The 144179-nt window shown below is 45.7% G+C and overlaps 1 protein-coding gene and 1 pseudogene across 4 annotated transcripts; both read right to left on the bottom strand.

Annotated features, from left to right (window-relative positions):
- Window positions 1-39592: 39592 nt before the first annotated feature.
- LOC141133879 (asialoglycoprotein receptor 1-like) lies at window positions 39593-84861 on the bottom strand. 4 transcript variants are annotated; one of them, XM_073623475.1, is made up of 11 exons: window positions 84717-84861; window positions 77836-77938; window positions 69580-69693; window positions 67574-67669; window positions 67439-67495; window positions 61972-62043; window positions 60402-60476; window positions 58042-58193; window positions 42984-43081; window positions 40359-40465; window positions 39593-40132 (listed from the first exon to the last, which is right to left on the bottom strand). In XM_073623475.1, exons 2-11 carry the CDS (start codon window positions 77921-77923, stop codon window positions 40059-40061), a joined length of 933 nt encoding a protein of 310 aa, XP_073479576.1. In that variant the 5' UTR covers window positions 77924-77938; window positions 84717-84861; the 3' UTR covers window positions 39593-40058. The 4 variants fall into 4 exon arrangements, with proteins under 4 accessions (XP_073479576.1, XP_073479577.1, XP_073479578.1 ...); XM_073623476.1 differs by having other exon boundaries at window positions 77836-77926; window positions 84717-84780; XM_073623477.1 differs by lacking the exon at window positions 42984-43081.
- On the bottom strand, window positions 51270-52069 carry LOC141134956 (serine/arginine-rich splicing factor 2 pseudogene; annotated as a pseudogene).
- Window positions 84862-144179: the final 59318 nt, after the last annotated feature.

Here is a 144179-nt window from a genome sequence, read left to right as displayed (position 1 = left end):
CAGATTAATGACAAAGAAGACTGTGAGGAAAACATCCCCCATACCCCCAGACTCTGGAGTTCCTTCTAGATCCTCTGGGTGGGGGCTGCTTAATAACAGGAATGAAGAGAGGATCAGGTCCCCCCCAGCAAAGCTCAGGAATTCAGAATCATTACAAAGTGAATAATGCCAATTCAAAACACAGGTTCAGCTACAGAAATATCTAACGGCAGATAAAAATCTGTCATGGCAACGTATTCTATCACACATTGGCTATTCTTCACTCCAGGCACCCCTGCCATACGGCTCAGGATCAGTGAACGTGGCTGGGTTTAGTGTGAGCTAAGTTCAGTAAACTCGGCAGAAAACTCACAAACCTCAACCTTAGCACCAAACCCCATTGAAGTCTACTGGAGGCAAAACCAGCTGTTTTTTTCTGGACGTCTACAAGCCAAATACTGTAGGCAAGCCATAATTAAAAATGAGCGTGGAAAGTTCAGTACTGGCATGGGGGGCACATACCAATGGAAACAAAACATCCAAAATGTCCTGGGTGGGGGAAGACTCTTTTCAATTGGCTTAAATAGCAACATTGAAAATACATCAACCTTCTCCCAAGGCTCTCCTTCCTTTTACCAACCTCTGTCCATCCATCCTACTATCATTCTCCTCCCACCCCCTACTCCATCCAGCATTCTCCTCCCGCTCCACCCAGCATTCTCCTACCTCTCCACCCAACATTCTCCTACCACTCCACCCAGCATTCTCCTACCTCTCCACCCAACATTCTCCTACCACTCCACCCAACATTCTCCTACCACTCCACCCAACATTCTCCTACCACTCCACCCAACATTCTCCTACCACTCCACCCAACATTCTCCTACCACTCCACCCAACATTCTCCTACCACTCCACCCAACATTCTCCTCCCACTCCATCCAGCATAATCCTCCCACCTCCCACTCAATCCAGCATTCTCATTCCACTCCATTCAGAATTCTCCTACCACTCCACCCAACATTCTCCTCCCACTCCACCCACCATTCTCCTACCTCTCCACCCAACATTCTCCCCCACTCCACCCAACATTCTCCTACCTCTCCACCCAACATTCTCCTATCACTCCACCCATCATTCTCCTACCTCTCCACCCAACATTTTCCTACCTCTCCACCCAACATTCTCCTACCTCTCTACCCAACATTTTCCTCCCACTCCACCCAACATTCTCCTCCCACTCAACCCAGCATTCTAATGCTCCACCCAACATTCTCCTCCCACTCAACCCAGCATTTTCCTCCTACTCCAGCCAACATTTTACTCTCACTCCAGCCAACATTCTACTACCACTCCACCCAGAATTTTCTTCCCACTCCACCCAGCATTCTCCTAATGCTCCAACCAATATTCTCCTCTTACACCTTCCAGCATTCTCCTACCACTCCACCCAACATTCTCCTGCCACTCCACCCCACATTCTCTTAATACTCCACTCAACATTCTTCATCCCCTCCACCCAGCATTCTCCTCCCAGCATTTTCCTCCCACTCTACCCATTATTCTCCTAATGCTCCACACAACATTCGCCTAATGCTCCACTCAAAATTCTCCTCCCACTCCACCCAGCATTCTCCTAACGCTTCAACCAACATTCTCCTTCCACTCCACCCAACAGTCTCCTAATGCTCCCTCAACATTCTCCTAATGCTCCACCCAGCATTCTCCTAATGCTCCTCCCAACATTCTCCTAATGTTCCACCCAACATTCTTCTCCCCCTACACCAAGCATTCTCCTCCCCTCCACCCAGCATTCTCCTACCGCTCCACTCAACATTCTCCTAATGCTCCACCTAACATTCTCCTACCACTCCCCCCAGCATTCTCCTCCCACTCCACCCAGCATTCTCCTCCCACTCCATCCAACATTCGCCTAATACCCCTCCCAACATTTTCCTCCCACTCCACCCAGCATTCTCCTAATTCTCCACCCAGCATTCTCTTATCATTCCACCCAGCAATTTCCTCCCACTCCACCCAGCATTCTCCTCCCACTCAACCCAACATTCTCCTAATGCTCCACCCAGCATTCTCCTCCAACTCCAGCCAACATTCTCCTCCCACTCCAGCCAACTTTCTCCTACCACTCCCATCAGAATTTTCCTACCACTCCATCCAGCATACTCCTAAAGCTCCACCCAGCATTCTCCTAATGCTCCTCCCAACATTCTCCTATTGCTCCACCCAGTATTCTCCTAATGCTCCACCCAGCATTCCCCTAATACTCCTCCCAACATTCTCTTAATGCTCCACCCAACATTCTTCTCCCCCTCCACCCAGCATTCTCCTACCACTTCACTCAACATTCTCCTAATATTCCACCCAACATTCTCCTACCACTCCACCCAGAATTCTCCTCCTACTCCACCCAGTATTCTCCTAATGCTCCTGACAATATTCTCCTAATGCTCCACCCAACATTCTTCTCTCCCTCCACCCAGCATTCTCCTACCACTTCACTCAACATTCTCCTAATACTCCACCCAACATTCTCCTACCACTCCACCCAGCATTCTCCTCCCACTCCACTTAGCATTCTCCAAATGCTCCACCCAACATTCTTCTCCCCCTCCACCCAGAATTCTCCTACCACTCCACCCAGAATTCTCCTACCACTCCACCCAGCATTCTCCTAATGCTCCTCCCAACATTATCCTAATGCTCCACCCAACATTCTCCTCTCACTCCACCCAACATTCTCCTAATGTTCAACCCATCATGCACCTATTGCTCCACCAAGAATTCTCCTAATGCTCCAACCAGCATTCTCCTAATGCTCCTCCCAACATTCTCCTAATGCTCCACCCAACTTTCTTCTCCCCCTCCACCCAGCATTCTCCTCCCACTCCACCCAGCATTCTCCTACCACTCCACTCAACATTCTCCTAATACTCCACCCAACATTCTCCTACCACTCCACCCAGCATTCTCCTCCCACTCCACACAGCATTCTCCTCCCACTCCACACAGCATTCTCCTAATGCTCCACCAAAAATTTGCCTAATGCTCAACACAACATTCTTCTCCCCCTCCACCCAACATTCTCCTCCCACTCCACCCAGCGTTCTCCTAATGCTAAACCCAGCATTTGCCTCCCACTCCACCTAACATTCTCCTAATGCCCCACCCAACATTCTACTAATACGCCACCCAACATTCTTCTAATGCTTAACCCAGCATTCTCCTCCCCCTCCAGTCAGCATTCTCCTAATGCTCCACCCAACATTCTCCTAGAGCTCAACCCAACATTCTCCTAGAGCTCCATCCAACATTCTATGAAAGCTCCACCAAACATTCACCTAATGCTCCACTAAACATTCTCCTCCCACCCCACCCAGCATTCTCCTAACACTCCACCCAACATTCTCCTTAAGCTTGACCCAATATTCTCCTAATGCTCCACTCAACATTCGCCTAATGCTCCACCCAACATTCTCCTCATACTCTACCCAACATTCTCCAAATGCTTCACCCAACATTCTCCTAATGCTCCACCCAGCATTCTCCTCCCACTCCAGTCAGCATTCTCCTAATGCTTCACCCAACTTTCTCCTAATGCTCCACCCAACATTCTCTTAATGCTCCACCCAACATTCTCCTAGAGCTCAATCCAACATTATATTAAAGCTCCACCAAACATTCACCTAATGCTCCACTAAACATTCTCCTCCCACCCCACCCAGCATTCTCCTAACACTCCACCCAACATTCTCCTTAAGCTTGACCCAATATTCTCCTAATGCTCCACTCAACATTCGCCTAATGCTCCACCCAACATTCTCCTCACACTCTACCCAACATTCTCCAAATGCTCCACACAACATTCTCCTAATGTACCAGCCAACATTCTAATGCTCCACCCAGCATTCTCCTCCCACTCCAGTCAGCATTCTCCTAATGCTTCACCCAACTTTCTCCTAATGCTCCACCCAACATTCTCTTAATGCTCCACCCAACATTCTCCTAGAGCTCAATCCAACATTCTATTAAAGCTCCACCGAACATTCTTCTAATGCTCTACCCAACATTCTCCTCCCACTCCACCCAGCATTCTCCTAATGCTCTACCCAACATTCTCCTAATGCTCCACTCAACATTCTCCTGACGCTCCATCCAACATTCTCCTCCCACTCCACCCAACATTATATTAATGCTCCACCCAACATTCACCTAAAGCTCAACCCAACATTCTCCTAACTCCCCACCGAACATTCTCCTTCCCCATCCCCCAGCATTGTCCTCCCCCTCAACCCAGCATTCACCTAATGTTCCACCCAACATTCTCCTCCCACTCCACCCAACATTCTTCTACCGCTCAACCCCACATTCTCTTAATGCTCCAGTCAACATTCTTCTCCCCCTCCACCCAGCATTCTCCTAATGCTCCAGCCAACATTCTAATACCACTCCCGTCAGAATTTTCCTACCACTCCACCGAGCATTCTCCTAACGCTCCAACCAACATTCTTTTCCCCCTCCACCAAGCATTCTCCTCCCCTCCACCCAGCATTCTCCTACAGCTACACTCAACATTCTCCTAATGCTCCACCTAACATTCTCCTACCACTCCCTCCAGCATTCTCCTCCCACCTAACCCAGCATTCTCCTCCCACTCCACCCAGCATTCTCCTAAAGCTCCACTCAACGTTTTCCTAATGCTCCATCCAACATTCTCCTCCCACTCCACCCAGCATTCTCCTAACGCTCCATCCAACATTCTCCTCCCACTTGACCCTACATTCTCCTCCCACTCCACCCAGCATCCTCCTAATGCTACTCCCAACATTCTCCTAATGCTCCACCCAACATTCTCCTCCCACTTCACCCAGCATTCTCCTAAAGTTTCACTCAACATTCTCCTAATACTCCACCCAACTTTCTCCTACCACTCCACCCAGCATTCTCCTCCCCTCCACCCAGTATTCTTCTAATGCTCCAGCCAACATTCTAATACCACTCCCGTCAGAATTTTCCTACCACTCCACCGAGCATTCTCCTAACGCTCCAACCAACATTCTTTTCCCACTCAACCCTTAATTCTCCTCTCACTCCACCCAACATTCTCCTAATACTCCACCCAACATTCTCCTACCACTCCACCCAGCATTCTCCTCCCACTCCACACAGCATTCTCCTCCCACTCCACATAGCATTCTCCTAATGCTCCACCAAACATTTGCCTAATGCTCAACACAACAGTCTCCTCCCACTCCACCCAGCGTTCTCCTAATGCTAAACCCAGCATTTGCCTCCCACTCCACCTAACATTCTCCTAATGCCCCACCCAACATTCTACTAATACGCCACCCAACATTCTTCTAATGCTTAACCCAGCATTCTCCTCCCCCTCCAGTCAGCATTCTCCTAATGCTCCATCCAACATTCTCCTAGAGCTCAACCCAACATTCTCCTAGAGCTCCATCCAACATTCTATGAAAGCTCCACCAAACATTCACCTAATGCTCCACTAAACATTCTCCTCCCACCCCACCCAGCATTCTCCTAACACTCCACCCAACATTCTCCTTAAGCTTGACCCAATATTCTCCTAATGCTCCACTCAACATTCGCCTAATGCTCCACCCAACATTCTCCTCACACTCTACCCAACATTCTCCAAATGCTTCACCCAACATTCTCCTAATGCTCCACCCAGCATTCTCCTCCCACTCCAGTCAGCATTCTCCTAATGCTTCACCCAACTTTCTCCTAATGCTCCACCCAACATTCTCTTAATGCTCCACCCAACATTCTCCTAGAGCTCAATCCAACATTATATTAAAGCTCCACCGAACATTATCCTAATGCTCCACTAAACATTCTCCTCCCACTCCACCCAGCATTCTCCTAATGCTCTACCCAACATTCTCCTAATGCTCCACTCAACATTCTCCTTGAGCTCCATCCAACATTCTATTAAAGCTCCACCGAACATTATCCTAATTCTCCACCAAACATTCTCCTCCCACTCCACCCAGCATTCTCCTAATGCTCCACCCAGCATTCTCCTGACGCTCCATCCAACATTCTCCTCCCACTCCACCCAACATTATATTAATGCTCCACCCAACATTCACCTAAAGCTCAACCCAACATTCTCCTATCTCCCCACCGAACATTCGCCTTCCCCATCCCCTAGCATCGTCCTCCCCCTCCACCCAGCATTCACCTAATGTTCCACCCAACATTCTCCTCCCACTCCACCCAACATTTTTCTACCGCTCAACCCCACATTCTCTTAATGCTCCAGTCAACATTCTTCTCCCCCTCCACCCAGCATTGTCCTCCCAGCATTTTCCTCCCACTCTACCCATTATTCTCCTAATGCGCCACACAACATTCACCTAATGCTCCACTCATAATTCTCCTCCCACTCCACCCAGCATTCTCCTAACACTTTAACCAACATTCTCCTCCCACTCCACCCAACATTCTCCTAATGCTCCACCCAACATTCTTCTCCCCCTCTACCCAGCATTCTCCTCCCCTCCATCCAGCATTCTCCTACCGCTCCACTCAACATTCTCCTAATGCTCCACCCAACATTCTCCTGCCACTCCACCAAGCATTCTCCTCCCCTCCATCCAACATTCGCCTAATAACCCACCCAATATTTTCTTCCCATTCCACCCAGCATTCTCCTAATTCTCCACCCAGCATTCTCTTACCATTCCACCCAGCAATTTCCTTCCACTCCACCCAGCATTCTCTTACCATTCCACCCAGCAATTTCCTTCCACTCCACCCAGCATTCTCTTCCCACTCCACCCAGCATTGTCCTACCACTCAACCCAACATTCTCCTAATGCTCCACCCAGCATTCTCCTCCCACTCCAGCAAACTTTCTCCTACCACTCCCATCAGAATTTTCCTACCACTCTACCCAGCATTCTCCTAACGCTTCAACCAACATTCTCCTCCCACTCCACCCTACATTCTCCTCCCACTCCACCCTACATTCTCCTGCAACTCCACACAACATTCTCCTAAAGCTCCACCCAGCATTCTCTTAATGCTCCTCCCAACATTCTCTTATTGCTCCACCCAGCATTCTCCTAATGCTCCACCCAGCATTCTCGTGACGCTCCATCCAACATTCTCCTCCCACTCCACCCAATATTATATTAATGCTTCACCCAACATTCACCTAAAGCTCAACCCAACATTCTCCTAACTCCCCACTGAACATTCTCCTTCCCCATCCCCCAGCATTGTCCTCCCCCTCCACCCAGCATTCACCTAATGTTCCACCCAACATTCTTCTACCGCTCAACCCCACATTCTCTTAATGCTCCAGTCAACATTCTTCTCCCCCTCCACCCAGCATTGTCCTCCCAGCATTTTCCTCCCACTCTACCCATTATTCTCCTAATGGGCCACACAACATTCCCCTAATGCTCCATTCATAATTCTCCTCCCACTCCACCCAGCATTCTCCTAACACTTCAACCAACATTCTCCTCCCACTCCACCCTATATTCTCCTCCCACTCCACCCAACATTCTCCTATTGCTCCTCCCAACATTCTCCTAATGCTCCACCCAACATTCTTCTCCCCTTCCACCAAGCATTCTCCTCCCCTCCACCCAGCATTCTCCTACCGCTCTACTCAACATTCTCCTAATGCTCCACCCAACATTCTTCTCCCCTTCCACCAAGCATTCTCCTCCCCTCCACCCAGCATTCTCCTACCGCTCTACTCAACATTCTCCTAATGCTCCACCCAACATTCTTCTCCCCTTCCACCAAGCATTCTCCTCCCCTCCACCCAGCATTCTCCTACCGCTCTACTCAACATTCTCCTAATGCTCCACCCAACATTCTCCTGCCACTCCACCCAGCATTCTCCTCCCAGTCCATCCAACATTCACCTAATACCCCACCCAACATTTCCTTCTCACTCCACCCAGCATTCTCCTAATTCTCCACCCAGCATTCTCTTACCATTCCACCCAGCAATTTCCTCCTACTCCACCCAGCATTCTCTTCCCACTCCACCCAGCATTCTCTTCTCACTCCACCCAGCATTGTCCTACCACTCAACCCAACATTCTCCTAATGCTCCACCCAGCATTCTCCTCCCACTCCAGCAAACTTTCTCCTACCACTCCCATCAGAATTTTCCTACCACTCTACCCAGTATTCTCCTAACGCTCCAACCAACATACGCCTCTCACTCCACCCTACATTCTCCTCCCACTCCACCCTACATTCTCCTCCCACTCCACACAACATTCTCCTAATGCTCCTCCCAACATTCTCCTATTGCTCCACCCAGCATTCTCCTAATGCTCCACCCAGAATTCTGCTAATACTCCTCCCAACATTCTCCTAATGCTCCACCCAACATTCTCCTACCACTCTGTTATGGAGATTTGGTTGTACGCAGAGCACACAGCCAAATCTCCTGTTTCTAATCATAATAACAATTTCGTCTAATGATATAAAAGCATCTCACCTTTTGATCATATGTCTTTCCTTCTGATGTAGCCCCTCCTCTGGTGTGTGCTCCATGCTCAAAAATAGACACAACCTTACGCTTCCAGTTCCAAGATCACACTGCCTGCTCAGCCGTGTGCTGACTCTTTATTAGCATAACAGGAAGTCCCAAAGCTCGAGGGTTGGGCTTCCAACAACCAAACACCTCTTACAAAGCTTGTGACCTCACAGGATGTGAATGACCATATAAGGATTTAACAAAGGAAAATGCAACAACCAATGAACAATGACTACAGGAGTCTTATGGGTGTGTCTGAGCAGAGACAGGGTGCATTGCATGTTTTTAGAAGCCACATGGCTTTCAAACATTAACTCTGTCTCCAACCAGAACAACCCAAAAGACTCCCGTATTTCCGTTGATAGAAATCCTTATTATACATTGTTCCAGAGAACAATGTATACCTGGATTATTCTACTGTCTTTGTGGACGAGAGATTATCGGCAGGTGTACACTCATTGGGCCACAAATGTGTTGATCAGGCACACAGGGGCAACATGAGAGCACACTCGTTAAACCGATAATGTCTTTGCAGAGCGAACACATCCCCACCAGACGATCGTTCTGTGCATCGCACAGGGGCCCTTAGCTAGCGGACATGTCCCCACTCCGCAAACATTTCTCTACATCCCCAAAGAGCTTTTCACTACCAAACGGATCTCAACCAGCGTCAGTCTACCCCAGTCAGCTATTAGAGCGGGCTGCAAGAGGACAGACACTGGGAGACTCTTATGACAATACATTAATATGAAATTTTCCACAACAGTCCCTCCTCTTGTCATATGATCCCATGTGTCCCTCAATGAATCCTGATCTTCTTCTTAGTCCATAAAAAGTAAAACACGGCTTGACATGTAGACTCTGTTGGAGATGACGTGGTGAGCTGTAGTAGTCGCCGGTCGGTCTGGGATCCTCTATGTCTTGTACGTGGGTCGGGCTTCGGGGCATCTCATCAGGGAAGATGTGGTCATCTGCTCAGGCTCCACCCAACATTAAGTGGGCTTAGCACTATATGACCATATAGTGTGACCAAACCCCCGTATTTTTTGAATATGTTCAGGTGTTTTTAACTAGCCCTGCAGGAAATGTCATTCTTGTATGTGTGCGCTATAAAATATTTTGTACTGTTTATAGGTCTTACAGCAGCACCATCTTGAATTTAAATGGATTGTATGGTGTGCCCCCCAAATATGTTCTTGTATGTTGTAATAGGCCCTGACCAGGTTTTTGGGCTGGAGCACCCCTCCCCCTCCTCATTACCTCCTATTTAGTGTCCACCAGTGTATAGGATGTATCCCTTTCAGTTCTCCCACATAGAGGAGTTCAGCTCCCATGGTTGAGGCAAAGGATCTTCCATTCTATTACTAGTGTAGGACCCACTAATTCGGGGTACTTTGTCGCAGTAAGTGGGCTTAGCACTATATAACCATATAGTGTGACCAAACCCCCGTATTTTTTTAATATGTTCAGGTGTTTTTAACTAGCCCTGCAGGGAATGTCATTCTTGAATGTGCGTGCTGTAAAATATTTTGTACTGTTTATAGGTCTTACAGCAGCACCATCGTGAATTTAAATGCATTGTATGGTGTGCCCCCCAAATATGTTCTTGTATGTTGTACGTGGGTCGGGCTTCGGGGCATCTCATCAGGGAAGATGTGGTCATCTGCTCAGGCTCTGGTCACTCGTCCAATCAGGCAACAGGAGCACCTCATCATGACATATAGAAGGAATAGAAACAAAAACAACATGAGTATATATACCCCTACTTCTTTCACTATGATCCACTGCAAGATAAAAATTAAATCTCCAACGATTCCCAAACCCTTAAAAAGGATTCCCTTCCTTCACTATCTATGGCTCTGGATTTGCCTTGTAGGGATCTAAACCTTAATCATATGGGCCTGAACTTTGTCACTACTATCCCCGATCCAGATATAACAATCTTTACTTATGAATTCCCAGAAACCCCCTTGGACTGTGGGAACTTCCTTTTAGCTTCAACAGTTACATGAAAACATCCCATCCTCAATGGATGAGAAATTGTTCAAGCGTTTCATAAGCTCAAGCCCCCACCGTATACAAGCATTTCCCTTCCAGCTGTCCCTGCCATTCTTACCTTCTCTCGCACCATCAGATCCTCACGATTGGCCATGGCATAAGATGCTTGGACGAGTTTCGCCAGCACACATGAACCTCTTGCATTAGGGGGAAATACCTTATAAGCTGTAGATCCGCATTAATACCAAACTTCAGTTGAAGCACACTTGTGGGCTACCTCGTTATCCCGATACCAAAGCTGGCAAGAACCAGAGCTATTGTTAAAATTATAATTAATTTTACCCTCTAGAAATGTTTTGTTCTTTTGACAGGTGTCTGTCTGGATTTTACTAGTCTGTCAAAACTCCTCACACCAATATGAACGTCACATATAGCATGTACTGCCGTCATCGCTGGGGCACTAGTAGACCCGACCATGTGTCCTGTTCTCTTTCTTAGTTAGTTGGGATGCTTTTCATCGTTACCCTTGCCAAAATTTATTAAACAAAAAATATAAATTAACGAAGATACTCCTTTTCTCTTTTGTGGTTGATCCGCTTCTTGCAGTGGCTGGCGTGGTCTCATCCCTCAAGCTTCTTTATAATGTCCCAGTCACCTGGTTGGAAAGAATGTAAACTGGTTATTGTGTCAGGGTCCAGGATGGACTCGTGAACCCTGTGGTGGACTTTTTGAAATTCATGTTACAGTGATTGCACCCACCCCATCAGCTGAGAATGTAGGTGACAGCTAATGAGGAAAGTACAACTCTGTTTTTGGTTAACCTTCAAAAAAACCTCATATGACAATAACCCAGACATCGGGACTGTGGTCACTGCATAAGCTATGCGTGGCTTACCATCTGGGGTGTAATACCTGGAACCAGTGACACAAACGTTCTTAGCATCTGGGATGGGAGCCTCTTTCACCAGACTGCTGCTTGCTGATTCAAATTCTATCAAAGAAAGACAGTCTTGGCACAAACTTGGTTACAATTACAAAGGTTAGATCAACGGAACCCTGTCATCACCCTTCGAGATGAAGAGGGGGACAAGACAGGGATGCCCCCTGTCCCCCCTTCTCTTCGTGTTGGCCCTAGAACCTCTCCTTGCAACAATTAGAAATAACCCTGACATCGAGGGATTTAAGGTGGGAGAAGAAGAGCACAAATTGGCCGCATTCGCGGACGACGTGCTCTTTTATATAAGTAACCCCGGAAATACAATGCCAAGATTGGTTAAAATATTAAAACAATATGGCGAAATAACAAATTTTAAGATTAATATGGGGAAATCGGAAATTTTGAAGATAAATGTGAGTAAAGTAGAGGAGGAAAAACTGAAGAGAGGTTTCCAATTCCGCTGGAAAAAAGAGATCAAATACTTGGGAATAAGGCTCGCGAAGTCTCCGGAAAAGATATACAGGAGAAACTATATCCCTCTCTTGGATGAAATAAAGAGGGAAGGGAAAAAGCTCCAGACAAAACCTCTTTCATGGGTGGGGCGTATCAACGCCATAAAAATGATCCCAAAGATCACGTACAAATTCCAAATGTTACCTATTAAACTGCCACAGGAATACATTAGAAAGTTGAAATCAATAATATCTAACATAATATGGAAAAATAAAAGATCAAGAATATCTTTAAAGACCTTAAAACAAGATAAAGATAAAGGGGGTCTCGCGGTCCCGGATATCCTAAAATATTATAAAGCAATAATTTTATCAAGAGCAATAGAATGGGCTAGGGATAACCAAGAAAAAAGATGGGTGAATATAGAAAAATTTTATAGTAAAACACGTTTAGGATCTATTATTTGGAATCCTCCGAACCACAGAATGGTAGATGAGAATACGCACTGTTTGACAAAAATAGTTTTAAAGATATGGGATGTAGTATATAAGCAATTAGATAAGGTTTATAATTCTCCCCTGATAGAATTAAAGGAGAATGAATATTTTGCACCAGGGAAAATAAATATAGGTGGGAATTGGATAAAAAAAGATAAAGTACAACTTAGAGAAATACTTAAAAAAGGGAAAATTGTCACAATTATAGAGTTGAAACAAAACACTGACACATGGGTAATAGATGAATGGAGGTACATGCAATTAGACCGCTTCGTGAAAAATCTACCTCAACCGATAAGATCAGGAGAAAATTTGACAGCTTTAGAAAAATTATGTATTTCGGAAAAAACAAAAAATACTATATCTAAGCTATATAAATTACTATTGAAAGAAGAAGAAGCAGAGGTACCCTCATTCATCAAAAAATGGGAAAAGGAATTGGGAACACAAAAAAACATAAGCACGATTAGAAAAATGTTAAAGTGAAGTTCCACCCACTTTTACAACTCTTCAGCATCCCTCACTAAACTGTGCACTGTAAAAGAATTGGATATTTTTTTATTTTTTTTTCTCAGCACCTCCTGTATATCTGCTGTATTCATTTTTTACTTCCTCCTCCCTGGCCGCGGCCCATCGCATCATTTCCTGTTTGCAATGCCTTCTGGGAAGGGGCGGCAACTTCCTCTGACACTGCCGTTGCTATGGAAACCTGACCTGAAACCTATTACACTGCTTGTGCTGCACTGAGGATGTGCGAGATCTGCAAGGATGAGATCCAGGAAGAAATACAGTCTGGCTTCAGATGCCCACACTTAAGATGGCCACGGCCTGCTGTAAGTTTATAAAATAACAAACTACTGCTATAAACTAACAAAACAGACCTTCGTTTACAGACTAACTTTACTAGAATACATTAAGCTTGTGTATTATAGGGGGATTTTTATTTAAAAAGTATCATTTCGGCCGGAACACCACTTTAATCTTGGCCCATAGCTCAGCGGCAGATATAAAAATGGCCGAGATGAATTATAAATGTATGGCAAGGTGGTATGCAACGCCAGATAGGATAAGTAAATTCCAACATGGGAAAGCGGCAGACTGTTGGCGAGGCTGTGGAGGGGTGGGTACTATGGCTCACTTATGGTGGAATTGCCCTGATAATCAAAAAATTTTGGAAAAAAATCTTGGTCTTGATTAAGTAGATTACAAAAATAGAGGTGAAAGAAGATCCATGGGTGGTTCTCTTCCACGGCATAGAAGGGAATGTAAAACAATATAGAACATCCCTAGTTCCGCACTTACTAAACGCAGCAAAAAGATTAATCCCTAAAAATTGGTGGGGAAAAGAAAGCCCCGAGATGTGGGACTGGATAAATGCCGCGTGGAGGAGACCTACACCATAGAGCAGTTTTTTTATAACAAAGAGGAAAAGATAGAAGTAGACAAATGGAAATGTAGGAAGGAGTTTAAAAAACATGGAGTTATGCAGAAAAAATTAGGATTTAAACGAGCTACCAAGTAGATCATAGGCATTGCACAAGGGTTGGGGAGGGAGAAGGGGGGGAGGGAGAAGGGAGGGAGGGAGGGGGGGTTTATATATATATATATATGTTTTTTTATACAGATATGTAAAACAGAGAGATTTATAAATAAAGATAACATTTTAGAGAGCAAAAGAGGAAGGGGAACTAAGGGTCGAGCCTTGTTAGGCGGTGTTAGTTTTTATAATATCATTTCCTTGTAAACCCCTGTTGTTTCCCTCTGTTGAAAACGAAATGTATGCCACAGTGATGAAGAGATGAGAAGAGACACAAGTAAGCTGAATTAGTCTCTCTAGGAACTTTCTGAGGTGGCAAAAAAAAAAAAAGAAAACAAAAAAGAATTACAAAGGTTAGTATTGTTGGTTTGAAAATGTGTCATTCTCACCACTCTCATCCCCCCTTTTCTTTCCTCCTCATTACAAACTGGAGGAAGACATGTAGGGTTTAGAATGGTGCAGAATAAAACAGTGAAATATCCTATGATACTTTTACCTTCTTATACACCTGTACACACACTTCCAGAAACTCTTTGGACCTGAAAAGATACTTCTAAACAAAAGTTATTACTCTATCCTTCAAAGAATGGTAAAGAATACAATATTCATGTATATTGGTAAATTGTCACTGACATTCCACAAAACCGATGATAACTAAACCCTCTGTAAATCTTACTTTCACGTTTTTTTTTTCTAAAATACAACAGCCGCGACACGCAAGAGGGCTGTCACGGGAGGTTCAAACATCTTCTTACCACATACAAACAATGAGACAAAGACAAACATTTAGATACAAATGTGGGGGAGATATTTCATAGTTCCCAAAAACGAAAAATGACCAGATGGAATGCTGCCTTCACTCTTTTAGCGATAGAAAAAGAATACAATCTGAAAAGCACGAGAGCATTTCGAAATCTTTGCATGGACCAGCCACACAAAGTTCAGAAACAGGCCTGTGTATTTTTAATCACATAAATGTGTACTACACATCCATCAACTCACTCAACATTACAGATTTCTGAAGCCACAGCTGAACTACTTCCAAGGTATTTTTATTCTGGGGTCTCGTACCTCCAGACATGAAAAGTACCTTCCAAAGGAATACATCTTACTGTACCCTCCGACCATATCTGCCAATCTTTAAGGGGTCTCATGTCCGGAGCCCCAAACCAGATCTCATGTGAGGTGCAGCTGTCTGACTGGTGTGGAGCCTCATTTTTTCCTCCAGCACATGGACGGCACATTACCCATGACGATTCAAATCACTTTTTTTGGAGAACTCTGCGTCCAGAGAACCCTGCGCTTTATTTTCGGAGCGATTTTGGTTTGCGCCTTTGTCACCATAATCGACCCCCTGCATTCCGATTATCATACACGGCCTGAGCGGGGCTGTTAGCGTACTACTCCTCACATTTACATGCTCTACAACCGGTTATCGGCAGCCCTATAAATGTCAGACAAACTACAAAGCACCATAAAATCCTCCACTATTCAAAACAATATTATATCTTCTCTCTGTACCTCCATATTACAGCAATAACTTGGATGCCTCCTGTTTGCTCTCCACCCAAAACTGTATTATAATATAAACCTTCATATAATGTAAAAATAAAAATGATTTTGTCCTTCCAAACACAAGTCAAAAGACCCCAAGCCCCTCCCACCAACTTCCTGTTGCTCACCTGAGTAGGAAGAGGGAGGGGGAGGGGAAGCCTTAAATAGCTTCATATTTTGTCTATCAAGACATTAGATAATTCTATGGCTAAACATCAACAGATAAAAACTCTTTGTCCCGGAGTGGGTGGAATAAGCCCCCATATTGCATATGGGAGGGAATCCCCCTTGACTCATATATCACCTGGGAAGTCAAACCACAAGTTTCGAGACCGAAATACCACAACAGTGTAACAAAAGCCAAAAACTGAAACTCCTGCAAAAAGACGGCTGAAGGAGTTCAACCAAAGTCTTTTCCCTTCCACTGCAAACCACAAACAAAATGGCGCCATTAACACATGAAATTTAGTTGTTGATCCCGCCAAAATCGAGATTTCTTAATAAAAACCTAAAGGATTCTACTGGAAATGGAATTCAGTACAAAACCAGAGATATTTCGCTGGAGACTAAAATCAGCAGAAACAAGAAGGCAGTTGCAGCAATCGAAAATCGGTCCACCGCAAAATGGTGGATGAAACCCGGACTGCAGAAAAATGGCCGACATTAACAAATGACAAGACAAACCAGGATTTCTCCCTACCAATGTGAAGGAATGTGATGTAGATAATAATAATAATCTGAAAATGTCTATTTTCTTATGTGTATACATATTTTTCTCCTTACTCATTATATAAGTATACAGGTTTGCTCTGTTCCTATATTTTCTCAAGATGGCAGGTACCCCCTACATCCCACACATCAGAAGAACGCGGAACTGAAGATAAAACCAAGGACAGCCAGACCTCGTTATGAAGATTCTCCATCTTCTTTTCTATCTTAACCAATGAGATGTACCTATTAGACTAACATAGCAATGACGTATTTGTGTGTATAAAACATTAGCACCGCCTTGAATAAATTAGAAGTGTAACAGTAATAGCGCTGAGCGTGTCTCAGAGTGTTTACTTTTATATGCATGCATATCAACACTTTTCAATTAGAGACAGCAGCAGATAACCTTGGGCTCGATTGGAGCTCTTAATCATTTCCATAACACCAAAACTGACTATACAATTGAGATACCAATATTAACACTTATCCCTAGACAAACACTTTAGGCTACGTCAATCAGGGCCTATACTGAAATATATAGGCATATTTAACTAAACAATATTGGGTGGCAAAGTGGTGTAGTAGTTAGCACCCCCGCCCAGCAGCAAAAAGGACCGCTGGCTTGAATCCCAACCAGGACACCACCCACCCAAGCTCTGCATGTCCTCCCTGCGCCTGCGTGGGTCTCCTCCGGGCACTCCACTTTCCTCCCACACTCCAAAGACATGCTGGCAGGCCAATTGGCCTCCGTCCAAAATTGGCCCTAATACATGAATGCAAACCGGGGACCCCGGACTGTGGGCTCCCCGAGGGTAGGAACCGGCGTGAGCATGCGATGCACGTGTGGAGCCCTGCGCAAACCGATGGCGCTATACGGGTATCTTTAAATAAATATGAGCATCTCAATGAGACACAATGCAGAGGGACATCCACAGACACCCCCCCCACACTCACTCAGGCTGAACCAGATGGACTGGTGTCTCCACCCAACCCCACCAACCAGGCAATTATGTAATATATCCAAAAACGCCAAACTTACATAAAACATGAAAAAAAAAGTCTTAAACAAAACAGTCTTGTCCCAAATATAACACAATACTTAACTCTGAGAGTTAGAAAGTCCACAGAACTCCCCCCATGTTATTACCTAGAAACCTGAGACCCCCACAGGGTGTAAACAGCCCCTATTGTGATGTCCCAACAATATATGACCGCTTGGATATGCGACAGGCATTTCAACTTAAAACCAAACACTTTAAAAATATTTTTACACTTATGGGGACATGTGACTCCCATACAAAGGTAAAAATCACAATTCTTCCATTTCTATTTCTCATATACATCACAAACATATCACACAGCCTGCTCAGACACACACAGCATACAATTACACAGCCTGCTCAGACACACACAGCATACAATTACACAGCCTGCTCAGTCACACACAGCATACAATTACACAGCCTGCTCAGTCATACACAGCATACAATTACACAGCCTGCTCAGTCACACACAGCATACAATTACACAGCCTGCTCAGACACACACAGCATACAATTACACAGCCTGCTCAGTCACACACAGCATACAATTACACAGCCTGCTCAGTCACACACAGCATACAATTACACAGCCTGCTCAGTCATACACAGCATACAATTACACAGCCTGCTCAGTCACACACAGCATACAATTACACAGCCTGCTCAGTCATACACAGCATACAATTACACAGCCTGCTCAGTCACACACAGCATACAATTACACAGCCTGCTCAGTCACACACAGCATACAATTACACAGCCTGCTCAGTCACACACAACATACAATTACACAGCCTGCTCAGTCATACACAGCATACAATTACACAGCCTGCTCAGTCACACACAGCATACAATTACACAGCCTGATCAGTCATACACAACATACAATTACACAGCCTGCTCAGTCATACACAACATACAATTACACAGCCTGCTCAGACACACACAGCATACAATTACACAGCCTAATCAGTCATACACAACATACAATTACACAGCCTGATCAGTCATACACAACATACAATTACACAGCCTGCTCAGTCATACACAGAATACAATTACACAGCCTGCTCAGTCATACACAACATACAATTACACAGCCTGCTCAGACACACAGCATACAGTTAAACAGCCTGCTCAGTCACACACAACATACAATTACACAGCCTGCTCAGACACACACAGCATAGAGTTACACAGCCTGCTCAGTCACACACAGCATACAATTACACAGCCTGCTCAGTCACACACAGCATACAGTTACACAGCCTGCTCAGTCACACACAACATACAATTACACAGCCTGCTCAGTCACACACAGCATACAATTACACAGCCTGCTCAGTCATACACACCATACAATTACACAGCCTGCTCAGTCATACACAGCATACAATTACACAGCCTGCTCAGTCATGCACAGCATACAATTACACAGCCTGCTCAGTCATACACAGCATACAATTACACAGCCTGCTCAGTCATACACACCATACAATTACACAGCCTGCTCAGTCATACACAGCATACAATTACACAGCCTGCTCAGTCACACACAACATACAATTACACAGCCTGCTCAGACATACACAACATACAATTACACAGCCTGCTCAGACACACACAGCATACAATTACAAAGCCTGCTCAGACACACACAGCATACAATTACACAGCCTGCTCAGTCACACACAGCATACAATTACACAGCCTGCTCAGTCATACACAGCATACAATTACACAGCCTGCTCAGTCACACACAACATACAATTACACAGCCTGCTCAGTCATTCACAGCATACAATTACACAGCCTGCTCAGTCATACACACCATACAATTACACAGCCTGCTCAGTCATACACAGCATACAATTACACAGCCTGCTCAGTCACACACAGCATACAATTACACAGCCTGCTCAGTCATACACAACATACAATTACACAGCCTGCTCAGTCACACACAACATAAAATTACACAGCCTGCTCAGTCACACACAGCATACAATTACACAGCCTGCTCAGTCATACACAACATACAATTACACAGCCTGCTCAGTCACACACAACATAAAATTACACAGCCTGCTCAGTCATACACAACATACAATTACACAGCCTGCTCAGTCACACACAGCATACAATTACACAGCCTGCTCAGTCATACACAACATACAATTACACAGCCTGCTCAGTCATACACAGCATACAATTACACAGCCTGCTCAGTCATACACAGCATACAATTACACAGCCTGCTCAGTCACACACAACATACAATTACACAGCCTGCTCAGTCACACACAGCATACAATTACACAGCCTGCTCAGACACACACAACATACAATTACACAGCCTGCTCAGTCATACACAGCATACAATTACACAGCCTGCTCAGTCATACACAGCATACAATTACACAGCCTGCTCAGTCACACACAGCATACAATTACACAGCCTGCTCAGTCACACACAGCATACAATTACACAGCCTGCTCAGTCATACACAGCATACAATTACACAGCCTGCTCAGTCATACACAGCATACAATTACACAGCCTGCTCAGTCATACACAGCATACAATTACACAGTCTGCTCAGTCATACACAGCATACAATTACACATCCTGCTCAGTCACACACAGCATACAATTACACAGCCTGCTCAGTCATACACAGAATACAATTACACAGCCTGCTCAGTCACACACAGCATACAATTACACATCCTGCTCAGTCACATACAGCATACAATTACACATCCTGCTCAGTCATACACAACATACAATTACACAGCCTGCTCAGTCACACACAACATACAATTACACAGCCTGCTCAGTCACACACAGCATACAATTACACAGCCTGCTCAGTCATACACAGCATACAATTACACAGCCTGCTCAGTCATACACAACATACAATTACACAGCCTGCTCAGTCACACACAGCATACAATTACACAGCCTGCTCAGTCATACACAGCATACAATTACACAGCCTGCTCAGTCATACACAGCATACAATTACACAGCCTGCTCAGTCATACACAGCATACAATTACACAGCCTGCTCAGTCACACACAACATACAATTACACAGCCTGCTCAGACACACACAACATACAATTACACAGCCTGCTCAGACACACACAGCATACAATTACACAGCCTGCTCAGACACACACAGCATACAATTACACAGCCTGCTCAGTCACACACAGCATACAATTACACAGCCTGCTCAGTCATACACAGCATACAATTACACAGCCTGCTCAGTCACACACAGCATACAATTACACAGCCTGCTCAGTCATACACAGCATACAATTACACAGCCTGCTCAGTCACACACAGCATACAATTACACAGTCTGCTCAGTCATACACAGCATACAATTACACAGCCTGCTCAGTCATACACAGCATACAATTACACAGCCTGCTCAGTCACACACAGCATACAATTACACAGCCTGCTCAGTCACACACAGCATACAATTACACATCCTGCTCAGTCACACACAGCATACAATTACACATCCTGCTCAGTCATACACAACATACAATTACACAGCCTGCTCAGTCATACACAGCATACAATTACACAGCCTGCTCAGTCATACACAGCATACAATTACACAGCCTGCTCAGTCATACACAGCATACAATTACACAGCCTGCTCAGTCATACACAGCATACAATTACACAGCCTGCTCAGTCACACACAACATACAATTACACAGCCTGCTCAGACACACACAACATACAATTACACAGCCTGCTCAGACACACACAGCATACAATTACACAGCTTGCTCAGTCACACACAGCATACAATTACACAGCCTGCTCAGTCATACACAGCATACAATTACACAGCCTGCTCAGTCACACACACCATACAATTACACAGCCTGCTCAGTCATACACAGCATACAATTACACAGCCTGCTCAGTCATACACACCATACAATTACACAGCCTGCTCAGTCATACACAGCATACAATTACACAGCCTGCTCAGTCACACACAGCATACAATTACACAGCCTGCTCAGTCATACACAACATACAATTACACAGCCTGCTCAGACACACACAACATACAATTACATAGCCTGCTCAGTCATACACAACATACAATTACACAGCCTGCTCAGTCACACACAACATACAATTACACAGCCTGCTCAGTCACACACAACATACAATTACACAGCCTGCTCAGTCACACACAGCATACAATTACACATCCTGCTCAGTCACACACAGCATACAATTACACAGCCTGCTCAGTCATACACAGCATACAATTACACAGTCTGCTCAGTCATACACAGCATACAATTACACAGCCTGCTCAGTCACACACAACATACAATTACAAAGCCTGCTCAGTCACACACAGCATACAATTACACAGCCTGCTCAGTCACACACAGCATACAATTACACAGCCTGCTCAGTCACACACAGCATACAATTACACAGCCTGCTCAGTCACACACAGCATACAATTACACAGCCTGCTCAGTCATACACAGCATACAATTACACAGTCTGCTCAGTCATACACAGCATACAATTACACAGCCTGCTCAGTCACACACAACATACAATTACACAGCCTGCTCAGTCACACACAGCATACAATTACACATCCTGCTCAGTCACACACAACATACAATTACACAGCCTGCTCAGTCATACACAGCATACAATTACACAGCCTGCTCAGTCATACACAACATACAATTACACAGCCTGCTCAGTCATACACAACATACAATTACACAGCCTGCTCAGTCACACACAACATACAATTACACAGCCTGCTCAGTCACACACAACATACAATTACACAGCCTGCTCAGTCACACACAACATACAATTACACAGCCTGCTCAGTCACACACAGCATACAATTACACAGCCTGCTCAGTCATACACAGCATACAATTACACAGCCTGCTCAGTCATACACACCATACAATTACACAGCCTGCTCAGTCATACACAGCATACAATTACACAGCCTGCTCAGTCATACACACCATACAATTACACAGCCTGCTCAGTCATACACAGCATACAATTAAACAGCCTGCTCAGTCATACACACCATACAATTACACAGCCTGCTCAGTCACACACAGCATACAATTACACAGCCTGCTCAGTCATACACAACATACAATTACACAGCCTGCTCAGACACACACAACATACAATTACATAGCCTGCTCAGTCACACACAACATACAATTACACAGCCTGCTCAGTCACACACAGCATACAATTACACAGCCTGCTCAGTCATACACACCATACAATTACACAGCCTGCTCAGTCACACACAACATACAATTACACAGCCTGCTCAGTCATACACAACATACAATTACACAGCCTGCTCAGTCATACACAACATACAATTACACAGCCTGCTCAGTCATACACAACATACAATTACACAGCCTGCTCAGTCATACACAACATACAATTACACAGCCTGCTCAGTCACACACAACATACAATTACACAGCCTGCTCAGTCACACACAACATACAATTACACAGCCTGCTCAGTCATACACAGAATACAATTACACAGCCTGCTCAGTCACACACAGCATACAATTACACAGCCTGCTCAGTCATACACAGAATACAATTACACAGCCTTCTCAGCCATACACAGCATTTACTTTAGGTTTGTATTAAATGGGACCTATAGAGGATTTAAATATAGGTGCTTCCCCAAATAATAGACCTACTTACAATGACAAAAGTATAACCTACAATAAAATTCCCGTCATTATACAGAAAGCGACAAAAAAACCATAAGGTTCTTTGCCTGGCAGATCTCACCTCATACAGCGGACAGAGAATCACAAATCCCGAACACAGAACAGCAAAACTGTTCAGAAATCTTGAAGTATGGTTGTCTTCCCATTGGCCGGACTCTGCTGGTTCTGGAGGTCTCTTCTCCCTCGAGGTCCGCTGAATTTAGAAGATCTGTTGGCTTCCTTTCTGGCTCGCCATTAATGTCCGGGAAAATCTAAGCTTCTCCCTATAAGCAGATCATTTCTCTGCGCTTAAAAGCACAAAAAGCTCTCTTATATAATGCCGGGAAAGCGCGCTCCTTTATCTCTCCAAGTGACACAAACAGACGCTGGTATCACTACAAGCTCCGTATAAAATCCTGAACAGGGAGCCAAGTGCCTTTTATTTCTACTAAACACATGGATAACAAAAGAGGCTGCTGACTTCAGAATCAGCCAATCAGACATTTGTATTCATTCAAAAGAGCCAATGACACACACGCATATAATCAAATAGAAGTGCAGTAGTGACGTGTGCAGACGGTGGTGTGCAGAGCCATGCAGCAAGCACATGATTCCGAACACAACCGTCTGCACACTCCCACCGCTACCAGTGATGTGAACCGTACTATACCATGGCCCAGTGGGCTATAATATTGTATGGTTATACTACGGTTCCCAAAGTACGCAAATTTGTTTACTTAGGAGTTGAAATGTGGTCGCCATGGAGTGGCCGGGTCCTTGGAGAGACATAAACAGACATCCTTAAAAAAGCAAACAGATCCGCCGTGTCCACGGGAAGGTTTCCGCATCCAATGGTCTTCCACCAGCATCTGTATGTGAGAATACCCTCACATGAGAGTATTGCAGCAAAACAGACACTGGGGGGCATCTGACAACGTACATTAATAAAAATCTCCACAACAATACACACCATTGGAATAGATAATGAAAAGCTTCCGTCTGTTCTGTCGGACATTCCGCTTGTGTGTACGCGGCTTAAAGAGAAGTTCCACCCAGGGGGGCCGTCAAAAAAAAAAAAATTAAAAGTCAGCAGCTACAAATACTGCAGCTGCTGACTTTTAATTGGGCATTCACCTGTCCCTGGGTCCAGCGATGCGGGGGATTGAAGCCCCGCTCGCCCCCCCCCCCTCCGCTTGTCGGCGCCGGCATTTCAACTGTGGGCGCCGGGCTGTGCCTTCACAGCCTGGCACCCACTGCGCATGCGCGAGCGGCGCCGCGCGCCGTGATTGGCTGCTCAATCACCTGGGACCTGTAATGGGTCCCAGATGATTGACAGGAGGGAGGGAGCAGAGCTGAGCCCTTCCTGTGCCGAGGGGGAAGTGATGTCACCAGCCCAGGCAAAGGAACAGGCAGACTACGAGGGACCACCTAGCAACAGCCATTTAGAGGTAAGTGAAAAAAAAAATATCCAAATGTTTTTTTGTTTTTTTTTTTAGAATTTTTCCAGGTATTTTTGTTTTTTGGGTGGAACCCCACTTTAAGGGAAGTCCGAGGAAGGTTTCACTTCTGTCTACCTGTGTCCCTGGATAGATATTATAAGATATATGATAAAACATGGAGAGATATATGGGGTATTCACTGTGAGATTTGGGGGTCCAGATCACTAATTAGAAGCCAGACATATATTTTATTCTTTATTTTCTCCAAAAGTCAAAAAAGCAGCTTATCTTCAGCATAACTCAAACAGAAACAGTCAATAAACTCTGATACAAAACAAAGCCTCGGCTCACTGCCAGCATAGCCTTGTCCCACAATACAAAACAAAGCCTCGGCTCACTGCCAGCATAGCCTTGTCCCACAATACAAAACAAAGCCTCGGCTCACTGCCAGCATAGCCTTGTCCCACAATACAAAACAAAGCCTCGGCTCACTGCCAGCATAGCCTTGTCCCACAATACAAAACAAAGCCTCGGCTCACTGCCAGCATAGCCTTGTCCCACAATACAAAACAAAGCCTCGGCTCACTGCCAGCATAGCCTTGTCCCACAATACAAAACAAAGCCTCGGCTCACTGCCAGCATAGCCTTGTCTCACAATATAAAACAAAGCCTCGGCTCACTGCCAGCATAGCCTTGTCCCACAATACAAAACAAAGCCTCGGCTCACTACCAGCATAGCCTTGTCCCACAATACAAAACAAAGCCTCGGCTCACTGCCAGCATAGCCTTGTCCCACAATACAAAACAAAGCCTCGGCTCACTGCCAGCATAGCCTTGTCCCACAATACAAAACAAAGCCTCGGCTCACTGCCAGCATAGCCTTGTCCCACAATACAAAACAAAGCCTCGGCTCACTGCCAGCATAGCCTTGTCCCACAATACAAAACAAAGCCTCGGCTCACTGCCAGCATAGCCTTGTCCCACAATACAAAACAAAGCCTCGGCTCACTGCCAGCATAGCCTTGTCCCACAATACAAAACAAAGCCTCGGCTCACTGCCAGCATAGCCTTGTCCCACAATACAAAACAAAGCCTCGGCTCACTGCCAGCATAGCCTTGTCCCACAATACAAAACAAAGCCTCGGCTCACTGCCAGCATAGCCTTGTCCCACAATACAAAACAAAGCCTCGGCTCACTGCCAGCATAGCCTTGTCCCACAATACAAAACAAAGCCTCGGCTCACTGCCAGCATAGCCTTGTCCCACAATACAAAACAAAGCCTCGGCTCACTACCAGCATAGCCTTGTCCCACAATACAAAACAAAGCCTCGGCTCACTGCCAGCATAGCCTTGTCTCACAATACAAAACAAAGCCTCGGCTCACTGCCAGCATAGCCTTGTCCCACAATACAAAACAAAGCCTCGGCTCACTGCCAGCATAGCCTTGTCCCACAATACAAAACAAAGCCTCGGCTCACTGCCAGCATAGCCTTGTCCCACAATACAAAACAAAGCCTCGGCTCACTGCCAGCATAGCCTTGTCCCACAATACAAAACAAAGCCTCGGCTCACTGCCAGCATAGCCTTGTCCCACAATACAAAACAAAGCCTCGGCTCACTGCCAGCATAGCCTTGTCCCACAATACAAAACAAAGCCTCGGCTCACTGCCAGCATAGCCTTGTCCCACAATACAAAACAAAGCCTCGGCTCACTGCCAGCATAGCCTTGTCTCACAATACAAAACAAAGCCTCGGCTCACTGCCAGCATAGCCTTGTCTCACAATACAAAACAAAGCCTCGGCTCACTGCCAGCATAGCCTTGTCCCACAAAAGGACTGGACAGCTCAGCAATGTCTCAGCAAACAAGCAGCCTCCGGCACACAGTGTCCACCTCCACACAACACCTCATTGACTTGCTGGCCTACTTCCTGCCCTTTATAGAGCTCTCCCAATGGTGGGCTTGTAGGTGGGGCCTGGGATGCCTTATGAGTGGCCATGGCGGGCAGCCGGGCCAACCCCACTTACCACTAGGGATGAGCTTCGAGTTCGAGGTGAACTCATGTTCGAGTCCAACATCAGCTGTTCACCAGTTTGCCGAACAGCGAACAATTTGGGGTGTTCGTGGCAAATTCAAAAAGTGCTAATTTTAAAGGCTTATATGCAAGTTATTGTCATAAAAAGTGTTTGGGGACCCGGGTCCTGCCCCAGGGGACATGGATCAATGCAAAAAAAGTTTTAAAAACGTCCGTTTTTCAGGAGCAGTGATTTTAATAATGCTTAAAGTCAAACAATAAAAGTGTAATATCCCTTAAATTTCGTACCTGGGGGGTGTCTATAGTATGCCTGTAAAGGGGCGCATGTTTCCTGTGTTTAGAACAGTCTGACAGCAAAATGACATTTCAAAGGAAAAAAAGTCATTTAAAAAACTTCTTGCGTCTGGTATGGATATTAAGGGGAACCCCGTGCCAAAATTAAAAAAAAAATGACGTAGGGGTCCCCCTCAAAATTCATACCAGACCCTTCAGGTCTGGTATGGATTTTAAGGGGAACCCCGTGCCGAAATAAAAAAAAAAAATGGCGTGGGGTCCCCCCAAAAATCCATACCAGACCCTTATCCAAGCACGCAACCTGGCAGGCCGCAGGAAAAGAGGGGGGACGAGAGATAGCGCCCCCTCCTGAACCGTACCAGGCCACATGCCCTCAACATTGGGAGGGTGCTTTGGGGTAGCCCACCAAAGCACCTTGTCCCCATGTTGATGAGGACAAGGGCCTCATCCCCACCACCCTTGGCTGGGGGTTGTGGGGGTTTGCGGGCGGGGGGGCTTATCGGAATCTGGAAACCCCCTTTAACAAGGGGACCCCCGGATCCCGCCCCCCCTGAGTAAAATGTTAAGGGGGTACAAAAGTACCCCTACCATTTCACAAAAAAACTGTCAAAAATGTTAAAAATGACAAGAGACAGTTTTTGACAATTCCTCTATTTAAAGTCTTCTTTTACCCATCTTCTATCTTCTTTCTTCTATCTTCCTTCGGTTTCTTCCTCCATCTTCTTCTTCCTCCGATCCTCTGCTTCTTTCTCCGGTGTTCTCGTCTGGCATCTCCCTCCGCAGCATCTTCTTCTCTTCATCTTCTTCTCTTCATCTTTTTCTCTTAATCTTCTTCTCTTCATCTTCTTTTCGGGCCGCTCTGCGTCCATGATTGGATGGGAGGCTCCCGCTGTGTGACGCTTCTCTCTTCATCTTCTTCTCTTCATCTTCTTTTCTGACGCTTCTCATCTTGTGACGGTTCTTAAATAACGGAGGGCAGGGCCACCCAGTGACCCCCCTCTGACATCACAGGGAATGCCACAGGGAAGTCCCCGTGCGTCAGAGGGGGTGGGGTCACCGGGTGGCCCCGCCCTCCGTTATTTAAGAACCAGACGACAAAAGAGAGAGGCAGCCATAGCGTGAATCCGATAAGACAATTCATTTAAAATAAAGTAAAACACTTACAAAATAGTAGTATAAAATGAGCAGTTAGCCGGCCGGCAAGCGAGCGCCCGTTCGTAGCAAGGTGCGATAACGTCATCGCACCTTGCTATGAACGGGCGCTTGCTTGCCGGCCGGCTAACTGCTCATTTTATATTACTATTTTGTAAGTGTTCTACTTTACTTTAAATAAATTGTCTTATCAGATTCACGCTATGGCTGCCTCTCTCTTACCCTTATGCTCTTAAAATCGGGTTGTTGTGTGGTGGAGTCACGCTGTATGGAGGGTCATCGCTTTTAGGACACTGGGATCCAGTCTATACACGTTTGAGATGCTTACCATCCATTGTGGGATCCGTAGGAGTGTTTCATTGCCAAGCTGCTTAACCTGGATGTAGTCCTGGGATGTGCCTGTTGTGCTTGCCATCTGGTAAGTGCATATATTTGGTGATGGAGGATCACTGTGTAGGGTGTGTTTGCTTTCCACTCTCTCACTTGATTTTCACTGAGAATTGTCAGGGGACTCCTCCTACTTCTTCACCAGACTCTCGATTTCTTCAATATCTATGGACTTTGCTACTATTTGTGCACTAATGATTTGATGTCATTTGATGTGTAATTTATGTTTACTGCATATATTGATTTGTTGTGCACTTTTTTATTCACTGTATAGCACAGTTTTTGCTTTGTTTTTCTTATTGTTTGTGAATATTTCAAAGTTGAACTGCTGCTTCTTTGGGGGTTTTTTTTGTTATTATAGCTCATGGATTTTTTTGTTTTTTTACCGGAGAAAGAAGCAGAGGATCGGAGGAAGAAGAAGATGGAGGAAGAAACCTAAGGAAGATAGAAGAAAGAAGATGGAAGATGGAAAAACGAAGACTTTAAATAACGGCATTGTCAAAAACTGTCTCTTGTCATTTTTAACATTTTTGACAGTTTTTTAGTGAAATGGTAGGGGTAATTTTGTACCCCCTTACCATTTCACACAGGGGGGGGCGGTATCTGGGGGTCCCCTTGTTAAAGGGGGCTTCCAGATACCGATAAGCCCCCCCGCCCGCAGACCCCCACAACCACTGGCCAAGGGTTGTGGGGATGAGGTCCTTGTCTTTATCAACATGGGGACAAGGTGTTTTAGTGGGCTACCCCAAAGCACCCTCCCAATGTTGAGGGCATGTGGCCTGGTACGGTTCAGGAGGGGGGCAACTCTTTCGCCCCCCCTCTTTTCCTGCGGCCTGCCAGGTTGCGTGCTCAGATAAGGGTCTGGTATGGATTTTTGGGGGGACCCCACGCCAATTTTTAAAAAAATTTTGGCGCGGGGTTCCCCTTAATATCCATACCAGACCTGAAGGGCCTGGTATGGAATTTAGGGGGACCCCCACGCCAGTTTTTGTTTAAATTTTGGTTTGGGGTTCCCCTGTGGGAAATTCCATGCAGTTTTTATCAATTAACTTTTTTGTGTATTGTCGGACCGGCAATTCATTAATAGCTGCAAGTAGTTTTAAATGACTTTTTTTCCTTTGAAATGTCATTTTGCTGTCAGACTGTTCTAAACACGGGAAACATGCGCCCCTTTACAGGCATACTATAGACACCCCCCAGGTACGAAATTTAAAGGGATATTACACTTTTATTGTTTGACTTTAATCATTAATAAAATCACTGCTCCTGAAAAGACGGCCATTTTTAAAACTATTTTTGCATTGATACATGTCCCCTGGGGTAGGACCCGGGTCCCCAAACCCTTTTTAGGACAATACCATGCAAATTAGCCTTTAAAATGAGCACTTTTGATTTTGAACGTTTGAGTCCCATAGACTTGAATGGGGTTCTAACGTTCGTGCAAAGTTTTGGTCTGTTCGCAAGTTCTGGTGCAAACCGAACTGGGGGTGTTCGGCTCATCCCTACTTACCACACTGGACTCCAGGGCTGACATGACTCTGCAGCCATTCTACACTTCCCTTTGTGAGGATGGTGGCTGGAGACTGGACCATTTCACCCTCCTGGTTGTGTCTGTTCAACCATTTCAATTCCAGGGGAATCCACACGCTGGCCTCTAATTCCTTCAAAGGCTGGACAGCCAGGTTAACATTGATAATACTTGCTCTCGCATTCCCCAGGCTTTGGCTATGGGTGACTTCTCCAGCCCAGATATTCACACAGAGGCAAAGTCTTAGGAATAACTTCCTTCACTAAATAAATTCAATATTATCTTAACAGTTCAAGTTCTAGCCCATCTTTCAAGTTCTCCACACATGGATAGAGGAAGCATTCAACTACTCCAGACTAAGAGATGCTCATGTCTCAAGCTTTGGGCAGAATTGATTAGCCTGCATTCTCTTCCCACCTACGTCCCCAATTGATATCATTCTCTGCGTAGGGGAGAACCTCGGAGGGGACCAAGTCCTCTTTGTGCTCAGTTTGGCTACAGTGGGGTTTTACCTCCTCCCAGAAGTCCAACAGGAGAATCCCAGGGAGCCCCGCTCCCCCCCCAAAGGGGAGAACAGGAATATTGCAGCCTTGACTGCTTTTCTATCTCTCTGGCAAGCCTCCCTACTCTGGTCTCCCACCCCCTTCTACTAATAAATGGGTTCCCAGAATCCTCCACTTAGGAGGAGCAACCCTTAAAGGGGACCTGTTCTGATCCATAACTGCCTATAGGCAAATCCTAAGCAGTCAAAGCTGCCTCTCTTTTCATCCCCCTTGAGGGGAGCACAACCCAAACAATGATGACACATATTTACTATCAAGCACCCATCCTTGGCGTTCTGTACAGCACATACTCAAAACATAAGTAAAAGCATCTATTTTTTTTATTTCTTATGAAACAACAAACGTAGCCATGGCCACCATGGCCCCAGCCAGGGGCCTACGATAAAGATTACACCCATTAGTAGGATGGAAACACAAAGAAGAAGCGGCAAAGCCCAGTCCCATCCCAGTGGCTCAGAAGTGGCCTTGAGATCTTCCAATGGTCTCAGGTCTAACCAGGTGTGTAATAGGAGCCCATACATCCTAGTGAGTGCATCCATGGAACCTTCCAACCACTCCACTACCAGAGCTGCCACCTCCAGTCGCCACCTACCTACTCCTGACCCGAGCCAGCTGCTAAAAATACACTTCCCAGGTATAGGCTGTGCTTTTTGCACCCCCCCCCCCCAAGAGGCACACCCTCATTCCTGCAATAATATTATTTCCTTTTATCATGTAGCTTATATGCCGTCATTGAACATGCACTCTAATTAGGTTGTTGTGGTGTTCACCTGGTCACTTTAACAAATCTGTTCACGGTACAAGATCTTCAGGCCTTAGGCCTTCTAGGTATCTTCTCCTGTGCACCTCTTCTCTTATCTCCCACTATTGGTCACGGATATTTGTTGCTCTCACTGATATGATGTCCGAAAAAGGTAAAAAGTTCATTCATTTCATAAGAAGCTTACAGTCATAATGCTATCTATGAGCTTTAAAAGAGGAAGTATCCATATGTGCTGTTGGGCCGAGGCCAACAACATATGTATATATCTATGAGGATACAGTATGTGTATTTGTGTGTATATATGTATAGAGTGGATAATATACACAGTGGATAATATATATATATATATATATATATATATATATATATATATATATATACATACACACAGTGGATATAAAAAGTCTACACACCCCCGTTAAAATGTCAGTTTTCTGTGATGTAAAAAAATGAGACAAAGATAAATCATTTCAGAACTTTTTCCACCTTTAATGTGACCTATAAACTGTACAACCCAATTGAAAAACAAACTGAAATCTTTTAGGTGGAGGGAAGTAAAATTAAAAAAACGAAAATACGGTTGCATAAGTGTTCACACCCTTAAACTAATACTTTGTTGAAGCACCTTTTGATTTTTTTACAGCACTCAATCTTTTTGGGTATGAGTCCATCAGCATGGCACATCTTTACTTGGCAATATTTGCTCACTCTTCTTTGCAAAAACACTCTAAATCTGTGAGATTGCGAGGACATCTCCTGTGCACAGCCCTTCTCAGATCACCCCACAGATTTTCAATCAGATTCAGGTCTGGGCTCTGGCTGGGCCATTGCAAAACGTTAATCTTCTTCTGGTGAAGAAATTCCTTTGTTCATTTGGATGTATGCTTTGTTCATTAAGGGAAACCCCGCAGCAAAAAAAACGGCGTGGTGTCCCCCCAAAATCCATACCAGGCCCTCAACATGGGGATAGTTCTTTGGGGTCCCCCCAAAGCACCTTGTCCCCATGTTGATGGGGACAAGGGCCTCATCCCCACAACCCTTTCCCGGTGGTTGTGGGGGTCTGCGGCCAGGGGGGCTTATCAAAATCTGGAAGCCCCCTTTAACAAGGGGGCCCCCAGATCCCAGCCCCCCGATGTGAATGAGTATGTCCATCCATCTTCAATCACGACGCCCACGGTCCTAAGAAAAAAAAACAAAACAGAAAAGCTCCTCCTCCATGGGAGGCGTCCCACCGACTGCAGTCTTTTTGCGGTGACAGCTGTTATATAGCCAAGGGTGGGGCCACCTGGTGACATAACCGGGTGACCCCCACCCCTTCTAACAAATTTTTTTCCTGTTCACATGTTCTTGTGCAAACTGAACCGGGTGTGTGTTCGATTCATCCGTACTCAGCACTATTCTCCCCCGGTACCCCATCTTCTCAGCTTTCTTCTTCCACTCCTCCACCTCCTCCCAGCTTTCTCTGCCCCTTTCTCTTAGCTCTCTTCTTTCCTTCCTACCAAGTCTTTCCACCCCGCCCCCCAGTTACCTTACCCTCCCCCATCTCATTTCTGTCAATTCTCTCCTACTCCCTTCCTCTCAGCTCTTGCCTCCTTTTCCTTCCAGCTCTCTTCTCCCCATCTGCTCCCTGTTTTTTTCCTCTCCTCTCCTCAAAACGTGCTCATCCCAGATCTTTCCTTCTCCCCTTCAATTTTTTCCCCCACCCCCCTCATCCTCCCAGCTTTCTCTTCCTCTCTTCCTAGTTTTGTCTCTCCTCTTTCCTCCCCCTTTCACTCAAACTCTCCTCCCTCAAATCTCTCTTTTCCCTCCTCCCAGCTTTTTCATTTACTCTTCTCCCAGCTCTCTCCTTCTCCTCTTCTCAGATCTCACCTTCCCCTCCTTCTAGTTCTCTCTCTCTTCTCCAGGCTCCCCCCGAGCTGTATTCTCCTCCTCCTCCAAGCCTTCTCTGCCGCTTCTAATCTGCTCTCTCCTCCCCACTCTCTGCTCCCTTCTCTCTCCTCCCCTTCCTCCTCGCTCTCTCTTTCCCTTCTTTTCCGCTCTCTCCTACCCTTCCTCCTCGCTCTCTCCTCCCTGCTATCTCCTCCCCTTCCTATCCACTCTCTCCTACCCTTCCTCAATGCTCTCTCCTTTCACTCCTCTCAGCTCTCTCCTCCCCGCTCTCTCCTCCCCTTCCTCCCCGCTCTCAACTGCCCTTCCTCCCCCCTCTCTGCTCCCTGCTATCGCTCTCTCCTCCCCTTCCCCCCGCTCTCTTCTACCCTTCCTCAATGCTCTCTCCTTTCACTCCTCTCAGCTCTCTCTTTTCCCTCCTCCCAGCTATCTCCTCCCCTTCCTCCCCGTTCTTTCCTCCCCTTTCTTCTCTCTCCTTCTCCTTCTTCCCACTCTCTCTTTTCCCTCCTCCCCTCTTGTGATGGAGTCACTTTGGCCTGGGGGCCCATGGAACCCAGAATCCCTTGGGGAGGTTGGGAAAACCTTGTTTCAGCTCCCCATGCACCTCCTATGTCTAAGTCACCCTGTGTCTCTAATAGGGGCACAGGGTGACCGAGATATCCAATCTGATCTGTACTAATCTGACTCACTGTACAACCACACTGGAATGTTGTGTGCGTATATATATATATATATATACACACAGTGGGGACGGAAAGTATTCAGACCCCCTTAAATTTTTTACTCTTTGTTATATTGCAGCCATTTGCTAAAGTCATTTAAGTTCATTTTTTTCCTCATTAATGTACACACAGCACCTCATATTGTACACACAGCACCCCATATTGTACACACAACACCCCATATTGTACACACATCACCCCATATTGTACACACAGCACCTCATATTGTACACACAGCCCCCCATATTGTACACACAGCACCTCATATTGTACACACAGCACCCCATATTGTACACACAGCCCCCCATATTGTACACACAGCACCCCATATTGTACACACAGCACCTCATATTGTACACACAGCACCTCATATTGTACACACAGCACCTCATATTGTACACACAGCCCCCCATATTGTACACACATCACCCCATATTGTACACACAGCCCCCCATATTGTACACACAGCACCTCATATTGTACACACAGCACCCCATATTGTACACACAGCACCCCATATTGTACACACAGCCCCCCATATTGTACACACAGCACCCCATATTGTACACACAGCACCTCATATTGTACACACAGCACCTCATATTGTACACACAGCACCTCATATTGTACACAGCACCCCATATTGTACACACAGCACCCCATATTGTACACAGCACCCCATATTGTACACACAGCACCCCATATTATACACACAGCACCCCATATTGTACACACAGCCCCCCATATTATACACACATCACCTCATATTGTACACACAGCCCCCCATATTGTACACACAGCACCTCATATTGTACACACAGCTCCCCATATTGTACACACATCACCCCATATTGTACACACAGCCCCCCATATTGTACACACAGCACCCCATATTGTACACACAGCACCTCATATTGTACACACAGCACCTCATATTGTACACAGCACCCCATATTGTACACACAGCACCCCATATTGTACACAGCACCCCATATTGTACACACAGCACCCCATATTATACACACAGCACCCCATATTGTACACACAGCCCCCCATATTATACACACATCACCTCATATTGTACACACAGCACCCCATATTGTACACACAGCACCCCATATTATACACACAGCACCCCATATTGTACACACAGCCCCCCATATTATACACACAACACCCCATATTGTACACACAGCACCCCATATTGTACACACAGCTCCCCATATTGTACACACAGCCCCCCATATTGTACACACAGCCCCCCATATTGTACACACAGCACCCCATATTGTACACACAGCCCCCCATATTGTACACACAGCCCCCCATATTGTACACACAGCACCCCATATTGTGCACACAGCCCCCCATATTGTACACACAGCACCTCATATTGTACACACAGCCCCCCATATTGTACACACAGCACCTCATATTGTACACACAGCACTCCATATTATACACACAGCACCCCATATTGTACACACAGCACCCCATATTGTACACACAGCACCCTGTATTGTACACACAGCACCCCATATTGTACACACAGCACCCCATATTGTACACACAGCACCCCATATTGTACACACAGCACCCCGTATTGTACACACAGCACCCCATATTGTACACACAGCACCCCGTATTGTACACACAGCACCCCATATTGTACACACAGCCCCCCATATTGTACACACAGCACCCCATATTGTACACACAGCACCCCATATTGTACACACAGCACCCCGTATTGTACACACAGCACCCCATATTGTACACACAGCTCCCCATATTGTACACACAGCACCCCGTATTGTACACACAGCACCCCATATTGTACACACAGCCCCCCATATTGTACACACAGCTCCCCATATTGTACACACAGCACCTCATATTGTACACACAACACCCCATATTGTACACACAGCACCCCGTATTGTACACACAGCACCCCATATTGTACACACAGCCCCCCATATTGTACACACAGCACCCCATATTGTACACACTGCACCCCATATTGTACACACAGCACCCCATATTGTACACACTGCACCCCATATTGTACACACAGCACCCCATATTGTACACACAGCACCCCATATTGTACACACAGCACCTCATATTGTACACACAGTACCCCATATTGTACTCACAGCACCCCATATTGTACACACAGCACCCCATATTGTACACACAGCACCTCATATTGTACACACAGCCCCCCATATTGTACACACAGCCCCCCATATTGTACACAGCACTCCATATTGTACACACAGCCCCCCATATTGCACACACAGCACCCCATATTATACACACAGCACCCCATATTGTACACACGGCCCCCCATATTGTACACACAGCACCCCATATTGTACACACAGCACCCCATATTGTACACACAGCACCTCATATTGTACACACAGCACCCCATATTGTACACACAGCACCTCATATTGTACACACAGCCCCCCATATTGTACACACAGCACCCCATATTATACACACAGCACCCCATATTGTACACACAGCCCCCCATATTGTACACACAGCCCCCCATATTGTGCACACAGCACCTCATATTGTACACACATCACCCCATATTGTACACACAGCACCCCATATTGTACACACAGCCCCCCATATTGTACACACAGCCCCCCATATTATACACACAGCCCCCCATATTGTACACACAGCACCCCATATTGTACACACAACACCCCATATTGACAGAAAAACACAGAATTGTTGACATTTTTGCAGATTTATTAAAAAAGAAAAACTGAAATATCACATGGTCCTAGGTATTCAGACCCTTTGCTCAGTATTTAGTAGAAGCCCCTTTTGATCTAATACAGCCATGAGTCTTTTTGGGAAAGATGCAACAAGTTTTTTACACCTGGATTTGGGGATCCTCGGCCATTCCTCCTTGCAGATCCTCTCCAGTTCTGTCAGGGGGGATGGTAAACGTTGGTGGACGGACATTTTTAGGTCTCTCCAGAAATGCTCAATTGGGTTTAAGTCAGGGCTCTGGCTGGGCCATTCAAGAACAGTCACGGAGTTGTTGTGAAGCCACTCCTTCGTTATTTTAGCTGTGTGCTTAGGGTCATTGTCTTGTTGGAAGGTAAACCTTCGGCCCATTCGGAGGTCCTGAGCACTCTGGAGAAGGTTTTCTTCCAGGATATCCCTGTACTTGGGAATAAGAAAGTGCCAGGTTTTCTCCACACATACCACTTAGAATTAAGGCCAAAAAGTTCTATCTTGGTCTCATCAGACCAGAGAATCTTATTTCTCACCATCTTGGAGTCCTTCAGGTGTTTTTTAGCAAACTCCATGCAGGCTTTCATGTGTCTTGCACTGAGGAGAGGCTTCCGTCGGGCCACTCTGCCATAAAGCCCCGACTGGTGGAGGGCTGCAGTGATGGTTGACTTTCTACAACTTTCTCCCATCTCCCGACTGCATCTCTGGAGCTCAACCACAGTGATCTTTGGGCTCTTCTTTACCTCTCTCACCAAGTCTCTTCTCCTCCGATAGCTCAGTTTGGCCAGACGGCCAAATCTAGGAAAGGTTCTGGTCGTCCCAAATGTCTTCCATTTAAGGATTATGGAGGCCACTGTGCACTTAGGAACCTTAAGTGCAGCAGAATTTTTTTGTAACCTTGGCCGGATCTGTGCCTTGCCACAATTCTGTCTCTGTGGTCTTCAGACAGTTCCTTTGACCTCATGATTCTCATTTGCTCTGACATGCACTGTGAGCTGTAAGGTCTTATATAGACAGGTGTGTGGCTTTCCTAATCAAGTCCAATCAGTATAATTAAACACAGATGGACTCAAATGAAGGTGTAGAACCATATCAAGGATGATCAGAAGAAATGGACAGCACCTGAGTTATATATATGAGTGTCACAGCAAAGGGTCTGAATACTTAGGACCATGGGATATTTCAGTTTTTCTTTTTGAATAAATCTGCAAAAATATCAACAATTCTGTGTTTTTCTGTCAATATGGGGTGCTGTGTGTACAATATGGGGTGCTGTGTGTACAATATGGGGTGCTGTGTGTACAATATGGGGTGCTGTGTGTACAATATGAGGTGCTGTGTGTACAATATGGGGGGCTGTGTGTACAATATGGTGGGCTGTGTGTATAATATGGGGAGCTGTGTGTACAATATGGGGGGCTGTGTGTACAATATGGGGAGCTGTGTGTACAATATGGGGTGTTGTGTGTACAATATGGGGTGCTGTGTGTGTACAATATGGGGTGCTGTGTGTATAATATGGGGTGCTGTGTGTACAATATGGGGTGCTGTGTGTACAATATGGGGTGCTGTGTGTACAATATGGGGTGCTGTGTGTGTACAATATGGGGGGCTGTGTGTACAATATGGGGTGCTGTGTGTGTACAATATGGGGGGCTGTGTGTACAATATGGGGTGCTGTGTGTGTATAATATGGGGTGCTGTGTGTACAATATGGGGTGCTGTGTGTACAATATGGGGGGCTGTGTGTACAATATGGGGTGCTGTGTGTACAATATGAGGTGCTGTGTGTACAATATGGGGGGCTGTGTGTACAATATGAGGTACTGTGTGTACAATATGGGGTGCTGTGTGTACAATATGAGGTGATGTGTGTACAATATGAGGTGCTGTGTGTACAATATGGGGTACTGTGTGTACAATATGGGGTGCTGTGTGTACAATATGGGGTGCTGTGTGTACAATATGAGGTGCTGTGTGTACAATATGGGGTGCTGTGTGTACAATATGAGGTGCTGTGTGTACAATATGAGGTGCTGTGTGTATAATATGGGGTGCTGTGTGTACAATATGGGGTGCTGTGTGTACAATATGGGGTGCTGTGTGTACAATATGGGGGGCTGTGTGTACAATATGGGGTGCTGTGTGTACAATATGGGGTGCTGTGTGTACATTAATGAGGAAAAAAATGAACTTAAATGATTTTAGCAAATGGCTGCAATATAACAAAGAGTGAAAAATTTAAGGGGGTCTGAATAGTTTCCGTCCCCACTGTATATATACATATATATACAGTGTTCTATATATATATATATATATATATATATATATATATATATATATATAGTATATAGTTCTATAGTTTTCCTGTGTTTGATGTGCGTTTGGAACACAGCTCAAACACAGGTCAGTGAAATATCATGGTCTTCATTTGACTAGTATTTATCATTTTGGAGGATGAGTTTGACCTGCTTTGGATGCATCATGTCTATTTTTTTAAAATTCTATATTTTATTTTTTCAAACACAGAAAAAGAAAAAAAATACATTTTCATATATATATATATATATATATATATATATATTATATTGTCTCATTTTGTTGTGTACTCTTTGCTCGGTCGTTTGGGGTGTGGCTGTATTCCAATGTTCTATTGTGTCTGTCTGCCTTGGATATTATGAAATGTGTATGTAGAACAGCTCTCACTGCTTATTGAACAGTCTATCCCACCCGGAATGCAAAGGGAGGGGTTTCCCGAGTACCTGTGTTTTAAAAAAAAAAGTTCATGGTGAGCAATCAAACGAGTATTGCCTTGTTTTGTGGTTGTCAGCGGTTGGAATATCTGATATCTATATTCAGACTGGGAGGAAGCGGTATATGACGAAAGCACTCAAGCGGAGTGTGGGACGTTCCATTACAGGCTGTGATAGGTACTCACCAGAATATTAATATTAACAGAATGTAAAGCCCTTCCCAGACATCACCAGACAAATAAATGTCTACATAAATTTATTAATACTCATCATCCACACATAAAGTCCAGTATATTATTATTAATAAAAAAACAACACATTTCCAATAAAAGAGGTAAGGGTGGCTAGCAAAAATCTCCACCCCCAAGGAGTTCAGCTCTGCTCAGAATATTCTCTGATACCCAGAAGGTGCAGCTGAACTGTTGCTGCAATAAAACACATGACAATCCCTCTACTTATTACTGTACTGTGATTGGACACCTGGAGATACTATTGCTCTTCAGGAACTACAAGCTCCAGCATGTCCTGCAGGTGCATTTTAGTATTTTATTAGTAGAATCATCACTGTAATGTAGCAGAGGAGAAGAAGTGATTAGTAGATGAATATGTCAGATGTTCTCCTGTGAGCAGGTCAAGGCATTTTCTTCTCACAGATGTATGAAAAGATCCTGGAACAATGATCATCATTCCAACCATTTGAGTTTTTCAGCTGAGCGCAATCTTCTCCTCCTCCAAGACCATGACCGTACCAATTATCAGGCTGATCACTTTGCCAGAACCTGCAGGAACCAAGAAGAACAGTGACTGGGCCAAGCTCTTTACTGACCAGAACTGATGGCAGGACCTATACAGAAAAGAAGTCTTAAAGAGCTTACTAACCTAAAGAGATCCACCAAGAATAATCCCAAAAAGAAAAACACATCTGATAAATAGTAAGAACATTCTATTTACAGAGCAAAGTCCCAGGGAATTTAATAATTGTTGGGGGGTGGGTCAGTGTCTTACTTTGGAGTAACATCATAAGAAGTCCCGTCCAGCCATTTCCAGGATCCATCCACATCTGTGAGACCGATCCACGTGGTCCGAGATTGTGTAAAGTCATATAGAAACGTCTGTGAAAAGATAAAATATACATAATGATACAGTGTTTATGTCTACTCTTATAGTATAGCTCTGTTCTACAGCGCTGTACAGAGAACATTTTGCCAGTCACATCAGTCTCTGTACCAGAGGAGCTTACACTCTAATGCCCCTCTCCCACAGTCACACACTATTATTATACATGTATATAGCTCTGACATATACCGCAGTGCTGTACAGAGAACACTGAGCCAGTCACATCAGTCTTTGTACCAGAGGAGCTTACACTCTAATGTCTCCTCTCCCACAGTCACACACTATTATTATTATTATACATGTATATAGCTCTGACATATACCGCAGTGCTGTACAGAGATCACTGAGCCAGTCACATCAGTCTCTGTACCAGAGGAGCTTCCCCACCAGGTGGTGCTGTTCTGCAAGGTGCTGCTGGCTCACTCTGCTTTGGTCTCAGATGGGAAAAACATCAAGCCTGGGCCTCTCCTGTATTATGCAGAGTATAACATTTAAGTGCAGGAAGCTTGTTGTATGCAGAGGATAGCTTTACTTTCATGGAGGAAATCTTTATCATGAACAGGAACAAGGAGGATACAAGTACATACACTGAACATAGACAGAACATCCTGTTATTACATTACCACAGAGAATACACATTATAACACTGCAGTGCCACCTGCTGGATAGAAAGGTATAATGCATGCAGTAAATACAGTATTGTCAGTTTCTATAATCAACTTTACATTACATGCTGTTGTTCTTTTCCAACACCCCTTCTCAACAGCATGTGCTTGTGACAGGAGTCACTTTTGGTAGGGGCTTGTGGAATCCAGCTTACCTTGGAGAACTCTGGAATCTCCTTGTTCAGCTACCCCGGCCCCTCCTATGTATAGAGCCACCCTGTGTCTATTAGGGGCACAGGGTGACCGAGAACCCCAGTCTGATCTGCACTAGTCAGACTCACTGTACAACCACACTGGAATATTGTGTGTATATATATATATATATATATATATATATATATATTGTATATTGTGTCATATACTGTTGTAGACTCTTTCGTTTGAGGTGTGTCTGTATTCCATTGTTCTATTGTGTCTGTCTGCTATGGGAGAAAAGTATTATGGGATGTATATGCGGATATGTGGATTAGCTGTGACAAGGGAGGGGGGAATCTAGGACAGTCTACTGATGAGAAGTTTGAATACACCTGTGTGCCTCTTGTTGCCCCGCCTTGTGTCATTATGCAAAGGAGGAGGGATTGTCCCCTGAGTGTATATCTGTGTGTGTCTTTGTTCAAATAAACAGTTCATGTTTCAGCTTTGCAGCCAAACAAGTCCTGCCTAGTTCATGGTTGTAATATGTGGCTCTAATATCTATATTCAGACTGGAGGAACCGGTATATGACGGAAGCACTCAAGCGGAGTGTGGGAAGTGATTCCCTGACAATGCTTTGTCAAATTATATTCAGCTTCTTCTGGAAATAACTCTGACATTCCTTAAACAAAGGCTTGGTGAGTGCAATTGGCAGTCATCTCCTCTGATGGGCAGTATTGAGTGTCAATAACACCTTGTTCTTGATTGTCACAGTAGGTGATACTTAGTCGCTGTGTTTGGTCCTGGGATTGACCCTTTCTGATTGTGTAAGCTTTATTCATCCCTGGTTGTCTTCAAAAATGGGAATTGGTTTTGACATGTCTATCCCAATGTCCAAAAGAAGTTGACAAATTCATATCGCTTCTTGACAAGTGTGTTCTGCTGCAATGTACTCTGCTTCAGTTGAAGATAGAGCGACAGTTGCTTGCTTTCGACTAGACCAACCTATGGTCCCTTCTCCATACTGGAAGATGAATCCACTTGTGGATTTGTGGTCTGTGCAATCCCCGGCCCAATCAGCATCCACATGTCCAACCAGTTTTAGATTTGATGTTGCTGGTAACCGTAACTTAACATTCATCGATTTATTTGCCTTTGAAATATTCCAGCGTCAGCTCCTGCTTGGGTCTGGTTTCTAAAGCGTTAATAAGAGCAGTATATGTCTCTGGAAGGCTGCAGAGGAGCACGGCAACAATATGGTTATCTCTGATGTTCGCTCCGATGGCGTGTAGCTGCTCTATAATCTCTAGTATAGCATTCACGTGGTCACACATTTGCTGGCCTTTTTCTAGTCTCATCTTATATAGTTTTCTTAACAAAAACAGTTTGCTGTTGAGGCTTGAACGCTCATGCAGTTTCTGTAATGAAGTCCACATACCTTTGGCCGTTTTCTCTGTTCTTATGTGGATAAGCTGATCATCTTCCACTTGTAAGCTTAAATTACAAGCTTTTGCCTTTCTATCTTTCCTATCCCATTGCTCCATCTCTTTGTCTGTGGGTATGTCTACATTCAGCACTTGCCACAAGTCATCCTCGTTCAAAACCATTTTCAGGTTAAACTTCCACAGATGGTAATTGGCATTGTTCAGCTTTGCAATTGCAAACTTCAAATCTGAACCACTTGCCATCTTTCAGCAGATTGTTCACAGTACTCACAGTATTGCAGAATTATTTCCAGTGCCTCTGGGTGTTGCTGGGTTTGCTGCTGCTAGTAGTATCCTTTCCAATGCCTGGATGTGCCTGGGAACCATAACCTATTATGCAGAATATTGCAATTAAGAGCAGGAAGCTTGTTGTATGCAGAGGATAGCTTTACTTTTATGGAGGACATTTTTATCATGAACAGGAACAAAGAGGATACAAGTACATACACAGAACATAGACAGAACATCCTGTTATTACATTACCACAGAGAATACAGATTCTAACACTGCAGTGCCATCTGCAGTGCCGCCATGTTGTTCTTTTCCAACATCGTGCAGGCTTTTCCCCAGTCAGCATGGGCCGTGCTGGGGAAGATGAAAATGGACCAAACATATAGGACGTTCACAGGAAATTCGAGCACCGTGGAATGCCCCATAATGCACTGCGAGATCGCAGTGCATTGCTGTATGATGATTGGCCAAAGCATACACCTGACCTCCATGGTTTGGCCAATCACAGCGCGCTCTGCTGAAAGAGCCATAATTGGCTTAATCATGGCTCAGGGGGCTAAGTCCACGCCCCACATTATATAAGGCTGTGCATACGGTGGCCGTATAGTGTAATGAATGAAGAGAGATTAGGCAGCTTAGTTAGTGGTGTGCAGGCAGTGTATTTGATATATATATATACACACACAGTCTAGTACAGTCCTCAAAAATTCCACTTGCCCGCTCGCATTTTGCGAGTGGATTTTGAGGGCTGGGGAGAAGGACTGCCTTGGAGTGGGGGGTGGCGAGCATCGCCGATCACAGAGGGAAAGAGAGCCGCTGGCTGGATGATCAGAGCAGGGAACATCACAGCTTTCATTTCAATAGCTGTGTGTTCTCCCGCCGTGCGCCGTCACATACATCCCTTCTGATAGACAGATCACCTGTCCAATCCTAGGATGGGTGACGTGTATCAAAGTTACCCAGACAAGGGGAGGGGCTTATGAGAGGGTGCACGGCGGGGGAACACACAGCTATTGAAATGGAAGCTGTGATGTTCCCTGTTGTGATCATTAGGCCGGCGGCTCCCCTCTCTTCCCCTCCACAGGTAGGCTGCATGGTGGGCACAGGCTACATGGTGGGCACAGGCTGCATTGGACATAGGCTGCATGGGACACAGGCTGCATGGTGAGCACAGGCTGCATGGTGGGCACAGGCTGCATTGGACACAGGCTGCATTGGACACAGGTTGCATGGGACACAGGTTGCATTGGACACAGGCTGCATGGTGGCTCAGGCTGCATTGGACACAGGCTGCATGGAACACAGGCTGCATGGGACACAGGCTGCATGGTGGGCACAGGCTGCATTGGACAAAGGCTGTATGGTGGGCACAGGCTGCATAATGGGCACAGGCAGCATTGCACACAGGCTTTATGGTGGGCACAGGCTGCATTGGACAAAGGCTGTATGGTGGGCACAGGCTGCATAATGGGCACAGGCAGCATTGCACACAGGCTTTATGGTGGGCACAGGCTGCATTGGACACAGGCTGCATTGTGGGCACAGGCTACATTGGACACAGGCTGCATTGGATACAGGCTGCATTAGGCACAGGCTGCATGCTGGGCACAGGCTGCATGGGACACAGGCTGCATGGTGGGCACATGCTGCATGGGACACAGGCTACATTGGACACAGGCTGCATGGTGGGCACAGGCTGCATGGTGGGCAAAGGCTGCATTGGACACAGGCTGCATGGTGGACACAGGCTGCTTGGGACACAGGCTGCATGGTGGGCACAGGCTGCATTGGACACAGACTGCATGGTGGGCACAGGCTGCATTGGACACAGGCTGCATGGTGGGCACAGGGTGCATTGGTGGGCACAGGCTGCATTGATGGACACAGCCTGCATTGATGGGCACAGGCTGCACTGGCGGACACAGGCTGCATTGGTGGACACGGGCTGCATTGGTGGACACGGGCTGTATTGGGGGACACAGGCTGCATTGGCGGACACAGGCTGCATTGGCGGACACAAGCTACATTGGTGGACACAAGCTACATTGGCGGACACAAGCTACATTGGTGGACACAAGCTACATTGGCGGACACAAGCTACATTGGTGGACACAAGCTACATTGGCGGACACAGGCTGCATTGGCGGACACAAGCTACATTGGCAGACACAGGCTGTATTGGCGGACACAGGCTGTATTGGTGGACACAGGCTACATTGGCGGACACAGGCTGCATTGGCGGATACAGGCTGGATTTTAAGGGGAACTTTTTTTTTTAAATGGCACGGAGGTCCCCTTCAAAATCTATACCAGACCCTTATCCAAGCATGCAACCTGGCAGGCAGCAGAAAAAGGGGGGGTTGAGAGAGCGTGCCCTTCCTGAACCGTACCAGGCCACATGCCCTCAACATGGGGAGGGTGCTTTGGGGTCCCCCCAAAGCACCTTGTCCCCATGTTGATGGGGACAAGGGCCTCATCCCTACAACCTTTGCCGGTGGTTGTGGTGGTCTGCAGGCGGGGAGCTTATCAGAATATGGAAGCCCCCTTTAACCTCAGATCCCACCCCCTATGTGAATGGGTATCGTGTACATTGTACCCCTACCCATTCACCAAAAAAAGTGACAAAAAAGTAAAAATGACAGGAGACAGTTTTGGTCAATTCCTTTATTTTGAAAAAGTGTCCCGCGATGTCTATCCATCTTCAATCATGGCGCAGACGGTCCCAGAAAAAAACAAAATAGAAAAACTCTGCCTCCATGGGAGGCGTCCCGCCGAGTGCCATCTTTTTGCTTTGACAGCTCTTATATAGTCAAGGGCGGGGCCAATCAGTGATGTAAATGGGTGACTCCGCCCCCTCTTGTATCACATGATGTCAGAAGGGGCGGGGTCACTCAGCTACATCGGTGGATAGCTCCGCCCTTGGCTACATAAGAGCTGTCAAAGCAAAAAGACGGCAGTCGGTGGTACGCCTCCCATGGAGGCGGAGTTTTTCAGTTTTTTTTCTCTGGACCATCGAACGCTGTGATTAATGATGGATAGACATCACGGGACGCCTTTTTATTTTTTTTAAATAAAGGAATTGTCCAAAACTGTCTCCTGTAATTTTTACTTTTTTCACACCTTTTTGTGAAATGGAAGGGGTACATTCTACCCCACCCATTCACATAGGGGAGCAGGATCTGGGGGCCCCCTTGTTAAATGGGGCTTCCAGATTCCTATAAACCCCCTGCACCAGACACCCACAACCACCAGGCAGGGGTTGTGGGGATGAGACTCTTCCCCCCATCAACAACATGGTGACAAGGTGCTTTGGGGGGACCTTATTCCCCCCTTTTCCTACGGCCTGCCAGGTTGCGTGCTTGGATAAGGATCTGGTATGGATTTTGTGGGGGACATCACCAGGTGGCCCCATCCTTGGCTATATAACAACTGTCACCGCAAAAAGACTGCAGTCTCCCATAGAGGCAGAGTTTTTCTGTTTTTTTTTTTCTAGACCATCAGTGCCGCGCTTGAAGATGGATGAACATACTCATTCACATAAGGGGGCTTCCAGATTCCGATAAGCCCCCCGCCTGCAGAACCCCACAACCACCAGGAAAGGGTTGTGGGGATGAGGCCCTTGTCCCCATCAACATGGGGACAAGGTGCTTTGGGGTGACCCCAAAGCACCCTCCCCATGTTGAGGGCATGTGCCCTGGTATGGTTCAGGAGCGGGGCACTTGCTCGTCCCCCCATCCTGACCTGTCAGGTTGCATACTTGGATAAGGGCCTGGTATGGATTTTGGGGGGACCCCACGCCATTTTTTTGCAATGTTGGCGTGGGGTTCCCCTTAATATCCATACCAGACCCAAAGGGCCTGGTAATGGACTGGGGGGAACCCATGCCATTTTTTTCAATGATTTTTTATGTATATTGCTGAGCCCCGACAATTCATTACAGCCACAAGCAATTTTAAATGACATTTTTTCCTTTAGAAATGTAATTTGGGACTGTTATGAACATGGGAAAAATGTGTCACTTTACAGGCAGACTAAGGAGACCCCCCAGGCACGATATTTAAAGGAATATTTCACTTTTATTGTTTCACTTTAAGCATTATTAAACCCTTTCATGACTAAGCCTATTTCTGACATTTGGTGTTCACAAGCTAAAATCTGTATTTTTTGCTAGAAAATTATTTAGAACCCCCAAACATTATGTATTTTTTTTAGCAGATAATCTAGAGAATAAAATGGTGATTGTTGCAATATTTTATGTCACATGGTATTTGTGCAGCGGTCTTTTAAAAAGGATGTTACACCGAGTAAATAGATACCAAATATGTCACACTTTAAAATTGTGCGCACTTACCAGGTTAGAGATACAGAGGAGGTCTAGTGCTAGAATTATTGCTCTTGTATGATCGCGGCGATACCTCACATGTGTGATTTGAACACCTTTACATATGCGGCCGCGACTTCCGCATGCATTTTCTTTGCTGCACAAGCTCGCGGGGACAGGAGCACTTTAAAAATTCTTTAATTTTTTTTGTAATTTCATTTATTTTAATTTTTTTACATTGTGTTTTTTTTTGTTTGATCACTTTTATTGCTGTCACAAGAAATGTAAACATCCCTTGTGACAGTAATAGGTGGTGACAGGTACTCTTTATGGAGGGATCGGGGGTCTAAAAGACCCCAAATCCCTCCTTTGCACTTCAAAGTATTCAAATCGCCAAAAACGACGATTCTGAATACTGTATATTTTTTAAAAACCGGCGACATTGACACTGGAGTAAACAGGAAGTGATGTTTCCGGCTTCGTGTCAGTCTCTCGCTAGCCGCCGGAAGTGGCGGATTGATGATCGGGACTCCCGGTGGGACGGAAGCCTGATAAGAGCGGCGGAAGGCGACGGGAGGGGGGATGTCCCCTCCCACTCCTCCAGGATAACAACTGAGCAGCTTTTAGCTGCATCGGTTGTTATCCCTGGATAGCCGATCGCCCGCTCTAAAAAATGGTACCGGGATGATGCCTGCAGCTGCGGGCATCATCCCGGTATAACCCCCGAAAGCCAAGGCCGCATATCGGCGTACGCTCGGCAGCAAGGAGATAAAATCACTGATCCTGAAAAAACGTCTGTTTTTAAAACTTCTTTCTGCATTGAGATTCCAACAGATGAAGGAACGTGCCTGTGTGAGTACCACCCTTAGGGTGGATGCCAGAGCAAAGGCGACAGTATGGATGGGGGGTAAGGAAGTGGCTTCACATGGTGGCCCCAGTACTACCCCTGTCTCAGGATCTGTGGTGTCTAAGTATCTGCCCCCTCCCTCCCCAGCAGCCTAGGGCAGTATATAGACAGGCTAGGGAAGTATAGGGGCAGGTTAGGGTAGTATAGGAACAGGCTCAGACAGTGTATAGACAGGATAGGGCAGTATAGGGGCAGGCTAGGGCAGTATAGGGGCAGGCTATTGCAGTATATAGACAGGCTAGGGCAGTATAGGGGCAGACTAGGGCATTATGGGACTGGCTAGGGCAGTATGGGGCAGGCTAGGGCAGTATATAGACAGGCTAGGGCAGTATGGGGCAGGCTAGGGTAGTATAGGGACAGGCTAGGGCAGTATATAGACAGGCTAGGGCAGTATAGGGGCAGGCTAGGGCGGTATATAGACAGGCTAGAGCAGTATAGGGGCAGACTAGGGCAGTATGGGGCAGGCTAGGGCAGTTTAGGGACAGGCTAGGGCAGTATATAGACAGGCTAGGGCAGTATAGGGGCAGGCTAGGGCAGTATGGGGGCAGGCTAGGGAAGTATAGGGGCAGGCTAGGGCAGTATAGGAACAGGCTGGGGCAGTATATAGACAGGCTAGGGCAGTATAGGGGCAGGCTAGGGCAGTATATAGACAGGCTAGGGCAGTATAGGGGCAGGCTAGGGCAGTATATAGACAGGCTAGAGCAGTATAGGGGCAGGCTAGGGCAGTATGGGACAGGCTAGGGCAGTATAGGGGCAGGCTAGGGCAGTATAGGGGCAGGCTAGGGCAGTATAGGGGCAGGCTAGGGCAGTATATAGACAGGCTAGGGAAGTATAGGGGCAGGCTAGGGCAGTATATAGACAGGCTAGAGCAGTATAGGGGCAGGCTAGGGTAGTATAGGGGCAGGCTAGGGTAGTATAGGGGCAGGCTAGGGCAGTATATAGACAGGCTAGGGAATTATAGGGGCAGGTTAGGGTAGTATAGGGACAGGCTCAGACAGTATATAGACAGGATAGGGCAGTATAGGGGAAGGCTAGGGCAGTATATAGACAGGCTAGAGCAGTATAGGGGCAGGCTAGGGTAGTATAGGGGCAGGCTAGGGTAGTATAGGGGCAGGCTAGGGCAGTATATAGACAGGCTAGGGAATTATAGGGGCAGGTTAGGGTAGTATAGGGACAGGCTCAGACAGTATATAGACAGACTAGAGCAGTATAGGGGCAGGCTAGGGTAGTATAGGGACAGACTGAGACAGTATATAGACAGGATAGGGCAGTATAGGGGAAGGCTAGGGTATTATATAGACAGGCTAGGGAAGTATATGGACAGTGGTGTTCATGTGGTTGGTACATTGGTGCACTTCACTTCACCTTTTAGCCCTCCCTCATTCCATCCCATGGGAGGGGCCATGGCTCCCAAGTTCTAGGTGTGTCTGTAGAGTAAAAGTACCGGTAATTAAGCCATTTCAAGCTAGACTCTGAAGAAGAAGGCCAGTTCTTTGAAACGAGCCTGAGCAGGACCCCCCACTCCCAGGTTCGGTGATTCGAGCAACCAATGAGAGATAGCCACACATGTGGTCTGACAAGTGCGTTTTTAACTTTTGTTTGTGAGTAGACATCCTCATGATTTTATTCATATCTTTTAATAAATCTGTTGGATAATGCACTAGGCCAGTGCGCCCTCTTTTCTTTTTCTATCCTCCCAGCACTGTCAGGACGACCCCAGTCCTAGAGGGCAGCAAGGCATCTATGAGATTATCCATGATTTCACCAGGCACCTATGACACTACACAGTCAGCTGACTCTAGCGCAGAGTGTGTTGCTCCTTACAAGATGCCGATGCCAAGGTTGCCAGCTGGAAGGACTGGAAACTCTCTTACAGGGAAAGAATTGACCTGATTAAAACTTACCTGATCCGGTATTTCTGTATGTCAGCTTTGTCTGTGTATTGTCAGTGTCTCTCTATGTGAAGATCTACAATTGTTTCTTCCAGCTGTTATGGGGGAACAAACTGAACCACATTAAGAGGTCTGTAACCTACCTCCTCAGGGGTATGGGTGGCCTAGGTCAACACGGTGGTATTTGTTTCTCTGATGTTTTTGAAACATAATTTTGCTAACATGCTGGCAGAGGAACCGCCTGGGTGGGCTGATATTTTTCAGTCCTGGCCTTTTCTGCAAAGCTGGGAGAATATTGGGCCAGTAAAAAGCCTGAGGGTTCCGACATGGTGAGCTCCCGGCTTATGTTGCCCCGTGCCTGAAGATGCTTCAGAAGTGGTGAGTGATGGCAGAGGAATTTGTTTTTTTTTTAAACAAGTTTAATTACTACATAAACAGTGGTTATATTACAGAATGTTAGAGCTTGTTATATTCAAATTGATACAAACAAAACACCTGCATGATATTACAATTGTTGGAGTTACCATTTTCAGAAAAATAAGGTGTACATCATCAGAGGTGCTCGCTGTATGCTCCAATACTTGACAGGACGTGCAGTTGTCAGGAATTCTAACAAACTGGACAGCCATTTGTTTTCTGCGTTACACAGGAGCAATCAGGAGAAAACAGGAAACAGCCAAGCACTCTGCACTGCAACACGCCACCTTAACAGCTAACCAGCATTACTCAACTGCTACACAACTGTGCCTAGTGCACAAAATATACACAAGAGAAAAGATTAGAGCTGTGGTCAAATAAAAACATTCCCTTGCAAACATTGTTACATCAGCATTTGATACAAAATACAATAGCTTTCAGGCATTACCTATCAAAATGCATTTACATACAGGAAACATTTGAAAATGAATTAAATGATTACTGATTACTTTATGTCCAAGCACAGGCATTTACAGTTCAGTAAAACTGTCAGTACCATCTAGCAACCCCCACTGGAGTTGAAAGATACTCTTTATTAAACAAGTTCTTTTTTTTAAAGCAAAACAATGAACTTTATTAATCAAGTTACAAGGAATTTGAATAACAAAATGGCACATATAAAGTCTGCCAGACAAGGCGCAAGTTAAATTGATAAAACTTAAACGAAAAATACAAATAACCACAGGGCTGCTGAGATACTGAGTGATCATCCTAGACGTATCCAGCATGTTGCATTCTTTCAGCTGACACGTAAACTAAGAGGATACTGCTCCTTCTTCTTCAGGAGACTTTGGAGGTGATGGGGACCGGGACCTGGATCTGGATTTTGATTTCAATTTGGAGGTCTTTGGTGGAGGAGAAACCTTTGATCTAGACCTGGAGCGAGAGTGAGATCTGGACACAGAGGAGGACCTCCAAACAGAACAGGGTTTAGAACTAGAGCGACATCTGGTGCGCAAACGAGACTTTGATCGGCTATAACGTGACCGGCTGCGTGACCTGGATCGGCTCTAGCTTCTGGATCTGCTATAACGTTGTCTTCTTAGGCTCCTGCTCCGGTGCCCGTAGTCCCCGTACCTTCTGGGCGGGGGTCCCCAGCGTCCATGGAGAGAATCTGGAGGTCGACCATACCTCGCCATCTGCACCCGGAGCTCCCGGCCGTCCAGCACGGCCCCGTCCATGGCGTCCATTGCATCCTCGGCGTCCCTCTTGTCGTGGAAGCGCACGAAAGCGAAGCCTCAGCTCTCCTTGGTGTAGCGGTCTCGGGGGATATACACATCGCCTACACGGCCGTACTTCTCGAACACTCGTCTCAGGGTCTCCGGGGTGGTCCTGTAAGTCAGGTTGTCTACTTTAAGGGACATCATATCTTCAACGTCCAGCGGAGGCCGCCCGTAACTCATAGAAGCTAGGCTGCCGGGATACGGCACGGTGGCTGAGGCTCGGGAGCGCCGCAAAGAAACAGCGTTCTGCCTTGTGCGGACTTCACTCAAATATGATGGCAGAGGAAATTAAGTCTCTTCCTAGGAAGGACCTGGAGAGGAGGGTTGTTGAATCTGACTTTAGCGAGCCATTGGCCTTGAGGGATTGCCCAGGTCCTGTTATGAGGGAGGGTCTGCGTTTGACTAATCTGAATAAAGTTTTGGGATTTGGCCTGGTCCCCGTTCGATGGCAGACGTGTGAAGGGCAACTTGAAGCAACCGTAGTTGTCTAAGAGTGGAATGTGGTGGGGTGGAGGAGACAATGGACCACTTCTTGCTTCAGTGCCCCTTCAAAATAAAAGTCTATTAGCTTGTGGGTGGGGCTCTGGGTTTCCCTTTCCTTTCCCGCTTGAGTTATGCAGAGTGGTCATACGGTTCTTATGAGATGAATCGGGATTTTGAGACATTTTTCCTAGTTAGCTTAGTAGTCTGTTTCTTCACGTAGAATGCACAGTGTCAGGTATCCACTCGGTAAAAAGTCCTTCCTGTCGAGGGGGTGGTGCACAACATTCTGGGTGAGGTTGGGAAAAGTGATGAGCCGAATACCCCCCAGTTCAGTTCGCACCAGAACCTGCGAACGGACCGAAAATTTGCACGAACGCTCGAAATCAAAAGTGCTAATTTTAAAATCTAATTTGCATGGTATTGTCCTAAAAAGGGTTTGGGGACCCGGGTCCTGCCCCAGGGGACATGTATCAATGCAAAAAAAAGTTTTAAAAATGGCCGTTTTTCGGGAGCAATGATTTTAATGATGCTTAAAGTGAAATATTCCTTTAAATATCGTACCTGGGGGGTGTCTATAGTATGCCTGTAAAGTGGCTCATGTTTCCCGTGCTTAGAACAGTCCCTGCACAAAATGACATTTTTAAAGGAAAAAAAGTCATTTAAAACTGCTTGCGGCTTTAATGTAATGTCTGGTCCCGGCAATATGGATGAAAATCAATGAGACAAATGGCATGGGTACCCCCCAGTCTATTACCAGGCCCTTTGGGTCTTGAATGGATATTAAGGGGAACCCCGCACCCATATTAAAAAAAGAAAAGGCGTTGGGCCCCCAGGCCCTATATACTCTGAACAGCAGTATACAGGTGGTGCAAACAAGACAGGGACTGTAGGTTTGTTGTTAAGTAGAATCTGTTTGTATATTGGAACTGGTACATTTTGTAAGTGTAACTCCAGCCAAAAAATCTATTTTAAAGCTTTTTGGAAAACATAGGGAAGGGTTATCACCCCTGTGACATTTGTTTTGCTGTCTGTGCTCCTCTTCAGAAGATTTCACCTCACTTTCTGTCCCAATGACAAATGTTTTTTGAAAATTTGGGTTTTTTAGTGAAACAAGGATTGGTGATAAAGCATCAGTGGAGAAGAGACACGTTTTTTCCCATATCAACTCTTACAGGAGAGAATTTCCCTTCCTAGGGGTAGATTTCATCTCACTTCCTGTTGTCATCTTCCGTTTGCAAGTAGGAGTCGTTTGTAAGTTGGATGTTTGAAAGTAGGGTCCTGCCCTATATACTCAGCAGAAATTTGGGCCTTAGGTGTTGTTGTGGCCACAACACTGTAAGCCCTCACAGGGCCCTGCTGTGAAATATTAGATCAAGAATTGTAATTACATGCCATTGTTGAACAGGGGCAGAAAAATTGGGCCTTAGGCACTGGTGCCACAACACTGCAACCCCTCACAGATACTCTAGTTGGAACGCAGGAATGAGCCCTGCTGCAAAGTGTTGCATCAAAAATTGTAATTACACACCCCTGTTAAACAGGGGCTGAAAAATTGGGCCTTAGCCACTGGTGGCGGCGCCGAGAACTAAAAATATTCTTACAAGATATCAGCGTGATCACTGAGGAGGAAGAGGATAGTCACTCAGCATAACAGGATGGTCACTCAGCATCAGCATAGGCAGTCTTGAAGGGATCTGACATTTAAAAAAAAATTATTCGGTTACATCAGCATCAGGTGCTTGGTATCTGGTGGTGATCCAAGACTGATTCATTTTTATGAAGGTCAGTCGATCGACCGAGTCGGTGGACAGGCGCACCCTGTGATCGGTTATAAAGCCTCCAGCAGCACTGAATGTGTGTTCCGATAGAACACTGGATGCAGGACAGGCCAGTAGCTCAATTGCATACTGTGCAAGCTCTGGCCAGTGATCCATCCTCAAGACCCAGTAACCCAGAGGATTTTCAGTGGGAAAGGTGTCCAAGTCAGATCTTGCCCCTAGGTATTCCTGCACCATGTAAAACAGACGCTGGCGATGGTTGGTGGAACCGATCGTACCTTGGGGCTGCGGAATAAAAAATTGTCTGAACGCATCGGTCAGACGGCCACCTTCTCCACCGCTGCTTCTTTGACTGACCGAAGCCTCAGCAACACGTTGTCCAGGAACAGGAGTTTGTAACCTCCCAGTCTCTGGGAACACAGACCTTTCTGCAAGGCCTCCCGAAGATGTTTCATCCTCTGCTCCCTCTGCGATGGCAAGATAAGGTCCACAACCTTACCCTTGTATTGTGGATCAAGGAGGTTTGCCAGCCAGTAACAATCCCTCTCCTTGATACCACGAATACGAGGATCCTTCCGCAGGCTTTGCAGGATCAGGGAGGCCATGCAGCATAGGTTTGCTGAGGTATTCGGTCCGGAGTCCTCTGGGTCACTAAGGACGACCTGATCCGCAGCCACCTCCTCCCAGCCACGTACAAGTCCATGTGTTTCTTGGGATGGAAATGATCCCTTAAAGACTGCTGCTGATGCTGAGTGCCAGGCTCCACCTCCATACTGACACAATCTTCCTCCTCCTCCTCCTCCTCCTCTTCATCCTCTTCCTGTGTGATCGGCGGGCACGCAGGAACACTGTCTGGATAAAAGGAGCCTTGAGAGCAAAAGAAGTCCTCCTCTTCCTGCCTCTGTTCTGCCTCAAGTGCCCTGTCCATTATTTCACGCAGCGTGTGCTCCAACAGGTGGACAAGGGGGACAGTGTCACTGATGCATGCACTGTCACTACTCACCATCCTCGTGGCCTCCTCAAATGGTGACAGGACAGTGCATACATCCCAGATCATGGCCCACTGGCGTGGGGAAAAAAAACAAGCTCCCCTGACCCTGTCCTGGTGCCATAGTCGCACAGGTACTCATTGATGGTCCTCTGCTGCGTGTGCAGCCGCTGCAGCATGGCCAACGTTGAGTACCACCTGGTGGGCATGTCACAGATTAGGCGGTTCTTGGGCAGGTTAAATTCCTTTTGCAGGTCAGCCAGCCGAGCACTGGCATTATATGACCGGCAGAAATGCACACAGACTTTCCTGGCCTGCCTCAGGACATCCTGTAAGCCCGGGTACCTGCCCAAGAACCGCTGCACCACCAAGTTAAGGACGTGAGACAAACAGGGCACATGGGTCATTTGTCCCTGTCGGAGGGCAGAGAGGAGGTTGGTGCCATTGTCGCAAACCACCATTCCTGGCTTAAGCTGGCGTGGCGTCAACCACCTCTGAACCTGCCCCTGCAGAGCTGACAGAATCTCTGCCCCAGTGTGACTCCTGTCCCCCAAGCACACCAGCTCAAGCACCGCATGGCATCTTTTAGCCTGCGTACTTGCGTAGCCTCTTGAACGCCTACGGAGCACCGCTGGTTCTGAGGACAAAGCACAGGAAGAGGCCATGGGGGAAGAAGAAGACGAGGGAGTGGAGGAGAGAGGTGTTTCAGAATCACCAGTAGTAGCATTTTGGAGGTGTGGTGGCGGAACAACCTCCAACACTACTGCACCTTGTCCTGCATCCTTCCCAGCTGCCAGAAGAGTCACCCAATGCGCCATGAAACTTAGGTAACGTCCCTGTCCATGCCTGCTGGACCACGAGTCAGTTGTAATATGCACCTTACCGCTGACCGCCCCGTCCAGCGAGGCCAAGACATTGCCTTCCACATGCCGGTAGAGAGCCGGAATTGCCTTCCGTGAGAAAAAGTGGCGTTTGGGAACCTGCCACTAAGGAACCGCACATTCCACAAACTCACGGAAGGGGGCAGAGTTTACCAAATTCTTGGGCACCCCCTCTGTCTGGGCTCACATTACTGCCTTCCTCTAGCTGAGTACCATTATCGGAGCCTTCAAAATGCTAGGCATCCTCCTGGAGCATGTACCCAACACTGTGGTCAAACAGTTTGGGGGACTCCTCAGGAAGACATGGTGGGGCCAGGGAAGGAGTGACTGATTCCATTGAAGAGGCCGGGTTGGCAGCTGCTTTGCCAGACAAAGTACCCTGAGCATGGGTGAGAGAGGATGAGGAGGATGAGGACGGCTTGGTCATCCACTCGACCAAGTTTTCCGCATGTTGTGGCTCAACACGGCCAGCTGTCGAAAAAAAGGCCAAGCGTGTCCCACGGCCACGTGCTGATGAGGATGCATCGTGTCCACGACCAGCACTGTTGCCTCTAGACACAGAGCCTGCTTGCCCTCTTTTATTGGCTTGTGACTGTCTGCCTCTTCTTGTTGGCCTTCCAAACATACTAATGGCCTGCAGTGAGCTGCACAAAACTGGGATGTATATATATACCGATTATACTGCAGCTAGCACAATCAACTGCCTGCCTGTAGTATTATTAGTATGCGAACACCTGCACTTCTCTTCAGGTAGCTTTACTGTAGGTGCAACTGTGCAGGGTACACAGTACACTAACTGTAAAATATTTCTAGAGCCTGCCTGTGCTATCAATAGGATCAGAAGAAGCACACAAGCACCTGGCTTCAGGTAGCTATACTGTAGGTGAAACTGTGCAGGGTTACACAGTACACTAACTGGAAATACTGTAAAAACCTGCCTGTCATTATATTAGGAAGACAATAACAGGAACGGATCTAGCTAAACTGAATACAGTGTATATATATATATATATATATATATATATATATATATATATATATACAACACCTGGGATGCGCATATATATATATATATATATATATATATACACAATACACTGTAAGTGCAGCTAAGTGACTCGCCTGCCTACTCTATCTAACTTAAATCAAATGACACTGTCTCTCTGTCTATCTAGCTCTCTCAACGCCGGAAAACACACACTACACAGGGCTGATGTGCAGGCTGCCTTATATAGTGTGGGGCGTGTACTGAATCCCCTGAGCCATAATTGGCCAAAGCCTCCATGGCTTTGGCCAATTACGGCTCTCTGTACACACTGCGCTGCAATGCAAAGCCAGCAATGCACTGCGATGCCGCAGTGAATTATGGGCCGTGACGCGCCACTCAAATTTGGCGTGAACGGCCCATATCGTTCGCAATTCGACGAACGGACGAACCGGTGATGTTCGAGTCGAACATGGGTTCGACTCAAACACGAAGCTCATCCATAGTTGGGAAGATTTGGGGTTTTGAGAAGGACAGGTGGTGGCCGGTGGCCTGGACAAAGGCGTGGAGAAATGTCAGGTCTCCGTAGCTGCTGTCTGTCAGTCTCTGGGTGTGCGGCTCTCTTTCTGTTCTTTCACATCCCCTAGATTTTTATACAAGATTGGATTTTTGAAAAAAGGCTGCATGCATGTGAAATGTTTTCTTAGCCTGAGGGGGTGTTTAGGTGGAGGTTATGGCTTTGTTCAGGTTGGTATATTTAGTTTTCTTTATGTTTTTGCTATGCTGATGTAAGCTATTTTTGCTTAAATATTTTTATTTATTTTGTATATATGTAAATATGTTTTTAATATGTTTGTAAGATTTTTAATAAACAAAAATGTTCAATCTAATGTCCCCTCCTCCACAGTCACACACTATTATTATTATACATTTATATAGCTCTGACATATACCGCAGTGCTGTACAGAGAACACCAAGCCAGTTACAACATTCTATAGATGTGTGCACACAGAGAACATCTACAGTAAATCTAAATCAAATCCTTCCTTGGAGATATGGCACACCCAAGGGTCATTTTTGGGAGGAGATACAGGCAGGCCATATGGGGCTTATGAAATACTCACATTTTCTTCCTCGCCATTAATGACCACCAAATGAGCCTTCTTCGTCTCGCAGTCTTTTTTCGCACTCTCCCATGACCGCCCACGCTGGGAAAAATAATAGCAGCTGAGCCCAAAGTGTCTCCAGCCAAACTCACACAATGGATCAGCAGAGCCTAAAGAAAAGGAAAAGACAACCATGTAGTAATTTGGTAATTACACTGACAGCCACACATACCTCCTCCACCTAGAATGAATAATTGTTTGCAGAGACTCAGAAACCAGATAAGCCTTGTGTGCCATTTGGAGACAGCTTTACCAACTTACACCAACTGCTCCCAAAAACTTGTTGTCATGGACCTCCGTACTCAAAGTGAGTCTGTCCGCCGTCTACGCTTCCTTTGGTACCAACACGATCCAAGGTCCCTTAGCCCACCCAGTCACCTTTTGGGACAGCAGTGTAGGGTGGAAAACTTCAGACTCTTTATTCAAACACATGTACAGAGAGGTAACACTCAGGGGGTAATCCCCCTTCTTTGCATAATGAGACAGGGCGGGGTAAACTTTACCTCCTCCAGTAGCACGACACACAGGTATTCAAACATTTCAAGAGTAGACCATCTTTGGGAGGGGCTGCTGGAGAAATCTGCCTCCCCTCTTTCAGCTAATCCACATACACATATACATCCCATAATAGGTTGCTCCCGAGGCAGACAGAAACAATAGAACAATTGGATACAGCCACACCTCAAACAATCTAGCAGTCTGAAAGGTGAAATTATTTATCTTCCTATTTTCTTGAGGGATATTGTTCAGAAATATTAATGTCTCAAGTGAAAGAGCCCCCTTCATTCTTTCAGCACAAACCACACATATAAGACCCTGGATAACAGGGGTAAAGACAAATTCTGAGTCCGGTGTGGTTGTGCGGTGAGTCGGGTTAGGCAGACCCAACTGGGGTTCTCGTCGCCCTGTGCCCCTAATAGACACAGGGTGACATACATATAGGAGGGGTCGGGGGAGCTGGACAAGGAGTTTCCAGAGCTCTCTAATGTAAGCTGGGTTCCACAAGCCCCCTGCCCAAAGTGACTCCCATCACACTCGTTCACCCAACAATCCCCACAACTCATCAACACCCCATCAATCCACTACTCCCAGCAGCTTCTCAGCCCCCCTGTCCATCCAATAATCCCAACAACCCATCAGCACTCCATCCACCCAACACATCAAATAATTCACTGGCACCCCATCTATCTACCAGTCCTATAAACCAGTCAGCACTTTGTACATCCAAAATTCCTGGCAACCCATCAGTACTCCGTGCAGCCAACACTCCCAACAACTCATCAACACCCCATCCATCCAACTCTTCAGGCAACCCATCAGTACTCCATCCACACAGCACTTCTTTTAATACACCAGTACCCCAACAATACCAAAAACCCTTCAGAACCTGGTCCACTAAACATGCTGAACAACCCATCAGCACTCCATGCACCAAACACTTCCAGCAACCCATAAGCACCCCATCTATTCAAACACTTCAGACAACCCATTTACACCCTTTCCACTAAATATTCCCAAAAATTCTTTAGTATCCTTTCAGCCAACATTCACATTATACCATCAACACCCTTTTCACCCAACACACTTGACAACCCATCTTCGCCCTATCCACCCAATACCCCAACGCTTCCAATAAGCCATCAGCACCCCATCTATTCAACACTTCAAACAACCCATCCATATCCCTTCCACCAAACATTCTTAAAAACCCTTTAGTACCCTCCAACCCAACATTTTTTTATAATACCATCGATACCCTATTCAACAAAAACCCTCAGCAACCAATCAGCACTCTGCATACCCAACACTTCCAAAAACCCATCAGCACCCCATTTATTCAACACTTCAAACAACCGATCCATATCCCTTCCACCAAACATTTACAAAAGCCCTTAAGGACCCTTGCATCCAACATTACCGTCCTACCATCAACACCCTATTCACCCAACATCCTCAACAACCAATCAGCTTTCTGTACACCCAATACTTCCAGCAATTACCCCTCACTAACTATCACAGAAAATGAATAATAAGCCAGTCTAAAGAGAAATATGTCAGTGACTAGAGGACTGAAATAAACTCCCAAAGAGTAACCTATTACCCATTACTTCATAGAGTCACTACAGACTGGCCCTATGCCTGGAAATGTTACCAAACTCCAAAGACACATCTGAAGGCTGTACATACTCTGCACCCATATCAGGGGCCCCCAGTGTATACGACTAATTATAGATAAAGAACCAATCAGAGCGTAGTGTGTTTTGGGAATTGAAAGTTTGGTGAGTAAATGTTCTGATTCCTGAAATAAATAAACTTACTGTTCCCTTTCCGGATCTCCTCTGTCAGCCTCGCCACTGCTCCCAGAATCCTCTGGATGTCATTGGAAATAGAACCTGTAATATAAAGAATGTCATTTCAGTCTGCTATGTACATGCTCCTCAGACCTCTCTATAGAATGGTACACATACTGTACATAGAGACTTTCATTTTCTGCAGAATAACATTTCCCTGGTAGTTTTGGGTGCACCAATTCCACCACCACTGAAAGTTTACAAAAACTAATTTTTATGCCTAAAAATTCCTTAATCTTACCCTTAACCCCTGTAATTAAAAATGTAAACCTTCCCCCAAGCTCTAATCTTGATATAAATAGTGTGGGAGTTCTGTGCCCTGGCCACGGTGTGAAAAGAATTAATGACCCAGGATTCTTATCTAGGCAGGTTGAGGGGCTCCAGGGAACTTTTTATCATTCAGAGGAAACTGACGTTCCAGTTTCCTCATCAGTAGATAAAAGTTGGTTTGGGACCTGGAGCCTTTCTTAGAGGTCTAGGTGGGATGAAATCTCCAATCCTGGGTCCATGCTTTAAGAACCACCAGCACACTAATTGGTCAGGTGTGTGCTGGGCTTTAGGAGAGACCTGACTATGGTTCTGGGCAAACAGGAAGTCGTTGCCCAGGATTTCAGAGGGCTCCACCCTGGCAGACAGGAGGTCTTTGCCTGGGAGTCTGGAGGGCTCCACCCTGGCAGACAGGAGGTAGTTGCCCAGGAGTCCAGAGGGCTCCACCCCAGCAGACAGGAGGTCATTGCCCAGGAATCTGGAGGGCTCCACTCCGGCAGACAGGGGGTCATTGCCCAGGAGTTCAGAGGGCTCAACCCCGGAAGACAGGAGGTCGTTGCACAGGAGTCCAGAGGGCTCCACCCTGGCAGACAGGAGGTCATTGCCCAGGAGTCTGGAGGGCTCCACCCCGGCAGACAGGAGGTCATTGCCCAGAAGTCAGGAGGGCTCCACCCCGGCAGACAGGAGGTTGTTTCCCAGAAGTCAGGAGGGATCCACTTTGGCGAGAGGCAGTGCTGAAGGTGTAAGCTAGGAAGTTGAATGTCTTGGTTTTTTTTTGTTTTTTTTATGAAAGTGCAAGGCTTAATACTTCTGCAAGGGAAACTCATGTTTTGTGTTTTTGTGGAGCATTCTTTTAATAAAATTGGGCAAGATAAGGGCCTTAAAAAAGAAAAGCGAATGGCTATGTCCTTCAAAAAAGTCTCGACTTAGGACCTTCACCTTTGATGCACTTCACCCACGAAGCTTTATCACTGGGACAACTGCTTCTGCCTTCCCTTCCACAAATGAATCAAACTTCTGGACCATCTAACTATATTCGCCAACATTCTGCTGTCTCCAATCAGAAAAGCGTAGCCCTCTGTACTGAGAAATCCAAGCAAAGCCCAAAAGTACCCAAACACACCCATATTCCAGAAAACCACTCCCAGTCCCATGTAATTCCCACCCCTTTTAGAGTCCAAAGTTGGGTCAATCGTTGTAGATTTTCATAATAATGACCTACAGCCCCCCAAATACATATGTCATATCTCATCTTGGAGCGTATGATTACCTGTTACATCATCAGATAATATTCGGTTCACAGATGCCTCCATCCCACTTATTTTGGTAATTAAACTGGCGGCTGTGAAGAAAGGAAAACCATGATAAACATTTACTGTATATTCATTCACCAACTGTGCTAAACACTTGGGAAGAGGGGAATTGCTCAGGGTTCGGTTTGAGCCGGGTTCTGCCTTTGGAAGTTCAGGTGCCAAACCCAAATCTTATTGAAATCAATGGAAGCCGAATCAAATGGGGGACAAAATACACAGCAGACATAGGAGACAAGGAAGCTGGCAATGGAAATGCTGGCAATTTAAACTATATCATTTTTTTATTGTTTTCTTTGTAGCACATCCTACATCAAAAATGACAAAAGCGTTTGTGTAGAGTCCCCACCAAAATAGATAACAGACCCTTTGAGTCTGGTATAGATTTTAAGGGTATACCCCAAGAAATATAAAATGTATTGGGTTCCCCATAAAAACATACCAGACCCTAAACATACCAGACCCTTAACCAGATTCATACCCTGGGTATGAGTCTGGCTAGCCAGAATAGGGGGATGTACATGCACTACCCCTCCTCCTAAACAATGCTAGGCCACATGCCTTCAACATGGGGGGGGCTCTTGGCAAAGCACCTTTCCCTATGTTGAGGAGGACAGGGGCCTCCTTCCCGCAACCCTGGCTTGGTGGTTTTGGGGGGTCTGCGGGCAGGGGACTTTTCGAAATCTGGAACCCACTCTAAAAATAAGGGGCCCCTCAAAATAATTCCCTCTACAGTACCCTTTTTATGCACAGAAATGTGAATAAAGACACACAAGCCCATGATTTATTAAAAAATTAAAAGTTCACATTGTAAATCCAACGTCAATCATGATGACTGCCGCCCACCAACTTGCTGAAGGAAAAAATCCAACAGGCCCGGTGCACACGACTGATCTCGGTGCTACTCCTTGCCGAATGACAGCCCCCCAAGCAGTCATCAGCTACAGTGCCTTGAAAAAGTATGCATACCCCCCACATTGGGAAAATGATAAATGTTTTACAAATAAATATGTGAAAAGTGTGGGGGGGGGGGGGGGGCATTTGTATTAAGCCCCTTTTACTGTGATACCCCTAACTAAAATCTAATGGAACCAATTGCCTTCACAAGTTACCTAATTAGTAATAGAGTCCACCTGTGTGTCATTTAATCTCAGTATAAATACAGCTGTTCTGTGAAGCCCTCAGAGGTTTGTTAGAGAACCTTAATGAACAAACAGCATCATGAAGGCCAAGGAACACACCAGACAGGTCAGGGATAAAGTTGTGGAGAAGTATAAAGCAGGGTTAGGTTATAAAAAAATCTCCCAAGCTTTGATCATCTCACGGAGCTCTGTTCAATCCATCATCGGAAAATGGAAAGAGTATGGCACAACTGCAAACCTACCAAGACATGGCCGTCCACCTAAACTGACCGGCCGGGAGCCTTCGAACGCAATAGAGGAGCTGCCCTCTGGGCTTGGATGCCAGCAGCTGTTCCACACCAGCAGAGTGTCAGCGAAGAGGGGTGAGAACCTATCCAATGCTGCTTCTTGAGGTCCGCCGTGACCCTCATTTCCACAGTGGTGCTGGGCGTTTCACAGAGGAGGAGGAGGATTGAGTTTGATTTGGATTTGATTTGCAGTGTCAGTTTGGCTTGAATCAAGAGTTTTTCATGTGAGTGTAATGATTGAAGTTTTAAGTTGAATACATTTTATATGTTTTACGGTATCACACTATTTTGAGTTGTTTTTATGAATTGAGGTGACACTTGGATAAATAAGGAATCTGGATCCTTTTACCTTCAATTGACCAACTATATGCCTATGCCTTATTGCCAAAACACGAGAGTGTGAGGCATATTGAGCTGGTGAGTGTTGAATTCAAGGGGAGAGGAATCACTAACACTGAGTGAATTGGTGGACTGTTTCCAGATACTGCACATTTCCTGCACAGGTGTCCTGTCTGTGGAATCTTTATGGACTGAATTACCCATATCTCACGTTTGATATTATTTTGCAATATAAATTGCTGTGTGTATGGTACACCTTTATAGGGACTGTCACGATTTTTTGTACACTGATGAGATTTTGCATGATCATTTTTTATTCATGATTAATTTATATATATATTTTTTTGCTATAGCACTAGATCACTTCAGTTTACATTAGACAGTATACATACTGTCATTTAGCGCCACTTTTATTGATTCACAAGGACCAAAAAAAGCTTAGGGCCTCTTGGAAACAATAGAAAGGTTTGCACATATAAAAAAATCTCCCAAGCTTTGAACATCTCACGGAGCTCTGTTCAATCCATCATCGGAAAATGGAAAGAGTATGGCACAACTGCAAACCTACCAAGACATGGCCGTCCACCTAAACTGACCGGCCGGGCAAGGAGAGCATTCATCAGAGAAGAGCCAAGAGGTCCATGGTAACTCTGGAGGAGCTGCAGAGATCCACAGCTCAGGTGGGAGAATCTGTCCACAGGACAACTATTAGTCGTGTTCTCCACAAATCTGCCCTTTATGGAAGAGTGACAAGAAGAAAGACATTGGTGAAAGAAAGTCATAAGAAGTCCTGTTTGTAGTTTGTGAGAAGCCATGTGGAGGACACAGCAAACATGTGGAAGAAGGTGATCTGGTCAGAGGAGACCAAAATTCTACTTTATGGCCTAAAAGTAAAACGCTATGTGTGGGAGAAAACTAACACTGCACATCACCCTGAACACACCATCCCCACCGTGAAACATGGTGGTGGCAGCATCATGTGGTGGGGATGCTTTTCTTCAGCAGGGACAGGGAAGCTGGTCAGAGTTGATGGGAAGATGGATGGAGACAAATACAGGACAATCTTAGAAGAAAACCTGTTAGAGTCTACAAAAGACTTGAGACTGGGACGGAGGTTCTCCTTCCAGCAGGACAACGACCCGAAACATCCAGCCAGAGCTACAATGGAATGGTTTAGATCAAAGCATATTCATGTGTTAGAATGGCCCAGTGTTGTGGAAATGTTATGAAGATGTATATAATATGTATTGTCATAGTGTCTCCCAGTGTTAGTTCTCCCTCAGCCCACTCTAAAGAGCTGACAGGGGCAGACTGCCGCTGGTTGAGATCCGTTAGGTAGGTGAAAACTTCCTGTTGCTTGGTGAGAGGAGTTTGCGGAGTGAGGATATGTTCGCCAGTGAAGGGCCCCTGTGCAATGCACAGAACATTCGTCTGGGGGGATGTGTCTGCTCTGCAAACACATTATCAGCTACCGACCGAGGGTCATCAGGGTATACAGACTACTCCAGGCTAACCGGACCTATACTCTCTACTGAAAGTAAGTGTTTTTATCTTACACTCGAATACCTGAATAGGAAAACTAAGGGTTTTTTTTACCCCCCCTTTCCCTATTATGGTCCTTTTACTCATTACTTCCCTTTTTTTTGCCCTGTTCTATACAGCCATCAAATACTTGATGCTGGAACGCTAAATACTTGGATTGTAATCCCACATCCAGCCGTCTTGTAGAGTACATAGGACATTGTTAACCAATGGAGGATTAGGACCTCTTACCCTGACATTGGAAATACAATTAACCCACGAGGTGCATTAGGAGGATGTAAGTGATGTGTCAGCCTTAATATGCGATATATATATATATATATATATATATATATATATATATATATATATATATATATATATATATATATATATAAATATATATATATATATATATATATATATATATATATATATATATATATATATATATATATATATATATATATAGCTTTACATAGCTTATAACATTGCTGCTTTGATTTTTCTTAGACTGTGATACATTTCCCTGAAGAAGACTTTTCTTTGAAATAAGCATGTTGAAACGCGTTGGTACTCTACTGCTCAACGCCACGGTTTCTTGTCTGTGGTGACTGTATCGTGTAGTGTGATGTATCACTTTCTTCCAAATGTTCCTTCTATATGTGAATCCACTCGTTTAATAATTTTTGTAATGTGATATCCTTGTCAAATTCTATCTATTTTTTTGTATTTATGTAATTAAATTCAGATTTGTAATAAATATTTTTATCTAAATTTATAGTTCTCATTGCCTTAGAAATCCCTTTAGAGGTTCATGCAGTTCTTTCTTTAACACATTATCGGTTTAGCGGATGTGTGCTCCTGTCACCCCTGTATACCTGATCAACGTATTTGAGGTGCCATGACGTACACTGCAGATAGTCTCCCATCAGCAGGAATTGTAGTCATGGTTCATTGGTTATTGTATAAATTCATTTATCCTGTGTTGGCATTTACATCCTGTGTTGTTACCTCCTTATTTGGTCATATCCTGTGAGGTCACAACACCAGTCACAGTTCAGACCTAAATCCAAATGAGAACCTGTGGCAGGACTTGAAAATTGCTGATCACAGACGCTCTCCATCCAATCTGACAGAGCTTGAGATATTTTGCAAAGAAGAATGGGCAGAAATGTCCCTCTCTAGATGCGCAAAGCTGGTAGAGACATCCCCAAAAAGACTTGCAGCTGTAATTGCAGCAAAAGGTGGTTCTATAATGTATCAAATCCCAATACAATACATTTACATTTTTGGTTGTAACATGACAAAATGTGAAAAATTTCAAGGGGTATAAATACTTTTTCAATGCACTGTGTATAAGGAAAGGGGCAGGGGGTAGTGGTGACATCATTGCTTAAATATGGCCAGCGACCCAATTTGGGCAGTGATGTCACTGCTATCCCCACCCCTTTGCTTTTGTGGCCGAGGATTTTTAGTCATATAAGCCAATGGTGCCAGTGATGTTAGCGGTAGCTGGTAATGCAGCCGGTGTCAGCGCCTGCCACTTCCTTAGTAACCATTAACAGCAAGAAGCTATACTATTTGTATAGTGGTAAAACAAAAGAAAACAAGGGAGAAGGGTGACATCATTGACCAAATATGACCATGGCTATACTCAATCAATAACATTGCCCAAATATGGCCAGTGGACCAATTTGGGCAGTGATGTCACTTCTATCCCTGCCCGTTTGGTTACATTGCTGGGAATTCCTGGCTACGTAAGTCAATGGTGCTGGTGAAGCCAGCAGTTGCTAGGGGCATGGCAGGTGCCGGTACCCATCGCTTTCTTAGCAACCATTGACAAGGGGAAACTGTCAATAGAAGTAAAAACACGGCTTCTACATATGATCTTCTGCTCCCATCAAACAAGGGGACGAACGGACAAATGTTTGTGCATTTATTCAGATGCCAAACCAGCTAATGTTGGGGCCAAACCATTGGCTCATCCTTACTAAACACATCCCTTTTATCTTGATTGCTTGTAAATATCTGGATAGATCACATTGTACAGTCTCTCAGTATGAATTATGTTTTTAATATGTTTTTTCACCTTTAGGAGTGTGTACCATACACTTTTCAATCCTGCCCCAACTCACCTCTCATGTCCTTTATGAAAGTTTCTGTGTTGGTCAGTTTCTCCGTCATCCTGGAAACTAAAGGAGAAGAATTTTCATAAGGTGAGGAAACCAGACCCCCATCACATAGTGTCACTCCTCAGAGGTCCATCTTACCATCCTGGGACAGTTTCTTAACTTGGGTGTCCACTCCTAGACTCAGATTCCTCAGCTTCACCTCCATGTTCTGCTCTGTCTGATCCACCCCCTGACCTGCCAAAGTCAGAGAACCAGAATTTAGGAGGTAGGAGAGGTTCAAGGAAATATAGTGTAGACAGTGGGGGGGGGGGGGGGGGCTGGCTAAGCTTACAGAGAATGTAGATTGAATGGAGAACTTTCAGAGAATATAGTGTAGACAGTGGGTGATGGGGAGCGTCTATAGAATGTAGTGTGGACATGGGGGGGCTTCTAGAGAATGTAGTGTGGACAGTGGAGGTAGAGATCTTCCAGAAAATGTAGTGTGGATGGTTGTGGGAGAATTTCTAGAGACAGTAGTGTGGACAATATAGGGAGACCTTTCAGAGGATGTAGTGTGGATGGTGGTGGGAGATCTTCCAGAGAATGTAGTGTGGACAGTGGGGGGAGAGCTTCCAGAGAATGTAGAGTGGATAGTGAGGGGGAGATCTTCCAGAGAATGTAGTGTGGATGATGGTGGGAGATCTTCCACAGAATGTAGTGTGGACAGTGGAGGGAGACCTTCCGGAGAATGTAGTATGAATGGTGGTGGGAGATCTAGAGAATGTAGTGTGGACAGTGGAGGGAGAGCTTTGAGAGAATGTAGAGTGGATGGTGAGGGGAGATCTTCCAGAGAATGTAGTGTTGACAGTGGGGAGAGATCTTCCAGAGAATATAATATGCACAGTGAGGGAGATCTTCCAGAGAATGTAGTGTGGACAGTGGTGGGAGATCTTCCTAGGAATGCAGTCTGGACAGTGGGGAGAGATCTTCTAGAGAATGTAGTATGGACCATGGAGGGAGACCTTCCAGAGAATGTAGTGTGCATGGAGGTGGGAGATCTTCCAGAGAATGTAGAGTGGACCATTGGGGGAGATCTTCCAGATAATGTAGTGTGGACAGTGGGGGGGGGGGGGGGGACAGTGGCGGGGAGATCTCCCAGAGAATGCAGTGTGGACAGTGGGGGGGGGGGGGAGATCTCACAGAGAATGCAGTGTGGATGGTGGTGGGAGATTCTCCAGAGAATTTAGTGTGGACCATTAGTGCAGATCTTCTAGAGAATGTAGTGTTGGCAGTGGGGGAGAACTTCCAGAGAATGTAGTGTGGACAGTGGGGGAGATCCTCCAGAGAATGTAGTGTGAATCATTGGGGAAGACTTTCCAGAGAATGTTTGTGTGGATGGTGGTGAGAGATCTTCCAGAAAATTTAGTGTGGTTCATTGGGGGAGAACTTCTAATGAATGTTTGTGTGGATAGTGGGGGGAACCTCCAGAGAAAGTAGTGTGGATGGTGGTGGAAGATCTTTCAGAAAATGTAGTGTGGACAGTGGGGGGAGATCCTCCAGAGAATGTAGTGTGGATCATTGGGGGAGACCTTCCAGAGAATGTTTGTGTGGATGGTGGGGGGAACCTACAGAGAATGTAGTGTGGATGGTGGTGGGAGATCTTTCAGAAAATGTAGTGTGGACAGTGGGGGGAAATCTTCCAGAGCATATAGAGTGGATGGTGAGGGGAGATCTTCCAGAGAATGTAGTGTGAACAGTGGTGGGAGATCTTCCAGAGAATGTAGTGTGGACAGTGGGGAGAGATCTTCTAGAGAATGTAGTGTGGATGGTGGTGGGAGATCTTCCAGAGAATGTAGTCTGGACCATTGGGTGAGACCTTCTAGAGGGGGGGACCTACAGAGAATGTAATGCGGATGGGTGGAGGGCTTCCAGAGAATGTAGTATGGATGGCGAAGGGAGCTTCTAGAGAATGTAGTGTGGACCATTGGGGGAGATCTTCCAGGAAATATAGTGTGCATGGTGGAGGGGAGAACTTTAAGAGAATTTAGTAAGGATGGAAGGGGGGAGCGTCTACAGAATGTAGTGTGAATGGTGGAGTGAGTTTTTTATGATGAATGGATGGAATGTGAGGTGTTTGTGTGGAGGGACAGTGAAACTGAACTCACGTGTGATGGTGATGATGAGAATGATGGCGATGAGGAGGAGGCCAGTGCAAAGTGCCGACAGAGAGCAGATCAGGCCGGAGGAGGGTTGGGGGATCCACCTATTCATGGTGACTCCTGAAAGAGAGAATTACATTGGACTTCTTTGTGAATGTTCATAATTCTCCATGTTGGGTGTAAGTCGTATGCCCTGTACACACGATAGGATTTTCCGACGGAAAATGTGTGATAGGACCATGTTGTCGGACATTCCGACCGTGTGTAGGCTCCATCACACCTTTTCCATCGGATTTTCCGACACACAAAGTTTGAGAGCAGGCTATAAAATTTTCCGACAACAAAATCCGTTGTCGGAAATTCCGATCGTGTGTACACAAATCTGACGCACAAAGTGCCACGCATGCTCAGAATAAATTAAGAGACGAAAGCTATTGGCTACTGCCCCGTTTATAGTCCCGCCGTACGTGTTTTACGTCACCACGTTCAGAACAATCGGATTTTCCTACAACTTTGTGTGACCGTGTGTATGCAAGACAAGTTTGAGCCAACATCCATCTGAAAAAATCCATGGATTTTGTTGTCGGAATGTCAGATCAATGTCCGACCGTGTGTACAGGGCATTAGAATACGATTATGTAGGGATGTAAAAGACGAGATCTATAGGTCATTACAATAATTGAGTTCTCTTCTAGGTGTCTTTGGGTTGATGGCCTGCATTCTACACAAACTGTATAATATACAAAAAAATTGTGATATGGACATCAATAGGAGTATTCGTCCAAAACTGCATTTTATTGACCATCAAAGACATTTTTCCTGAAAAACATTTACATCCCGGAACTCTCACCCCTTAAAATCAGGACAACTCTGTCCAATTTCAGACACAGACCTCACAACCCTGTCTATCCTAACTACCTAGGAGGGCAAGTGAACAATAAAAAATTCATTCTCTCTGTGTATGACCCTTTAGGTTAGGTAGATTTTATTTCTTGTAGCTCTCCTGTAATCAGTTGAGCAGTATGTGATTACTTTGGGCTTTTATGGGCTCTGCAGGCTGCAGGTTTGACTGCTTCCCCTGACCTTTCTAGAGGTTTCCAGAATATATTGGGTTGGGAGAATCAAATAAGCAGCCTAAATTGTTATGAGGCTCCAGTCAATCTCTGGTGGAGGGTGGCCAGGAGGTGGCTGGGAGAGTACATAAATAGTGTGGCGCCTAAGTGTAAGGCAAACCAGATCTCCAGCAGTGGCGTTGTTAGGTGGGTGCGGGGGGGGGGGTGGGCCGCACCCGGGTGACACCCGCCAGAGGGGTGACACCCGTAGGTAGCGGCACGCACTGCTAACACTGCTCCTCAGGTCTTGCACTGTGTCCCTCAGCGCAGCGGACTGAAGCCGCCTCCCCCTCCTCTCTTTTCACATCCACAAAAGAGAAGGAGGAGCCCGAGGGACACACAGGGCTGTGTGTATCATCCGCGCTGTTCTGAGGTCTGTAAACTTTATGTATATGTGGGTGGACATGTGCAGGGGGTGTCTATACTAATGGGGGGCTCTGCACTGAGGGGGGATTCTATACTAATGGGGGCTCTGCACTAAGGGGGGATTCTATACTAATGGGGGCTCTGCACTGAGGGGGATTCTATACTAATGGGGGGCTCTGCACTGAGGGGGGATTCTATACAAATGGGGGCTCTGCACTAAGGGGGATTCTATACTAATGGGGGGCTCTGCACTGAGGGGGGATTCTATACTAATGGGGGGCTCTGCACTGAGGGGGGATTCTATACTAATGGGGGGCTCTGCACTGAGGGGGGATTCTATACTAATGGGGGGCTCTACACTGAGGGGGGATTCTATACTAATGGGGGCTCTGCACTTAGAGGGGATTCTTTACTAATGGGGGCTCTGCACTGAGGGGGGATTCTATACTAATGGGGGCTCTGCACTGGGTGGATTCTATACTAAAGGGGGGCTCTGCACTGAGGGGGGATTCCATACTAATGGGGGCTCTGCACTGAGGGGGATTCTATACTAATGGGGGCTCTGCACTGAGGGGGGATTCTTTACTAATGGGGGGCTCTGCACTGAGGGGGGATTCTATACTAATGGGGGGCTCTGCACTGAGGGAGGATTCTATACTAATGGGGGCTCTGCACTGAGGGGATTCTATACTAATGGGGGGCTCTGCACTGAGGGGGGATTCTATACTAATGGGGGGCTCTGCACTGAGGGGGTATTCTATACTAATTGGGGGCTCTGCACTGAGGGGGGATTCTATACTAATGGGGGCTCTGCACTTAGAGGGGATTCTTTACTAATGGGGGCTCTGCACTGAGGGGGGATTCTATACTAATGGGGGCTCTGCACTGGGGGGATTCTATACTAATGGGGGGCTCTGCACTGAGGGGGGATTCTATACTAATGGGGGGCTCTGCACTGAGGGGGGATTCTTTACTAATGGGGGGCTCTGCACTGGGGGGATTCTATACTAATGGGGGGCTCTGCACTGAGGGGGGATTCTATACTAATGGGGGGCTCTGCACTGAGGGGGGATTCTTTACTAATGTGGGGCTCTGCACTGAGGGGGGATTCTATACTAATGGGGGCTCTGCACTGAGGGGGGATTCTATACTAATGGGGGCTCTGCACTGAGCGGGGATTCTATACTAATGGGGGGCTCTGCACTGAGGGGGATTCTATACTAATGGGGGGCTCTGCACTGAGGGGGGATTCTATACTAATGGGGGGGTCTGCACTGAGGGGGGATTCTATACTAATGGGGGGCTCTGCACTGAGGGGAGATTCTATACTAATGGGGGCTCTGCACTGAGGGGGATTCTATACGAATGGGGGGTCTGTACTGAGGGGGGATTCAATACTAATGGGGGTCTGCATTGAGGGGGGATTCTATACTAATGGGGGCTCTGCACTGAGGGGGGATTCTATACTAATGGGGGGCTCTGCACTGAGGGGGGATTCTATACTAATGGGGGGCTCTACACTGAGGGGGGATTCTATACTAATGGGGGCTCTGCACTTAGAGGGGATTCTTTACTAATGGGGGCTCTGCACTGAGGGGGGATTCTATACTAATGGGGGCTCTGCACTGGGTGGATTCTATACTAAAGGGGGGCTCTGCACTGAGGGGGGATTCCATACTAATGGGGGCTCTGCACTGAGGGGGATTCTATACTAATGGGGGCTCTGCACTGAGGGGGGATTCTTTACTAATGGGGGGCTCTGCACTGAGGGGGGATTCTATACTAATGGGGGGCTCTGCACTGAGGGAGGATTCTATACTAATGGGGGCTCTGCACTGAGGGGATTCTATACTAATGGGGGGCTCTGCACTGAGGGGGGATTCTATACTAATGGGGGGCTCTGCACTGAGGGGGTATTCTATACTAATTGGGGGCTCTGCACTGAGGGGGGATTCTATACTAATGGGGGCTCTGCACTTAGAGGGGATTCTTTACTAATGGGGGCTCTGCACTGAGGGGGGATTCTATACTAATGGGGGCTCTGCACTGGGGGGATTCTATACTAATGGGGGGCTCTGCACTGAGGGGGGATTCTATACTAATGGGGGGCTCTGCACTGAGGGGGGATTCTTTACTAATGGGGGGCTCTGCACTGGGGGGATTCTATACTAATGGGGGGCTCTGCACTGAGGGGGGATTCTATACTAATGGGGGGCTCTGCACTGAGGGGGGATTCTTTACTAATGTGGGGCTCTGCACTGAGGGGGGATTCTATACTAATGGGGGCTCTGCACTGAGGGGGGATTCTATACTAATGGGGGCTCTGCACTGAGCGGGGATTCTATACTAATGGGGGGCTCTGCACTGAGGGGGATTCTATACTAATGGGGGGCTCTGCACTGAGGGGGGATTCTATACTAATGGGGGGGTCTGCACTGAGGGGGGATTCTATACTAATGGGGGGCTCTGCACTGAGGGGAGATTCTATACTAATGGGGGCTCTGCACTGAGGGGGATTCTATACGAATGGGGGGTCTGTACTGAGGGGGGATTCAATACTAATGGGGGTCTGCATTGAGGGGGGATTCTATACTAATGGTGGCTCTGCACTGAGGGGGGGTTCTATACTAATGGGGGGGGTCTGCACTGAGGGGGTTCTATACTAATGGGGGTTGGCACTGAGGGGGGATTTTATACTGATGGGGGCGTCTGCACTGAGGGGGGATTCTATACTGATGGGGGTCAGCACTGAGGGGGGGTGTATGTACTGATGGGGCGGTCTGCACTGAGGTGGGAGGTTGATACTAATGAAGGGGGGTCTGCAGACTCTGCACTGAGGGAGGGTTTCTGTACTGATGGAGGGGGTCTGTACTGAGGGAGGGGAGTCTGTACTTAGTGGGGGGTCTATATTGTTGGAAGGGGGTCTGTACTGAGGGAGGGGGGCTATATTGATGGAGTGGGGTCTGTAGTTAGTGGAGGGGTAGTCTGTACTGAGGTAGTTGGTGGAGGGGGGTGACACCAATTTTTTCGGTACCGGGTGACACCAACCCTAGTGATGCCACTGATCTCCAGCACCAGAAAACCAGTGCAGAACTATACTCATGCTCATGCCCATGTGCATTGCACCCATGCTCATATTTCTAAGCGAATGAGCAAGGTTAGATGTGCTAGTCCACTTTGTGGCATGCGTGTGCATGTGCGCACATGCATATGTGCAGATGCACATACCAATTAGCGTGTTCATGTTCAGTGGAACATTTAAACTGGTCTGTAACTATAAGCACTTGCTGAATGGTCTTCAGCTTGTTCCTGTGTTCCTGAGACCCGATCCTCTGTACTCGCCTACCTGTGTATGACCCAGCTTGCCTTTGGATTTTGCTTCTGCTTCTGCCTCAACTCTGTTTATCTGATTACTCTGACCACAGCCTATTTACTGGACTTGTCTTTGCCTGCTGATTCTGTATCACTTTGCCCAGCTGTTACTGACCTTGGCCTGCCTCCTAAATTTGCTCTGCCTGATGATTTAGTCCCTCGCTGCCTGGTTGTTGCTAACCGCTGCTTGTTTCCTGGTCCTGTCTTGGTCTCCTGCTCAGGTACCAAGCTACTTCTGCACCCTGTTCTGAGGACTGTGACTACCAGCTCTACTCACTTGAAGAGTGAACATCACCAGCTGGAATCTCTGGCACTTGAGCAAGGAGTTGCTCTATCTGTCTCTATCTTCAGTAGGGATGAGCCGAACACCCCCCGTTTTGGTTCGCAGCAGAACATGCGAACAGACAAAAAATTGGTGCGAACACTGTTAAAGTCTATGGGACATGAACATGAAAAACCAAAAGGGCTCATTTTAAAGGCTTATATGCAAGTTATTGTCATAAAAAGTGTTTGGGGACCTGGGTCTTGCCCCAGGGGACATGTATCAATGGAAAAAAGTTTTAAAAACATCAGTTTTTTCAGGAGAAGTGATTTTAATAATGCTTAAAGTGAAACAATAAAAATTAAATATTCCTTGAAATATTGTGCCTGGGGGGTCCCCTTAGTCTGCATTAAAAGTAGCGCATCTTTTCCATGTTCATAACATTACTGCAGCAAAATGACCTTTCTAAAGGAAAAAAATTAATTTAAAACTGCTTGCGGTTGTAATGTATTGTCGGATCCCGGCAATATAAATAAAAATCATTGAAAAAAGAATGGCGTGGGAGACCCCCCAAATTCCATACCAGGTCCTTCAGGTCTACTATGGATATTAAGGGGAACCCCATGCCAAAATGTAAAAAATAAATGGAGTGGGGGTCCCCCCAAAATCCATACCAGACCTTATCCGAGCACGCAACCTGGTAGGCCACAGGAAAAGGGGGTGGGAGAGCGCCCCCCCTGAACCGTACCAGGCCACATGTTCTCAACATGGGGAGGGTGCTTTGGGGGCCCCCCAAAGCACCTTGTCCCCATGTTGATGGGGACAAGGGCCTCATCCCCACAACCCTTGCCCAGTGGTTGTGGGGGTCTGCGGGCAGGGGGGCTTATCAGAATATCGAATTCCCCTTTAACAAGGGGGCCCCCAGATCCCGGCCCCCCTATGTGAATGGGTATCGGGTATATTGTACCCCTATTCATTCACCAAAAAAAGTGTCAAAAACGTAAAAATGAAAGGAGACAGTTTTTGACAATTACTTTATTAAAAAAGAAACAAAAAATGTCCTGCGATGTAAATCCATCTTCAAGCACAGCGCCGACGGACCATTTACGTCACTGGGTGGCCCTGCCCTTGGTTATATAAGAGCTGTCATCGCAAAAAAGTTGCAGTCAGCAGGACGCCTCCCATCGAGGCAGAGTTTTTCTGTTTCTTTTTCTCTCTGGACCGACGGTGCTGTGATTGAAGATGGATTTACGGGATTGTGGGACACTTTTTTTTATCCAAACTGTCTCCTATCATTTTTACCTTTTTGATACTTTTTTGGTGAATGAGTAGGGGTACAATGCACCCGATACCCATTCACATTGTGGGGGCCCAGCATCTGGGGGCCCTCTTGTTAAAGGAGGCTTCCAGATTCTGATAAGCCCCCCGCCCGAAGACCCCCACAACCATCGGGCAAGGGTTGTGGGGATGAGACCCTTGTCACCATCAACATGGGGACAAGGTGCTTTGGGGGACCCCAAAGCACCCTCCCTATTTTGAGGGCATGTGGCCTGGTACAGTTCAGGAGGGGGGCACTCTCTCACCCCCCCTTTTCCTGTGGCCTGCCAGGTTGCGTGCTTGGATAAGGGTCTGGTATGGATTTTGGGGGGACCCCCACACCACTTTTCTTTAATTTTGGCACAGGGTTCCCCTTAAAATCCATACCAGACCTCAAGAAGGGTCTGGTATGGATTTTGGGGGGAATCCCACGTCATTTTTTTTTTAAAAATGGCGTGGAGTACCCCTTAAAATCCATACCAGACCTGAAGGGCCTGGTATGGATTTTAGGGGGGACCCCCATGCCATTTTTTTTCTAATTGGCACGGGGTTCCCATTAATATCCATATTAGACCTGAAGGGCCTGGTAATGAACTGGGGGGAACTCACGCCATTTTTTTCAATGATTTTTATGTATATTGCCGGGATCCGGCAATACATTACAGCCGCAAGCATTTTAAATGACATTTTTTCCTTTAGAAATGTAATTTTACTTTGGCCAATCATAGGACGCCAATGCACTGCGATCTCGCAGAGCATTATGGAGCGTTCCGCAGCACTCGAATTTGCTATGAATGCCCCATAATGATCTAAATTCAGCGAAACGGGTGAACACCCGTTGTTCGGGTCGAAACTTACATTTGACTCGAACATCGGGCTCATCCCTAACCTTCAGGTGTGTTGGTGATGGAGGTGCATTACAGCCGCAAGCAGTTTTAAATGACATTTTTTCCCTTTAGAAATGTAATTTTGCTTTGGCCAATCATAGGACGCCAATGCACTGCGGTCTTGCAGTGCATTATGCCCCATAATGATCTAAATTTGGCAAAAACGGGTGAGCACCTGATGTTCGAGTCGAAACTTACATTTGACTCGAACATCGGGCTCATCCCTAACCTTCAGGTGTGTTGGTGATGGAGGTGCAAGGGAGGGCTCCACAATGTTCAAGTATTCCCCAGGTACGTTATACTAAGGCAGCAGTGTTCCTGTTGAGGAGAAGTTCCCAGCCTGAAGGGCTGCTGGTCTTTAAGGCAGTACAGCTGAAGATTCTACTTGTACTCATCAAGGTCCCAGCTATGATGACCTGGGGGGCCTATTCTGCTACAATTCTCTGGAGCTATCAGAGGGGATCCAGTCTGGAAGATTCACTGAGAAACTGTCTGCCTGAGGCTGGAGGAAGGTATCCAGGTATCCAGCTATCCAGGGACACTGTGTGTACAGACCTGAGTGCCGGATCTGGGTGGCTGTTGCTGCTGCTAACCCCTGGGGCACTGATACTAAGGCTTGCCTGGCCTGGAACATTGCTTATGGTGCCCCAGTGCTGTCCATTCCCTGCTACAGGGACTGTTCTAAGAAGAAGTCACACAGAAAAGAGTGTCTTCTCATTACTGTCTGGTGTTCTGGAGTATTTTCCACGGCTCCACTAAGGTCCATCCAAGTTAATCAGCAGTAAAGTTTGAAAAAAGCAACCGTTTTTTACTAAGCTGTTTACTAAGCCAGAAGAGTGAATGTTGTTGTTTGCCCGGCTGCTGCTACACTAGAGGGAGAAGATCCTGGGACACAAATCAGCGGCCCTTTCACGGGTGAGGGCTACCTCTGTATGGTGGTTCATACCTTGGTAGGTTGAATAGATTCCCATGGGACTCTTGTTGGGTGTTGGGTCTTCTTGAATAAGCTGTTCGTCCTTATAGAGCACTGACATGTCCTGTAGAAGACTCTGTTATAGACAGACAGATCCATAAATAACCAGGCAGACCCCATTCTTTCCACATTCATCAATGCCCAACACAGGATTAAGGATGAGCCGAACACCCCCCGGTTCGGTTCGCACCAGAACTTGCGAACAGGCAAAAAATTTGAACCAACACCGTTAAAGTCTATGGGACACTAACATGAAAAATCAAAAGTGCTCATTTTAAAGGCTTATGTGCAAGTTATTGTCATAAAAAGTGGTTGGGGACCCGGGACCTTCCCCAGGGGACATGAATCCATGCAAAAAAAGTTTTAAAAACGGACGTTTTTTTTTTTTTTAATAATGCTTAAAGTGAAACAATAAAAATGAAATATTCCATTAAATTTTGTACCTGGGGGTGTCTATAGTATGCCTGTAAAGTGGCTCATGTTTCCCGTGTTTAGAACAGTCCCTGCACAAAATGACTTTTCTAAAGGAAAAAAAGTCATTTAAAACTGATCAGGGCTGTAATGAATTGTCGGGTCTCGGCAATACAGATAAAACTCATTGAAAAAAAGAACATGGGTTCCCCCCCAGTCCACTACCAGGCCCTTATCTGGTAATAATAAGAGGAACCCCGAACCAAGAATTTAAAAAAAAATTGCGTGGGGGTCCCCCCAAAATCCATGCCAGGCCCTTCAGGTCTGGTATGGATATTAAGGGGAATCTGAATTGGTAATGGGTACATTGTACTGCTACCATTTCACAAAAAAAGTGTCAAAAATAGTAAAAAAGACAGGAGATACTTTGGGACAAGTCCTTTATTAAAAGATAAAAATGTCCCACGATGTAGATCCATCTCATGCGCCAGATGAGCCGAGAAAAAAAAAAGCCGCAACAGCTCCACCTCCATGGGAGGCTCCCGCCGAGTGACGCTTCCTCTCGGTGACAGCTGTTATACAGCTGAGGGCGAGGCCACCCGGTGACGTAAACAGGTGACCCCGGCCCCCCTCTGACGCCACATGACATCAGAGGAAGGCGGGGTCGCCTGTTTACATAACTGCGTGGCCCCGCCCTTAGCTATATAATAGCTGTCACCGAGAAGAAGCGGCACTCGGTGGGAGCCTCCCATGGAGGCGGAGCTGTTGCAGATTTTTTTTCTTTTTTCAGTCCTGGTATCGGACTGGGGGGACCCCATGCTCTTTTTTTCAATGGGTTTTATCTATATTGCTGATACCCGGCAATTCATTAATAGCTGCAATGAGTTATAAATGACTTTTTTTCCTTTGAAATGTCATTTTGCTGTCAGACTGTTCTAAACACGGGAAACATGCGCCCCTTTACAGGCATACTATAGACACCCTCCAGGTACGAAATTTAAAGGAATATTATACTTTTATTGTTTCACTTTAAGCATTATTAAAATCACTGCTCCCAAAAAAACAGACGTTTTTAAAACTTTTTTCTGCATTGATACATGTCCCCTGGGGCAGGACCCAGGTCCCCAAACACTTTTTATGACAATAACTTCCATATAAGCCTTAAAAATTAGCACATTTGGTTTTTCATGTTCGTGTTCCATAGACTTTAACGGGGTTCCGCAGCTTTAGAATTTGCCACAAACACCGTATAATGTTGTTCGCCGAATGTCTGAACAACCAAAGTTCGGCCCAAACTCATGCTTGGGCCAAACCCTTTACCCATCCCAACACAGGATACAACTTGGATGGACTCTGAGACAGCTCTATATTAGAACCATTACTGAACTCCTCTGGAGTAGGGATGAGCCGAACACCCCCCTGTTCGGTTCACACCAGAACATGCGAACAGGCAAAAAATTTGTTTGAACACGCAAACACCGTTAAAGTCTATGGGACACGAACATGAATAATCAAAAGTGCTAATTTTGAAGGCTTACAGTAGGTGACCGCGATTTTGTGTCAATCTCGCCGCATTTCTCTGCGAGATTTGACACCTGCGAGCTCCGTCGCAGGAGCCAGCGCCGAGATGGCTCACTCATCGGGAAAGGAAAACTTTGTTTTCCTTTCCCGATGAGTGACAGGCAGTGCTGACAGCTGTCTGGTATGAATCCTGAGGCGGGAACACCGCGCCAAATTTTAAATGAAAAAAACGGCGTGGGTTCCCCCCCAGGGGCATACCAGGCCCTTAGGTCTGGTATGGATTGTAAGGGGAACCCCTACGCCAAAAAATCGGCGTGGGGGCCCCCCTAAAATCCATACCAGACCCTTATCCGAGCACGCAGCCCGGCCGGCCAGGAAAGGGGGTGGGGACGAGCGAGCGCCCCCCCTCCTGAGCCGTACCAGGCTGCATGCCCTCAACATGGGGGTTTGGTGCCTTGGGGGAGGGGGGCGCCCTGCGGGCCCCCCCACCCTAAAGCACCTTGTCCCCATGTTGATGAGGACAAAGGCCTCTTCCCGACAACCCTGGCCGTTGGTTGTCGGGGTCTGCGGGCGGGGGGCTTATCGGAATTCTCCCGGGCCCCGCCGCTATCTTCTTCCAGCTCTATTGCCAGCGAGCGGCCCGGTCTGCTGCCGCTGTCTTGTCGCCGCTGTCTCGCCATGCTGTCTCGACACTTCTTCTCTTCTTCCAATGTTATTCCGATGTTCCGATGTTGACACAACGCTCTCTCCGGCTGGAATGCTTTGTGCGAGCTGCAGAGCCATTTATATAGGTGGTGACCCCACCCCCTTGTAAAGTCATGGTCCCAGCATGCGCAGGGACTCTGGAGTCATAAGGGGGCATGACGCCAAAGTCCCTGCGCATGCTGGGACCATGACGTCGCAAGGGGGCGGGGTCACTGCCTATATAAATGGCTCTGCAGCTAGCACAAAGCATTCCAGCCTGAGAGAGCGTCGTGTCAACATCGGAAGAAGAGAAGAAGCGACGAGACAGCAGCGGCGAGACAGCGTCAGCGAGACAGCGGCGACAAGACAGCGGCAGCAGACCGGGCCCCTCACTGGCAATAGAGCTGGAAGAAGATAGCGGCGGGGCCCGGGAAAAGAGGCGGAACACCGGGAGAAGAGGCTGAACACTGGGAGAAGAGGCCGAACACCGGGAGAAGTCGGAAGGAGACCCCCCGAAGTCGGAAGAAGACCCCGAAGCTGCCTAATAAATTACTCTAAAAACCTGAGTACTGTGTTTTATTTTTATTGACACTTTTCCCTAGGTGAATGGGTAGGGGTACCATGTACCCCATACTCATTCACACAGGGTGGGGGGCTGGGATCTGGGGGCCCCCTTATTAAAGGGGGCTCCCGGATTCCGATAAGCCCCCCGCCCGCAGACCCTGACAACCAATGGCCAGGGTTGTTGGGAAGAGGCCCTTGTCCTCATCAACATGGGGACAAGGTGCTTTGGGGTGGGGGGGCGCTCGCTCGTCCCCACCCCCTTTCCTGGCCAGCCGGGCTGTGTGCTCGCATAAGGGTCTGGTATGGATTTTAGGGAGGCCCCCACGCTGATTTTTCGGCGTAGGGGGTTCCCCTTACAATCCATACCAGACCTAAGGGCCTGGTATGCCCCTGGGGGGGAACCCACGCCGTTTTTTTCATTTAAAATTTGGCGCGGTGTTCCCGCCTCAGGATTCATACCAGACAGCTGTCAGCACTGCCTGTCACTCATCACGAAAGAAAAACAAAGTTTTCCTTTCCCGATGAGTGAGCCAGCGCGACATGCACAGTACCCTGTCGCCGAGAACCAGCGCGATGGTATCGCGCTGGAAACACAATCTCACGGTCAGGTACTGTATATGCAAGTTATTGTCATAAAAAGTGTTTGGGGACCTGGGTCCTGCCCCAGGGGTTCGGGGTTCCCCTGTGGGGAATTCCCATGCCGTTTTCATCAATGAACTTTTATGTGTATTGTCAGACCGGCAATTCATTAATAGCCGCGAGTAGTTTTAAATTACTTTTTTTCCTTTGAAATGTCATTTTGCTGTCAGACTGTTCTAAACACAGGAAACATGCGCCCCTTTACAGGCATACTATAGACACCCCCCAGGTATGAAATTTAAAGGGATATTACACTTTTATTGTTTGACTTTAACCATTATTAAAATCACTGCTCCTGAAAAAACGGCCGTTTTTAAAACTTTTTTTTGCATTGATCCATGTCCCCTGGGGCAGGACCCGGGTCCCCAAACACTTTTTATGACAATAACTTGCATATAAGCCTTTAAACTTAGCACTTTTGATTTCTCCCATAGACTTTTAAAGGGTGTTCCGCGGCATTCGAATTTGCCACGAACACCCCAAATTGTTCACTGTTCAGCGAACTGGCGAACAGCCGATGTTCGAGTCGAACATGAGTTCGACTCAATCTGGAAGCTTATCCCTACTCTGGAGGAACAACTTGGTAACAGTTGCTGCGGAGTCCATCCAAGTTCAATCTTGTGCTGAGCTCTGATGAAGGGGGAGGGGTGTTACACCTGAAATGAGATGGAAGTTTTTGCATGACTTTTTTTTTACCAACAATTAAAATAATTTTGGGCTCTTTCAGTGGGCTTTGTTTTTTGCACTCCTTCTTAGGTTGTATGGTTGGAGCCAATGTTTGGTGCCCATTAAAGTAAACCTTTCTGTGTGGGAGCCGATTCGCCTGAGTAATTGGGCTTGTATGAAGTTTTCCTTCATCTGTCTACACACGGAAGTCTAAAAGGTCCCAGCACCTCCTAAATATGTTGTGCTTTACCCCATCCTTTCTTGTGTCTCCCTCTTCCACCTTATCTCTCTCTCTCCCTCTTCTCTGCTTTTTTATCCATCCCCCCCCTTCATTTTCAATTGCCATTCCCACTTCTTTCTTCTCACTTTCTCTTGTCCCCTTTCTAACTTTCCTCACCCCTTTCTCTTTCTCCACATCCTACTCTCCTTTTCCCCCCAGGTTCTCCTAACTACTCCTCTCTTTCCCTTTCCCCCTCCCTCCTTACATTTTGCCCCTTTTATCTCCCTCTCTTACCCTCCTTCTCCCCCTCACTTCTCCTCCCTTCTCCCCCTCGCTTTCCTTTAATACCTTCTCTTCCTCACTTCTCCCTCCCCCCCCCTCGCTTCCCTTTAATCCCTTCTCCTCCTCCCCCTTTTCCTTAATCTTTGCCCTTTCATCTCCCTCTATCTGTCCCCCTTTTCTTTTCACCCCCTCTCTCTTCTCTCTCCCCCCTACTCCTGCCCTGTCTCTATCTCCCCCTCTCCTTCTCGCCCACTCTCCTCTCTTTCTTCTGCTCCCTTCTTCTTTCCCACCTTCCACCCCATTCTCTCTCCCCTCCTTCTTCTCATCTCTTTCTGCCCCCCCTCCATCCCACCCTTCTCTCATCTCCCCCTCGCTCTCCCTTGTTCTCATCTCTCTCTCCAACCTTCCTCCTGCTCTGTTTCACCTTCTCTTGTCTTCCCTCTTTCCACCCTCACTCGATCTCTCTCCCTCCTTCTTCTTCTCTTACACTTCTTGCATTCCTCACACTCTCTCCCCCTCATCCCATCTTCCCTTTCTCCACCCCTCTATCCCCCTCTTCTGTCTCTCTCTCATTCTACCTCACTCTGTCCCCCTCCTTCTTACCCCCATTTCGTTCTCCTCAATCCATCCATCTTCCTCCCCCTCTTCCCCCTTTCCTCTCCTCCTATCTTTACCCCTTTTCTCATCCTCGCTCTCTCCCCCTCTTTCTCTCCCCTAGCTCTCTCCCCATGTCTTTCTCCCCTTCTGCCCCATCTTTCCCTTCCTTATCACCCCCTCTCCCTTCTCTTTCTCCTTCTTCTCCTCTTTCTCTCCCCTCCCTGCTCTCTTGTTCCCTCTCTTCTACCCCGCTCTCTCCTCCTCCTTCTCACCCCCATTTCTCTCTATCCATCTCTCTTCCTCCCCCTTTTCACCCATTCTTCTCCTCCTCCTATCTCTGCCGCTCCATGCTCTCCCACTCATTTTGTCCCCTCACTCTCTTCCCCTGTCTTTCTCCCCTTCTGCCCCATCTTTCCCTCCCTCCCCCCCCCTCCTAACTCCATTTCGCTCTCTTCTCCACTCTCTTTCCTTCTTCCCCTCTCTATCTCTCTCTCCCCCCCTTTTAACCACTCTCTAACTTCCCTTTCTTCTCCTTCCCCTTCTTCCACCCCCTCCCCTCTATCTTTTTCTCTCCCAGTTCTTGCACCCCCCATCTTCCCTTTCCTCACCCCACTTCTCTTTCCCTCCATCTTCTCCCCTTCCCCCTCTCGTCTTCATTCTCCCCTCATTTTTTCCCTCTCCTTCTCTCCACCTTCTCTTCCCACTTTCCATTCCTCTACTTTTTAAACCCCCTCTCTCTCTCCTTTTCTCCCCTGTCCCCTCTCCCTTCTCCTTCCTCCAACCCTCTGTCTCTCCTCTTCCTTTTTGACCCCCCCCTCTCTCTCTCCCCCTCTTCCCCCTTTCTCCTCCCCCTTCTACCCCTGTCTTTCCTCTCTTTCTTTTAACTTCTCTCTTTCTATCTTTTTTCCCCCTCAACCCTTTCTTCTACCCCCTTATTCCTCCTTCTCTCCCCCTCTCCCTTCTCTTCCCCTCCTTTACCCCCTCCTTCTCTTCATCCTCTTATCTCCCACTCCCCCCCCTCATTCTCAATCCCCTTTCTCTCTATCCATCTCTCTTCCTCTCCTGCTTCTTCTTGCCTTTTCCCCCTTTCTGTTCCCCCTGTCTCTGTGCCCACCTTAATCTCCCTCCCACTCATTTCCCCTCCTCCCCCTTCTTCTACCCTTTATTTCTGCCCACTTTCTTCTCTCCCCCTCTTTCTCCCCATTACTCTCTCTCTCTGCTCTCTCTTCTCCCCTCCTCTTACTCCCCCCATGACCTCCCTCGGTCTTACCTTGTAGTCTCGGTGTTGTCCTCTCGGTGTCTGGCAGTGGTTTGGAGCTCTCTCTGGTTGGGATGATATACAAATTGTTTCTTTGTGATTCTCTTATCTATATCAGGTTCTTCTTCCATCCTGACTCCTCACCCCCTGACCTCACTTTATCCTGGCCAGAGAATGTCTTCATCCTGGAGGAAATCTGCCAAGTTCTAAAATCATTCTGAGAAATTTCATCCACTACAAAAAACTATTAATAATAGTGATATTAACAATGTGGAGGTAGGGGGGATTTTTTCCCCCACCAGACTGAATATTGGCCAATCCCTGACATATCTGGGTTCATTAGCTGCTGTTGGTGTCAGCCACTCTGCATAAAATGGGAATCTGCAGCAGATGTGGGACTGGAGTAGGGGGTTGGTGGCAAGTCCTCCAGAGTAGGCATGAGCTCCTGGCTCAGTCCAAATTTTACTTATTCTGGTATATATATATTGTATATTGTGTATATAGTAGCATTTTTTTCTCCCTCTACTATATATCACAGGTTCCTTCTGTTAATGGTTGTTAAGGAAGCAGTGGGTACCTGCACCCACTGCATCCTTAGCAACCAGTGATGTCACCCAGTCCCATTCATTTATTGGCCAGGCTTTCTGTACATAGCCAAGGATTAAAAAAAAAACATTGTGGAGTCCACCCATAAGTCATACCAGGCCCTTCAGGTTTTCTATAGGTTTTAAGGGGTTGTTAAGAAAGCGTGGGTGCCTGCACCCACTGCGTCCTTAACAACTAGTGATGTTACCCAGCTCCATTCATTTATTGGCCAAGATGCCCCATCTGATTTCTTTACATCACTAGGATTAAAAAAATAAAAATAATAAAAAAAAAACCTTGTGAAGTTCCCCATAATTTAAACAGGTCTTTCAGGTTTTCTATAAATTTTAAGGGGACACCCATGCAAAAAAACAGCAAAAATCAAGAAAAAAAATATGGGATCCCCCTAAAAAATCATACCAGGCCAGAAAAGGACAGAAGGAGCATACAACCTACCTTCTCCTGAAAACATGCCAGGTTTCAGGTGAAGGTGGCTCAACCCAAGGAGCTTGTTCAAGAGCATGTGGTCTGGTATGGTTCACAATGTCCTGTTCAACCCAAGGGTTTAATATGAATTTTTAGAGGGAACCACCAAATAGAAAAAAAAAATTCCACCCACCCCAGCCCATCCACATACCATTTGTTAGACAATCCCTTGCCTATTAGCCTAGAAATTGGCCAACACAAGTTTTTCATACAATATAATCTATGGTCTACAGCAAAAGAGCCAACGGGGCCCTGGTAGCCAACAACTAACAAAAGACCAGGCAATGGATCACAAAAGACCAGGCAATGGATCATTCGTGGCTTTATGGAATCAAACTTTTTTTTTACCTATTTATTGGTTAATTATTACATTTTTTGTCTTTATTTATTTATTTATTTATTTTTATGTTTATTTAATTGAACTTTAAGTAGTTATTGCTTTATAGTTCAAAATAAGCCACAAAATATAAATAAACTCCACTTTACATATTACACTCACAGTCTGTATTTATTAGAATCATTATATTAACAGAAAAGATGTGATACACTTTATTCCGCAGTTTTAGGGGACTTTTATTTTTTTGGAGGATTTTTTCAGAAGATTTTTATGTAGATCCCTCCCCCCCAAAAGAAAAAACCCACCATAACAGCCCAAGTGCCAACTGTGCTTCCATGTTAGTGGGGTCCTGAGGCCCAGACCTGTACTCTGGCTCTGCTGGAAGATGCCTTGCTCCTGGTGGTGGTGTGTAGCCCCTTCCAGCTCATGGAGAGCCATCACCTGCTGGCCTGGACTCCGGGCACAGTGATTGCCAATCCGCAATAATCCCATGAAAAAAAAAAACCCTCTCTTACATTTGTCAATAATAAGTATGTGGCCAGTGACGGGGTGTGACATCACACCTTACAGTTTATTTAACAAAAGTCACCTTTTCCACGAGTCAAGTGAGGGCAAGCTTATCACATGACTGGTAAATTGATGTCCTTTTTCCTTGTGTTTTTCCGCTTGTCTTTTTTTTCCTGCATTTTGCTATGTAAGCAAAGAGTACGTTCAGACAATAGGGAAAAAAGTGCAAATTAAAAGAGTCAGAAATATTTTTTCCCTCATTTTGGTACATTTAAAAAAATATATAAAACAAAAAAAGAAACAAATTTTACATTTACAATATGCCCTTCTTCAATCGCACGTCACAACTACCTCCAGAATGTCCCCCCCACCCTGCCCTCCAGTGGCCCCTGGTAGACAACAGATGTGATTGTAGATCTGGAGAGCCGCAGGCGGGCGGTACTTAGCACTCATCGTGGTGTGAATATCAACTTAACGATCTTATTATTAAAAAGTGACAGTTATTTTCTTCCAAGGAGATTGCTAAAAAAAAGAGTTTTATCCTCTTGCCGAAACTTTTAGATAAGAGCTCAAAGTCTGTAGAAGGAATGTCTCATATACTACTGTAGGACCATGCAAGGTGAGGAGTAGGACGTCTACTATTCTAGGACCATGCAAGGTGAAAAGTGTAGGAAATTTCTGCTTCTAAGACCACCCAGATAGGTTCAGGTAATGCAGGAAGACCTCCGTAGACCCCCAGGCCTGGAGATATCAATAAAGTGACACAGGAGACAGGTTTGCTTAGCCACTTAATGATATCTAATTATCAATTCTTAGACATTCAGTATTTATGTCGTTTGAGGGATGGGAGGAGTTTTACTAACCTTATACATGTCATTGAAATGAAAATAGGTTCAGTTAATATTTACCTATTAGCTGGTGTTATAAAACAAAATCTTGCATCATTTTCACTATATATGTAATCTTAAACAGGTGTTGAAGGAAGCACTTATCTTATCAAGAACAAACATGAGCTAGGACAAACTCCACATTCTAGCTATATTAAAATGTATAGAAAACCTTGAGAAGGTTTTCTATAGATAACAGCTTAAAGATAATGTGGGTTTCAGTTGAAACTCAAATATGAGTTTTCTCAATTTTCCTGTAAAACATAAGATGGTGTCTTAGACTTAAAATGGAGTCCCTCATGATATGTGCTATGTTCTTTACAATCCCCTCTTTGAGACATTATTATATGGCTCACTATCTTTCACAGTTATGTAAATTTTCTTCTATCATAATACATACTCAGATAAATCCTATTCGCAGCAGCAGGATCAGGGGTTCGGGATGCCTTAACAATTATACACATTATAAGCTTATAACAGGCATATAGGAACAAAACAAAAAGAACAATCATAATTATAGTTATGGCAGTACTCTTTATCCATGCCAAAATTCCTATCCCAGAACTTAGGTTTGCAAAAGAATCCCATGTCTTAGAAATGTTTCTAGCTTCATCTTGTAATTTGCTTACTTCTTTCCGGTGTTGTGCAATTATATCATAATAATCTGGTACCTCCATACTTGTGTTATGAAACCAGGTACAACACTCATAATCTTCTGTGTTTTCACATAACCCAGTTAAGGCAGCACTCATGCTTTCTATGGCTAACTCGTGTAGTTCTAATTGTTTTCTAATTGCCCTAGTTTCTATATTTAATTTAGTAATATCATCAGAATTCTTTTCCATTATTTCATCAATGATTCCAGTGTAATTATTCAACCTTTTCATTAAGTCTATTCCCCACCCAGTCCATGAGGGGAACCAAGCCCATGCCATATCTTTTGTAAGAAATAACCCCCTTTTATTGCGGTGTTTGAGGGGGTACCTAGGATGCATGCTAGCTTCAAGGAGGTGTCTTCCCTTGCTATCTCCTACTACGCCCATGATGGGGACTAGGGATGCAAGATAACACCATCCTTGGGGTTCAGTAGGGATCCAAGGGTGACAGATTTTTCCACAACAAATATAAATACTGTTTCCTAGAGCTAAGGATCGTTTGTTGAATATTGTCATCATTTCATCAGAAAAACTGGAAAAAGTTAAACTCGACAATAATTGTCCTACTGTGGAAGTGGAACTGGAGTTAAGAAAGTTTATTAGAGTGGTGTTTAGGGCAGGTTCTGAAGTATGAAAGAAAGGGCTTTCAATTGAAGTCATTGAAAAGTTAATATTAGCTTGTTGGCAAACTTCAGCTCCATTTGTGGAGTTTCCCAACCTAAAACACCAGTCTGGGGAATGACTTCTACCAGTAATTTGGAAAGTAAGGGTATTATTTGAAAGTGTTCTTATGACTTCTGTAAGGACGACAGGAGGTGTGCCATTAAGGAGTGGGGTGAAGTTTAGAGGTACTGCCATTAAGGGGATTCTAGCAGTGCTAGGATGGAGTTTACTACATATCCAACATTTTTCAAATCCAGATTTCTGGGCGTAGCTATATTTAAACTTCAACAATAACATTTTATCTGTAAAACTTTCTGAGTTTTCATTTCTCTTGTGTCTGTCATGTGTATTATTCTGTTGTAGAGTGTTAGAGGCCCCACAAATACCCTTTATGAGTCCCAAATCTTCAGAATGATAAATACACTTAGTTATCAGCCAAGTTGGCAGGAACACAATCAGGGCGGCCCAGCATAGGAGGCACAAGGCCTTCCCAGAAGTCCGTGGTGAAATAAGCAACGTCATCTTGTTCAGAGTCTTGACCACCTGCTTCACTCAGTGTTCGAGGATTTATATCACCTGCTTCACCTCTCTGTGCTTTATCTTTGCCTTGCTTCTTAGGGTCCTGGTTGACCTTCTTTACGCGACTTGCATGAATCCAGGCCTGTTGTCCTTCTACCAAAATAGCTGTGCGGGTGACTGCGATCACTGTGGTTGGGGGTCCGAAAGGAAAATCTTGTTTCTTGGTGCGGTTCAATCTCTGGACCACCACGGTGTCACCCACCTGGAAAGGGTGTGTAGGTTCCTGTGAAGAAGAAGGAGAGGTGCGAGCAACATTCCTTTCAACTTTATCCAAAGTTTCAATAAGTTTTTTTACATATTCTTCCTGAATAAGATCTAGGTCCCCTCTTTCTAACATAAGTGGCTGTCTGGCCCATGGGGTGGGGAATGGCCTACCCATTAAGACTTCAAAAGGAGAGTATCCTGTCTTTTTAGAGAGTGTCATTCTTACCTCGGCTAGTACAGCTGGTAGGACCTTCTTCCAATTTGCATACGTACCTCCAGTGGCCTTCCTGATCTTATCTTTAATGGTTCTGTTCATCCTTTCCACTATACCTGAACTCTGGGGGTGGTAAGGAATATGAAACTTCCATTCTATTTTCAGTGTTTTTACCAGGTCTTGACAAACTTTGGCCACAAATGCAGGACCATTGTCAGAGTTGATCTGTAGTGGGCAACTTGATTCGGTTGGCTAGATTGGGGTCCCTGTGTATGCGTTTGATCTTGATCTTGAGTGTTTGGGTTATTCCATTCATAAGGACATTGATTTCTCCAGTGACCCTGTTGTCCACAGTTAAAACAACATGTGCGGGACAGCTGGGGTGGTCTGGAAAAACCATGCCCTCTCCCTTTTGTTCTTCCTCTTCCTCTGCCTCTGTTTCCACTGCCCCATTGTCCACCATTATCTTGGGGAGGCTGAGCTTGCACTCCACCCTGATAAAGGGTACTCACTGCTTTCTCCTTTATTACATCAAAACACCCTGCTGCTTCTTTCTGTATTAAAGTTTCCTGAAATTGGTCAATCGTCTGTGTGGTCCATTCAGATATCATCTGTTTTACCACCAAGGCGAACTGGGGTTTTAGATTATTCATATAAGTTTGAATAAACAAAGCTCCCACATCAGTAGTTGTAGCTAATCCAGCTTCTGTTGTCCAATTTTCATGAAAGCTTTTCCAGAATTCAACTACAGTTTCTCCTGACTTTTGTTTGCATGCTATGGCAGTAGGGAGGGAACTTTTATTTTTAAATACTCTCATCATTTCAGTCTCTAATTCTGTCCACATGGTGTTCCTACCTGGTACTGTGTTTAACCCATATGCTCCCGCGTTTCCAGTGTCAATAGTGTTTATACTTGGAACATTTGTCCAGTTCCAGGAACTGGTGTGTCCTATGATACCATCAATGATAAGACGCATGTCTTCCTGTGTGTAATTTCTACCCTTACAGGCTTTTTTTAAGTAAGTTAAAGTGCCTCCTGCAGAGGCGGTGGGTTTGGGGCAATGTTTTACTATCCTGTCAATGTCCTCAATGTCTATTACCTTTTTTAATAATTCATTTCCAATGGTCATGAAAGGTGCTTGAAGGTTAGTGTTACTATATACAGTTCCACTCTTTGTTTTAGGGGGACTAAGTATTTTATCCCCTTTAACGTCTTCTTCCTCCTGCTCTTGGCCAGGTGGTGAAACTACCCCTCCTATAGCTCCCTGATCATCTTCTGGTTCACCTACCTCGACTCGGGCCCTCTGTGGGTGCTGTCTATCTTGTTGTGGAGCGGGAGGGATCTGCTGTTGTGGTTGTGGAGCGGGGGGGACCTGCCGTTGTCTGGTTGCATAATGTCCAGCCAGAAGATCAATATCTTCCTTTCTTAAACTCGGATAGACATGTACATATGCAGGTGGAGGATGACTGACTATTGGCAGGGGTGGGGCTATTGGGTCAGGGACAAATCTCTTTTTATCGGCTTCTTCTCTATGTTTCTGGTCATAATCTTCCTTACTTAAACATTTGGTGGGCTTTTTCTGTTTCTTATTATCCCTCTGAAACCAATATGGGGCGTATTTTAACCAGTTCTCTCCTCCCTTTTCCATATAATCCATATCCCATTGAGGATCCCCGGGGTACCAAGGGAAAGCTCTCTTATCTCCTAAACACAATCCTTTTATCATATCTATGTGAAATTCATCATTAGCGCCATCCCGGGGAAAGGGGTCTACACTGTGTATGGCTTCGGTCCATCCCGCTAAATTTGAAACCCATGGGACTATGAATTCATAATTAGTACCACAAATTCTGGCTACAAAATCCTTACACGTTTCTCCTGGATTGGGAAGAGGGGGAGGATCTTCTTTACCTTGTTTCTGACCCATATTGACAGTGGGAGCCGACTGTTTTACCACCCAGTCTTCTGACCCACACACACACGACAGATTATCTTATAACTTCTAATGCGACAGATAAGAAAAAGCAAAAGATTTTGGGGTCACCGGAGTCTATTTCCTCATTAACCACTTCATATCCCTTCCCAAAAGGAATGTCTCTATATATGTGTATGCAGTACTGCTTATCTTTGTGGGTTTCCCAAAAACCCTCCAATATTAACCTCTGCGTGGTTCTTATCCCCTACTAATTTACGTTTCTAAAAAGCTTTAATCAGAGCTGAGGCAAGAAGTATTTCGTCAATAAAAACAAAACAAAGACTTACCTTCAGATAATATGCTAGGACTAGGGATGAGCTTCGTGTTCGAGTCGAACCCATGTTCGACTCGAACATCGCCCGTTCGCCGAATTCCGAACAATATGGGCCATTCGCACCAAATTCGTGTGGCACGTCATGGCTCATAATTCACTACGGCATTGCAGTGCATTGCTGGCTGATGATTGGCCAAGCATGCACTATGAACGGCATGCTTGGCCAATCACAGCGCCGTCTGTAGAGAGAGCTGTAATTGGCCAAAGCCAGGGTGGCTAGGGGTTTAGTACACGCCCCACACTATATAAGGCCGCCTGCACGTCGGCCCTGTGTAGTGTGTTCCGGCGTTGAGAGACAGAGACATAGAGAGAGTGTCATTTGATTTAAGTTAGATAGATTAGGCAGGACAGTCAGTCAGTTAGCTGCACTTACAGTGTATTGTGTATATATATGCATCCCAGGTGTTGTGTATATATATATATATATATATATATATATATATATACACACACTGTATTCAGTTTAGCTAGATCCGTTCCTGTTATTATCTTCCTACTGACAGGCAGGCTTGTGTTGTTACAGTATTTACAGCTACCTGAAGAAAATTGCTGGTGTTCTTCTGATCCTATTAGTACCACAGTCAGGCAGCTAGACTATTTACAGTTAGTGTAGTGCGTCCTCCTCACAGTGTTCAGCTAAAGCTACAAGTTAATTTAGTGTGACCTCTGCACAGTGTTCAGCTAAAGCTACAAGTTAGTGTAGTGCGACCTCTGCACAGTGTTCAGCTAAAGCTACAAGTTAGTGTAGTGCGTCCTCCTCACAGTTTTCAGCTAAAGCTACAAGTTAGTGTAGTGCATCCTCCTCACAGTGTTCAGCTAAAGCTACAAGTTAGTGTAGTGCGACCTCTGCACAGTGTTTAGCTAAAGCTACAAGTTAGTGTAGTGCGACCTCTAAACAGTGTTCAGCTAAAGCTACAAATTAGTGTAGTGCGTCCTCCTCACAGTGTTCAGCTAAAGCTACAAGTTAGTGTAGTGCGTCCTCCTCACAGTGTTCAGCTAAAGCTACAAGTTAGTGTAGTGCGTCCTCCTCACAGTGTTCAGCTAAAGCTACAAGTTAGTGTAGTGCGTCCTCCTCACGGTGTTCAGCTAAAGCTACAAGTTAGTGTAGTGCGACCTCTGCACAGTGTTCAGCTAAAGCTACAAGTTAGTGTAGTGCGTCCTCCTCACAGTGTTCAGCTAAAGCTACAAGTTAGTGTAGTGCATCCTCTGAACAGTGTTCAGCTAAAGCTACAAGTTAGTGTAGTGCATCCTCTGAACAGTGTTCAGCTAAAGCTACAAGTTAGTGTAGTGCGTCCTCTGCACAGTGTTCAGCTAAAGTTACCTGTAGAAGGTAGGTGTTGTTTTCCTGATCCTATCACTACCACAGGCAGCTACATTATTTACACGTTAGTGTAGTGCAACCTCTGCACAGCGTTTAGCTAAAGCTACCTGTAGAAGGTTGGTGGTGTTTTCCTGATCCTATCACTACCGCAGGCAGCTACATTATTTTAATGTTAGTGTAGTGCATCCTCTGCACAGTGGTCAGCTAACGCTACAAGTTAGTGTAGTGCGACCTCTGCACAGTGTTCATCTAAAGCTACCTGTAGAAGGTTGGTGGTGTTCTCATACTACAGGCAGGCAGTTGATTTTGCTAGCTGCAGTATCAGTATATATATATATATATATATATATATATATATATATATATATATATATATCCCAGCTTAGTGCAGCTACATCTCACTGCAGGCAATTAGTATGTCTGGAAGGCCAACAAGGAGAGGCAGACAGTCACAAGCCAATAAAAGAGGGCAAGCAGGCTCTGTGTCTAGAGGCAACAGTGCTAGTCGTGGAGACAGTGCATCCTCATCAGCACATGGCCGTGGGACACACTTGGCCTTTTTTTCGGCAGCTGGCCGTGTTGAGCCGCAACATGCGGAAGACTTGGTCGAGTGGATGACCAAGCCGTCCTCATCTTCCTCATCCTCTCTCACCCATGCTCAGGGTACTTTGTCTGGCAAAGCAGCTGCCAACGCAGCCTCTTCCCTCGGCTAAATGGCATCAGTGACTCCTTCCCTAGCCCCACCGTGTCCTCCTGAGGAGTCCCTCGAACTGTTTGACCACAGTGTTGGGTACAGGCTCCAGGAGAATGCCCAGCGTTTAGAAGGCTCTGATGATGATACTAAACTAGATGAAGGTAGTAACGTGAGCACGGACAGAGGGGGTGCCCAAGAAGGACAGCAATCTGGCAGTCATGCTCCCCCTGCTGCAGCATACTGCCAGGTTTGCTCCAGTGAAGAGGAGGGAGGGAATGATGAGGTCACTGACTCAACGTGGGTGCCTGATAGGAGAGGGGAGGAGGAGGAGGAGGAGGAGGAGGAGGCACATCACCAATGAGGCAGGATGCCCTCCAGGGGCCAGCCTAAGGGCAGCACACTGACTGCATCACAGTGCAAAGCTCCGCATGTGCAGGGCGCTGCTGTCTCTGCACATTATTCCAAAAGTTCCTTGGTGTGGGCCTTTTTTGAGACGAGTGCATCAGATCGCACTGCTGCAATTTGCAACATATGTCTCATATGTATCTCGCGTGGCCAAAACATCTCCCGCTTGGGCACCACATGCTTGACCAGACATATGTTGACCTGCCATGCAGTTCGTTGGCAAGCGTATCTAAAAGACCCACACCAAAGAACAAAGAGGACCTCTCCTTGCTCCTCATCAGCTGAGATCTCCAACCCCCCTATACCTTCAGTCCTCTCTGAGACCTGCACTGAGAGGAATGAAGGTGTAGAATTAGGTGTGTCACAGCCAAGTACTTGTGGGTAATCTGCTTTCGGTACACCGACGTCAGATTGTACCAGGCAAATTTCCCTGCCCCAGCTGCTGCACCGCCGAAAGAAGTTCGCTCCCAGCCATCCACATGTCCAGCGGTTGAATGCTAGCTTGGCAAAATTGCTAGCACTTCAACTGCTGCCTTTTCAGTTGGTAGACTCTGCCCCCTTCCGTGAGTTTGTGGAATGTGCGGTTCCTCCGTGGCAGGTACCCAAACGCCACTTTTTCTCACGGAAGGCGATTACGGCTCTCTACCGGCATGTGGAAGGCAATGTCCATGCCTCGCTGGACAGGGCGGTCAGCGGTAAGGTGCATTATACTGCTGACTCATGGTCCAGCAGGCATGGACAGGGATGTTACCTAAGTTTCACCACGCATTGGGTGACTCTGCTGGCAGCTGGGAAGGATGCAGGACAAGGTGCAGTAGTGTTGGAGGTTGTTCCGCCACCACGCTTCCTAAATGCCACTATTAATGATTGTGACACACCTCTCTCCTCCACCCCCTCCTCTTCTTCTTCCTCCATGGCCTCTTCCTGTGCTTTGTCCTCGGAACCAGCGGTGCTCCATAGCCGTTCAAGGAGCTATGCAAGTACGCAGGCCAAAAGATGCCATGCGGTGCTTGAGCTGGTGTGCTTGGGGGACAGGAGCCACACTGGGGCAGAGGTTCTGTCAGCTCTGCAGGGGCAGGTTCAGAGGTGGTTGACGCCACGCCAACTTAAGGCAGGAATGGTGGTTTGCGACAATGACACCAACCTCCTCTCTGCCCTCTGACAGGGACAACTGACCCATGTGCCCTGTTTGGCTCACGTCCTTAACTTGGTGGTGCAACGGTTCTTGAGTAGGTACCCGGGCTTACAGGATGTCCTGAGGCAGGCCATGAAAGTCTGTGTGCATTTCCACTGGTCATATAATGCCAGTGCTCGGCTGGCAGACCTCCAAAAGGAGTTTAACCTGCCCAAGAACCGCCTAATCTGTGACATGCCCACCAGGTGGAACTCAACGTTGGCCATGCTGCAGCGGCTGCACATGCAGCAGAGGGCCATCAATGAGTACCTGTGCGACTATGGCACCAGGACAGGGTCAGGGGAGCTTGGTTTTTTTCCCCATGCCAGTGGGCCATGATCAGGGATGCATGCATTGTCCTGTCACCATTTGAGGAGGCCACGAGGATGGTGAGCAGTGACAGTGCATGCATCAGTGACACTGTCCCCCTTGTCCACCTGTTGGAGCACACGCTGCGTGGAATAATGGACAGGGCACTTGAGGCAGAACAGAGGCAGGAAGAGGAGGACTTCCTTAGCTCTCAAGGGCCTTTTAGGAAGAGGACGAGGAGGAGGAGGATTGTTCCAGCAACCATCGCCAGCGTCTGTTTTACATGGTGCAGGAATACCTAGGGCAAGATCTGACTTGGACACCTTTCCCACTGAAAATCCTCTGGGTTACTGGGTCTTGAGGATGGATCACTGGCCAGAGCTTGCACAGTATGCAATTGAGCTACTGGCCTGTCCTGCATCCAGCGTTGTTTCGGAACGCACATTCAGTGCTGCTGGAGGCTTTGTAACCGATCACAGGGTGCGTCTGTCCACCGACTCGGTCGATCGACTGACCTTCATAAAAATGAATCAGTCTTGGATCACCACCAGCTACCAAGCACCTGATGCTGATGTAACCGAATAATTTTTTTTGAAATCTCAGATCCCTTCAAAGACTACCTATACTGATGCTGAGTGACTATCCCTGAGTAATTATCCTCTTCCTCCTCAATCATCACGTTGATAGCTTGTAAGAACATTTTTGGTTCTGGGCGCCACCACCAGTGCCTAAGGCCCAATTTTTCAGCCCCTGTTCAACAGGGGCATGTAATTACAATTTTTGAAGCAATACTTTGCAGCAGGGCTCATTCCTGCGTTCCAACTAGAGTGTCTGTGAGGGGTTGCAGTGTTGTGGCACCAGCACCAGTGCCTAAGGCCTAATTTTTCAGCTCCTGTTCAACAGGGGCATGTAATTACAATTCTTGATCTAATATTTCACAGCAGAGCCCTGTGAGGGCTTACAGTGTTGTGGCCACAACAACACCTAAGGCCCAAATTTCTGCTGAGTATATAGGGCAGGCCCCTACTTTCAAACATCCAACTTACAAACGACTCCTACTTGCAAACGGAAGGAGACAACAAGAAGTGAGATGAAATCTACCCCTAGGAAGGGAAATCCTCTCCTGTAAGAGTTAATATGGGAAAAACATTTCTCCTCTCCACTGATGCTTTATCACCAATCCTTGTTTCACAAAAAACCCCAAATTTTCAAAAAACATTTGTCATTGGGACAAAAAGTAAGGTGAAATCTTCTGAAGCACAGACAGCAAAACAAATGTCACAGGGGTGATAACCCTTCCCTCGGTTTTCCAAAAAGCTTAAAATAAATTTTTTGGCTGGAGCTAAACACGTTAAAAATGTACCAGTTCAAAATTACAAAGAGATTCTACTTAACAACAAACCTACAGTCCCTGTCTTGTTTGCACCGCCTGTATACTGCTGTTCAGAGTATATAGGGCCTGGTGGCCCCACACCTTTCCTTATTTTAATTTGGGTGCGGGGTTCCCCTTAATATCCATACAAGACCCAAAGGGCCTGGTAATGGACTGGGGGGTACCCATGCCGTTTGTCTCACTGATTTTCATCCATATTGCCATGACCCGACATGACATTAAAGCCGCAAGCAGTTTTAAATGAGATTTTTCCTTAAAAAATGACATTTGGTGCAGGGACTGTTCTAAACACGGGAAACACGCGTCACTTTACAGGCATACTATAGACACACCCCAGGTACGATATTTAAAGGAATATTTCACTTTTTTTTTTTTACTTTAAGCATCATTAAAATCACTGCTCCCGAAAAAAACGGCCGTTTTAAAAGTTTTTTTTGCATTGATACATGTCCCCTGGGGTAGGACCCGGGTCCCCAAACCCTTTTTAGGACAATACCATGCAAATTAGCCTTTAAAATTAGCACTTTTGATTTTGAACGTTCGAGTCCCATAGTCCGTTCGCAGGTTCTGGTGCGAACCAAACCGGGGGGTGTTCGGCTCATTCCTACTTATGAACATATTACACTCACCTATGTCCGATAGTATCCAGCAGCCTGTCCTCAGCCGCCAGTACTAACTGGGAAGCCTTTGTTACCTAAGGGGGGGCTACCTACTTCAAACCACTGTAGCAACTGAAGTGGACTATGCTATTTGGGATAGTACTGTGCATGTTAAGTGGTCACCATTAACCACATAGCTACCGGACAGAAGTCCCCAGCACTGACTTTACACACTCACTAGCCTCCTGCTAGGACCCAAGAGTGGATGTTTTTTTTGCCCGTCTTATCCCGATCCTCAAATAGTGCTTGAATATCGGATCCTTTACAGAGACTCAGCTGTGCATGACATTAAAGAGGTCTATATGTTTGGTTGTGGTGGCCACCTGTGTCTTGAAACAACTGTCTCATTTTAGATGTTTGTGGTGGAGGTTTGGTTTTTCTATATATTTTTTTTTAAATCAGATAACAAATTTTATTTTGATTTCCGCATAGCCATATACAAGTCATGCAAAAACAGTGATATAGCAGTGGCTACATCATAAAACTTCTTTTTAAGCCATTAAAATTGTACAATATCTGAGTATCACCTCATCTATATACTTATATAAATATGTGATGGCAGTGCGGAACAAAACTAACAAACAAATAAAAGAAATGAGCATCACCGTGATTACAGCTCATTGCCTGATATGTAACATAACAAAGGATCCATTTTCTATATACTGGGAACATTGCTCATTTGGTGTATCTACCCAACCCAATATTGACAGAATTTTTTCTTTTGTACTTTGCATAATACTTTATTATCAGTTGATTTGAGGTCGGTTATTTCCATCTGACGTTTATCCCTGTAACAATCTATATTTAACCAATTGGTGTGATGCCAAGCCTGGTATATCCAGCCAATCCTGCCATAACGTGTAGAACTTACGAGGTACCTTTCTGTGTTGGTATGTCAATTTTTCACGTATTAACATTTTATTAACTTGGTCAATCCATTGTTGCCTGGTAGGGACCCTGGAGGTAATCCAGTGTCTAGCTATCAATTTCCGTGCTACATAGAGCAGCCGAATAATTGCTGTATGATCAGAGGGGGTCAATGACTCCTCATCCAGGGCACCCAGCAGGCACACAGTAGGATCTTTCGAAATTGTAAAGTTAAACTCTTGTGAAATTAACCCAAAAATTTCTGACCAGTACCAAAAAAGTTTTGGGCATCTCCAGAACATGTGCATGAGGTCCCCATGCACTTAGGACAAAGTGGTGTATCACGAATCCCCCATTTATGTAATTTAGCAGGTGTTCTGTAGGCTCTATGTAGCAGATAGAGGTGTGAGAGTTTCTGTGATGCCGATACTGACACCTTTGGAGCGGAGGCAAGACAGAGACTCCATGTCTCCTCGTCTAACTGCCCTATGTCCTCCTCCCATTTGCTTTTACATGGTAACCCAAAGGGGTCTTGAAGGACAGATAGAATAATACTGTATCCTCTCGAGATCATACCTTTAGTTTCTTTTTCCATCAAAATCCCTTGTAAGATGGCATGGTCAGTCTGCTGAAGAGAAGTATATCTAGATTGCAGCTGTAGAGCATGCCTTAACTGCAGGTATCTAAAGAAATTTGTTCATGGGATATTAAACTCTGCCTGGATCTCCATAAAGGACTTGAGTACCTGACTTCTGTATAGTTGTGATAGGCATTGAATCCCAGCTGTCTCCCAAGATCTAAAACCCTTTAGCTTATGTATTTCTCTATAGTTGGCGTTTCTCCAAATTGGGGTGCTGGCTAAGAAGCCTCTTATACCCAGCAATCATTTAAGATAGGTCCATAACCTGTTTAGCAAGATTATGGATGGGAGTTTTCTATCCAAGTGTGTGTACCTGGCCTCCAAGGTAGTCAGCGCTGCGGCACCATCTGGTGATGTACAGAGAAGTCTACGTATGGGGTCTAAGTTGTCTGTCAGTCCCCAACCTCCCAATTGCTGCAGCTGTGAAGCGAGGAAATAGGCTCTAGCATGTGGAGCTGCCAGGACCCCCTCCTCTTTATTATATTGCAGATTGGATAAACTGATTCTAGATGTTTTTTTATGCCATATTAGCTCTCTGAACTGGGAGTCTATTTTATCGAACCAACGACGGGGTATCCACACTGGTGAATTATGGCATATGTACAATAGTTGTGGAGACCACACCATTTTTATGAGGTTTGCTCTCCCAACTACCGACAATGGTAATTTAAACCAAGTATTACATTGGTAGTTCAGCAGAGAAGTCAGGAAATAGAGAGATCCTGGAGTTATCGATTTTCATTTTGTCTGACAGTGCTCTGGCCTTAGATAGTATTGCATCTCTGTCTTTATAATTAAGCAACTTGAACAGTAAGGGCCTGGGGTGATTGCCTGGAGATAGAGGACGGGTAGGTACCCTATGTGCACGTTCAACAGCAAAGAGTGGAGAAAAGGATTCTCTGCCAAATGTAGATATAAGCCATTGCTCTATAAAGTCCACTGGGCTTTTACCCTCAGTTTCCTCTGGGATGCCCAGGGCACGGACATTATTCTGTCTCATGTGATTCTCCATCTCATCCAGTCGCATTGCATGTTGTTCAGTAAGGTGACAGTTATATTTCAGATCCCTCTGCATGGGTGCCATATCATCATCAACTGTGCTCAACCTACCCTCTAAAGCAGCAGTTCTCTCTCTAAGTTTCTGCATGTCATGGCGTACATATGATATCTTAGCCTTCACTTCCTTAATCTCATCTGAGAGAGCAGTTATGGAATGGTTGCAGGAGGTCACTGCAGTGAATATGTCTCTAAGTGTGGGTTCTGCAGCATTCATCCCAGGAGAGCTGATCTGGGGCCCAGTAACATCATTCTTAGGGGTACTCACTGCGCTACATTCTGGCGACAATCCGTTAGCATCCTCCAAGGGAACAGCTTCATCCTCCTCCATGGAGTTTTCAGATGTTTCCCCCTGTGCAGGGATCCCGGCTAGGGCGTCCTTGTATGATCTGCCGCCGTATAGAAGCTTCTGTGCAGCTTCCTTGTAGTGTTCCTTGGCTGCACGGCGTGGATCGGCGCCATCTTGGTTCTGGGCCTCGGCCTGTCCCTTGTTGCTGCCGGTCTTTTTGAGCACCATTACGGTGGTTGTTGTGGGCAGAGAGGGGCTCCCTGATACCAGGAGATCAGTATGGACCCGTTCAGCGGTTCTGGGATGGCAGGGAGAGGATTAATGCACGGATGGCCGGCGGAGCTGGAGACACACACGTCCTTCTACATGAGCCGCTGAGCCACGCCCCTCGGTTTTTCTATATATTTAATAATTGCCATTATGTGGATTTTTCAATTAAATACATCTTTCTATTCATAATTACCGACAGTTCCTCTTTGAAGAATTCTTTGGGAAACCCCTTCCCTCCCCCATTTTTTGTATGCCTAATCCAATTCAGAGGAACATACCTATATGGTTGATTATAGTTTAATCTCTGAGGTGCTGGTATTGTTTTCTACTGGGATGTAGCTGTAGGTGTCTTCTTTTACATTTTTGTCTTGTTGGAGGCCCAGGGAAGTCTATACTCAGCAACCCCCCATGGGGGCAGTGCCACACACAAGATATACTTGCCCTTAAGTAATTAATAATTTACTACAGTTCATTTGTTGGCGCTGCATGTTTTCATGTTTTTAATGAGAACTTCACACAAGATAATCAGAATATCTAACAGGTAATCATCCTCTAGTGCCGTCTTTTTCAACCAAGGCACCCAGACACCATGGGATGCCTTCTGGGCTCTTTTGGTGGTACCTTAGCAAAATGCCTAAAAATTGCCCCAAATTGCCCAAAAATTGTCAGCAGGCCAGCAAGCAGATTTTTGTTACACAAAGCCACAGGTTTTTGTTGTGAAAAATTACAACCTTGGGCACCGTGAGGCCAGCCGCTGGTACCGAAACAACCAATGATGTCATTGGTTGATAGGGAGGAAGTCAGGTGCCTGCAGCCTTGTTTGCCCCTCCCCCGCCCCTCTCCACCAGCATTGGGGTCAGGTTAGCTTAGTGTGGAAGAAGAAGGAGGCTGGACTACTAGTCAATACTAGTGATGGGCTGAACAACGGCCCCCGGTTCAGTTTGTAGCAGAACTCCCGAACAGGGGAAAAGTTCAGCCTAGAGCCGTGAACTCCATTGAAGTCTGTGGGAGCTGAACATGAAAAATCAAAAGCCCCCATTTTGAAAGCTTATATGGAAGTTATTGGCCATAAAAAGGATATGGGGGCCTGGGTACTGCCCCAGGGGACATGTATCAATGCAATTTTTTTAAAAACGATCATTTTAAAATGAGCAGTGATTTTAATGATGCTTAAAGTGAAACAATAAAAATGAAAAAATCCTATAAATATAGTGCCAGGGTGGACCCCTTAGTCTGTCTGTAAAGTGGATCATCTGTAGCATGTATAGAACCTATTGCAGCAAAACTGACCGGTCGGTTACATCACAAGGGTTCCCCTTAAATCCATACCAGATTCAAAAGGGGGGGGACGCCGTTTTGTTTTTTAACAGCATTTTTTACACTTTCATCTGTCAGTGTGGAACTTTGCTGGACTGATGGAGAAAGTGAAGTTCCGCTCAGAGAAATGAAGTTCCCATTTTCTCTTATTCTGAAAACAACATTGCACAACAATAACTCTTCTCAGGAATTACAAATTCTAAAATATTTCTGAAGGGATGCCAACATCGCTATAAATAGATGCACCATAATAAGAACCGCTAATTCTGGACATTTATATTATTACATTAACCAGTTAAGGACCGCCCTATAGCAGATTTACTGATACAGGGCGGCCCTCCTGCGCAGAATCACATAGATACACTCACCGGCCACATTATTAGGCCCATCTTGCTAGTACCAGGTTGGACCCACTTTTGCCTTCAGAACTGCCTCAATTCTTTTTTTTTTTTAAACAATAAGCTTTTATTGATGTTAAAATATAGCATTTGTACAATCATACTAACATTTGTACATGAGTATCATATAAAAATATAACTGTTGAATTTAATGATAGAGTATTTTACTAGGGAAACCAACAAGATGGCTTTGTAATCAGCCTATCTTTACATCAATTGTTTATTTGAAATACTCTGAATTTATGTATCAAAATCTATTATTTAATTCAAGAGGAAAATAAATTCAAGGGTCTATAAAAATTCCCTTCTAAATATATATAGTAACAGAAATGAAAAGTAAAGAGAGGGAAAGAAGAGTAAATAAAATATAAGAGAGATGTAATTATTCACATTTCTTTATGTTAAGAGGTATATCCCTATGTGTTATAAGAATCAGAAAATTTAAAGATGATCCACGGCTGCCATATTTTATTCACATTTTCTGTATTCCCTTGTGCTGTTGCCCTGATCTCCTCCATACCTTTGAGCAGATGTATCTCTTCCAACCATTCTTTAGTTGTAGGTGCGGCGGTGTTTCTCCAGTGTCTTGGTATTACTGTTTTTGCTGCTGTGATTAAGAATCTGGTCAGGGAGTTTTTGTATTTTTTTAGGGTGCAATTGGTAATATTTATAAGACAGCAAGCAGCGTCTAAATGAATTTTCGTTTTTGTGATGTGTTTTATGATCTTGATTACTTGGTTCCAAAAGGGTTTAATCAAATCACATTCCCACCAGATGTGGTATAGAGTGCCTTCTTCCCGATTGCAGCGCCAGCAATGTCCAGGTATTGTCGGAAACCATTTGTGTAATTTATTTGGTGTAATATACCAATTTGTAAGGATTTTGAATGAAGTTTCCCGTAATCTCACACTGATTGCACACTTGTGTGGGAACACACATGCTTGTAGCCATTGGTCTTTTGTAATGGGTTTGTTCAGGGTTGATTCCCAGAAAGTTTTGTGTCTGTTAGATTCCTGTAAATCGCTGGACTGCAACCAAGTATATGTTAATGAAATGTTCTTAGTGGTCGTACTAGCCAAAAAACATATCGTTTCGAAGGGTGTTAAAGGAAATGTTTTTGTCTCTGAGTGTTCATGATGAAGTCATGTATTTGTTGGAATTCCTTGAAATGTAGTGGTGTTTGTCCTATTTCTTTTTGTAGATCTGCTTGAGACTTGATTTTGTTGTTCTTTAACCACTTCAACAGGGCCGTCTTTAATTTTGATTGGGCCCTGGGCAAACATTTTCTTGGGGCCCCCCCTCCATTCTGAGACATACAAAAAATAGCAGGTAGACTCAAAATCAGTTTACTGCAGCAGATCACGCAGCGATTGCAATTGTTTGCCAGAGGTTACAGCCTATCCTTACTGCTCAATGGCTGGTTTCTAGAGGTTACAACACATAATATCTGCTTGCCGATTGGTTGCTAGAGGTTAATGTACATTATTAGCGCTCACTAATTGGTTGCTAGGGGTTACAGCACATCTTTAGCACTTACTGATTGGTTGCTAGAGATTAAAGCAGATCACTACTGTTTGCTGATTGGGTGCTAGAGGTTCATGTACATCATTACCTCTCACTGAGCAGTGGAGCAGTCCCAAATAATTGAGCAAGTAAAGGGGCACATTAATACACATACTACAGGAGAGGTTCAGAGACTGCGGACATACTGCAGGAGACAATCAGAGACTGCGGACATACTGCAGGAGATTACCAGAGACTGCGGACATACTGCAGGAGATTACCAGAGACTGCGGACATACTGCAGGAGATTACCAGAGACTGCGGACATACTGCAGGAGATTACTAGAGACTGTGGAAATACTGCAGGAGACAATCAGAGACTGCGGACATACTGCAGGAGACAATCAGAGACTGTGTACATACTGCAGGAGATAATCAGAGACTGCGGGCATACTGCAGGAGACAATCAGAGACTGCGGACATACTGCAGGAGACAATCAGAGACTGCGGACATACTGCAGGAGACAATCAGAGACTGTGAACATACTGCAGGAGACAATCAGAGACTGCGGAAATACTGCAGGAGACACTCAGAGACTGCGGACATACTGCAGGAGATTAACAGAGACTGCGGACATACTGCAGGAGACAATCAGAGGCTGCGGACATACTGCAGGAGACAATCAGAGACTGCGGACATACTGCAGGAGACAATCAGAGACTGTGGACATACTGCAGGAGACAATCAGAGACTGTGTACATACTGCAGGAGATAATCAGAGACTGCGGGCATACTGCAGGAGACAATCAGAGACTGCGGACATACTGCAGGAGACAATCAGAGACTGCGGACATACTGCAGGAGATTACCAGAGACTGTGTACATACTGCAGGAGATTACCAGAGACTGCGGACATACTGCAGGAGACAATCAGAGACTGTGAACATACTGCAGGAGACAATCAGAGACTGCGGAAATACTGCAGGAGACACTCAGAGACTGCGGACATACTGCAGGAGATTAACAGAGACTGCGGACATACTGCAGGAGACAATCAGAGGCTGCGGACATACTGCAGGAGACAATCAGAGACTGTGGACATACTGCAGGAGATTAACAGAGACTGCGGACATACTGCAGGAGACAATCAGAGACTGCGGACATACTGCAGGAGACACTCAGAGGCTGCGGACATACTGCAGGAGACACTCAGAGGCTGCGGACATACTGCAGGAGACACTCAGAGGCTGCGGACATACTGCAGGAGACAATCAGAGACTGCGGACATACTGCAGGAGACACTCAGAGGCTGCGGACATACTGCAGGAGACAATCAGAGGCTGCGGACATACTGCAGGAGACAATCAGAGACTGCGGACATACTGCAGGAGACAATCAGAGACTGCGGACATACTGCAGGAGACAATCAGAGACTGCGGACATACTGCAGAAGACAATCAGAGACTGCGGACATACTGCAGGAGACAATCAGAGACTGCGGACATACTGCAGAAGACAATCAGAGACTGTGGACATACTGCAGGAGACAATCAGAGACTGTGTACATACTGCAGGAGATTACCAGAGACTGTGGACATACTGCAGGAGATTACCAGAGACTGTGGACATACTGCAGGAGACAATCAGAGACTGCGGACATACTGCAGGAGACAATCAGAGACTGCGGACATACTGCAGGAGATTACCAGAGACTGTGTACATACTGCAGGAGACAATCAGAGACTGCGGACATACTGCAGGAGACAATCAGAGACTGCGGACATACTGCAGGAGATTACCAGAGACTGTGTACATACTGCAGGAGACAACCAGAGACTGCGGAAATACTGCAGGAGACACTCAGAGACTGCGGACATACTGCAGGAGATTAACAGAGACTGCGGACATACTGCAGGAGACAGAGACTGCGGACATACTGCAGGAGACAATCAGAGACTGCGGACATACTGCAGGAGACACTCAGAGGCTGCGGACATACTGCAGGAGACAATCAGAGGCTGCGGACATACTGCAGGAGACACTCAGAGGCTGTGGACATACTGCAGGAGACACTCAGAGGCTGCGGACATACTGCAGGAGACAATCAGAAACGGAGGACATACTGCAGGAGACAATCAGAGACTGCGGACATACTGCAGGAGACAATCAGAGACTGTGAACATACTGCAGGAGACAATCAGAGACTGCGGAAATACTGCAGGAGACACTCAGAGACTGCGGACATACTGCAGGAGATTAACAGAGACTGCGGACATACTGCAGGAGACAATCAGAGGCTGCGGACATACTGCAGGAGACAATCAGAGACTGTGGACATACTGCAGGAGATTAACAGAGACTGCGGACATACTGCAGGAGACAATCAGAGACTGCGGACATACTGCAGGAGACACTCAGAGGCTGCGGACATACTGCAGGAGACACTCAGAGGCTGCGGACATACTGCAGGAGACACTCAGAGGCTGCGGACATACTGCAGGAGACAATCAGAGACTGCGGACATACTGCAGGAGACACTCAGAGGCTGCGGACATACTGCAGGAGACACTCAGAGGCTGCGGACATACTGCAGGAGACACTCAGAGGCTGCGGACATACTGCAGGAGACAATCAGAGACTGCGGACATACTGCAGGAGACAATCAGAGACTGCGGACATACTGCAGGAGACAATCAGAGACTGCGGACATACTGCAGAAGACAATCAGAGACTGCGGACATACTGCAGGAGACAATCAGAGACTGCGGACATACTGCAGAAGACAATCAGAGACTGTGGACATACTGCAGGAGACAATCAGAGACTGTGTACATACTGCAGGAGATTACCAGAGACTGTGGACATACTGCAGGAGATTACCAGAGACTGTGGACATACTGCAGGAGACAATCAGAGACTGCGGACATACTGCAGGAGACAATCAGAGACTGCGGACATACTGCAGGAGATTACCAGAGACTGTGTACATACTGCAGGAGACAATCAGAGACTGCGGACATACTGCAGGAGACAATCAGAGACTGCGGACATACTGCAGGAGATTACCAGAGACTGTGTACATACTGCAGGAGACAACCAGAGACTGCGGAAATACTGCAGGAGACACTCAGAGACTGCGGACATACTGCAGGAGACACTCAGAGACTGCGGACATACTGCAGGAGACACTCAGAGACTGCGGACATACTGCAGGAGATTAACAGAGACTGCGGACATACTGCAGGAGACAGAGACTGCGGACATACTGCAGGAGACAATCAGAGACTGCGGACATACTGCAGGAGACACTCAGAGGCTGCGGACATACTGCAGGAGACAATCAGAGACTGCGGACATACTGCAGGAGACACTCAGAGGCTGTGGACATACTGCAGGAGACACTCAGAGGCTGCGGACATACTGCAGGAGACAATCAGAAACGGAGGACATACTGCAGGAGACAATCAGAGACTGCGGACATACTGCAGGAGACAATCAGAGACTGCGGACATACTGCAGGAGACAATCAGAGACTGTGGACATACTGCAGGAGACAATCAGAAACGGAGGACATACTGCAGGAGACACTCAGAGGCTGCGGACATACTGCAGGAGACAATCAGAGACTGCGGACATACTGCAGGAGACAATCAGAGACTGCGGACATACTGCAGGAGACAATCAGAGACTGCGGACATACTGCAGGAGACAATCAGAGACTGCGGACATACTGCAGGAGACAATCAGAGACTGTGGACATACTGCAGGAGACACTCAGAGGCTGCGGACATACTGCAGGAGACAATCAGAGACTGCGGACATACTGCAGGAGACAATCAGAGACTGCGGACATACTGCAGGAGACAATCAGAGACTGCGGACATACTGCAGGAGACAATCAGAGACTGTGGACATACTGCAGGAGACAATCAGAGACTGCGGACATACTGCAGGAGACAATCAGAGACTGCGGACATACTGCAGGAGACAATCAGAGACTGCGGACATACTGCAGGAGACAATCAGAGACTGCGGACATACTGCAGGAGACAATCAGAGACTGCGGACATACTGCAGGAGACAATCAGAGACTGCAGACATACTGCAGGAGACAATCAGAGACTGCAGACATTATACAGGGGATGGTCAGAGAACTTTCAGCAATGCACAGCTTTACAGTTAAATAACACAGCTCAGGCTTTAAATAGTCAGGCATTTTATGGTTGTAAGGACATACCTGGCCAGTCAAACTTACTACATACATTCAGGACTGTGGGCGGGGCTTCCACTCTCTGCTGTCACTAAAGCAGCTGGGAGCTCCACTGATGCTTTGTTGGGGGGCCCGCATCACCCGCGAATGGTCGCCCCGATGACAGCTTTGCAGAGCGCACAGAGGACATGGGAGGATGTATTCTGCGCTAGCCAGCTGAGAGGGGCAGGGCCGGGAGCTCCACTGACGCTCTGACCCCGCCCACGTGCAGCCTGTGTACTGGGAATAGAGCGCCTGTAGTGAGAGCCAGTGATCGGAGTGGGAGTGTCATTGGAGCTCCCGGCCCCGCCCCCGGACCTCTGTATTCACCAGCCAGTATAGAGGGGGCGGGGCCGGAAGCTCCACTGACACTCCCACTCCGATCACTGGCTCTCACTACAGAAGCTCTTTTCCGAGTACACAGGCTGCACGTGGGCGGGGTCAGAGCATCAGTGGAGCTCCCGGCCCCGCCCCCTCTCAGCTGGCTAGCGAGGAATACATCCTCCCGTGTCCTCTGTGCGCTCTGCAAAGCTGTGATCGGGGCCCAATTCACGGCTAGCGCGGGCCCCCCAACAAAGATTGGGCCCAGGGCAAGTGCCCCGTTTGCCCTGCGCTAAAGACGGCCCTGCACTTCAATACCAGGCACTTAGACACCTTCCCGCCCAGCCCAATTTTCACCTTTCAGCGCTGTTGCAATTTGAATGACAATTGCGCGGCCATGCTACACTGTACCCAAACACATTTTTTTATCATTTTGTTCCCACAAATAGAGCTTTCTTTTGGTGGTATTTGATCACCTCTGCGGTTTTTATTTTTTGCGCAACAAATAAAAAAAGACCGAAAATTTCGAAAAAAACAAGTTTTTCTTTGTTTCTGTTAAATTTTTTTGTAAATAAGTACGCTTTCTCCTTCAATAATGGGCACTGATACGGCAGCACAGATGGGCACTGATACGGCGGCACTGATGGGCACCGATGAGGTGGCACTGATGAGGTGGCACTAACGGGCACTGATGATGGGCACTGATAGGCGGCACTGATGGGCACTGATAGGTGGCACTGATGGGCACTGGTATGTGGCACTGATGGGCACTCATAGGTGGCACCGATGGGCACACATAGGCGGCACTGATGGGCACTCGTAGGTGGCATTGATTGGTATATATGGGTGGTACTGATGGGTACGTATGTGTGGCACTGATGTGTGGCACTGATGGGCACTGATAGGTGGGCACAGATGGGCACAGATGGGCACTGATGGGCACTGACAGGTGGCACTGATGGGCAATGACAGGTGGCACAGATGGGCAATGACAGGTGGCACTGATAGAGCATTGCTGGGCAGATCTGGGCATATCATGGACATAATAGTGCCAATCAGTGCCCATTTGTGGGCACTGATTGGGCACATGTGGATGGCCATGGGGTACATACCTGGCCATCCATGTTGCCCCTTCCCTGGTGGTCCTAGTGGCATCCCTGGTAGTCCAGTGGGGTGATCTGAGGGGGGGCTGCGCTGATAAACAATCAGCGCAGACCCCCCTGCCAGGAGAGCCGCCGATCGGCTCTCCTCTACTTGCGTCTGTCAGACGCGAGTGAGGAAGAGCCGATCAACGGCTCTTCCTATTGACAGCGTGATCAGCCGTGATTGGACACGGCTGATCACGTGGTAAAGAGCCTCCGCCGGAGGCTTTTTACCAAGATCAGTGTAGCGGTGTGTCAGACTGACACACCGCTCCACCGATCGCCGCGATGCACGCCCCCGGGGGCGCACTGCGGCATGTTATCCTGCTGGACGTCATATGACATCCAGTCAGGATAACACAACCACTTCCCGGATGTCAATCCGCTATAGGGCGGGCGGGAAGTGGTTAAACAATGTGCGACAAGAAGTGGAGTGTTTCTGTTGTAAAGTGATTGGATGGAACCATCCATTCCTGAGGGGAAGTCAGGGTTTGTTGTCAGTGGAGTTAGTGGCCCTAGTGAGGAGGTAAGTAAATGTCTCTGATTAATTGCTTGTAGGGTTTTTAATGTTGTCCCTATGAGAGGATGTTGTTTTAATTGTTTCGGACACAGGTTCCAAGGAATCCATGGGGCATATGATATCGGAATAGGTCCTATGTTATTTTCCAGTCCCACCCAATCTTTATTCTCTTTGTGGCATGTCCAATCTATGATTCTAGTTAATTGTGTAGCTAGGTAATAATTTGTAAAACTAAGAAAACCCATGCCTCCATTTTGTTTGTTCATAGTAAGTAAATTTAGACTGATTCTAGGTTTTTTGGAGTTCCAAAGGAATTTTCTTAGCAGGGAGTGTAGGGATTTAAAGAAGCTTGAAGGTAGTAATATGGGTACAGTTTGGAAGAAGTATAGTATTCTGGGTAAAACTGTCATTTTAATTATAGCTGTTCTACCAAACCACGAGAAGTACTTTATTGTCCATTTTTCTAAATCTTTGGTGATATTTTTTAAAAGTGGTTGAAAATTGGCTTTACACATGGAATCCAACTTTGGGGTTAATTGTACTCCCAGGTAGGTGAGTAATGTTGTTTCCCATTTAAATTTGCAGTTGTTTTTTGTGTTATTTAATGTAGCCTCCCTTAGTGTTAGGTTCAGCGCTTCAGATTTGTTGTAATTTATTTTGAAGTTTGATATAAAGCTATATTGGGAAAATACATTACATAGGTTGGGCATGGTAATGTGTGGTTGGGATAAGAAGAATAGTAAATCATCAGCGTAAGCTGCGCATTTATATATTTTGTTTTTGACATTGAAACCATGAATGTCAGGTATTTTATTTATAATGCGAATTAGTGGTTCCAGGGTGAGAATAAATAGTAGGGGTGATAATGGACATCCCTGTCTTGTCCCATTTTGAATTCTTACTTTGTCAGATAGTGTTCCATTTATTTTAATTTGGGCTGTCGGGTTGTAGTATAAGGCCTTTATCCAAGCTAACATATGTGATTTTAAACCGATATGGGAACATACGGCAAATAAGAAGTCCCACGACACTCGGTCGAAGGCCTTCTCCGCATCGGTTGATGATAACATGCCTTCGTGTTTATCTATGTGTATTTTATGTATGAGATTCATGGATTTAATTACTGTCACAGAACGTCCCACACTCCGCTTGAGTGCTTCCGTCTGTATACCGCTTCCTAAGTTCTGGAACACAAGTCCAATGGATCTGGCTATAGGAACCCCCAAGAACTAGACAAAACCAGTCTTGGAGTACATCAGGACTAACTTTATTTGAGATCTCACAGACCTTTATACAGCAGGGATGACTCAAAGCTAACCTAATTAACATGAGCTAATTATCTCATCCTTTATACAACCTAGGTGACTGGGACATGACCTTTCGCCCAGACTTGTGGTCACCGAGCTTCACACAGTTATATCAACATAATAGCAGTCGTCCCGTCTCCTACATTGTATAGAGGACAATGTCATTAGCTCATTCAATTAACATAAACACAGGTTGCATTCAGAATCAACCAAACCAATAATAGTCTCTACATACATCCTGGGAGATATTGTGGACAAATATTACTGTCCCATTTTAAGTAGTCCAAGATATATTTTCTCACTCATCCTGCCCCAACCTAGCTACTTTCATTTACAACAGCTCACTGTCCTCCTCCCTAGACAAGCTGGCCCCCCTCACTACACGCAGAACTAGGCCCCGACTGCTACAACCCTGGCAAACAGATGACACCAGAAGTCTCAGAAAACGTAGCCGCGCTCTTGAGCGCCTGTGGCATAAGACTAAGACCCAGGAAGACTTCACACAATATAAATCTGCCCTCCTAAAATACTACTCCTGCCTTCACACTGCCAAACAGACCTACTTTATCACACTCATCAACACCTTCTCATCCAGTCCACGTCAACTCTTCTCTACCTTCAACACTCTACTCTGTCCTCCACTGCCTCCACCCACCAACTCAATCACCGCCCAGGAGATTGCCAATCACTTCAAAACTAAGATTGATACAATTCATGAGGAGATCGCCAATGCGCAAAAACCTCCCCCATGCAACACCCCATGTCCACAGATACAGTCATTACTTCCCTCATTCAACCCTGCTACTACTACTGAGGTTGCTAAACTCTTATCTAGCACTCATCTAACCACTTGCCCCCTGGATCCTGTTCCCTCGCAAATGCTACGCTCACCCTCTGACTCGATTCTACGCTCTCTAACTCACATTTTCAACCTCTCCCTCTCTTGTGGCATCTTCCCAAACTCTCTAAAACATGCACTAGTCACCCCCATACTAAAAAAGCCCTCACTGGATCCCACCAATCTCAACAACTTACGTCCCATCTCCTTACTCTCCTTCTCCTCCAAACTTCTTGAAAGACTGGTCTACAACCGATTAAGTGACCATCTGACCATGAATAAACTTCTTGATCCCCTTCAGTCCGGTTTTCGCCCTCAACACTCCACGGAAACTGCTCTCCTTAAACTCTCAAATGACCTACTAATGGCTAAAGCCAATGGACACTATTCTGTACTACTTCTCCTGGATCTCTCTGCTGCCTTTGACACAGTGGACCACCCACTCCTCCTCGAAAAACTCCACTCCTTTGGTCTCCGTGACTGCACTCTTCGCTGGTTCTCATCCTACCTATCCCACCGCTCCTTCAGTGTCACTTACAACTCTACTTCCTCCTCTCCTCTTCCTTTTTCCGTTGGGGTCCCCCAAGGTTCTGTTCTCGGACCTCTCCTTTTCTCTATCTACACCACCTCCTTGGGTCAGTTGATTGCCTCCCACAGCTTTAAATATCATCTCTACGCTGATGACACCCAAATCTATCTCTCCACCCCCCAGCTCTCTCCATCTGTCTCCTCACGCATTACCAACTTATTAGCAGACATATCAGCCTGGATGTCACATCACTTTCTCAAACTCAACCTATCCAAAACCGAGCTCATGATATTTCCTCCTTCAGGTGCCACTTCCCCTGATCTCCCTGTCAAGATCAACGGCTCAACTATCAACCCATCTCCCCACGCCAAGGTCCTAGGTGTAATCCTGGACTCTGAACTAACCTTTCGACCCCACATTCTATCACTATCCAAAGCTTGCCGCCTCTGTCTTCGCAACATCTCCAAGATACGCCCCTTCCTAACCATTGACACCACAAAGCTTCTAATCCACTCCCTGGTCATCTCCCGCCTTGACTACTGCAACTCCCTCCTCATTGGTTTACCTCTAAATAGGCTATCCCCACTTCAGTCCATCATGAACGCTGCGGCCAGGCTCATCCACCACACAAACCGCTCAGCGTCTGCTACACCCCTCTGCCAATCCCTCCATTGGCTGCCACTCAGTCACCGAATTAAATTCAAGATACTAACTATAACTTACAAAGCCATCCACAACTTGGCCCCTAGCTACATCTCTAACCTAGTCACAAAATACAAACCTAATCGTTCTCTTCGCTCCTCCCAAGACCTCCTGCTCTCAAACTCCCTTGTCACCTCATCCCATGCTCGCCTTCAGGACTTCTCCAGAGCCTCCCCCATCCTCTGGAATGCTCTACCCCAATCCGTCCGTTTTTCTCCTACTTTATCCACTTTCAGACGATCCCTGAAAACTCATCTCTTCAGAGAAGCCTATCTGGCCCCCACCTAACAACTGTACATTTATCTTCTCAATCAGCACATCACCCACAGTTATTACCTCTTGTATCTCTTGACCTCCCCTCTTAGATTGTAAGCTCTAAGGAGCAGGGCCCTCTGATTCCTACTGTATCAAATTGTATTGTATTTGTACTGTCTACCCTCAAGTTGTAAAGCGCTACGTAAACTGTTGGCGCTATATAAATACTGTATAATAATAATAATAATAATAATAATAATAATCAAGGTTAAGTAGGGATATTGGTCTGTAATTGGCACAGTCTGTTGGATCTTTATTTAGTTTGGGCAGTACTGTTACATGTGCTCTCAGAAAGTCTTCAGAGATGTCATGTGGGTTTTTTAGGGAGTTCAATGTTTTGAGAAGATGTGGTATCAAAATGTCGGAGAAGGTCTTGTAATAATGGGCTGTGAGGCCGTCTGGTCCGGGGCTTTTCCCCGATTTGAGGGATTTAATGGTTTCAATCATTTCCTGTTCTGTTATCGGTTCTTCTAATGTTTGTGTGTCTATGTCTTTCAGAATGGGGAGGCCACTGTCTGTAAGGAATTTGTGAATTATTTCTTTTCTTGATCCTATAAGGTCTTTGGGTTTATGTGTAGAAGGTAAGTTGTATAGGTCTGTATAGTATTCTTGGAATCTTTGGGCAATCTTTTGAGTATCATTAGTAATTTGATTTTGTTTGGTCTTAATGGCCAATATGTTTGTAGATAATAGGGTTTCCTTCAATGCTTTTGCTAAAAATTTACCTGATTTGTCTCCATGTTCATAAAAGAACCCCTTTCATGAAAAAAGGATCCTTTGGGCTTTGAGGTTCAGGATGGGCTGTAGTTTTTTCCTTAATTCAAGTAGAGTTGTGGCTGCTTCAATCACTAAAGATTGTTTATATTTGGTTTCCATATCTCTTATGGCCTGTGTTAAAGCCATGAGTTCCTTTTCTGCTTCTCTCTTTTTTGCAGCCCCCAACCTGATAAATTCCCCTCGGACCATGCATTTGTGAGCTTCCCATATGTTCATAGGTATTATGTCTTCTGACTCGTTTTCTTTAAAGTAATATTTAATTGTTTCTGATATTTTGTTTGTGTCTGCCATATCAGAGAGAGAGTTTACCAAGACTCGTGGCCACTCATTAAAATTAGAAGAAAAGAGGTTTAACCTTAAACTACGTAGAGGGTTCTTTACTGTAAGAGTGGCAAGGATGTGGAATTCCCTTCCACAGGCGGTGGTCTCAGCGGGGAGCATTGATAGCTTCAAGAAACTATTAGATAATCACCTGAATGATCACAACATACAGAGATATATAATGTAATACTGACACATAATCACACACATAGGTTGGACTTGATGGACTTGTGTCTTTTTTCAACCTCACCTACTATGTAACTATGTAACTATCAGTAAGCAGAGTAGGATTTAACCTCCAATTTGTAGTTCTGGGCCTTCTAGCCTTTTTATGTAGAGTCATCGATATGGGTGCGTGGTCCGAGGTCCGAGGAGGTCTTTATTCCAATCTTAGCTGATTTTAGGAGGGGTAAGTCTCTTTGTGAGATAAAAATATAATCAATACGTGTAAATTTGTAATGTAATGTTGAAAAATATGTAAAATCCTTCCCTGTTGGATTAAATGTACGCCACGAGTCTATTAATGTGAGAGAGGCAAGGAGTGTTTTGGTTTTTCTTAATTTTTTATATGGCACACTAAATTTGCCATCTGAAGTGTCCTGTAGGGGATTCAGTGCTAGGTAGAAGTCCCCTCCAAATACAATACAGCCTGTCGTGAAGCTTTTTAGTTCATCAATTACTCGTTGGCAAAATGTGATTTGCGCAGAGTTAGGAAAGTACACGTTGGCCAACGTAATTGGAGTCCCTGCCCAATTTCCTTTGAGGAAGATATATCTTCCTTCTGTGTCTGTCAGTTTTTGTGAGATAACAATCTCTGAATTCTTGTGTAATAGAATGGAAACTCCTTTGGATTTGGATATGGAATTGGTTGCGTGGAACACTTGTGTGTTTTGCTTGTCGTGTTCTTTGGGGATGTTACCTGTCTTGAAATGAGTCTCCTGGAGAAACACCACCGCTGGTTTAGCTTTATGTAGTTCTCGAAGTAATGATATTCTTTTTTCTGGTATGTTCTAGCCCCTGACGTTGTGAGATATTACAAAAGAATGATTATTGATCATTGTATATGACATTTTGATATATTATAGGTTATTGCCTATTTGTTTGTGAAACAACCGTGGATATTCCGATGTCGGATCAAATATTATAAATAAAAGTAGAAAGAAAAAGAGAAAAAAAAAAAAAAAAGGAAAAAAATGAAAGAAAGGAAAATGAAGTTTAGTAACTCTCTAGATGAGTGTCACAAGTAATAAGAGGTAGTAAACACGTCTCCTGGTATTAGCCTAGGGAGAAAAGTGTAGTGGATGTGTGTTGGTAGATGCCAACGCACATCCACTGGTGGGAGCAGTGGGAGGTAGTTACTATAAGGGATCAGGAGGTAACTAAATCTTAAAACCTGATCAGTTAACCTGTTGTAAATACTAAAGTGAGTATGGACTCCCGTGACTCAGCTTACAGCATATAAAAATGGGATAAGTCATGATCCCCTTCCAGCCGTTGGGCGGTATCATGAATTTATATAACCTTGTAACAATGAGAGCAGTGGTGCACAGCAACATCCATGCACCATTCCTCTAACAAATCCACACCGGGACCCCCAAACGCCCCCTAAGATGGTTAATTCTTATAGAGGCGGGCGTGTGTCTGTATATCTAAAGTAAATAAAATAACATTAATTATGTAACTCTATAAATAATTCTATTGTATGGTCGTTCTCCGAGGGGCAGCCCGAGTCTCCCCCAAGAGTGCGCCACACAAGGCATCACTACACATCTGTCATCGTGCTACCAGAACTATCTTAATTATTGACAATCTGTCAGAAGTCAATCGGGTGAATGCCTCCCCGGCAGCTCATGTCTGACCTGAACCATAATGAGTTCATTTGTCCGCTCACAAATTTTTGTTCCGACATATTTAAATTTTCAATAAATGTCAAATATGTCTTAATGTTGGTCTTCTATTTATATCTTTCTCTAAATGCTTATGTATTGTGTACAGACCAACATGTAGTCTAATACTAGGTAAAAGGATGAACAGTGGGTGAAAGAAACTGAGGACCCAAACCAATGCACTTCGAATTTTGTCCTGTAAGTTTGTTGTTAAAAGCAGAACATACTTCATAACCTGTAAAGGAATCACTTAATGTGTTACCACTTTTCATTAATAGGTGTTTGTGTTAGTTGTTGAAGGGAGGTAAAACAATTTTATCATCAATTCCTTCTAGTCGTGCCTTAAGCTCAAATGGTCATAAACATGGTTATGATAACAACAAAGGAAAAAAGAAAAAATGAAAACTGAAAAATAAAAGGCGGCAGTCATTTTCTACCAAAAACCTTCAGGGTAATGAACCTTAAATGGCATTAGATATGTTATAGGTGCAACATGCCATATGTATGTTTGTTTATAAGGGAGTTTTTGTTGTGTCATTCCAAATCCTTCCCTTAGGTGTCGCTCTTGTTGAAGAGATCTTATAAGGATTCAAAAGCGTCTATAGCAATCCTATTGAAAAACTCCCAGAGTCAGGAGATTAAATGTTGATATGATGAAGTCGGGTGTTCACAACTGCCATGAGGTGTCAAAGTAAGTTCTCACTCCTATTATGGCTGGTTTTGTGAAGAAGAGAGCTGCAAATGTCAGATCAAATATTCTGGTATATACTGGAGAGTCAGACAGAGTGTAACTGGTGTAAAACACCACATTATCCTGTAGCTTTATGCCTTGGAGGTGTAGAATGATCTGTTTGATCCGGATCCTGTATATTTGTCAGCCTTAGCCTTTTTGGATGATGAGGGTCTGGAGGGTGATGCTTGTGGAGTTGTGGGTGGAGATGATCCTTGTGGTGGGATGCGAAATTCCTTGTACCATTCTGGTAAATCAATCAAAGGAAGTTGTAGCTGCTCACAAAATGTTGGTATATCTTCAGGCATTCTTAGGTAGTGTTGTTTCCCTGCAAATGTGGCATTCAAGGCAAAGGGAAAACGCCAGCGATATGGTATGCCTTTTTCCTTTAATGCAGTAATCATGGGACGCATGGCTCGTCTGTTCTGCAATGTAATGTGTGATAGATCTTGGAACAGTGTGACAGCATGTGCTTCAAACAGGATCCTTTCACTGCGTCTAGCTTTGTTTAATATCTCCTCTTTCAATGGGAAGTTCTGCAGACAGCAGATTATGTCTCTTGGAGGAGCTGTGTCTGGGGGACGAGGTGCTAGAGCCCTGTGAGCTCGGACAAACTCAATATCAGTGTCCTTAGGGCCATCTAGCAAATCATTAAAAACTGCTTGTAGTGTTGATTTAATTTGTGCAGTTTCTATATGTTCAGGAATTCCCCTCACTCTGATGTTCTGCCTCCGTCCCCTGTTATCTAAATCTTCTAAATGCCTGTTGATAAGGATTAAGTGTGTGGCATGTGAAGAGACTGTGGATGTCAGCTTCTCCACCCCTCGGCTCTTTCAGTGTGAGATAAGCGGTCTGACAAGGCTATAAAATCTGCTCTTAAGTCAGTAATAGCTGAGGCAAATGAATGTTTAATGTCTGCTGCAAATTTTGTCATTTCTGAGAAGCGCAGGGGATGATCAGGGTGCTCTGAGTCCCTTCCCATATCTTCTGAGGCTGACATAGAATCCTCACTGTTTGTTACCTCATGCTCCAGCAGTGCCATCTTGGAAGCAGCACGTCCCCTTGTCCGCTGAGCTTTTGGCTCAAATTTCTCTGCAATGCTGTCGGATCCTGGGGTGGATTGTGATCTGTGCTGTCTTTGGTTTGTAAGCAAGCTGTCTCTTCTGCCCATCGCTGATTTTATCAATGCTGGAAGGGGTTTCTGAGTCACGGAGGTGCAGAGCTCAGCTAAACAGTTTCCATTCCCCTCGAGCTCCAAGCCACGCCCCCACTTTGACAAGTTTAACCTTTTCATATGCAAAGGCTTCTTTGCAGTAAGAGCTGTGAAAACCCTGAATAGACTTCCTAAGGAGCATGGTTCTAGCCAGTTCTGTAGATTGCTGGATAACCCTAACCCTTGATGGACAGAATATAACGGGCTATAAGGATTTAGGAGAAATAACACTGTAGATTGTTGATCCAGGAAGGATCTGATCACTATAGAGGATCAGGAATTATTCTTTTTTCACTATTGGAGCAAATCAGAACACAATTTCTTTCTTCCTCTGGATCCTCTAGATTTTGGGTTTTGAGAATGTAAGTGCATTTTCTTTCTTTTTGGCTAAACTCAATGTGTTATTTTTATTTTAAAAGACTCTTGGATGTGCATTTTAGTGAACACAATATACAGGGATTTGGGAAATGATTATCGACACAAACACACACATCTACACAGGTTGAACTGGATGGACTAGTGTCTATATTCAACCTTACCAACTATGTAACTATTTTTAATCCTGACTATTTAAATCTGTGAACCCCCATGTCCACCATGTTCGGTCAGGCCAATTTTCTGGGGAACATTGAAATAAATGGCTTAATATTGTATAAAAAGCTTTCAATAATGATGATTTCTCGTGAGACGAATTTTGGAATTATTTCTGCTTGAGTCAGCTTAAATCAAACTGTGTGTTTTATTGTACACACATAAACGTGGAAAATACTTACAAAAATAGTACATTCATATTCAGAATTTGTGTTGTTTCATATATGCAAAAAATGTTCAAATATAGTTCATTTGTTTCAAAGATCTGAAAAGAGTTCTTAAAATCATTAGACCATGTGCTTCCCTTTGTATTAGCTCTTTAAAGATGGCTGATTAACTTCTTGTGTCCTGGAAGAAATGCTGTGTGTCTTGAATGGGTGTATGTAGCTTGGAAGCAGGAGATGTGTGAAAGTGACAGAAGACTGGTCTCCTTCTGATTATATGAACTTCAGTCTTTCAAATTCGCGCCCAAACACAAATCCCTCCCATACACTCCCCTTTCTCCTCCTTCCTAAGAGTGGGGGCTAACAGAGAGCAACATCTGGTCTACTTTACCAAACCTTTTAAACATGAAACCAGATATATGTGTGAGAGAGACGTTCAGACTATACATCAGACCATTTAAAACATAAACGCATATATCAAACAGAGTATCGGTTACATAGGAAGATTTTCAACCCATACATATATTATTTACAAAATCCATCAAATTCTGACAGGGCCTTGACCTGCAGTCTGAGTCAATGAGTCGCCATCTGAATATCATTAGCTCAAAGTCTTATCATTCACACAAATATGGAGAATGCATATTCTTTTTAATAAAGCCAATTCAAATTTAGATATTAAGAATATAACAAACATACAGGTGCATCTTGAAAAATTAGAAAATCATCAAAAAGTTCATTTGTTTCAGTAATTCAATTCAATAAGTGAAACTCTTTTATATAGATGTGTTACACACAGAGTGATATCATATTTAAGGGTTCCTTTGGTCAATTATGGCTCAGGGGGACTCAGAGTCCACAGTCCACACTATATTAGGCTGCTTACATAGAGGCCATGTATAGTGTGTGACTGTGGACGGAGATAGATTGAGCTAAATTAGGCAGGCCGGTTAGTGGCAGTGTATTTGATATATATATATACAGTCTAGTGTGTGTATATATATATATATATATATATATATATATATATATATATATATATATATATATTCTGCATTTAGTGTAGACTCTATATCCAGTCAGTGCAGGCAGTGTAGTATATAACACGGTGTATGGAAGTGGTTAAGGGGAACCCTGCGCCAAAATAAAAATGTCATGGGTAGGGATGAGCCGAACACCCCCCTGTTCGGTTCGCACCAGAACATGCGAACAGGAAAAAACTTTGTTCGAACACGCGAACACCGTTAAAGTCTATGGGACACGAACATGAATAATCAAAAGTGCTAATTTTAAAGGCTAATATTCAAGTTATTGTCATAAAAAGTGTTTGGGGACCTGGGTCCTGCCCCAGGGGACATGGATCAATGCAAAAAAAAGTTTTAAAAATGGCCATTTTTTTCAGGAGCAGTGATTTTAATAATGCTTAAAGTCAAACAATAAAAGTGTAATATCCCTTTAAATTTCGTACCTGGGGGGTGTTTATAGTATGCCTGTAAAGGGGCGCATGTTTCCTGTGTTTAGAACAGTCTGACAGCAAAATGACATTTTGAAGGAAAAAACCCATTTAAAACTACTCGCGGCTATTGCATTGCCGACAATACACATAGAAGTTCATTGATAAAAACGGCATGGGAATTCCCCACAGGGGAACCCCGAACCAAAATTTAAAAAAAAAATGACGTGGGGGTCCCCCTTAATTCCATACCAGGCCCTTCAGGTCTGGTATGGATATTCAGGGGAACCCCAGACAAAATAAAAAAAAAATGACGTGGGGGTCCCCCAAAATTCCATACCAGACCCTTCAGGTCTGGTACGGATTTTAAGGGGAACCCCGCGCCAAAAAAAAAAAAAAACGGCGTGGGGTCCTCCCGAAAAGCCATACCAGACCCTTATCTGAGCACGCAACCTGACAGGCCACAGGAAAAGAGGGGGGGATGAGAGTGCGGCCCCCCCCTCCTGAACCGTACCAGGCCACATGCCCTCAACATTGGGAGGGTGCTTTGGGGTAGCCCCCAAAACACCTTGTCCCCATGTTGATGAGGACAAGGGCCTCATCCCCACAACCCTGGCCAGTGGTTGTGGGGGTCTGCGGGCGGGGGGGCTTATCGGAATCTGGAAGCCCCCTTTAACAAGGGGACCCACAGATCCTGGCCCCCTCTGTGTGAAATGGTAAGGGGGTACTTACCCCTACCATTTCACTAAAAATCTGTCAAAAATGTTAAAAATGACAAGAGACAGTTTTTGACAATTCTTTTATTTAAATGCTTCTTCTTTCTTCTATCTTCCTTCATCTTCTTCTTTTGGTTCTTCTGGCTCTTCTGGCTCTTCCTCCGGCGTTCTCGTCCAGCATCTTCTCCGCAGCGTCTTCTATCTTCTTCTCCTCGGGCCGCTCCGCACCCATGGCATGGGGGGAGGCTCCCGCTCTTCTCTTCATCTTCTTCATCTTCTTCTCTTCTTCTCTTCTTCTCTCCTCCATTTTCTTCTCCGGGCCACTCCGCATCCATGCTGGCATGGTGGGAGGCTCCCGCTGTGTGACGGCGTCTCCTCCTCTGACGGTTCTTAAATAACGGGGGGCGACGAGACTTCCCTGTGGCATTTCCCGTGATGTCACAGGGAAGTCCCGTCAAGTCACCATGCGTCAGAGGGGGGCGGGGTCACCGGGTGGCCCCCGCCCCCCGTTATTTAAGAACTGTCAGACGAGGAGATGCCGTCACACAGCGGGAGCCTCCCTCCATGCCAGCATGGATGCGGAGGGGCCCGGAGAACAAAATGAAGAAGCGAAGAAGAGAAGAAGAGAAGAAAAGAAGAAGAGAAGAAGAAGATAAAGAGAAGAGCGGGAGCCTCCCCCCATGCCATGGGTGCGGAGCGGCCCGAGGAGAAGAAGATAGAAGACGCCGCGGAGGAGATGCTGGACGAGAACACTGGAGGAAGAACCAGAAGAGCCAAAAGAACCAGAAGAAGAAGATGAAGGAAGATAGAAGAAAGAAGCATTTAAATAAAAGAATTGTCAAAAACTGTCTCTTGTCATTTTTAACATTTTTGACAGTTTTTTAGTGAAATGGTAGGGGTAAGTACCCCCTTACCATTTCACACAGGGGGGGTGGGATCTGGGGGTCCCCTTGTTAAAGGGGGCTTCCAGATTCCGATAAGCCCCCCGCCCGCAGACCCCCACAACCACTGGCCAGGGTTGTGGGGATGAGGCCCTTGTTCTCATCAACATGGGGACAAGGTGTTTTGGGGGCTACCCCAAAGCACCCTCCCAATGTTGAGGGCATGTGGCCTGGTACGGTTCAGGAGGGGGGGCGCACTCTCGCCCCCCCCTCTTTTCCTGCGGCCTGCCAGGTTGCATGCTCGGATAAGGGTCTGGTATGGATTTTTGGGGGGACCCCACGCCGTTTTTTTTTTTTTTTTGGCGCGGGGTTCCCCTTAAAATCCATACCAGACCTGAAGGGTCTGGTATGGAATTTAGGGGGACCCCCACGTCATTTTTTTTTTACATTTTGGCTGGGGTTCCCCTTAATATCCATACCAGAACTGAAGGGCCTGGTATGGAATTTAGGGGGACCCCCACGTCATTTTTTTTTTAAATTTTGGTTCGAGGTTCCCCTGTGGGGAATTCCCATGCTGTTTTTATCAATGAACTTCTATGTGTATTGTCGGACGGCAATGCAATAGCCGCGAGTAGTTTTAAATGGGTTTTTTCCTTCGAAATGTCATTTTGCTGTCAGACTGTTCTAAACACAGGAAACATGCGCCCCTTTACAGGCATACTATAGACACCCCCGAGCTACGAAATTTAAAGGGATATTATACTTTTATTGTTTGACTTTAAGCATTATTAAAATCACTGCTCCTGAAAAAAGGGCAGTTTTTAAAACTTTTTTTTGCATTGATCCATGTCCCCTGGGGAAGGACCCGGGTCCCCAAACCCTTTTTATGACAATAACTTGCATATAAGCCTTTAAAATTAGCACATTTGATTTCTCCCATAGACTTTTAAAGGGTGTTCCGCGGCATTCGAATTTGCCACGAACATCCCCAATTTGTTCGCTGTTCGGCGAACTTGCGAACAGCCAATGTTCGAGTCGAACATGAGTTCGACTCGAACTCGAAGCTCATCCCTAGTCATGGGGTCCCCCCAAAATCCATACCGGGCCCTTCAGGTCTGGTATAGATTTTAAGGGAAACCTTGCACCAAAATTTAAAAAAACAATGGCGTAGGGGTCCCCCCAAAATCCATACCAGACCTTTATCAGAGCAAGCGGCCATGGCAGGCCAGGAAAAGGGGGGGCGGGTGCCCCCCCTTCCTGAACCATACCAGGCCACTTTCCCTCAACATGGGGGACCCGTGGTATAGATTTTTGGGGGGGACTCCCACACCGATTTTTTTTCAATAGTTTTCCGTCTATATTGCCGGGAGCCACGAGCAATTTTAAATTACATTTTTTCCTTTAGGAATTAAACTTTGCTGCGGGACTGTAATAAACGTCGGAGAGATGCGCTACTTTATAGGCAGACTAAGGGGACCCCCACGTTAAAGAAATATTAAATTTTTTTGCTTCACTTTAAGCATTATTGAAATCACTCCTACTGAAAAAACAGACGTGTTTAAAACTTTTTTTGCATTGATTCATGTCCCCTGGGGTAGGACCCGGGTCCCCAAACACTTTTTATGGCAATAACTTGCATATAAGCCTTTGAAATTACCACTTTTTATTTTTCATGTTCATGTCCCATAGACTTTAATGGTGTTCGTATGTTTGCACAAATTTTTTTGTCTGTTCGCATGTTCTGGTGTCAACCGAACCGGGGGGGAGCTGTTCGGCTCATCCCTACTCTCCATAAAGCTTGTCAACAGAGGGAAGCATGAAGTGCTCTAGGATTTCCTGCTAGAGGTCTGCGCTGGCTTTGGACTTGATAAAACACAGCGGACCAACACCAGCAGATGACACGGCTCCCCAAATCATCACAGACTGTGGAAAATGTTGCATTTCTTTCGGAAATCAGGAAATCAAGGTCCCAGATTCTGGAGGAGGGGTGGAGAGGCACAGAATCCAAGTTGCATGAGGCCCAGTGTGAAGTTTATAGTCAGTGAATATTTGGGGAGCCATGTCATCTGCTGGTGTTGGTCCACTGGGTTTTATTAAGTCCAAAGTAAGCAGCTTTTTGATTTCAATTGCTGAAATAAATGAACTTTTTGATGATAGTCTAGTTTTTTGACATGCACCTGTATGTGGGATATAGATTTTGTACTGTAAGTTGGCCATTAGTGGCTTAACCACTCTTTGGGGTTTTCTATGTATTATAGCTGTTTCTCTACCCATACAAGCCAATGGGAATACAAAAGCAGCTTCAAGCAGGTCAATTGTGGGTCAGAAGGATCTCAAATGCACCGGTAAGGACATTGCCTAAAACTGAAATGTCCGTACCCAAATTGAGCATTTATAGCTAGTTGTAGACAGCCTGATCTTTGTATGTTACCTGGGTTTGTCCTAAGCTCAGCACGTTGATTGCTTCTGTTCTCTAACATATTGCGAAGAATGACGATACAACGCATGGGGTTGTTGAAATTTATTCTGCCTAATGCCTTAGACAATCACTGAGGGGTTTATGGCAGTGATGGGTTCTGGGAAAGAGGATTGATATTTGGAGAGACCCTGTAGTCAGTTCTTTCACTCCCTTGGGAGTATGAGGCTCCAGAAGGATCCTCGTCTTGTCTGCTCTATTGGTGAGGATGTGATTACAGCAGGATCCAGTTTTCTCCTCCCAGGCTACTGTCTGGGGAAGGTGTAGCATCAGAGAGGTTGTCTTTGCCTCCCAGGTCCTTTGCTTGGAGGATGAAGCCAGAGCTGGGAAAGGGTCTTAGTTTTCATAGCTGCCCATATACAGTATGGGCTTTTAGTGTCTCGAACTGGCCTGCCGCAGAGGCCTAAAGAGTTCTATCATGACCTGTGGCAGAGGCCAAAGAAGTTGAAAGGTAGCCATCCATCTGCACCTACAGAATTTACACTGGTCCGTGGCAGAGACCTAAAGAGCCCTACAGCTGACCCGTGGCAGAGGTCTTGGATACTGGAAGATAGTAGCCCTTCTGGGCCTAAAGAGTTCTGTGAGAAGTCTACTTATTGAAGAGAATTTTGGGGTATCCTGTACTCCTTACCCCCTAAGACAATTGAGACAATAGATTGCAAGAAAAAGATTGAAGATACGGTCTGTCATTTTTGACAGACCAGTGAGTGTTTAGATGCATCCACAGGACAGGTCAATGTCGGGAAAGCTAGGAGGGTTCCTAAACATCCAATAACTTTTAAATGCTTCAATGGTTAACACCTATCAATAAATTCTGAGTAATCTCAGATGCGTCTCAAACTGATGTAAAAGCACACTCATTGGCCCAACCCAAAGCTATCGGCACAGGCCCTTCTGTAATGGACCCCTTCCACTGGAGGTAGAATGGTCTTTTCTTGTCCTTCAGATGATGCTCTCTTGTCATCTTGTGAAGGCTTTTCACTCTCGTTGGATTGATTTACACTTGTCCCTAATTCATGATACATACAGTATAAACTAAACCAGTCCAGTTTTTATAACTTTTAGCTGTTAGAGACTTTCCATGGAATTTATTCACCTAGAAATTGGGAGTCTGTGTCCTCCACAAACCACTTGCCGACCGGCTCCTGTACATATATGTTGGCACTCTGAAGATGGCTCGATCTTTAAGTGGTTAATGGTCAGCCCATTGGAAGGGGACACTGGACATTCAGAGGGGATGCTAAGAGCATAAAAGAGATGGGAGGTCTCACTCAGGATGAAAGCTTCATAAACTGTCTGGTAAAAGATACATGGATACAATGTGGTTACAGTATTGATGGTGTCTTGTAGAACTTCGTGTTTGGCATAATACTGGGGAAGTACACCTGGATTGGACTGACGGACGTGACAGGAGGCTGGAAATGGGTGGATGGAACTGATTATAATTCTACACCAAAGTGAGTATGGAACCCCCCACAATACTCTTTATGACCCCAGCCAGCATGACATCTTGTAAACTAAACACAATGCTTGATAAGGAAAGGTAGCATTTGGCCTGCTTTGCCTGCAGTTCAAACTCACCTCAATAAGACATGATGCATCCAAAGCAGGTCAAACTCATCCTCCAAAATGATAAATACTAGTCAATTGAAGACCATGATATTTCACTGACCTGTGTTTGAGCTGTGTTCCAAACGCACATCAAACACAGGAAAACAGTGACTATCACCAGGAGCTCTTATAAAGTTGGTGGCTTTGGCCCTGTATGTCCTTCAGGGTGGAGATGCTCATTTGTTTGTCTTATAGGTACCGTGGCACTGTAGGTCCTTTAGGGTGGAGATGCTCATTTGTTTGTCTTATTAGTGATCATGGCACTGTGATTTCTTCAGGGTGCAGATGTGTTTGTCTTATAGGTGACTGTGGCACTGTGAGTCCTTCAAGATGGAGATGCCCATTTTTTTTATCCTTTTAGTAACCATGGCATTGTAGGTCCTTTATTGTGGAGATGCTCATGTGTTTGTCTTATTAGTGACCATGGCGCTGTGATTACCTCAGGGTGGAGATGTGTTTGTCTCATAGGTGACCATGATGCTGTAGGTCCATCAGGGCGGAGATGCTCATGTATTTGTCCTGCAGGTGACCATGAAGCTGGAGATTCTCATTTGTGTTTGTCTTATAGGTGACCATGGTGCTGTCGGTCCTTCAGGATGGAAATGCTCATGTGTTTGTCCTATAGGTGACCATGGTGCTGTTGGTCCTTCAGGGTGGAGATTCTCATTTGTGTTTGTCTTATAGGTGACCATGGTGCTGTGAGCCCTTCAGGGTGGAGATGCTCATGTGTTTGTCTTATAGGTGACTATGACACTGTGAGCCCTTCAAGGTAGAGATTCTCACTTGTGTTTGTATTTTAGGAATTGGGCGCCATCCAGCCTGATCAGTATTATGATGATGGATTTTTTGAAGACTGCGCCCACATGGACAGTGATGGCCGATGGCACGATGAGGACTGCTCCCGTGTGTACAACTACATCTGTGAGATGGACATGATATGAGGAGTGATGGGACACTAAGGGGACCTTGTCATAATGATTACTTTTTCTATCGCTGAGTCCCAGCTGAAGGACCCTATTCATGGAGGTTGGAAGTCATAACATACCTCTATGTAGCGCCATTGTTCTATTAGTCCATTAAAGGCTGCTTTAGGGTGGAGTGAGTACACTAGCCTCTTCCTTACTTTCCACAATTTTTTTCCATGTTCCCCCTGCATTCTGCTTGAAGTCACCAGTAAAGCGACAGAAAAGGACTTAGAGAATTAGTACCTCCCATAAGTGAGGGCCCAACATTGAGTCCTCATGATTTGCTCCTGTAGGCATATAATTGTGTCTGAGGTTCTCCAAAATATTTAGGATGTCAGAGAATCACACACCTAAGCAACTCCTCTAAATAACATCAGCAGCTCTGATTAGGGTTTAGGAAGGGGTGGAGAACTTTGCCAAGCTTGATTTTTCAGAATATTTACAATTATTCTCTAATTTTGCCATGAGACATAGGAGATGAAATGATCTTTTATAGTCAGGAGGGTGCAGTGCCCTTGGTGCTCCAGACATGGCTTTCTTTAGAAACAAACCCACACCAGATCCTGATGTAGTGTGACATGGCTTTGTTAAGAAGGACATAGCAACAACAATGCTGTTTGTCAACAAAGTGATTCTCATGTGCACTCTGACATATGCGTCACATGACTTTGTTCCCCAGGCATCTATCCAGGCATTGCACACTTTATGGCACACGGCTCTAGCCACAGGATTCGTCTGAGGTGGGATATTTGGACACTTATTCCTGGGCTATTCAGCCTATACCGCTGTTTCTAGCAAACTGGTTGTCCCACTTTTCTGGATGTGATCCATATACTACATAATAGATGTTGCAGATATTATGCTCCTTACGATTGTGCCCTACATACACAATACGCATTTTATAACGCCCACATGGACTTCACGGTCCGTATTGCCTGCTTAAACATGGTATCATCATACTGGAACATATTTGAATACTAAACGGTTTGAACCCTTGGTCTCTGATGAAGGTATTTGAACACCTCATACCGGAAACGCATCGGGCATATGGGTACTTATATTACATACCTACCTGTGTAAAACATTTTTATGATTCTCCATGTAATGTATGTTGTGCATCTGTGTCTTTTGTGGATTTTATATGTTTTTTTCTATATTAACGATTGATTTTTATGGATTCTTGAGTGGGTGGTCTATTTAAAGTCCCAATTGAGGGGGTTACCACTTCTTTGTTCTCATGAATAGGGATGAGACCACCTTGCTCTGTGTGATATGATGGGAGCCTCTTGCTTTTCTCATGACTTTGCTTATGAACAAAGAATCGGGATTACCATTGGGCTGATTTTGTAGCATCTACAGATTCACTCTCCATGGTGGAAAAAAGAGTTGCAGTCAATGAAAGTTAGCTCTTCATGTTATCCAATTTAATGACCATAGAGTACCGGAGATCTTTAGCAGCAGAGAGCCAATGTGGTCCGCTACAGCAGTAAAGCCCCAGAGGAAATAAGCAGAGAGATTTGTAGAGACATAGAGAGGGATTGTGGTCAGCTACAGCAGCAACTCCCCAGAGGAAATAAGTGGAGAGATTTGTAGAGACATAGAGAAGGATTGTGGTCAGCTACAGCAGTAACGCCCCAGAGGAAATAAGCAGAGAGATTTGTAGAGACATAGAGAGGGATTGTGGTCAGCTACAGCAGTAACGCCCCAGAGGAAATAAGCAGAGAGATTTGTAGAGACATAGAGAGGGATTGTGGTCAGCTACAGCAGTAACGCCCCAGAGGAAATAAGCAGAGAGATTTGTAGAGACATAGAGAGGGATTGTAGTCAGCTAAAAAAACAACTCCCCAGAGGAAATAAGCAGAGAGATTTGTAGAGACATAGAGAGGGATTGTGGTCCGCTACAGCAGTAACGCCCCAGAGGAAATAAGCAGAGAGATTTGTAGAGACATAGAGAGGGATTGTGGTCAGCTAAAAACACAACTCCCCAGAGGAAATAAGCAGAGAGATTTGTAGAGACATAGAGAGGGATTGTGGTCCGCTACAGCAGTAACGCCCCAGAGGAAATAAGCAGAGAGATTTGTAGAGACATAAAGAGGGATTGTGGTCAGCTACAACAACAACTCCCCAGAGGAAATAAGCAGAGAGATTTGTAGAGACATAGAGATGGATTGTGGTCAGCTACAGCAGTAACGCCCCAGAGGAAATAAGCGGAGAGATTTGAAGAGACATAGAGAGGGATTGTGGTCAGCTACAGCAGTAACGCCCCAGAGGAAATAAGCGGAGAGATTTGAAGAGACATAAAGAGGGATTGTGGTCAGCTACAGCAGTAACGCCCCAGAGGAAATAAGCAGAGAGATTTGTAGAGACATAGAGAGGGATTGTGGTCAGCTACAGCAGTAACGCCCCAGAGGAAATAAGCAGAGAGATTTGTAGAGACATAGAGAGGGATTGTAGTCAGCTAAAAAAACAACTCCCCAGAGGAAATAAGCAGAGAGATTTGTAGAGACATAGAGAGGGATTGTGGTCCGCTACAGCAGTAACGCCCCAGAGGAAATAAGCAGAGAGATTTGTAGAGACATAGAGAGGGATTGTGGTCAGCTACAGCAGTAACGCCCCAGAGGAAATAAGTGGAGGGATTTGTAGAGACATAGAGAGGGATTGTGGTCAGCTACAGCAGTAACGCCCCAGAGGAAATAAGCAGAGAGATTTGTAGAGACATAGAGAGGCATAACCCTGGAGAGAGTGGAAATAAGTGGAGAGAGCCACTCAGCTCCTCAGCTGGCGATGAGGAAAACGGTCTGAGTGGCTAATTAGCCGCTGGATCACTTTCAGAAGCAGCGGGAGGGGTCATCTCGCCGGGGTTTCTCGGGCTTACTGTTCAAGCCAGTGAGCCCAGGAAATGATCTGATGGTTTTTGCGGCTGGCTTTAGAGGTTACCAGAGACCAGATAGTCTCTGATCACTTGTATGATCTAGGAGGACTGGAGCAACGTCATGACGTCATTTCCAGTCCAGGGGGGAAGTAAACCATTTTTTTTAAAGGAAAATATCAAATTTAATTTTTTGATCTTTTGCTTTCAATGGGGAGGGGAGAGATTTGGGGGTCGTATAGATACCATAAAGAGGACCTGTCATCTCTTATTTCTATTACATGAGATCTCCCCATAAAGAGGACCTGTCATCTCTTATTTCTATTACATGAGATCTCTCCATAAAGAGGACCTGTCATCTCTTATTTCTATTACATGAGATCTCCATAAAGAGGACCTGTCATCTCTTATTTCTATTACATGAGATCTCTCCATAAAGAGGACCTGTCATCTCTTATTTCTATTACATGAGATGTCTCCATAAAGAGGACCTGTCATCTCTTATTTCTATTACATGAGATCTCCATAAAGAGGACCTGTCATCTCTTATTTCTATTACATGAGATCTCCATAAAGAGGACCTGTCATCTCTTATTTCTATTACACGAGATCTCCATAAAGAGGACCTGTCATCTCTTATTTCTGTTACATGAGATGTCTCCATAAAGAGGACCTGTCATCTCTTATTTCTATTACACGAGATCTCCATAAAGAGGACCTGTCATCTCTTATTTCTATTACATGGGATCTCCATAAAGAGGACCTGTCATCTCTTATTTCTATTACATGAGATGTCTCCATAAAGAGGACCTGTCATCTCTTATTTCTATTACACGAGATCTCCATAAAGAGGACCTGTCATCTCTTATTTCTGTTACATGAGATGTCTCCATAAAGAGGACCTGTCATCTCTTATTTCTATTACACGAGATCTCCATAAAGAGGACCTGTCATCTCTTATTTCTATTACATGAGATCTCCATAAAGAGGACCTGTCATCTCTTATTTCTATTACATGAGATCTCCCCATAAAGAGGACCTGTCATCTCTTATTTCTATTACATGAGATCTCCCCATAAAGAGGACCTGTCATCTCTTATTTCTATTACATGAGATCTCCATAAAGAGGACCTGTCATCTCTTATTTCTATTACATGAGATCTCCATAAAGAGGACCTGTCATCTCTTATTTCTATTACATGAGATCTCCATAAAGAGGACCTGTCATCTCTTATTTCTATTACATAAGATCTCCATAAAGAGGACCTGTCATCTCTTATTTCTATTACATGAGATCTCCATAAAGAGGACCTGTCATCTCTTATTTCTATTACATGAGAGCTCCATAAAGAGGACCTGTCATCTCTTATTTCTATTACATGAGATCTCCATAAAGAGGACCTGTCATCTCTTATTTCTATTACATGAGATCTCCATAAAGAGGACCTGTCATCTCTTATTTATATTACATGATATCTCTCCATAAAGAGGACCTGTCATCTCTTATTTCTATTACATGAGATCTCCATAAAGAGGACCCGTCATCTCTTATTTCTATTACATGAGATGTCTCCATAAAGAGGACCTGTCATCTCTTATTTCTATTACATGAGATCTCTATAAAGAGGACCTGTCATCTCTTATTTCTATTACATGAAATCTCCATAAAGAGGACCTGTCATCTCTTATTTCTATTACATGAGATGTCTCTATAAAGAGGACCTGTCATCTCTTATTTCTATTACATGAGATCTCCATAAAGAGGACCTGTCATCTCTTATTTCTATTACATGAGATCTCTCCATAAAGAGGACCTGTCATCTCTTATTTCTATTACATGAGATCTCCATAAAGAGGACCTGTCATCTCTTATTTCTATTACATGAGATCTCCATAAAGAGGACCTGTCATCTCTTATTTCTATTACATGATCTCCATAAAGAGGACCTGTCATCTCTTATTTCTATTACATGAGATCTCTCCATAAAGAGGACCTGTCATCCCTTATTTCTATTACATGAGATCTCCATAAAGAGGACCTGTCATCCCTTATTTCTATTACATGAGATCTCTCCATAAAGAGGACCTGTCATCCCTTATTTCTATTAAATGAGATCTCCATAAAGAGGACCTGTCATCCCTTATTTCTATTACATGAGATCTCTCCATAAAGAGGACCTGTCATCCCTTATTTCTATTACATGAGATGTCTCCATAAAGAGGACCTGTCATTTCTTATTTCTATTATATGAGATCTCCATAAAGAGGACCTGTCATCTCTTATTTCTATTACATGAGATCTCCATAAAGAGGACCTGTCATCTCTTATTTCTATTACATGAGATCTCCATAAAGAGGACCTGTCATCTCTTATTTCTATTACATGAGATCTCCATAAAGAGGACCTGTCATCTCTTATTTCTATTACATGAGATCTCCATAAAGAGGACCTGTCATCTCTTATTTCTATTACATGAGATCTCCATAAAGAGGACCTGTCATCTCTTATTTCTATTACATGAGATGTCTCCATAAAGAGGACCTGTCATCCTTATTTCTATTACAAGTGATGTTTACATTGCTTGTAATAGAAATAAAAGTGATCAAAATGTAAAAAAAAAGGCATGCATCCCACCCCTCTGTGCTCGCACACTGAAGTGAAAGCATACGTTAGTCAAAAAAACGCATATGTAAACGGTGTTCACACCACACATGTAAGATATTGCCTGTAAAGGTCAGAGCAAGAGCAATAATTCTAGCACTGGACCTCCTCTGTATCTCTAAACATGTAACCTGTAAACATTTTTGAAAGCGTCACCCATGGGGATATTTAAGTATTGTAGTTTGTCGCCATTCCACAAGCATGAGCAATTTTAAAGTATGACATGTTGGGTATCTATTTACTTGGCGTAACATCATCTTTCATATTTGACCAAAAACATGGGATATATATTGTGTTCAATATATTCAAAATTCATTCAAGTGTAATTTTTCCAGAAAAGCTGCTGCACAACTACAGTGCGACATAAAAAATTGCAAGGATCGCCATTTTATTCTCTAAAAAATATATATGCACCAACGTTGTACCCGGTCCCCACTGAGAAAACAACGATTTACTTATCTTTACCAACCGGATTATATAGATCCCCCAAAAACCTGATTCTGGGGGTCAATGATAAAGAATATCAGAAGAAAACCTGATAGATCTATAATACATATTCTTATAATATTTCACACAGTAAAAGATATATTTTATATTTGTAATATATTTTGAAAATCGATTTTTTGATGTCTTGGTAATAAATCAATAGTAATAAAAAAGAAATAAAATCATCTGGTGTCCCTTTTACTCTCCACAAAGTCCAAACTTCTACCGTCCCTACCGAGGAGTCCCTAAAAATATCAGGATTTCATTATTATTAACAAATACAAGGATGTGACCAATGTAATATTCCCTGTACAGCACTGCGGTATATGTCAGAGCTATATAAATGTATAAAAAATCATACAAACATACAGCTTATTAATAAAAACGTATTTACACAAACATAAACAACAACTAAACAAAAACAAGCGTGCTTACATCAGCAAGTAAAGAAAACTGTTTCCTGACAAGATAACATATTAAGAAACATTAATGACAACAAAAAAGAGACTACAAACCCCGAACCTCAACTTAAACACAATCCAGGGTAAGAAACATTTTGAGATTTAATCGCCATCACTCAGACTTCCACATCATTCACCTTAAATTCTGCACCAGCCACCCTCATTCCCTTCCCACCTCCCCCTCCACCATCATCCAATTCATCCCTCACTCCACCCCTCGGTGTCTGCCAACCTCCAGCCACACTTCTGCCACGCCGAGGAGGAGGGGTTGGCACCACCATACACGCTGGTCCAGCACCCTCCACTGCCTTCACTACACTAGGAGAAACAATAGATGCAGGCACAGACTTGACAACCACACTTTCTGACACTGACTGAGGAACCACAGACTGGGGGAACACTGGCACCATGGATGGCCTCACAGACACAGATTAGGATGGGACAGAGACACTAGGACCCCCTGGCACAACCTCCACCAACCCAGACTCTTCTCTATCCAGATGGAAGAATTCCTGCACCAGCTCTGGCTTATTGTGCAAAGTCTCAGGGCACCGGCTATAAGGGTGACCAACCTTATCACATAAGTTACATTTAATGATGTTACAGTCCCTTGCCAGATGCCCCAGTTCCTGGCATAAAGAGCACTTCTGTTCTGTACAGTTAAAGGAGAAATGTCCCTTGACTCCACATTTATGGCACAGCTTAGGTTGACCAGGGTAGAAGACGGTAATCCTATCTCTACCAATAAAGGCAGAGGAGGGCAAATGCTGGACCACATTCCCACACACACTCAACCTCATTGACACTGACCACCCACCCGTCCAGATTCCTCTATCATCCACAATCTTTTTTAGGGGACACAACTAAGCTCTAACGAGCAGGGCCCTCTGATTCCTCCTGTATTGAATTGTATTGTACTTGTACTGTCCTCCCTAATGTTGTAAAGCGCTGCGTAACCTGTTGGCGCTATATAAATCCTGTATAATAATAATAATAATAATAATTTACCAAACCTCCTCAACCAGACCCTTAAATCCTCGGGGGGTATAGGCTCATTCCTTGTCAGGATAGTCACATTTTTTATCAAGGGCTGTCGTGAGACAACTTTGGGGATAAGCCCCTTCCAGTCTGGCTGGCCCCCATATACACGCTCAAACCGCTCCCAAAACAGATCCAATGTTTCTGGACGCACAAAGGACAAATCATGTTCAAAGGAACCAGCCGGACTAATAAGAGCATAAATATCCTCTGCCTTAAATCCCATGGCTAGGATCTTATCCACAACTACCCTCCTGATAGGTGGAATACCTCCTCCTTCCCACCTGAGCTGTACCACATTCCTGCGTTTAATGGAAGAAGGTGCGTTAGGTGAAAGTCGCACAACTGGCTCTCTTCCACCACCACCAGCATGACTTTGTCCCCGACACAACCTTAGCATAATTTCTAACTGGGACAGATGACACATTAACTGGTTGCATAGGAATATTAACTAGCGAATATTAACTGGCTGCATAGGACCCTCTGAAATCTGGTTTGGTAAATTACCCACCACTTGATCCTCCCTCCTCCCCTCCAGCACAACAGTCCCGCTCACCAGAAGTACCACAGATACCAGCAGTCCCGTCATCAAGTAAAGTCTTCTGTTTAGAAAAAACACCAGCTTTTTCAGCGTTCATATGGCCCACCTGCTCTGCAGTTTCAATGTTCATGCAACATTCCTGCTCTGCACTGTTAGTGTCCATGTGGGATTCCTCGCAGCCAGCTCCTCCTGCATTCCCTGCTGATGCAAGGATCTGTTGGCAGGTGCAATCTTATCATGATCCTCATCTGATGAGTCAGTGCCACTCAAGGGAGATTCCATTTCTGTAATGGCCTGCAGCAATCCGCCATTTTCCTCAACCTCCTCCTGAGATGACCCAGGCTGCTGGGGAGGGAGGGGGCAGATACTGAGTAAGACATGACAGATCCTGAGACAGGGGTAGTACTGGGGTCACCATGTGAAGCCACTTCCTTACCCCCATCCATACTGTCGCCGTTGCTCTGGCATTCACCCTCTGGCTGGTACTGGCACAGGCACTTTCCTTCATCTGTTGGAATCTCTCCTCATTCTCACACTTTTCTCTGAACGCACTGCTGCTCTCCTTCAGAGAGGTGATCAACTTCTCCTGTTTTTCAATGCCTCTTCCAGAGACTTCAGCTTGGAGAATTCCCTCTTACTGTTTTCACACTTACTGTGAAGGGATTTCTTTTTCCTGAGATCTTCTTTCATGACAGCAAGTTTCTGTTCCTCCTTAGCAATGCGGCAAAGTCTGTTCACCACTTTATCCTGGAAGACTGCGAAGGATTCCTCTTGCAATGGGACAGGCCAAGGATCCATTGCAGCTTGAGCACATGGATCAGGTCCCCAGAGCAAAGCTCAGAATCATTACAAAGTGAATAATGCCAATTCAAAACACAGGATCAGCTACAGAAATATCTAACGGCAGATACATATCTGTCATGGCAACGTATTCTATCACACATTGGCTATTCTTCACTCCAGGCACCCCTGCCATACGGCTCAGGATGAGTGAACGTGGCTGGGTTTAGTGTGAGCTAAGTTCAGTAAACTCGGCAGAAAACTCACAAACCTCAACCTTAGCACCAAACCCCATTGAAGTCTACTGGAGGCAAAACCAGCTGTTTTTTTCTGGACATCTTCAAGCCAAATACTGTAGGCAAGCCATAATTAAAAATGAGCGTGATTTGGAATAAACTTAGGATGTCCCTGGCAGGAAAAGTAAATCTTATAAAAATGATTCTGATGCCACAATTTCTATACATGCTACACAACACGCCTGTAGTTATCACGCTGAAGATATTCAGAGTGGTTAACTCCTTATTCCGGCTGTTGCTGTGGCATACCAAGCCCCCCAGAATCAAGCTGGAACAGCTGCAGCGCTCTAAGGAGAGGGGGGGCCTAGCCCTACCCAACCCATGGATATACTATCTAGCGGCGCAGCTGCAGCAACTGATAGGCGCTATGGCCCCTCGCCCACTGGGCTCATCGGCTAAACTTATGCTGGTGGGCACAGGGGCGGAGTCAATACCTGAGGGACTGGAGGCCCACCTTTTCCAAAAACCCAATAAACAAATGCCTACATATACACTGCTGCAGAAAGTATGGAACAAAGCTAAACAACTACAAAACGTTTTGGGCTTTACTAAGTATAGCCCGATATGGGAAAATAAAACATATGTTGAGCTGGCCAAGATCCAACAAGGGCACAGATGGCGCTGCAAGGGTATCACACATCTGCACCAGATTTTCAGTAATGGAACATTATTATCCTTTAAAGATCTACAAGAAAAATACTCACTGCCTGCCAATATGCTGTTTTACTATCTACAACTGAAGCATGCAATTAAAGCACAAGGGGATGCAACTGACTGGTCCCAATCCCCCACACCGGTTTTTCATATATTGCAGGAGGCATTGGAGACTAAGGGCATGATTTCACAATGCTATAACATGTTATTAGCGTCACTGTTAGAGGGGTATCCCACAAAGGCGGCTGCTCAGTGGGAGGCGGACTTAGGCCCCCTATCAGGGGAGGTATGGGAAGAAGCTCTGCAAGCAGTTAACTCCTGCTCACTAAACGTGGCGCAGAAGGTATCCCAACTTTACATCTTGTTGAGAGTACATTATACACCTGTTAAGCTGTACAGGATGGGCAGGGCGCCTGACCCATTGTGTGGCAGATGCAGGGCGGCGTCTGGGGACTTGATTCACCTCCTCTGGCGGTGCCCCAAACTCCATAGGTACTGGACGGAGGTCCTGGCTACACTAAATCAGGTGTTCCAGGTCACTGTCCCATTAGATCCATTATGTTGCTTACTGGGAGTTCTGGAGGGGGTGATTACGGAGGAGGTGACGAGAGTCGCTTTTGCACGGGCGCTATTTCAGGCTAGAAAGGTAATACTGATGGGATGGAAGTCTGCTGCGCCGCCTAGTAGCAAAACATGGATACTAAATATGGGAAAAACGCTTATAATGGAAAAATATATTTACCAGCACAGGGGCAGTCCTGGAAAGTTTGACAGATTGTGGGACCCATGGCTGGATGTGCCAGGTATAAGCCCCACGGAATTGGTACAGATGAGGTTGCTGAGGGGTGTTTAAAGATACGATAGATAGACACCGTGAGTGGGTATTGGAGAGCGGAGGAGGAGGGTATGGGGACAATGGAGAATATGTTTTTGATTTGATTAGATGGAGCACAGAGTCTGAATGCTGAAAGATCCAAAATGCAAACTATGACACCTTATCGATGGATATGTTAATATGTGGGAAAAAGAAATGCTGATTACGGTGCAAATATCAATGTAATGTAATATATGTTTTTTCATATGAGCAATAAAAACTTTTCTGATTTAAAAAAAAAAAAAAATGAGCGTGGAAAGTTCAGTACTGGCATGGGGGGCACATACCAATGGAAACAAAACATCCAAAATGTCCTGGGTGGGGGAAGACTCTTTTCAATTGGCTTAAATAGCAACATTGAAAATACATCAAACTTCTCCCAAGGCTCTCCTTCCTTTTACCAACCTCTGTCCATCCATCCTACTATCATTCTCCTCCCAACCCTTACTCCATCCAGCATTCTCCTCCCGCTCCACCCAGCATTCTCCTACCTCTCCACCCAACATTCTCCTACCACTCCACCCAACATTCTCCTACCTCTCCACCCAACATTATCCTACCACTCCACCCAACATTCTCCTACCTCTCCACCCAACATTCTCCTACCTCTCCACCCATCATTCTCCTCCCACTCCATCCAGCATAATCCTCCCACCTCCCACTCCTTCCAGCATTCTCATTCCACTCTATTCAGCATTCTCCTCCCACTCCACTAAGCATTCTCCTCCCACTCCACCCAGCATTCTCCTACCTCTCCACCCAACATTCTCCCCCCACTCCACCCAACATTCTCCTATCTCTCCACCCAACATTCTCCTATCACTCCACCCATCATTCTCCTACCTCTCCACCCAACATTTTCCTACCTCTCCACCCAATATTCTCCAACCACTCCACCCAGCATTTTCCTACCTCTCCACCAAACATTCTCCTACCTCTCCACCCAAAATTCTCCTACCTCTCCACCCATCATTCTCCTACCTCTCCACCCAACATTCTCCTACCTCTCTACCCAACATTCTCCTCCCACTCCACCCAGCATTCTCCTACCTCTCCACCCAACATTCTCCTACCTCTCCACCCAACATCCTCCTCCCACTCAACCCAGCATTCTAATGCTCCATCCAACATTCTCCTCCCACTCAACCCAGCATTCTCCTCCCACTCCAGCCAACATTCTACTCTCACTCCAGCAAACATTCTCCTAACACTCCACCCAGAATTTTCCTCCAACTCCACCGAGCATTCTCCTACCACTCAACCAAGCATTCTCCTCCCACTCCACCCAACATTCTCCTACCGCTCCACCCCACATTCTTTTAATACTTGACCCAACATTCTCATACCACTCCACCCAGCATTCTCCTCCCACTCCACCCAAAATTCTCCTACCGCTCCACCCCACATTCTCTTAATACTCAACTCAACATTCTTCTCCACCTCAATCCAGCATTCTCCTCCCAGCATTTTCCTCCCACTCTACCCATTAATCTCCTAATGCTCCACACAACATTTGCCTAATGCTCCACTCAAAATTCTCCACCCACTCCACCCATGCATTCTCCTAATGCTTCAACCAACATTCTCCTTCCACTCCACCCAACAGTCTCCTAATGCTCCCCCAACATTCTCCTAATGCTCCACCCAGCATTCTCCTAATGCTCCTCCCAACATTCTAATAATGCTCCACCCAACATTCTTCTCCCCCTCCACCGATCATTCTCCTCCCCTCCACCCAGCATTCTCCTACCGTTCCACTCAACATTCTCCTAATGCTCCACCTAACATTCTCCTACCACTCCCCCCAGCATTCTCCTCCCACTCCACCCAGCATCCTCCTAAAGCTCCACTTAACGTTCTCCTAATGCTCCAACTAACACTCTCCTACCACTCCACGCAGCATTCTCCTCCCACTCCACCCAACATTCACCTAATGCTCCACCCAATATTTTCCTCCCACCCCACCCAGCATTCTCCTAATACTCCACACAACATTCTCATACCACTCCACCCAGCAATTTCCACCCACTCCACCCAGCATTCTCCTACCACTCAACCCAGCATTCCCATCCCACTCCACCCAAAATTCTCCTCCCATTGCACCCAGCATTCTCCTCCCACTCCACCCAGCAGTGTCCTACCACTCAACCCAGCATTCTCCTCCCACTCCAACCAACATTCTCCTCCCACTCCAGCCAACATTCTCCTACCACTCCCATCAGAATTTTCCTAACACTCCCATCCGAATTTTCCTACCACTCCACCCAGCATTATCTTAACACTCCAACCAACATTCTCCTCCCACTCCACCCTACATTCTCCTCCCACTCCACCCAACATTCTCCTAATGCTCCACCCAACATTTTCCTAATGCTCTTACCAACATTCTCCTAATGCTCCACCCAACATTCTTCTCCCCCTCCAGACAGCATTATCCTCCCCTCCACCCAGCATTCTCCTACCGCTCCAGTCAACAATCTCCTAATGCTCCACCCAACATTCTCCTACTATTCAACCCAACATTCTACTCCCACTCCACCCAGAATTCTCCTACCGCTCCACTCAACATTCTCCTAATGCTCCAGCTAACATTCTCCTACCACTCCACCCAGCATTCTCCTCCCACTCCACCCAACATTCACCTAAAGCTCGACCCAATATTTTCCTCCCACTCCACCCAGCATTCTCCTAATACTCTACACAACATTCTCTTACCACTCCACCCAGCAATTTCCTCCCACTCCAGCCAACATTCTCCTACCACTCCCGTCAGAACTTTTCTAACACTCCCATCAGAATTTTCCTACCACTCCACCCAGCATTCTCGTAACGCTCCAATCAACATTCTCCTCCCACTCCACAATACATTCTCCTCCCACTCCACCCAACATTCTCCTTCCACTCCACCCTATATTCTCCTCCCACTCCACCCAACATTCTCCTAATGCTCCACCCAGCATTTTCCTAATGCTCCTCCGAACATTGTCCTAATGCACTACCCAACATTCTTCTCCGCCTCCACCCAGCATTCTCCTACCGCTTCACTCAACATTCTCCTAATACTCCACCCAACATTCTCCTACAACTCCATCCAGCATTCTCCTCCCACTCCGCCCAGCATTCTCCTAATGCTCCTGCCAACATTCTCCTAATGCTCCACCCAACATTCTTCTCCCCCTCCACCCAACATTCTCCTCCCACACCACCCAGCATTCTCCTAATGCTCCTCCCAACATTATCCTAATGCTCCACCCAACATTCTCCTCCCACTCCACCCAGCATTCTCCTAAAGCTCCAGCCAACATTCTCCTTCCACTCAACCCTACATTCTCCTCCCACTGCAGCCAACATTCTCCTCCCACTCCAGCTAACATTCTCCTACTACACCACCCAAAATTTCCTCCCACTCAACCCAGCATTCTAATGCTCCACCCAACACTCTCCTCACACTCAACCCAGCATTCTCCTCCCACTCCAGCCAACATTCTCCTACCACTCCACCCAGAATTTTCCTCCCACTCCTCCAAGCATTCTCCTAATGCTCCACCCAACATTCTCCTCTCACTCCTTCCAGCATTCTCCTACCACTCAACCAAGCATTCTCCTCCAACACCACCCAACATTCTCCTACCGCTCCACCCCACATTCTCTTAATACTCCACATGACATTCTCATACCACTCCACCCAGCATTCTCCTCCCACTCCACCCAACATTCTACCGTCCACCCCACATTCTCTTAATGCTCCACTTAACATTCTTCTCCCCTCCACCCAGCATTCTCCTCCCACCATTTTCCTTCCACTCTACCCATTAATCTCCTAATGCTCCACACAACATTCGCCCCATGCTCCACTCAAAATTCTCCTCCCACTCCACCCAGCATTCTCCTAACGCTTCAACCAACATTCCCCTTTCACTCCACCCCGCATTCTCCTCCCTCTCCATCCAGCATTGTCCTTCTAATCAACCCAACATTCTCCTAATGCTCCACCCAGCATTCTGCTTCCACTCCAGCCAACATTCTCCTCCCACTCCAGCCAACTTTCTCCTACCACTCCCGTCAGAATTTTCCTACCACTCCAACCAGCATTCTCCTAATGCTAAAACCAACATACGCCTCCCACTCCAACCTACATTCTCCTCCCACTCCACCCAACATTTTCATAAAGCTCCACCCAGCATTCTCCTAATGCTCCTCCCAACATTCTCCTATTGCTCCACCCAACATTCTCCTAATACTCCTCCCAACATTCTCCTAATGCTCCACCCAGCATTCTCCTACCACTCCACCCAGCATTCTCCTCCCAATCCACGCAGCATTCTTCTAATACTCCTGCCAATATTCTCCTAATGTTCCACCCAACATTCTTCTCCCCCTCCACCCAGCATTCTCCTACCACTTCACTCAACATTCTCCTAATACTCCACCCAACATTTTCCTACCACTTCACCCAGAATTCTCCTCTCACTCCACCCAGCATTCTCCTAATGCTCCTGCCAATATTCTCATAATTCTCCACCCAACATTCTTCTCCCCCTCCACCCAGAATTCTCCTACCACTCCACCCAGCATTCTCCTAACGCTCCAACCAAAATTCTCCTCCCACTCAACCCTACATTCTCCTCCCACTCCACCCAGCATCCACCTAATGCTCCTCCAAACATTCTCCTAATGCTCCACCCAACATTCTCCTCCCACTCCACCCAGCATTCTTCTAAAGCTTATCTCAACATTCTCCTAATACTCCACCTAACATTCTCCTACCACTCCACCCAGCATTCTCCTCCCACTACACCCAGCATTGTCCTACCACTCAAACCAGCATTCTCCTAATGCTCCACCCAGCATTCTTCTCCCACCCCAGCCAACATTCTCCTCCCACTCCAGCCAACATTCTCCTACCACTCCCTTCAGATTTTTCCAACCACTCCCATCAGAATTTTCCTACCACTCCAACCAACATTCTCCTCCCACTCCACCCTACATTCTCCTCCCACTCCACCCAACATTCTCCTAATGCTCCACCCAACATTCTCCTAAAGCTCCACCCAACATTCTTCTCCCCATCCACCCAGCATTCTCCTAGCGCTTCACTCAACATTCTCATAATATTTCACCCAACATTCTCCTACCACTCCACCCAACATTCTCCTCCCACTCCACCCAGCATTCTCCTAAAGCTCCACTCAATGTTCACTTAATGCTCCACCTAACATTCTCCTACCACTCCACCCAGCATTCTCCTCCCACTCCACCCAATATTTTCCTCCCTATTGGATGGAGCCTAATGCTCTATCCCAAATTTTCCTCCCACTCCACCCAGCATTCTCCTAATACTCCACACAACATTCTCTTACCAATCCACCCAGCAATTTCCTCC

The sequence above is a fragment of the Aquarana catesbeiana genome, linkage group LG03 (assembly GCF_042186555.1).
Source record: "Aquarana catesbeiana isolate 2022-GZ linkage group LG03, ASM4218655v1, whole genome shotgun sequence".
NCBI lineage: Eukaryota > Metazoa > Chordata > Amphibia > Anura > Ranidae > Aquarana > Aquarana catesbeiana.
This window is presented reverse-complemented; position numbering and strand designations above follow the sequence as displayed.

Excerpts from the sequence above, each read along its gene's own strand:
- LOC141133879 (XM_073623475.1), bottom strand. The coding sequence starts at position 77,923 with ATGTCAGTGCTCTATAAGGACGAACAGCTTATTCAAGAAGACCCAACA. Across the intron at positions 60,477-61,971 it reads ATTATCTGATGATGTAACAG|GTTCTATTTCCAATGACATC; the intron begins GTAATCATACGC and ends TTTATATTACAG. Across the intron at positions 43,082-58,041 it reads TTAATGGCGAGGAAGAAAAT|GTTATGGTTCCCAGGCACAT; the intron begins GTGAGTATTTCA and ends TCTGCATAATAG.